This window comes from Micromys minutus (assembly GCF_963924665.1).
Source record: "Micromys minutus genome assembly, chromosome: 25".
NCBI lineage: Eukaryota > Metazoa > Chordata > Mammalia > Rodentia > Muridae > Micromys > Micromys minutus.
In genome coordinates this window covers 616,985-761,163 of record NC_137960.1, presented here as the reverse complement: position 1 = coordinate 761,163, position 144,179 = coordinate 616,985, and the positions used below count along the sequence as shown (strand labels likewise).

Sequence of the window (144,179 nt, the reverse complement as noted above, 5' to 3'; positions counted from 1 at the left end):
GAGAGTTTCTCCTGACAGATTTCCCCAGTAATGAGTAAAAGGTGTTCTTCCTTATCTTTTTTGATAACTTTTGGTTGGAAATTTACTTTATTCGATATTAGAATAGCCACTCCAGCTTGCTTCTTGGAGCTGTTTGCTTGGAAGTTTTTCTCCCACCCTTTAACTCTGAGATAGTGTCTGTCTTTGTCTCTGAGATGAGTTTCCTGTATGCAGCAAATGGCTGGATTTTGTTTATGTATCCAGTCTGTTAGTCTATGTCTCTTTATTGGGGAGTTGAGTCTATTTATGTTAATAGATATCAAGGAATAGTTGTTTCTGTTTCCTGAAATTATTGCTTTTGTGGGTTGAGTTGTTTCTGTGTCTTTTTCTTCTTTTAGTTTTTTTTGTTTAGGAGTTTTCTTGTTTTTACTAGGCTGTATTTTCCCTCATTGTATTGGGTTTTCCACCTATAATTTGTTGTAGTGCTGGGTTTGTGGTCAGATATTGCGTAAATTTTGATTTGTTTTGAAATATCTTCATCTCTCCATCGATGGTGATTGATAGTTTTGCTGGGTATAGCAGCTTCGGCTGGCACTGTGTTCTCTTAGGGTGTGCGTGATGTCTGTCCAGGCTCTTCTAGCTTTCATAGGCTCTGTTGAGAAATCGGGTGTGAGTCTGATTGGTCTGCCTTTATATGTTACCTGACCTTTTTCCCTTACTGCTTTTAAGTATTCTTCTTTGCTTTGGGCACTTGGTGTTTTGACTATTATGTGTCGGGAGGTATTTCTTTTTTGGTCCAACCTATTTGGAGTTCTGAAGGCTTCTTTTATGCTCGTGGTCATCTCATTCTTGAGGGTAGGGACGTTTTCTTCTACGATTTTGTTGAATATATTTACTGTGCCTCTTAGTTGATACTCTTCTCCCTCTTCTATTCCTATTATCCATAGGTTCGGTCTTTTCATTATGTCCTGGATTTCCTGGACATTTTGGGTTAGGAGCTTTTTGTTTTTTGCATCTTCTCTGACTGTTTTGTCTATGTTTACAATGTTGTCTTCTGCCCCCGAGATTGTCTCTTCCATCTCTTGTAATCTATTGGAAATGCTTGCTTCTGTGATTCCTGATTTCTTTTTTAAGTGTTCTACCTCTAGGGTTATCTCTTTTAGTGCTTTCTTTATTGTGTCAATTTCCGTTTTAATTTCCCTCTTCCATTCTTTTATTTCTTTGGTAATGTTTTCCTCTAGTTCTTTGAGTTCTTTGAGTGTTTTTCTTGTTTCCTCTTTAAAAGCTTCTGAATCTTTTTGCTTTTCCTCCCGTTCTTGTTTAAGTATCTCTATCAGCATCTTGAGGTATGATTTCAAGTCTGTGCCTTGCTTTTCTGGAGTGTTTGGAATTCCGATGTTCGCTGTTATGGGAGAGCTGGGTTCTGGTGTTGCCAGGTTGTCTTGGTTTCCTTGGGATATACTCTTTCGCTTTCCTCTTGCCATTTTGTTGTCAGTGATATGTTTTTGCCTTTCCCTTGTATCTGGTCTGTGTCCCTGGATCTCCACTGGTCCAGGTGGCAGATGGGTCGAGCCCTGTTCTATGCCTCAGAGTATCCAGGTGGGAACAGAAGTTCTAAAGTTCTGTTCCTGGTCGCTGGATCAGACGGGGCGGGGCAGGGCAAGGCAGGGGGTGCACTTTCCTTGTGCACTCCGCAGAGATCTCTCTGCTCCCTGGCAGCTCAGGTCTCCCACCCACCAGTTGCTCAGCCTCTACGAGCCGCCGTTCCGGATGGCAGGTGGGCCAGGCTCTGCTCCCCTGCAGTTCTTTTAGACACGAACAATTTTGGTCAAAAAATTTGACTGTGGGTTAGTAAACTTGTCCCTCAGCTTGAGGCACTGTCTATCTACTGGAAGCCGATTCTTTGAGTTACCTCTCCCCAGTGTTGGTTATTTTGGCTAAGGTCACCCCCCATTGAATCCTTAGAGTCTCTCACCTCCAGGGTCTCTGGTATTTTCTAGAGACCCCCCACCTCCCACTTCCCAAGGCTGCTTATTACCAGTCATTCACTTGTTCCTCTGGGCTTCTCTGCTGTCCTTCCACCATACCCAATCCTGTTGCCCTTTCCTCTCCCCCTTCTCTCTTTTCAAGATCCCTCCCTCCCTTTGCATCCCATGATTAATTTCTTTCTCCCTCTAAGTGGGACTTAAGCATCCTCATTTGGGCCTTTGATTTTTCAAAAAAAAAACAAAAAGCAAAACAAAACTTTTTTCTTTTTATATCCATTATTTCCTTTTTGAGAGACAAATCATCAATGTGTATTTGGAAAAACAACAGAGTCAATTAAAACTAGAACAGAGCTAGTCAGCTCAGTAGGTAAAGACAAACAAGCTGAGTTAAATCCTTTAGACCCACATGGTGGGAAAAGAGAATAAGCTCTTGAAAGTTTCCTGACCTAAACATGTTGTAGCTCAAGTACACACAAATACGCATACACATGCACAATAAATAAGTTTAACAAAATATAAGCAAATAAACAAAATCTTTGCTGTGTAAGTAGACTCTTTAAGTCAGGAAAAGATTAGAGTTATATTTGTGTACTTTTGTAAATATAGTAGATTAAAATCTCATAAGCTAAATGGGGAGGGGATATTCTCCAACTTTAAAGACGCGACTTAATGTCTCTTCTTGGATATATATATATATATATATATATATATATATATATATATATATATATATATATATTTATTTATTTATATTGATATAAATATATATATTTAATCAGAGGCATGAAAGGAATTTGAAATTTCTTAATCACTGTTCCTGAGCCAGGGGACAAAGAGCATTACATACCTCTTTGGGAAGATAGCAACTGTACTGAAGAGAGCAACTGTGCTGAAGCGTGACTGCGGGAGGCAATGGGACCTACAACCTGAGGCTGCTATGGAGGCCAGAGTCAACTCTTAGCACAAGCTCTTACCTTTCCTCTCCAAAATTTATCACTGACAGGTGAATTGAAAACATTTTTACCATTTCCTCTTGTAATTTTATTCCTGGATATGACTGAAGAAATTCCAAGTCAACATATTACAAAGACACTTGCACATCAATTTTAAACACTGCTCACAGTAGGTAAGTTATGGAACAAATCTAGGTGTCTGTCTACAGAGGAATTGATCAAGAATATGCTACACAACACACACACACACACACACACACACACACACACACACACACACGCATATTTAGTTATAGGAAGAACAAAGTCATGTTGTTCTAGCCATTAGCAGTAAACTCATTAAATCAATTAAGGAAGTACCACTTATGGTCCCCAGATTATATCTACATGTTATAAAGACACAGAAAATCATGTATGTAATATGACAAGAAATAGAATAGAAACTATCTAGATTCTAGAATCTAGAGGAACCAGGAAGAATAATTTAAGAGGGCACAGGGAATTAATAATAGAAGTATATGAATATATAGGGTAGATGAAGTTCATTGGCTATCACCTACTTATAAAAGGTCCATATGTAGCTTAATACCATAGTCAGTGAATAAATTTTATTGGGAAAGAATGTAAAGTAAATATGTATGGATTAAAGAGACCTACAAACTAGGTCCCAGTGTGGCTGATTAAGTCAAATACAAAGATAACTTGCAGTAATTTGTACTTTAACATAGCATATGCAAAATCATTCATGTAACAAATGTATACATTACAACAGTTGGATGATCAAGAGAAAATAAAAATGAAGGATTCTATGCTAAAAGTACTACTAAAAATTTCAAGATGGTGTTTACAAAGCAGTAGCCAAGCTTGGGGCTTAGTTTATGTTGTTCATAGGGCAAGTGCCCATGTAGGTTGTGAAAAATAAAGGACCACAGAGGAATTGCCCAAAATTATACTCTCCTTTTGCAAATGTGGAAAAGTACCTTGTTTATTTTCATACCCATTCTGCTCAGTACCAGGGGACATGCCCCCATGTGGTTTATATGTCTCCAGATCTCTCTCATTAAAACACCAGGAGAATTGTTGGGGATGAAACGTAGGTCAGAACAATAACATGAACTGACACTTCCAATATTTTACAACCTATGAAATTTGTGTACATAAACCTGAGAATTTTTGTCACTTGTGCTGTGAACAATCAGCCAGGTAAGAGAATGAATTAGGTGTAAACTTGGAAATTTCCTGTTTTCTGTTCTTCAGGAGGCAATCTGTCTGCAACATTAAACATCAATACTCTGGGTTTAGAGTTGGTTCCCTGTCTCGAGATTGACTCTTCACTATGTTTGAGTATTGTGAAGGCTGTTTGTTTTCTGTATTATGTTACCATAACTCACCTCAATTAATAATCATGGTTACTTTAACGCTCTCTAAAGCCAACCTGAAATCGCCAAATATTGAAAGTACTGAACAGAATCAGTGACATTGACTATTCCAATTGCTATTTTTTCTTTAAGAATTTGGTAAATGTATATATATACACACATACATACACACACACAGACACACACACAGACACACACACACACACACACACACACACACACACACACACACACATATATGTATATACATAAAACTGCTTTGTTTTGTAGTCCAAAGATTCATAAGTTAACTGGCTCAAAGGAGTTGAGTTTTTAACCAGAACATTTGTTGAGGTTATAAACAGAGAAAATATGCATGGTTGTTAAAGAAACTGCCCTGAGTTCTTTGAAGGCAACCCTTCACAGAAAGACCCTCTGATTACATCATTTCTCAGACTGTGTTCCAGGTATAAAGCTTAGAATCCTTTGGAACCTTTACCAGTTTTATACAGTTCATTAGCTTTGGGTTTTGTTTTTTATGATGGACAATTTTTTTTTGTTCACCCTGAAATGTCTCACACCTTGAGTGGTTCCTTTTTTGTAGGTAATCTCCCTGGTGTTTGTATTTGTCTTATTCCTGTGCAGCTTGGAGAGTTCTCTCTGTTCATTCTAGCAACATGGGTGCTCCACACATTGATTTTCATTCTTCTTTTATGTATATAGAGTGAATCCAGCACACCTTTAAATGAAAGGAACCAGGAGAACTTCTCACAGCGATGTCTGCTCCTACCAGTGTATCTCAGGGAGACAATTCAGGTACTTTTCTAATATTGAGGACAAAGGCAATTTTTAAAGTTACCACCTTTCTTTTAAATAAGTTCTGAGTTTACAATTAAATAGGAAACCTTTCCCAAACAACATATTCCTCAAGAGCTTTACCATTCATTAAAACAATTCAATTTTGATTATGCAAGTAAAATAAATTATTCATTTTATTAGGTGAAAATAAGCCTTTTTTTTTTTTTTTTTTTGGATAGGAAGGAATGACAGGAATTAATTTGTTAGAGTGGAAACAGTCTTAAAATGAAAGCAGGTCCACCAAGGAAACTTTAAAGTAGGATGATTTAAGGCAGCCTGACTTTTGGGAAGATAAGACACAAGAGAGCTATTTCATATGGTCCCATTAGTGGTGCAAGAAAAGAGGTTAAGTAAACTTCCTCAATAATTGTAGAATGAGTTTAAATAGGTAACAGAGAACTCAAGATTTCAAAGAGACAAATGCCATTGGCTTTTGTAGTTCCTTCTGGTGAATTGAGGAAAGAAACTGCTAGGACCACAAAGCAGACATTTTCTTATTCAAGTATTCTGGGTCCTAGAAAAGGTTTTCTTTAGTGTTAGAATAGCCACGAGGATAGAAATGTCATAAAGTATAATTTATCATGCAAAAAGTTTATTGGGTCAGAATGGTAGTATAACTATAACCCCATCACTCAAGGAACTGAGAGAGGAGACTGAGTCATGAGCGTGGGGTACAATTTGAGACTGTCAACATCTTAGGGTTCTATTTCTTAGTGATTCAGACTATTGGAAGACACAAGCTCATTATTTTCTAAAATATTGAAAATGTATGCACATATCTGGTCAGTTCCTTGAGATTAATATGATCATGTTTCTCACCTCATCTGGCTCAATCACAAATAAGAAAGAAATCAGTGCAAAACTGTTTCTATATCTCACACCTTAGTAAAATCAGGTGGAGTTGCTATGTTATGATTAGTTGTCTATCCTTTCTATCAACTCTGTGATCGAAAGAATTAATCCCTGTCTGTTTTATTGATGTTAAACCCTTCAAGAATCTTCTTCCCTTTCAGAGTCTCCTGGTGGGATATTTAAAAACCTGTTCCCTGTTAGAGACAGCTAATGAAATGAAAAGAAAACTGGATTATTATGTAAATACACACAGCTTGAGAAAATGGTAGGATGGACTCTGTTCTGCATCTAAAATAAAAGACATTAATAATGAAAACTATAATAAATTAAAAGATGTTTGAATAGGAATATACAACAAAATTTTGGCTTGATATTTAATAGTCTGATAGGCAAATATATAAGATATTCACAATAGCTTTGCAGTGTTATTGAAAGCTACTCTCATGAACAGTGTTTAAGTTGGCATGAAATTATTGCCTAGAGAGACTGGTGGACAAAAATTAGTATTCCACAAACTATCCTGTCTTTTCTTTTTAAGTGTTACTGAATCAAACATTAGTCACTGAATTTATCCTCTTGGGGGTGACAGACATACAAGAATTAAACCCTATTCTCTTTGTCACGGTCCTTTCCATGTACTTTATCAATGTGTTTGGAAATGGAGCCATCCTGATGATTATCATCTTGGATTCAAGACTCCACTCACCTATGTATTTCTTCCTGGGAAACCTGGCATGTCTAGATATCTGCTTCTCCACTGTAACAGTGCCAAAGATGCTAGAGAACTTCTTCTCCACAAGCAAAACAATTTCCTTCTTGGGATGTATAACTCAGCTTCATTTCTTCCACTTCCTGGGTAGCACAGAGGCGCTGCTGCTGACAATCATGGCATTTGACCGCTTTGTGGCCATCTGCAAACCTCTCCACTACCCTTCCATCATGAATCGACAGGTCTGCATCCAAGTAGCTGTCTCTATCTGGGCCATTCCTTTTCTTCATGCTCTGGTTCACTCCATATTGACATCTCGATTAAACTTTTGTGGTTCCAACCATATCCGTCATTTCTTCTGTGATGTTAAGCCATTGTTGGAGCTGGCCTGTGGAAACACAGAACTCAATAGGTGGCTGCTCAATACTCTCACAGGGACAGTTGCCATTGGCCTCTTTTTTTTGACATTTCTGTCCTATTTTTACATCATCACCTACCTCTTTCTCAAGACCCGTTCCTGCAGCATGCTGCACAAAGCACTGTCCACTTGTGCCTCCCATTTCATGGTTGTCATTGTTTTCTATGCTCCCGTTCTCTTCATCTATATCAATCCTGATTCAGGGAGCTCCCTGGAAAAGGACAGGATCATTGCTGTCATGTACACTGTGGTCACCCCTGCACTCAATCCACTTATCTATACTCTGAGAAACAAGGAAGTGAGGGGTGCTCTGAATAGGAAAATCAGAACACTGGTTTGACTTGAAGAAAACTAGTAAGTTATTCTATGAAAACACAAACATTTAATTGTGAATACTAAAGTGTGAACTTTTTTATTTTGCAATTGTTTATGATATGTATAACAAAGTTGAACTGGTGAGATTGTGAATATATGAGAAGATGTGGCTCAATTGCATTTAAAATTGCAATCTATATATAAGATAAAAAATTGGGACAAACCAGGTACTCCCTATAAAATTCCATGTCTGATTTTTTTGGGAGATAAGCATTGATGAAAGTGACTTGTTATCTTTTCATGTAATTTTGTATGTAAATTCAATTATGCAAATAGCTGGAATCAGATAAAAGGAACGTGTCCTCCACACTTCCCTTTTGACTTCAGACTTTATTTTACCTAAATTGACTAATTTCTTCTCTAAGCAATAACAGTTCCCCCAAACATACCTGTTACCAACACCCCTTTATGCAACAATAATTGCCCCAAATATAATCGCCCTAACATTTGAAGAAACAAATTTGTTCGATTGGGGAAAAACTCACATTCAATGTCAGCTGACAATTTGGAACACTTTGGGTAGTCCCCAATTCCCGGGTTCTGATTGGTTTAATTTATAACCATAATAAGCTCAGCTCATCTTCTTGCAGGTTTTGTGTTTATAATTCCAACTTTATACCCTAGTTGGGGCTGCCACACAAAACAGGGCTTCTGAGTTCTTTTCTGGTGGTAATGATCTCTCAGTGACTCTGCTTAGTGGTGGTATTGATAAAAGGTTTTGCCATCTCATTAGCCTACTGGAGTATTCTCTACTGTTTTTCATATTACAGAATAAACTTAGTGTAAGAAAATATGTCTGAATTGCCCATGTTTTGAATAGATTATTAATAAGGCTATTTATCCATAAGGCCATTTAGTTTAAAATTGCATAATGTGATCAATAAAATCACTTTAAGAGGCAAAACTGGAAATGCAATCCAATATCTGACACATGCTATGTTTACACTTTACTACTGACCAATCTCCCTAGGGCTTTTTTCTGTAGTTTTTTTTTTTTTTTTTTTTTTTTTTTGAGACAGGGTTTATTGAAAATTTCCAGGATGTCCTGGAACTGACTGTTGTGTAGTAAGGCCTTGAATGTGCTGGGTTTCTGGTCAGGTTTTCAAGTGGCTGGGAACACAGTCATTGTCATTGTCACAATCTATATTTAAAGAAGTGTATGATTCTTGGGATTGGATACATCCAATTGGATAGATAGCAAGAGCCCTTATTTGTACATTTCCAGGCTTCAAGGACATTTCTTTGGAGGTCTTTGGATTCTCTAGCCACTAAATGATAGCTGTAAAAGTTAGGGTGGGCCAAATTTACCATGATGAGGCTTATATACATAGATAAAGCTGTATGTCATCAGAAGGGCAGACTATGCTGCAGATGGAAGCTGAATGTAGACAGGTAACAGCAGATCAACCACTGGAAGGAGAAGAAAGGCCCCTTGTGAGGTCCTGCTAGTGGGGTGTGACGGTGATGACAACAATGCACTGAGTGACTCTGAACTCCCCGGGGAAACCTGTATGAATGCTCAAGATGAACCATCAAGTCCATCCCTTGTGAACTTGACACAAAGCACAGCATTTTAAGCCATAATACTCCATCATAGCCCCTGAAATCTCACACTCATATAGTAATGCAAACGCACCACTTTGGGGCCTTTGGGTGGCTCACAGTTTAGGTAGATGCAGTCTGCAATGGTATGAATACACGATTTTCACAGAATGGCACTGTTTTGGAAGCTAAGGAAACATTGCAAGGTAGAATATGGCTTGAAGAAATTCATTTCTAGAGAAGTTCCTTTTATAGTGACTTGACCCTATGCTTCTTACCTTCTTCTGCTCTTCATGGCCCATGAAGTAAGAGCTTCTTCCATTACTCTTCTCCTGTAACAATATTTGGCATAAATGACAGGACCAAGAAACTATGTCCCAAATCTTCGAAACTTTCTAGCCGAATCAAATTCTTCTTGTTCCTTTTCCTCCCTTTCTTTCTCTTTTCTTCCTCTTCCTGTTTCTCTTTCCATTCTCCCTCCTCTTCCCCTCCCTCCTCTTTCTTTTCCTCCTCTTTCTCCTCATTCTGCCTAGGATACTATCTTTTAGACTGAATCATCTGTCTTAAGACTTAATAATCCTCCTAGATAATCACAGACCCTGTTATCAATCATAGAAACTTTTGTGTCTGGAGCATGTCAGGAGGAATCCTGAATCCACATGAAAAATAGAAAGGGAATTGTTTTAGTATTTCAGAATATTTAATGAGCTGATAGACAGACATAAATAAATATTTATTACCTTACATTTTATAAAGCAAATTATGATGTTTGTATTGAGGGACCTACCACGAAAATCTATTCTCCTTTAAAATGATTTACTCACCAATTTTATCTAAGCATGGAGAATATGGATGTCAGTGAGTTGTAGCATATCTAATTTAGATTAATTTATTACAATTGTACAAGCTTCTCTACTGTAGTCACACCTTGTCCTTAGAGAAAAGAATCCTACACAGTTTCTGTTAAAATAACTGTTAACTTTTATGATCTGGACCAGCAGGTACTTCTTCTTCATGGTTTCTTAATGAAAAGGACCAGGGATGAAAATAATAAAGAAGACAAGAAAGTTTGGGTTGAGAGATTTTTAATGATATGATGGCTTATGATAAGTTTATTAAGACTTACAGCATATTATATATACTGCCTGCCATGTAAAAATGGGACAGACTCAGCAGAAAGTTATCATAGAATATGAGGGAGTCAGACAGAAGTTTTTTTTTTTTCCCTTACCGCTTTATTTAAAAAAAAGAAAAAAAAGAAAGATACATTTACAGATTTTTAAAGGCATCTTGGCATAACATTATAAGAATATTTTTGTCAGTACTAATTCTTTTAGAGGTTTCATAGCATGCATAGATATCCCACTAGTTACCATGAGCACGGAGTACCTGTAGGACAGAACATAACATGGGAACCGATTTCTTGTTGGGTATAGATTAAGCATAACGATCTGTGAACACCAAAAATTGCCACAAGGCTATTATCTTAACTCTTGGATTATTAATGATTTGAGGTTCAGGTGTGCCACACTCTGAGAGGGTGCTATACATTTATTTTTTCCCTAAGAAGGACTGAGGCTTTCTTTTTCTTTCTTTTTTTTTTTTTTGGCCTTTGTTTTTCTTGAGCTTCATATAGTCTGTGAGTTGTTTCTGGGGTGTTCAGAGCTTTCTGGGGTTAGTATCCAATTATCAGTGACTGCATATTATGTCTGTTCTTTTGTGACTGGGTTACCTCACTCAGGATGATATTTTCTAGATGCAACCATTTTCTTAAGAATTTCATAAGGTCATTGTTTCTAATAGCTGAGTAGTACTCCATTGTGTAAATGTACCAAAATTTTTGTATACATTCATCTACTGAAGGACATCTGGGTCCCTTCAAGCTTCTGGCTATTATAAATAGGGCTACTATGAAAATTGTGATACATGTGTCTTTGTTGTATGTTGGAGCTTCTCTGGGTTATATGCCCAGAAGTGGAATAACTGGGTCTTCAGGTAGTACTATGTCCAGTTTTCTGAGGAACTGCTAAACTGATTTCCAGAGTGGTTGTACCAGTTTACAACCTCACCAACAGTGGAGAAGATTTTCTCTTTCTCTGCATCCGTGCCAGCATCTGCTGTCATCTGAAGTTTTGATCTTAGCCATTCTGGGTGGTGTGAGGTGGAATCTCAGGGTTGTTTTAATTTGCATTTCCCTGATGACTAAGGATGTCGAGCATTTCCTTAGATGCTTCTAAACCATTCGATATACCTCAATTGAGAACTTTTTGTTTAGCTCTGTACCCCATTTTTAATAGGATTGTTTTATTCTCTGGTATTTAAGTTCTTGATTTCTTTGTATACCTTGGATATTAGGCCTTCATCAGATGTAGGGTTGGTAAAGATCTTTTCCCAATCTGTTGGCTGCCATTTTGTTTTCTTTTTTTTTCTTTTTTTAAAATGACTTTATTTTACAAAACAAAGATAAATGTACAGATTTAAAATATTTTATTGCTTAAAATTATACATTTTTGTCAGTACTGGTTTTTCAGATATTAAAATAATTTTTACATAACACTTTGTGAATATATTTTTTAGTCAGTACTTGATTTTTTCAAGGGCTTGACAGTATGCATTGAAAACCTAATAGTTACAATGAGAGTAAAGTACATGCAAAACAAAATGCAACATGGAAATAGTCAAAGTCTTCTTGTTTTGTAAATATTTTTTTTGTTTTGTTTTGTTTTCTTTATTTCTTGGACTTCATACAGTCTGTGAGTTGTTTCTGGGGGAGTGCAAGCTTCTGGGGTTAGCATCCCACTATCAGTGACTGCATATTATGTCTGTTCTTTTGTGACTGGGTTATCTCACTCATGATGATATTCTCTAGATGCAGCCATTTTCTTAAGAATTTGGTTAAGTCATTGCTTCTGGTGGCTGAGTAGTATTCCATTGTGTAAATGTACCACAATTTTTGTATCCATTCATCTTCTGAAGGACATCTGGGTTCCTTCCAGCTTCTGGCTATTATAAATAGAGCCGCTATGAACATTGTGGTGCATATATCTTTGTTGTGTATTAAAGTGTCTCTGGGGTATATGCCCAGAAGTGGAATAGCTGGGTCTTCAGGTAGTATTATGTCCAATTTTCTGACGTATCGCCAGACAGATTTCCAGAGTGGTTGTACCAGTTTGCAACCCCACCAACAGTGGAGAAGTGTTCCTCTTTCTCCGCAGCCTCGCCAGCATCTGCTGTCATCTGAGTTTTGGATCTTAGCCAATCTGACTGGTGTGAGATGGAATCTCAAGGTTGTTTTGATTTGCATTTCCCTGATGGCTAAGGATGTCGAGCACTTCCTCAGATGTTTCTCGGCCATTCGGTGTTCCTCAACTGAAAACGTTTTGTTTAGCTCTGTACCCCATTTTTTAATAGGGTTATTTGATTCTCTGGTGTCTAGCTTTTTGAGTTCCTTGTACACCTTGGATATTAGGCCTCTATCTGATGTGGTGTTGGTAAAGATCTTTTCCCATTCTGTTGGTTGCGGTTTTGTTTTCTTGACGATGTCCTTAGCCCTACAGAAACTTTGCAATCTCATTAAGTCCCATTTGTTAATCTTTGACCTTAGAGCTTGAGCCATTGGTGTTTTGTTCAGGAAATTTTCTCCTGTGCCTATGTGTTCTAAGGTTTTCCTTACTTTCTCATCTAATAGTTTCAGTGTATCTGGTTTAATGTGGAGATCTTTGATCCACTTACACTTGAGCTTTGTACAAGGAGATAAGAAAGGGTCTATTTTCATTCTTTGCATGCTGAGTGCCAGTTGGACCAGCACCATTTGTTGAATAGGCTGTCTGTCTGTTTTCCATTGAATGTTTACGGCTCCTTTGTCAAAAATCAGGTGACCATATACATGAGGGCTCATTTATAGATCTTCTATTCTATTCCATTGATCCACATGCCTATTTCTGTACCAGTACCATGCAGTTTTCAGCACAATTGCCTTGTAATATAGCTTGAGGTCAGGGATAGTGATTCCTGCAGATATTTTTTGTTGTTGAGGATGGATTTCACTATTCTAGATCTTTTGTTATTCCATATGAAATTGCACATTGATCTTTCAAGTTCCATGAAGAACTGGGTTGGAATTTTGATGGGGATTGCATTGAATCTGTAGATTGCTTTTGGTAGGATGGCCATTTTTAAGATGTTGATCTTTCCAATCCATGAGCATGGGAGATCTTTCCATTTTCTGAGATCCTCCTCAATTTCTTTCTTTAGCGGTTTGAAGTTCTTATCATACAGGTCCTTCACTTGCTTAGTTAGAGTCACACCAAGGTATTTCATAGTTTTTGTGACGATTGTGAAGGGTACCTTTTCCCTAATTTTTTTCTCCACATGTTTGTCCTTTGAGTATAGGAAGGCTACTGATTTGTTTGAGTTAATTTTGTATCCAGCTGAACTTGTTTATCAGCTGTAGGAGTTCTCTGGTGGAATTTTTGGGGTCACTCTAGTACACTACCATGTAATCGGCAAAGAGTGATGTTTTTATCTCTTCCTTTTTGATTTGTATCCCCTTGATCTCCTTTTGCTGTCTAATTGCTCCAGCCAGGACTTCCAGTACTATGTTGAATAGGTAGGCGGACAGTGGGCAGCCTTGTCGAGTCCTTGATTTTAGTGGGATTGCTTCAAGTTTCTCGCCATTAAGTTTGATGTTGGCTGTTGGTTTGCTGTATATTGCTTTTATTATGTTTAAGTATGGACCTTGGATTCCTGTTCTTTCCAGAACTTTTAACATGAAGGGGTGTTGGATTTTGTCGAATGCTTTTTCAGCATCTAGTGAGATGACCATGTGATTTTGGTCTATGAGTTTGTTTATATGGTGGATTACGTTGATGGATTTCCTTATGTTAAAACATCCCTGCATCCCAGGGATGAAGCCTACTTGGTCATGATGAATGATCGTTTTGATGTGTTCTTGGATTCGGTTTGCACGGATTTTGCTGAGTATTTTTGCATCAATGTTCATAAGTGAGATTGGTCTGAAGTTCTCTTTCCTTGTAGGGTCTTTGTGTGGTTTCGGTACGAGGGTTATTGTAGCCTCAAAATTGTGTTGTGTAATATTCCATCTGATTCTATCTTTTGAAATATTTTGGCGAGTATTGGTGTTATATCCCCAATAAATGTCTGAGATTCCACCTCACATCAGTCAGATTGGCCAAGATCCAAAACTCAGATGACAGCAGATGCTGGCGAGGCTGTGGAGTAAGAGGAACACTTCTCCACTGTTGGTGGGGTTGCAAGCTAATACAACCACTCTGGAAATCTGTCTGGCGATACCTCAGAAAATTAGATATAGTACTACCTGAAGACCCAGCTATTCCACTTCTGGGCATATACCCCAGAGACACTTTAATACACAACAAAGATATATGCACCACAATGTTCATAGTGGCTCTATTTATAATAGCCAGAAGCTGGAAGGAACCCAGATGTCCTTCAGAAGACGAGTGGATACAAAAATTGTGGTACATTTACACAATGGAATACTACTCAGCCACCAGAAACAATGACTTAACCAAATTCTTAAGAAAATGGCTGCATCTAGAGAATATCATCCTGAGTGAGATAACCCAGTCACAAAAGAACAGACATAATATGCAGTCACTGATAGTGGGATGCTAACCCCAGAGGCTTGCACTCCCCCAGAAACAACTCACAGACTGTATGAAGTCCAAGAAATAAAGAAAACAAAACAAAACAAAAAATATTTACAAAACAAGAAAACTTTGACTATTTCCATGTTACATTTTGTTTTACATGTACTTTAGCTCATTGTAACTATTAAGTGTTCAAGGCATACTATCAAACCTTGAAAAAAAATCAAGTACTGACTAAAAAGTATATTCATATAGTTTTATGTAAAAATTATGTTAAAATCTGAAAAAAGTACTGACAAAAATGTATGATTTTAAGCAAAAATTGTTTAAAAAAAAAAAAAAAAGAAGGAGTATGTGACAGAGAGTGCCACCACAGGAATGCCCTGCTCCAGTAATGATGTCAAGGAAAGTGTTTTCCCAGGTTTTGCCAATGGTGACTCAGTGACCTTTCAGGCAGTAATAGGAGACAATCTTGGGTTGGCAGCAGACTCCACTATTGTTCATGTGGTGCTGCCTTTGTAGGCATGTAGAGTGAAATGCTATGAGGTCATGGAGGTTTGCACCAAGGTTCCAGAAAAATACTAGTGACGAAAGGTAATACGAACAATGGTTAAAGTCCCTGAAGGGCTGACATGCAAAGCGTATTTTGACAAGGCCAGTTCAGGTCCAGCACTATGTTCAGAAATCCAAAGAGGAGTCGTTGTGGAGTCTGTAACTAACGTAAAGCAGGAACACACTTGGTGGGGATGAAGCAAGGCTCCAAGAGTTTTATTTTTTTTTCTTTGCCCTTATGTACTTTTTGAATAAAATCTCTCATGCAGATAAATAAATAAAAAAAAAGAAGAGTGCATTTAAATATTATACATCATTTAGAGTGGTTCTTTTTAGAGCCCAGGGACTACTTTGGTGTTGAGAACCATTTTGCCTGCTTCTTTGACTTCTCTTAGGCAGAGTCAACTCAGGCCAGGATCTGTTGGTAGATTTCCTGGCCTGGTGATGTATAGGAAAAAAAAGTGTATTGCACCCTGTCAGAGTGTGGTACACCTAGACCGTAAATCATTAATAATTTATGAATGCAGCCTTATGGAAATTTTTGGTATTTAAAAATCATTATGTTTAATCTTTACACACCAAGAAAATTTTGACTATTTCCATGCTATGTTTTGTTTTATATGTACTTTATGTTCATTGTAACTAGTAAGTTTTCAATGCATATTATCAAACTTAAAAAAAATCAAGTACTGACAAAATATATTCTTATAGTTTTATGCAAAAATGCTTTTAAAATATGTACATTTATCTCTGTTTCTAAAATAAAGTTGTTTAATTAAAAAAAGATGTTTTCTATAGGCAAACCTTCTTTGACCAAAAGAGGCAAATCAGGTGATGCTTTTCTTCCAGACTCCATCATCTCTACTCTTGTGTATGATCTCAACAATGAATGCAAAAAGCATGATACTTTTTGGTCTAACAATATTGAATATAGTGGGTGTTTCTAAGTCATTGTTTATTAGTGGACATTAGAGAACTCAAAAGGTAAATATAATATTTTATGGAGTATAAGCTCTTATTCAGAATGGAACATAGAAGGTGTATTATGAACATCATTTTATTTGTAGGTTAGTTTACAATGTTGCATATAAATATGCCCACGTAAAAGAAAACACATTATTCTGTAAAAATGCTCCTATTAAGAAATGATATTATATATGTATATATTTGCTGAATTAAATATTATAAATAAATCCCAGTGGCTTGTTTCTGCTCCCCTCTCCCAATGTTCTGGGCTCCTGAATGAAAGAAACATACACAGCCTTTATATTTTAATGTACCTTAATCAGCACATTAGCGGGGCCATGTTCTATCCATTATCTGGTTAATTTACTTCCTGCCCATAATTATGAGTTATGACCTACTAATTGATAACTAATTTGAGTTTTCATAGTAAAATGACTGTAGCATTGTAACAATGGATTAGATACTGTAAGAAATAGATAATACTTACATATCTTATATATGTTTTGAAATATCACAATGTACTCCATAAATATGAACAATTATTACAGTTTAACAAATTAAAATATTAAAGCACAGGACTGTGGATAAAAAGCATGTATTTCATAAACTTCTCTAAGAATATGTTCATTTATGTGTCTACTGAATCAACTTTGGTAAATATAAGAGTTAGCTTTTGTACATTATTTTAATTCAGTTATAATTTTCCTTTCCTTTATTGGAATGGGTGATAATAAAATATACAATCTATAAATAATTATACATGGACTGAAACTCAGTTAAAATTGCTGAATTGATCTTTAGCATATAGAGGAAATTTTCACTTCATGATAATGGATTAGTGGCCCTGCCTTCATGAACTGACATCACCAAGTGCAAGTTTGTAAATGACACAAATTAATAAGTTTAGGAATGACTGTCCTTATGGTTTATCCTCCTCTCAAAGATCAAGAAGAAATGTAGGTAACTTCACTGCAATGACTGAATTTCTTCTCATGGGGTTTTCCAGAAAGCTCGCGGTAGAAATAATTTTCTCAGCTTTAGACTTGGTGATATTAATTGGCACTATATCCATAGTTGCCGTTACTTTTCTGACTATTGTCTCCGTTCATTTTTGCTTTTCCTCTTGACACTTCTCTTCTGCTTGGATCTCTGCTACATTTCTGTGATGGTGTCAGTGTCTGTCTGCAGCTCTTTCATGCACAGTGCCTGCATTTCCCCATATAGTGCACACTGCATTGTTGTGCATTCATGTCTGTCTGCAGTTATTTCATGCACAGTGCCTGCATTTCCCTGTATAGTGCACACTGCATGGTTGTACATTCATGTCTGTCTGCAGCTCTTTCATGCACAGTGCCTGCATTTCCCCGTATAGTGCACACTGCATGGTTGTGCATTCACAATCTGTAGTTATACTGCCAGTGGCATACTCACTGCCATGTCCTAAGACTGTTATATGGCTGTGTGGTACACAGTCATCACAATTATCAGCACATGTATGCATGGGGTGCTAGCTGTCTTGGTCAATGTCATGTGGTATCACCTTTGGGATTATGCACACATCTGTGACTTTTCCATCTGCTTTGGGGGACCAGTGTATTCACCTATTCTGTGATTTCTCTTGGTTTTGAAACTGTCTTGTTCCAGTGATCATGAAAATGAGCTTGGATCAATGGCCTTACTACTTGATGCCACTTTTCTGCTTCATATCTATTAGTTTTACTTATGTGCATATATTCTTTACTGAGCTAAGGATGCCATCTGTGGAGTGCAGAACCAGAGTCTTTTCTACATATCTGTTTATATCTACTTATGTATTTGAGTTTCTAAACCCATATTCAGAATTTCCAACTGCATTAGAGTTCATTCTTTGTTTTTCATACTTTTTCTTCTCTCAGTACTCAATCCAGAAATCTACAGCCTGAGAAATGGGGCTGTAGACACAGCCTGAAGGAAAATTTCTCAAAGAAAAATATTTCCTTGTTTATATCCATTATTTCTTCTTTGAGAGCCACATCAATAGGTATTGGGAAAAACAATAGAGTCAATAAATCAAGTAAAGCTAGAATGGGGTTAGTCGGATGTTTCAGTGGGTAAAGACGTCTGGAACCAAGCTGGATAAGTTGAGTTAAATCTTTAAAACACACATGGTAGGTGAAGAGAACCATCATTTGAATCTTGTCCCCTGACCTACACATGTTATAGCTTATGTACACCCAAATACATACATACATATATATATAAATTATGCAAAATAAATAATTTTAATCTAATATAAACAAAGAAACACAACAATTGTTTTGTAAATAGTCTCTTTAAATGTAGAAAAGAATGATATTAGAGTTACAGCTGTATACTCTTGTAAACAGTACATTAAAATCTCACAAACTAGATATAGGGGGAAAAGTAATTTTCTTCAACTTTAAAGAACCCAACTTAATTTCTTTTAATGGATCATTTTTTTTTAAAGCAGAGGCATGAAAGGTAGTCAACTTGAAATTTCTTAATCACTTTTTTCCTGAGTTAGGGAGATAAAGAGACTTTCACACCTCCTTGAGGAAGGAGCATCTTAGCTGAAGCATGACTGAAAAGCAATGAGAACTTCCCCCTGAGGCTGCTATTAAGGTCAGAGCCAACTCTCAGTGCAGGTGCCTACCTTCCCCTCCCCAACACTCATCACTGAGCAGTGAACTGCAAATGTTTTTATGCTACTACTTCAGCAATTCTACTCCTGGGTACAACTGAAAGAATTCCAAGTCAACACATCACATAAACTCTTGCACATCAGTGTAAAACAGTAATCACAATAGGTAAGTTGTATAATAAACCTAGGTGTCTGTGTACAGAGGAATAAATGAAGAAAATGTTGCCCCCCACTTACACACACACACACACACACACACACACACACACACACACACACACACACACTTTCAGTTAAAGGAAGAACAAAGTTATGTTCTTGGCATGTAAACCTAGCAATTAACAATAAACATATTAGCATATCATGTCAATTAAGGCAGTGGTAATTATGTTTTATAAAAACACAAAAAATCACTATGTTTATATGACATAAAATAGAACCAAAACTGTATAGACTTTAGAATCTGTGGACACCAGGAGGGAATAATGGAAGAAGGCACAGGGGAGAAAGTGTAGAATCATTGGAACCTATAGGGTAAGGAAGTTCAAGGGATAACACCTACTTAACTGGAAAGGTCTTTGTATAGCCTGTTACTAGTGAACAAATGCCACTGAGTAAGAATGTAAAGAAAATATCCATGGGTTAAAGAGAACTTCAAATAAGAGACCAGTGTGTCTGATTCATTAAATACAAAGATAACTTGAATACACAGGTTATTTGTAAAAACTTAGACTTAATATAGCAAATGTAAAATTGTTCATTAACAAATGTAAAATTTACAACATTTGGATGACTAAGTGAAAATAAACATGAAAGGTCCTATGCTAAAAGTACTACTAAACACTTCAACATGGTGTCCACAATGTAATAGCCATGTCGGGGACTTAGATTATGAATCTCATAGGGCAGGTAGGTACCCATGTATGTAGCTTGTGAAAAGTGGAGAACCACAGAGGAATTGCCAGAAATTAAACTCTCCTTTTGCAACTTGGGAAAGTACCTTGTTTATTTTCATACTCATTCAACTCAGTACCAGGGGATGAGCCCCTTTGGGATTTATATGTCTACAGATCGGTCTCATTAAAACAACAGCTGATTTGCTGATGGAAAGGGGAATTATGGAGATGAAATGCAATGCACAACTACAACATGAACTGTCACTTCCAATATCTTATAACCTGTGAAATTAGTGTACACAAACCTGAGAATCCTTGTCATTTGTGGTCTGGAAAATCAGCCAGGTAAGAGAAGACATTTGGCTTAAACTTGGAAATGTCTTATACTTTTTGTTCTTTAGGGAGTATCTGTCTGTTTGCAATGTTAAACATCAGTTTTGAGGGTTCAAAGCTGATTTTCTGTCTTGAGATGGACTCTTCACTCTATGTGAGGATTGTGAAAGCTGTTTGGCTTCTGTGTTGTATCACCAAATCTCATCTCATTTCGTTATTGTGGTTACTTAAACACTCTCTGAAATCACCAAATACTCAAATTGCTGAGCAGAATTAGAATCACTGACATTCCCAATCACTATTTTTTTCTTTAAGAAAATTGGTCAATACTTTTTTTGATATAGATTTTTGAAACTGCTTTGTTTTCTTGTCCAGAGATTCATAAATTAACCATCTCAAAGGTGTTAAATTTTGCTGTTGTGTTTGTAAACATACAAAATCCTCATGGTTGTTAAAGGAACTTCCCTGAGTTGTTTGAAGGCAACCATTCACAGAAGAACCCTAGTGATTACATAATTTCTCAAACTGTCTTCCAGGTATGAAGCTTAGAATCATTTAAATTATCACAGGCTTTTCCAGTACAGCAATTTTCTTTTAAGATGGGCAAAATGTTTTCTTAAACAAGTGACAACTTACACTTGAGTTAGTTACAACTAACCCTCTCTTGGAGGACTCTCCATGTTGTCAGCCTTTGTTTAACTCCAGTGCAGTTCTAGGAGTTCTCTCAGTGACTTCCAGCAACATGGGCTCTCCACACACTGATTCTCATTCTTCTCTCATGTGCACAAAGGGAATCCTGTGCATCTCTAAATGAAAGAAACCAGAAGAACTACTTCTCACAGCGATGTTGGCTCCTGCCAGTGTATCTCAGGGAAGATATTCAGGTACTTTCCTAATACTGAGGATAAAGGCAATTTTAAAAGTTACCTTTCTTTTAGTGTGTCTTGAGTGTATAATTAAGTAGAAATTCTTTTCCAAACAACATATGCTTCAAAGTCTTTAACATTCATTAAAAACATTTCTATCTTGATTATGCAAGCAAAATGAAAATTACTCATTTCTTTTGGAGAAAAGAGGATTCCATCTGACAGGAAAAATTGCCAGGAATTAATTGCATAGAGAGGAGTGAGTCTAAAATGGGGGAGAGATGAACCATCCTTGAAATATTAGAGTAGGATGACGTAAGGCAGCCTGACTTCGGGGAAAATAACATAAGAGAATTATTTACCATGGTCCCATTCATTAGTGGTGTTAGAAGAGAGGCAAGTAAACCTTCTTAATATTTGAAAAACAAGTTTAAATAGGTAACAGAGAAGCCAAGATTTCAAAGAGGCTAAAGTTGTATGTATATGTAGTTCTTTCTAATGAAATGAGAGAAGAAACTACTGGGTCCATGTAGCAAAGATTTTCTTATTACAATATTCTGGGAATTGCAAAAGGCTTTCTTTAGTCTCAGCCTAACCAGGAGAATAGAAATGACACAAAGTGTAGTTTATAATGCAAAAAGTGTCTTGGGTGATTGTGGCAGCATGGCTATTATGCCAACATTCCAGAAATTGGGGGAAGAGATGTTTGAGTCATGGTGGGTACATTCAGAGACTGTTAAAGTCATCTTAGGAATCTATTTTTAAAGTTCTCCAGGATTCATAATAAGGGAAGTCAGTAAGCCCATTATTTGGTACCACACTGTAAAATGTTATGCACACATCTGGTCAAATTACTGAGATTAATGTGTTCATATTTCTTATCTAATCTGGCTCAATCATGAATAAAAAAACAAACCAATGCAAATATGTTTCTACATTTTATCCATTATTAAGATGAGGTAGAGTTGCTATGTTTTCATAAAGCTGTCTATACTTCTTATTAACCTCACAACTGAAACAAATGCATCCCTGTCTATTTTTTTTTACATTAAAATTCTTCAAGAGTATTCCTAATTTTCAGAGGCTCTCTCCCTGGTAGGGTATTTTAAAAGCTGCTCCCTGTAAGAGACAACTAAAGAGACGAAAATACAATTGGAACAAAAAATACATACAGTTAGATGAGATGGTAGGATTATATATCTGTTGTTCATCTCCAATAAAAAGACATTGATAATAAAAATGTAATAAATACAGTTGTTTAAATAGGAATGCATAGTAGAAATTTCAGCTTAATATTTAACGTTCTGATAGGTATGTACAAAAGATCTTCAACAGAACTTTTTAGGGTTATAGAAAAGTACTCACAAACTATGGTGGGGTTGGCAAAAATATTATTGACTAGAAAGACTGATGGGCAAGAACGTTAGTATTCCAAAAATCATCCTATCTTTTCTTTTTAAGTGTTATTGAATCAAACATTAGTCACTGAATTTCTCCTCTTGGGGGTGACAGACATACAAGAACTGAAGCTCATTCTCTTCGTCATGGTCCTTGCCATGTACTTTATCAATGTGTTTGGGAATGGAGCCATTCTGATGATTGTCATCTTGGATTCAAGACTCCACTCACCTATGTATTTCTTCCTGGGAAACCTGGCATGTCTAGATATCTGCTTCTCCACTGTAACAGTGCCAAAGATGCTAGAGAACTTCTTCTCCACAAGCAAAACAATTTCCTTCTTGGGATGTATAACCCAGCTTCATTTTTTCCACTTCCTGGGATGCACAGAGGCGCTGCTGTTGACAGTGATGGCATTTGACCGCTTTGTGGCTATCTGCAAACCACTCCACTACCCTTCCATCATGAATCGACAGGTCTGCATCCAGGTTTCTGCTACCATATGGGCCATTCCTTTTCTTCATGCTTTGCTTCACTCCATATTGACATCTCGATTGAACTTTTGTGGTTCCAACCATATCCGTCATTTCTTCTGTGATGTTAAGCCATTGTTGGAGCTGGCTTGTGGAAACACCGAAATCAATAGGTGGCTGCTCAATACTCTTGCAGGGACCATTGGCATTGGCCTCTTCTTTCTGACATTTCTCTCTTATTTCTACATCGTCACCTACCTCTTTCTCAAGACCCGTTCATGTAGCATGCTGCACAAAGCACTGTCCACTTGTGCCTCCCATTTCATGGTTGTCATTGTTTTCTATGCTCCCGTTCTCTTCATCTATATCAATCCTGATTCAGGGAGTTCCCTGGAAAAGGACAGGATCATTGCTGTCATGTACACTGTGGTCACCCCTGCACTCAATCCACTTATCTATACTCTGAGGAACAAGGAAGTGAGGGGTGCTCTGAATAGGAAAATCAGAACACTGGTTTGACTTGAAGAAAACTAGTAAGTTATTCTATTAAAACACGAGCACTTAATGTGACTACTAAAGTGTGAATTTTTAAATTCTGCAATTGTTTATGATTTATATAACAAAGATAACCAAGTAAGATAATAAATATATGAGAAGATGTGGCTCAATTGCATTTAAAATTGCAATCTATATTTAAGATGAAAATTGGGACAAACCAGGTACTCCCTATAAATTGCCACGTCCGAATTTTTTTGAGAGATAAGCACTGATGAAAGTGACTTGTTATCTTTTCATGTAAGTTTGTATGTAAAATCAAGTATGTAAATTTCTGGAAGCAGATAAAAGGAACTTGTCCTCCATACTGCCATTTTGACTTCAGACTTTATTTTACCTAACTTGACCAATTCTCTCTCTAAACAACAATCGTTCCCCAAAACATTCCCGTTACCAACACCCTTATAAGCACAATGATTATGCAAAATACAATGCTCTTAAGAATGTTTGTGAAATGATTCTTTTTTTTGGCAGGGAAAGAAATTCCTGTATCTTCAATGTCAGCTGACAATGATGGAACACTTCACATAGTTCCTAATCCCTGAGGTCTGATTTATACAGATTATCACTTCAATAAACATGGCTAATCAGCTTGCAGGTTTTATGCGTATAAAATCTGACTTCATCCTCTATTTGGGGCTTCCAAAAGAAACAAGACCCTTAATCCTTGACTGATGACTCTGCTTATGCGGTGAAAATATTAAGAGATTTTTGCAGTTTTGCAAACTCATTGGTGTATTTTCTTTCCTTCCTTTTGACACACAACAAATGAGGTGTAACAAAATAAGCCAGTATTTATTATGTTTTGAATAGATGGATATTAATAGGTGTACTTGATATAAGTTGGAGTTATTACAGAGAAAGGAGCCCCCCTTGAGAAAATGCCTCTATGAAATCCAGCTGGAAGGCACTTTCTCAATTAGTGATCAGTTTTTTTTCTAGAACTCAGTCCTTTTTCTAAGAGGCAGAAGAAATAGGATAATTACTGGAGCTTCATAGTTCTGGTAGGAGCCTGTACATAACACAAAAGACACAAAAACATTATTCTTTCATGATCTTGAGAATGTTATAGCTCTCCTATGCTACCAACATCTGGACACCTTTATTAGTGAGAAAATAGATGTTTATTAGTTTTACATATTATCTTGAAGGTCACAAATAGTTAATTGGTATTCCAATCAGTCTTCTATAAATGTTATATTTTGGAGATATTCTTAGATTGTGAAATTGATCAGAAAAATTTAAAGTTTGAATGAAAAACAATTAGAAAAATGGAACAAGGATTCTCATTTATATAGAACTAGGTTTGCAGTGTTGTTAGAATCTTACTGTAAATTATTTTTTATTAAACAACTTTAGTTTAAAAAACAGATAAATGTACAGATTCTAAAAGCATTTTGCATAAAACTATATGAATATATTTTTGTCAGTACTTGATTTTTTTAAAGGTTTGATAGTATGCATTGAAATCTTACTAGTGACAATGAGTATAAAGTACATATAAAACAAAATGTAATATGGAAATAGTCAAAATTTTCTTGGTGTGTAAAGATTAAACATAATGATTCTTAAATATCAAGGATTGCCACCAGGCTGCATTTTAGCTTTTGAATTATTAATGATTTAAGGTCTAGGTCTACCACACTCTGAGAGAGTGTTATACATTTGTTTTTCCTAAGAAGGACTGAGGCTCCCAAATCTTGGCCTTCCTTCTTTTTGAGCTTCATATGGTCTGTGAGTTGTTTTTTGGATATTCAGGGCTTTCTAGGGGCTAGTATCCAATTATCAATGACTGCATATTATGTCTGTTCTTTTGTGACTAGGTTATCTCACTCAGGGTGATATTCTCTAGTCCCATCCATTTGCCTAGTAGTTTCATAAAGTCATTGTTTCTAATAGCGGAGTAGTACTCCATTGTGCAAATTTACCACAATTTCTGTATCCATTCATCTACTGAAGGACATCTGGGTTCTTTCCAGCTTCTGGTTATTATAAATAAGGCTGCTATGAACATGATGGAGCATGTTCTCTTGGGTATATGCCTAGAATAGTTGGGCCTTCAGATAGTACTATGTCCAATTTATGAGGAACCACCAGACTGATTTCCAGCTTATAGCCCCACTAACACTGGAGGAATGTTCCTCTTTCTCCCCATCCTCGCCAGCATCTGCTGTCATCTGAGTTTTTGATTTTAGCCATTCTGACTGGTGTGAGATGGAATCTCAGGGTGTTAATTTCCCAACCTAGGGATGCTAAACATTTTGTTTGCTGATGTTTTGTTTTCTTGACAGTGTCCTTAGACTTACAGAAACTTTGCAGTCTCATGAAGTCCCATTTACGGATTCTTGATCTTAGAGCATAAGCCATTGGTATTCTGTTCAGGAAAATTTCCCCTGTGCCTATGTGTTCTAAGCTTTCCCCTACTTTCTCTTTTAATAGTTTCATTGTACCTGGTTTTATGTGGAGATCTTTGATTCACTTGAACTTGAGCTTTGTACAAGGAGATAAGAACAGATCTATTTTCATTCTTCTGCATGCTGACTGCCAGTTGAGCCAACGCCATTTGTAGAAGAGGCTGTCCTTTTTCTATTGAATGTTTTTAGATCCTTTGTTAAAAATCAAGTGACCATATGTGTGAGTGTTCATTTCTGGATCTTTCATTCTGTTCCATTGATCTACCTGCCTATCTCTGTACCAATACTGTGCAGTTTTTAACAGAACTGAGTTGTAATATAGCTTGATGTCAGGGATGGTGATTCCTGCAGAACTTTTCTTGTTTTTGAGAATAGATTTTGCTATTCTAGGCTTTTTGTTATTCCAGATGAATTTGCAAAATGCTTTCTCCAACTCTATGAAGAATTGAGTTGGAATTTTGATGGGGATTGCATTGAGTCTATAGATTGCTTTTGGTAAGATGGCCATTTTTATAATACTGATCCTTCCAATCCATAAGCATGAGAGACATTTTCATATTCTGAAATCTTCTTCAATTTCCTTCTTCAGTGATTTAAAGTTCTTGTTGTATAGCTCTTTCACCCAGCCCTCACTGTGGACCAGAAGGAACCCTTTTCCAGAGAGCCTATTCTGGATGTTTAATTTATAGGACACGTTTGAATGTATATTTCTTTAGAAAAGTGAATCTTAAAAATCTTACATCATTTAAAGTGGTTCTTTTTAGAGCCCAAGGAATACTTAGGTGTTGAGAGACTTTTTGCCTGCCTTGTGAATGCCTGTCTCTCAGGCAGAGTCAACCCAGGCCAGGATCTGTTGGTAGATTTCCTGGTCTGGTGAAGTATAGAACCATATGAGGGGATACATGTGAAACTCAAGATTAGGGGGCTGAATGTTCTGTTAATCTTGGAGGAAGGAACAGGGAGGAGTAGAGAGGCCTCTGGATGAGTACAGATGTTGAATGTACATCAGCCATTGTCTCTACTAGCTTGTGACCTTGTTTCTCACAATGCTGTACAGTATATAATGCCTAAGAGAATTGAACTCTAGGATGCCACAGTACTGACTGGACAGACCCCGTGATTTCTAACCTGTGTCTCTTAGTGTTTTTTCCATATTTCCTATAATCTTCACATACCCCTCATAAAACTGCTCAAATTCATAATGGCTCAACTGGTGCAATATGGCCACAAGTACACTACTCAAGATTTCCTTAGTTAAGAAGGTAGAGCAATGACTAGAAATAAATCATTACTTGTAAACATTTTTCTGCTTACACATCTGAATCATAGTTCATACTTAATGACTGATTGGAGATTACATTTTTTTCAAATACACCTACAGTTTTCTAATACTCAAATTCATTAAGAGTTTTCTCATGGTGCACAGTGGGTCAGGTATAACAAATTATATCCATGGATTGCACATATTTTGAATAGATGGATATTAATAGGTACACTTATCTATAAGGCCATGTTAGTTTAACATACTACAATATGTTCCATAGATTCACATTAAGAGAAAGTACTGGGAACATGGTATCTCACATATTTGATGCCTATGCTTTAGGCCTCTGTTTCTGAGATAGAGTTTTACAAAATTTTCCAGGCTGACCAGGCACTGAATATTGCTCAAAAAGGCTTTGACGGTGCTGGATTCCTGGTCAACCTCTCAAGTGGCTTGGGACACAGCCCTTGACATTGGATCCATTTATGGTCAAGGAAATTAGACTTAGAAATGGATAGATCCAATCAGGTAGATAGGCAAAAGGCCCTACATTTTATCTCTTCAAGCTTCAAGGATTTCTTTTTGGAGGTATTTGAATTATAGACTCACTAAATGATAGCTGTGAAAATCAGAGTGATCCAATGAAACTATCTGTGATGTGACAGAAACTGATGGTAGACTGGCAACTGTAGATTAATCTCTGGGGAGAAGAGAAGGAGCAGCTTTGTGATACTGCTAGTGGGGTGTGCAGGGTGATGAGACAGGCACCAAGTGACTCTGTATTCTCTGGTGATGTCTGTAAGGCTTTTCCAGATGAACCATCACAAGTCCACACCTTGTCAAATTGACACACAAACAGCATTTAAAAATTAATTTATTAGATACTCTCTGTATTTACATTTCAAATGTTATCACCTCACTCCCATTCTCTTCCCCCTCAACTTGTCTCCACGAAGGTGCACCCTCTCCCAATCATGCTCTTCACCTCAGTGCCTTGGCATTCCTCTTTATTGAGAAAATGTGCCCTCACGGAACCAACGATCTCTTCTCATATTTATGCCAGACAATGCTATCCTCTGCTACATATGCAACTGTAGCCATGGGTCTCTTTATGTGTGCTCAATAGTTGATGCATTATTCCATGGCAGTTGTGGAGGGTTTGGTTGGTTGATAATGAACAAACAGCATTTTAAGACATAACATTTCACCATAGCCCCTGAAATTTTATACTCATGCAATAATGCAAAAGCAGCACTTTGCTGCCTTTGATGGAATCACAGTTCAAGTCTGCACTGGCATGAATACCTGATTTTTAATAGTGGTACTGTTTGTGGAGGCTATGAAAACTTAGGGAGGTAGAATATGGCTTGAAAAAGTTTGTTTTTAGAGATGTGCCTTTGAGAGTCACTAGAGCTCCCTTTTTACCTCCTTCTGCTCTTTGTAGACCATGAAGTAAGAAACTCTTTATCACTCTCCTCTTGTTATGATAGTTGTCTGTAATGACAGAACCAAGAAACAATGCCCTGAACCCTCAAAAATGTAAAAGTCTTCTTGTTCTTCCTCCTCCCCCTCGTAATCCCCTTGTCCTCCTTCTCTTTTTATTCTTCTCTTTCTCTTTCTTCTTCTTCTTCCTTTTTCTTCTTTTACCCCTCTTCCCCATCTTCCTCCTCTTCCTCCTCTTCCCCCTTTTTTCTTCTTCTCTTTTTAACCTTCATAGGATAGTAACTTACTGTCATTTTCTCCAGACACATTAATTCCCCTAGATCACCACAGATCCTGTTCAGCATCATATAAACAGATCTGTCTGGAGGCATGAGAGGAAGAATCCTGAATCCAAATGCCAGTGGAGCAGAAAGAACTAGACAGTAAATTGTTTTAAAATTTCAGAATATTTAAAGAGCTGTCAGATAAAAGTAAATACATTTTAATTAACCTACATTAGCTAAACTAATTGTGCTGCTTGCAACTAGAGACATATCATGAAAATCTAATTTCCCTTGCAATGATTCACTCCCCATTTTGTTTATACATACAGAATATGGAACTATAGTGAGTTATAGTAAATCTTATTTAGATTGATTTATTATACTTGTAAAAACTTCTCTATCACTGGCACACCTTGTCCTTAAATAAAAGAATCCTTCACAGATTCTGTTAAAACAACTCTTGCCTTTTATGACCTGGACCAGCAGGTCCTTCTTCAGTGATGGTTTCCTAAAAGGGAGGATCAGGGGTGAAAAAAATATAGAAGACAAGAAGTTGAGATAAAGACATTTTTCATGAACTGATAGCTCAAGATAACTAAGATTGATAGGAATCACAGCATTTTTATCCAGTAGGCAAGGCAAAAATGGGACGGAGTTAGTAGAAAGAATGGGACAAAATCATCCAGAAGCTAATTAAGCAATGATGCACAGGGAAAACTCAGGATGTCTCAAGGACATCACAAAGGAGCACACAGCAGCTTTGGGACTGATAACTGCAGGTCTTCATGGGAGAAAATACCAGGTTTCCAGGAAAACTGAAACTTTAACTACTTCAAGGTCATAACCCCAGTTCTGGACTGGGCCTTGCCACATCTGTCTTCGGGCAGTAACTAGTGTTCCCTTGTCCTTCCATAAGAGTATCTAAGAAAGCCTTGGAATAGCCTGGCTTCCAATGTTTTAAACGCTACATAGTTCAGTAGCTTATAAATAGCTCATTCGCTCCCTCCTTGAAGCTAACATCTAAGTCTCTGACTCACAGCTTCCTCGAATCATTGTTTCCCTAGGAGGCCTCCTATGCTATACTTTAGATAAAATTTACACATTTTCCCCAGTTATTCTGAACAATTTGATTAATAAACTCAGTCATTTTCCTAAAAGGACAGAAGAAATAGGATAATTACTGAAACTTCACAGTTCTAATATGTGCCTGTCTCAAAAGACACAAAAACTTTATTCTCTCATGATCTTGGGCATGCACCAGATTGATTCTATATTATATTACTATCTTCTAGACATGTTTTTTTAGAGTTAAAATAGATTTGTAATAATTTCTCATATTGTCTTTGTTGTCCCAAATAGTTAAATATGATTTCAAGCTGAATTCAATGAATGGTATACTGTATAGTTATTAAAGAATTGTGATAATGGTCAGCAAATTTGTTAAAAATTAAATAAAAAATAATTAGGAGAATGGGACAAAAATTCTCATTTAGATAGAATTAGGTTTGAAATGTTACCAGACTCTAAGGGTAAATAAATAATGAGTATAACACACATTTGAATTTATATTTATAAAAATATAATCTAAAATTCTTACATGAGTTACAGTTGTTCTTTTTAGGGGCCAAAAATATTTTGGTCACATCTACACTATTCAAGTTTTTCTTAGTTAAGAAGGTAGATCAATTACTAAAAATAGACAATGAATTGTAAATATCTTTCTGTTTTCATATCTGAATCATGGTTAGTATTTTACAGCTGCTTAATGATTTTAAATTTCAAATATATTTATAGGCAAATTCTCAATGGAAAGTTATTGCAGATTTGTCACTAATGAATAATTTTGGGAACTGAATCTCCAAGGCCAAGAGAGGATGTTTTTCTGTAGGCAATTTTTTTCTGATCCCAAGAGAGGTAATACTGCCAGACTCCATCATCTCTACTCTCATATATGGTCTCAGCCGTGAGTGCAAAGACTGGGATGCTTTTAGCTCTAAGACCACTCAGCAAAATGGATGTTTCTTAATTCATCACTCATTAGGGGACATTAAAAATCAGAAGGTAAGTGTGAAATGTGGTTTTTTGTGGAATATTAGGTTGTATTTCAGACTAGAACATAGAAGATTTGTTCCATTGTATGTCAGTTTCTAAAGTTGCATCTAAATAATCCCAGATAAGAAAACATGATTCATAGTAAAATGCCTCTATGGAGCAATAATATTACACATCTATATTATGCATATGCACATCACACACATTTGAGAAAAAAATCCTGAATTGAAAAATTGAACAGTGATTTGTTTACAGATAAATAAAGCATGAAACTGTATGTAGAAGAGGGGTACAAAAGATAAGTTTAAAAGTAATTTAAAACAGCACGAGAAACCAGATTAGGAGAGTGAGTTAGAGAGATCACTAGAAACCAGGAGAGTATCATAGGTACCTTGACAGACAGACAGATGATGGGTTTGAAGTAAAAACCAAATATTTTCAATTGAGCTTTCTTTTTGAAAAATCAAATAATAACTTAAGGACTGAAATTTAGACCTGACATTGATGAGGGTTATTTTCAGAAATGCAGGCAAAAGTGCTTACTTTATAAGGGTTCAAAAAATTGAGAATAAAAAGAGGGTTCAAGAAAGCATGAAGTTAAAACTATTGGATTAGAAAGTAACTAGGAATTGAAACAGGAGCTTTTGGATAAATATATTATAAGACATTGAAAAGTGATGTAACAGCTCTAGAAGCCAAGGTATCATCACATATTACGATGTAGCCCATCTGAAATGAAGACTTTAGATGCGACCACAGATGCTGAAGTAGTTTTTATATAACTTCAGCACTGAGTCTCACTTGCTCTGAGATCCAATGGGATCTATACATTTTACAGACAAATAGGTCTGAGATGAATAGAATAGCAAAGAAAATATTTAACATGGGCATTGACAGCGTGTGATGCATGGCATTGGATGATGGTGGGAAGAATTGTCTCTAACAAAGAGTATGAGAGTACATGTAACATTCATTGAATGAAAATAACCTCCCAATTTATAGTACAAAGATGGAACAGTGATGTTGCACATATGATTGCCAGGAAAATTAATTTAAAAAATTCGGTGCTACTAATTACAGCATCAGTTGTTGGAATCACAGATTCTCATACCTCACCTCAATCTCTTAAGTCAGAACCTCTGGGGTGGAGTTCGACACCTGTGATTTAACAGCATCTCCAGGTGAGTATTAAGCTTTGTGAAACTTTGAAGTTCTCATTCTCATTTAAAAAACATTTCTAACAACTCAGGTTTCCTCATTCTAAACCATTTACCCATTAGCACAACTACATATGTGAACATGTAAATGGAAAAAGGAAAGGAAAGAATATTGTGTCACATTTACATGGAGCTTCTGTCATTCACACACAGCTCATCATTTACAGTCAGTACAATATGACCCAGACTTTTCTGAAGTTTACTTGTGAGCTTCTTATTTGTTCTTTTCTGCACAGCATGAAAAGACAACTAGAAACAACTAAAATTATAAAATCTCTCCACATATGGGGATTTAACACCCCACATAGTTTGTGGGAAGAATGTGTTCCTTCCTAATGCAGCACAAAGACACTTGCTCTCTCTCTCTCTCCCTCCCTCACCCTCCTTTGGTCTCCTTTATACTTTTTAAGAGTTTATATACACTTACACCAATTCAAACACACATATATGTACATTAAATCTAGAATCTACATTTGAGAGATAATATGAGATTTTCACTTTTTTGAGTTTGTAACACTTCACGTAATACAATTATTTTCAAGACCATTCACTCCCTTGAAAATTTTGTCTCATTACTCTTTATCAGTAATTAAAACCTTATTATGTACATGTACCATATTTATTTTTATTGAAAATAGATTCTCCTCTCATACAATACATCCAGACCTCAAGTTTTTCCTCCCTTCAGCTTTCCTTTCCCATGTTTCCCCACTACACCTTCTCCCACCAGACCCATTCCTTCCCTATCTATTCAAAAAGATTAAAAAAAAACCAACTACACACAATAAAAAGAGAAAGCAATACCTCTTATAACAAGGTTGGACAAGGCAACCCATTATATAAAAAGTATCCCAAGGGTAGGCAAAAGTTTCAGAGAAACACCTGCTCCCATTGTTAGGAATCCCACAAAACGACCAAGCTAACAGCCATAACATATGTGTGGAGGACTAGTTGGAGAACCATGCAGGTCCCATGCTTGTTGCTTCATTCCCTATGATCCCATAGGGAATATGAAAAATATGAACATTTAGTTGGTTCAGTGGGCCATGATCTCCTCCTGTCCTACATGCCCTCTCACTTCTAAAATATTTCCTTTTCCTCTTTCATTGTCTACTTCTTTTGGGTATGATTAGAGCTTTCTTGTACTAGACCTTTTAGGTGGGTTGTCAAGTTGCTAGTATGAGATCACTCCAATTATTTTATGCAGGCACTTAATCATGTCAACTTTCTTCTTAGCAACACTTCCATTGTGTCCCATAAGTTTGGTTGTACTGTGTATTCATTTACATTTATTACATTTTCTTTCTTCTTCCCTCCTTCCTTCCTTCCTTTCTTCCTTCTTTCTTTCTTTTTATCTTTTTTTTCTGTCTCTATCCATTTTTCAGTCAGCAGAGAGATGTTCAGTTTCCATGAGCTTGTAGGTTCTCCTTTGTTTTTGTTGTTGATATCCAGCTTCAGTCCATGGTGGGTTGATCAGATGTAGAGTTATTTCAATTTTGTTGTATATACTGAGACTTGCTTTATGTCCTCTTTTAAATCATATTTCATTGTAATGAATGTACATTTGTATTTGTATGCACACATCTTTGTCAGTGCCAACAGAGAACAGAAAGGGCATTGGAGAGCTTGGAATTAGAGTTAACAATACTTGTGTGTCACTTGATATGAATGTGGGGTGCTAAATTCAGGTCTTTTGGAAAAGCAGCAACACACTTGTGCAATCTCATAGCCACAAACACAGATCTCTAAGTTATAACACAAGGATAAACTTTCCTTATTATCTACATGTTACATATATAGATAAACTGATTGTTGACATGCAGTTCATAAACAAAAAAACTTTTTAGTATTCTTTCTAGTAGTAGTAGTAGTAGTAGTAGTAGTAGTAGTAGTAGTAGTAGTAGTAGTAGTAGTAGTATAGTTCTGTGTATCATAATAACATGATGGACTCCTTTCTAGATTTACATTGTCCATCCATTCTTCTCATAAAAGTAAGAATAAAAACAAAATTAAGTAAAAATTACAATGAAGAAAAATACTTCCAAGGTCTGCAGAAAAGGAGAATCATTAAAAATAGAAGGAAAGAAAAAATACAAAATTTAACAAAGTGTCGAAGCACCCTGTCAGCTTACTTCTTACTAGTGTATGATATATTTTCTCCAAAATTTTAAGATATTCTTTTATTCTTCTCTCATACAATACATCCTGACATCAGTTTTTCATCCCGTCAACATTCCTTTCCCATGTCCCCCTACTATACCCCTCTCCCAACAGATCCATTCATTTTGAGTTTACCTTCAGAAAGGAGCAGGCTTCCAAGATAAAAACAACTACACACCACAAAACAATATACAAAATATTCTTTCATTTCATTGGTGGGTTTTTAAATCCATTAAAGAATGGTTTTGGAACAGAGTCACATTTTTTTTTCTTATTCTGACTGTCCTTGTCCAGGTCATAGAGAGGCAACTTCCAGAATACCAACTTATTCTAAAGAGCAGTAATTATCCTCACAAAAGGCATGCATTCTTTGACCTTTTAAAAACAGAAATTATAGCCTCCACTCTCAGGAAATTCACCTTTAAATGAGAAGAAAAATATTATATGTTACAGGAACTAGAAAACTCCTTCAGACAATATCAATATAAGCACCAGACCATCCTATCTATACATTTGAAAAGAGATAAGATATAAAAGGTAAAGTATTCATTAGCAGTTTAATGGTGGATAAGAAGATAAATTATAACATAGTCTTGAAAACCTGGTAAAATTTGATTAAAGATGAAGAATTATCATGTGAGAAAAACTATGGTAATGAATGTTAACAAGAGCACATGATATTAAGAGTTAGAATGAGAAAAACTATGGGTGACAAGCCAGAAAAACAAGACTGCCTAGCTAGGGGTGGAACAGGTGGGCAGAAGCACAGCTATGCAATTATAGGAAAGAGGAGATGCTAGAGGTTTAGATACTTGACCACTAGAGTCAAGGCAAAACTGAAATATTTGCAGCTTGAATTATAGTAATCAGAGTACAATGATTCTAACCAGTTATTCTCTTGAGGCAATGAGCTATGATTGAATTGAAAAGAAAACGTCCAGTAAAGGTAAGAAAAAAAAAGGGGGGGGGGAAGATGCTGAAATGAGGAAGATTTTGTGAAGAACAATGTTATAGCTCAGCTTACATATGTGGGAGTGAAAGACATGGATGCCCATTTGTTCAAATCACACCAGCAGGACAACAGTCTGGAAGAAGTGTGGTTCTTTCCTGAAATATTAAAATGAACCACAAAGGAGAACAGTGTCGTGCCCACTTATGCCTCCATTTTCTGCTAGGCAATTATCTATTGCATAACAAGTATTTGCTGTTTTTTTTAAATACCAAACACTAGTCATACTTTAAAGAGAAAAATTAGATTCTGCACTGATCTATATATGTCTCATTTCCTTGTGAAGGAGGGGAATACTAACTTAATACCTTACTAAATATTTAAACAAAATACATATGGTAGCAACTGCCATATAACAATTGTAGTAATCTATGATGGTGCAAGGCACTTCTGCCAGTCAAAGAACCATAAGACTTCCTAGCAGAGAAACTGAGTTGGCAAGGATAAGCCCTATTATTGAAACCATGCATTATCTCTCAGAGTCATGCCACAGATCATTGAGGTACTGAGATTAGGGACTGAGTCTGACTGTGACGAAACCTTTGGTTGACTTTTGGATTAGGTGAGTGTCTTAACAAGAGTTACCAGAAGTCACAGAAACACACACTTTTCACATCGTCCTGTGCGTTGCTCTTTGTTGCTTCAGGTTTTATAAAGAGTGGTTCTTCAATTTTTTTACTTGATACAAAATTAATCCCTTTTCATGAATTAGTTTATAGTATTATGCTGGCAACAAAAGCTGACTGAGGTAAAACATTTGTACTGAGATGTGTGAATGCTGCCTGTTAAAAACTCATTGAATGTAGAGAGTGAGGCATGATCAAGGTCAAAATACTAGAACCTTATAAACTCAAGGACTTAAAATGTGTCACATGAATTCTGGCTTCCAAGTATCTTCTTTTCAACAAAGAACTAACACGATTTTTATTTTTTGAAGGAACTGCTTTGGCAGTGCTGTGAACAATGCATTAGTTGAGGCAACAGGGGTTACAGTAGGTCTCCCAATAAAACATCAGTACTCTACTTTGTCTGCCGGATCTGCAACCAGAGTGGTGACTCTATGAATGGATTGGAATATTTCTTAAAATCAAACTGTGAGCAAAGTAGGGAACTACATACTAAGATAAATCCTCTGCTTCAAAGGAATCGAAGTCAAGCAGATTCACAAAAAAGTGGTTATTCAATCAAGTAAGACAATGGTTAAATAGCACAGCTTTCACCAAGAGAATTCCAGAGAAACAATCAACAAATTGCCTTTATGTCTCCCTAGGGAGTCATTTTTAATGAACTTCAAGTCTGGTCCCTCCCTTTGATATTCTGGTTTCCATTGCTCAATTTATGCCATGAGGGAGACCCATTGCCAAGAGACCAGGTCTGGGTTCATGCCAAGTATTGCCTACAGAGAGAGAATTGTCTTTATACCAATTACTTCTTGAAAAACAAGACCCAGGATGAACTGCAGTCAAGCTCCTGGTTTTATCCTGTTGGGACTGTCCAGTGACACAGAGAAATGGCAGCTCCTCTTTAGCATCTTCTTTGCTCTCTACTTGCTGGGCCTTTTAGGGAACCTGCTACTTCTGTTAGCTATTGGTGCTGATGTTCACCTCCACACCCCCATGTACTTCTTCCTCAGTCAGCTCTCACTTGTAGATCTTTGCTTAATCACAACCACAGCCCCTAAAATGCTGGGGGCTCTGTGGACTGGAGATGGATCAATCTCATTCTCTGGATGCCTGACTCAGTTTTACTTCTTTGCTGTGTTTGCAGACATGGATAACCTTCTTCTGGCAGCCATGGCTATTGACCGCTATGCTGCTATCTGCCACCCACTGCTCTACCCACTTCTCATGACTCCCTGTAGATGTGGGGCTTTGGTCAGTGGGTCATGGGGAGTAACTAACTGTGTGTCTCTGTTCTATACCTTATTGCTCTCTCAGTTATATTTTCATACCAATCAAGAGATTCCTCATTTTTTCTGTGATTTTGGGCCTCTCTTATTGCTTTCCTGCTCAGACACTTGGCTCATTGAGGGCCTGATGATGGCTTTGTCTGTAGTTTTGGGATTCAGTGCACTTTTCTGCATTGTAAGTTCTTATGCTTGTATTTTTTATGCTGTGGCTAGGGTTCCGTCAGCACAGGGGAAAAGAAAAGCCTTGGCTACATGTAGTTCCCACCTCTCTGCAGTCCTCCTTTTCTACAGCACAATCTTTGCCACCTACCTGAAGCCCCCATCCACTTCTCACTCCTCTGGGGAGGTGGTAGCTGCTGTCATGTATACTCTGGTAACTCCCATTCTGAACCCCTTCATTTATAGTCTGAGAAATAAGGATGTTAAGAGTTCATTAAGAAGGATCGTGAACATGGCGAAATCTCAGGATTAAGGATCATCATTCAGGAAGAATCCCCCCACACATCACTACCACCCATGCAAAATGAGTTAGTTAACACCATGGCTCATGGGAGAATTACATGATTTTTATGGTTCATCTTCAGTGTTAACTGGACTCGATTTGGAATTACCCTGAACCCACTACTTTGGGCATTCCTGTGAACATGTCTCTGCAGATATGTCACTGAAGAGGAAAGATCCATCGTGAATGTGGGTGGCATCATTCAATCCATAGAATCATCTTGGAATGATGAACCTGAAAAAAGGAAAAACCAACTTACTAGAATTATTCATTTGCTTTTGCTTGCTGAACAGACATGAAATATGACTTGTGAATTCTTCTTCCTGCTGTGATTTTCTCATCTGGATGCACTGTATTCTTTAAACCATGCATAAAATAAAATTTTCATTTTAAAAATGCTTGTCAGGCAGTTTGCCAAAGCATAGGGCAGGCAAAATATACAATTATCTGTTGGAAATCATACTATGTTGTGTTTGATGTTGTTTGATTTTTCTTTTTAATCTCATATTCCCGATGTATGAACATCCATTGAAATCTCTCTACTGTCAGTGGATAATTGTTGGATTTCCTACCAATCTTTTGGTAACAACAGCCCCTTGATATCCATATAGGTTTTACTATCTCTCTAGTTCTGGAAATCTAGTGACTTTAATTGTTTCTGCCTTTTTCTGTTATCCTTACTCCTGCTGAACTTAGATGTTAAATCATGGTAAAAGTAACTTAATATTCATAGAAGCTAAATCACAAGTAAGAGGTTAGGAGTCTGGAGAGTCTGAAAATAAACCAAATCAATAGGAAGAGTAAGAATATGAATATAATTTTATTCTATATTTTAATGTAGACTAACTATAGCATAGATTCATTTAAAATTATTTATTATTGTTGTTATTGTGTGGGTATATATACATATATATGTATGTATTTATGTGTGTGTAAACTTATTTGTGAAAACATGTAATTTTGTGGGATAAGAAATTAAAATATGCATCAAGTTTGCATGCTCAAACCAAATAGGAAAGAACTCTTTAAACGTCATATTACGATAATATAAATTAAGATTGTCCTGATATGTGCTTGTATTGGTTCATTGTTTCTATACTTTTCTTTACATTAGTTATTAGCAGCAGTGCTATATACAACAATAGGGTACAGAGTGACAATCCAGCACATGTCTTCACTCTATGATGCTCAAGTCAGAGCACTATTTTTGGTGTATTCAGTAAATAACTCACAGTAATCTATATCATGTTAAACTAACTTGAGAAAATTGGTTAAGTCTTATCTTCCCACTGGGCATAGTTCTTAACACCTAAAAAAATCTGAGAAAGAGCATAGTTACTTATCTCCAACCCACTGTGAGAGACTTTTCAGTCAAGACAGTGATTGTCCAAGAGAAAATCTTCACTGCCCTCTTTTTAGGTCACATTTCAGTTGGTTTGTAGTAGTGAAGACTCTGTAGTGCCTGCTGCACCTTTCTCTGTCCTCAACTTATAGATGGCAGGGTTAAAGATAGAGGTGATCACTGTGTAGACCTTGGAGAGGAGCTGGGAATGGACAGCAGAAGGCACAATGTACAAGACCAGGAGTGTTCCATGGAATATTAACACTGCAACAAGGTGAGAGGAGCACGTGGAGAAGGCCTTGGTCCTTCTGGTCCCACAGAGATCTCTCAGTACATTCACCACAGTCTGAGAATAGGAGAATAGAACCAGCCCACAGGGGACAGTTAGGAAGACAAATGAGAGAAAAATATAGTCATTGAAACACTTGAGTCTCTGAGCAAACAAGAATGAACATGAGTGAGAAATCATAGTAAAAGTAATTAAATAAGTTGTGGGCCACAGAACCTCATTTCGGCCATCAGAACAGAAATTAGTTCATCTACCATGATGCCAGACATCCAGACTATAAGGACTAACCCCAGGCACCACTGAGACCCAAATTAGGAATGGGAGATACAGGGACTAATACATTTTTAGGTATCGATCAACTTGATAATCATTTTTTTGAACATTATTGCATGCATATTCATTTATGTGTAAGTATTTTTTATATACACAATATATAAAAATTGTTGGTTCTACTTTTGTTGTCTATTTCTATATAGTTTTTGGGCTGAGCACTCTGCGTTTGAAAACCAATCAGTGGATTTATTCATGGGAGACTCTAATTCTTTTTCCTCCAACAGTTATCAACTGTCTATTGTTCTTAGTCTAGTTGTGGGACCTAATACAAAATTCACCTTTGTATGTTGATATTGCCACTCCTTTTCTTCCTCCTCCTCCTTGTCCCCTTCTCCTTTAGCTCCTCCTACTCCTTCTGCTGCTCTTTCTTCTTCTTCTTCCTCTTCTTCTTCTTCTTCTTCTTCTTCTTCTTCTTCTTCTTCTTCTTCTTCTTCTTCTTCTTCTTCCTTCTTCCCCTTTCACCCCTCTTCTCCCTCTCATTGCCCCCTTCCTGTTCTCTATGCTTCCCACTATCCTTACCCTCCTATTCCTCTTCTTCATCTTCCTCCTCCTTTTTCTTTTTCTACTATTATTCATTTAACTTTCCTCATCCTTATTTTTAATACAGAGTGTAGATCTGGCTATCTTGGAAATAACTCGGTAGACAAGCTGGCCTTGAACTGAGAGCTCTGCATGCCTCTGTCTCCTGAATGCTGGGATTAAAGATATGTAAAATTACCACCTGGACAAGGTCATCCCCCTTAATCATTCTCAAATAATTCTGATAGGCTGGGGAGTTGGGGTCAAAGGTGGGATGGTGTGGGCCATGAGGTCTCCTCCCTTTTTTTCTGATCAGGAGCCCATCAGAACACTTGGAAAAGCCATCACAGAACACTGGACAAAGCCAGCTCCTAGTTTTAGATTTCAAAGTGCTCAACTGGACCTTAGACAACCCTATAGGTTCCTAAAACATCACATAATAAGGCAATAACCCAAGTACCTCACCATCATATAACCACTTCCGTCCCCTCCCCTATAAAAAGCCTCTAACCAGCCCAGCTATGAGACTTCATTGACCTCTGCCTGAGAATGGAGAGAACTCATCAGAAGTTGCTCCAATAAACCTGACTTTTTAATTTGGATCAGTTCAATTTATTACATAGGTTTATTACATATTGCATTGTATTTGTTACTATATAAACTCATGACTCGTTAGGAGCGATGTTGCAAGAGGGATGATTCTATTATCAGAAAAAATGAAAATAATTTGTGAACTATAATAGGATCTACTTCTTACAGCATTTAATGTCTACAACTCAAAGTCCTTGGACATGTGTGTCAATTAATGATTAATGATTCTTGGAATGCCCCACCATCAACAGTTACATTTCCAACATTTATCCTACAGATATATTCATGGCAGGCATCTCCTTGCCATCTTCATTGACTCACTGATAATGTACTGAAATTTCCATCCTGCTTCTGATTCTAACTAATCTGAATACTTTATGCAGACAACAGAATGACAAAACAACTATCCCTCAATTGCTAAAATTATTTACTCAGTCTAAGACAAGGTTCACTTGTATGCCTGTTTGCTGTTTCTATGTACTCTGATGATTGTTAAATTTAGACCACAGTTGGGAATCTGGAGGATGAAGTGTAGAGGGAAACTGAGATAAAAGGTAAATATGATCTCATAAGTTTTCTAAGCAAACACTCAACAGATAAAATTAGGCTCTTAGTGAGCACTGTAAATGCACAGAGCTCAGGTAAAAATGATAGCTATTGTTTTGGATGATGAGGTTATAGTATTGACTAAAACTATAAAATGTTTCTGTTACTTCCTAGAACTTGCAATTAAGTTGAAGATAGGTAATCTGACTCAATACACCAAATTAATATACATTCTGTTGTTACCAACAGAACAGAAAAGGGCAACAATTATTTGTGTGTGTGCGTGTGTGTGTGTGTGTGTGTGTGTTTATGTTTCTTAGCATAAGATAGGAAAACAGAGTTCAGGACAAAAAACGATGGAATTATCCATGTAGCTTTTTAAAGTGTAAGAATATTCACCCCAGTATAGGACTGCAGCTGACTGGGTGGTCAGTGTGTTTGAGACAGAAAGTTGAAGAGCAGAGAGAAATGCACAAGATGGGAAAGGTGGTTCAGAGTCTTCTAAATCACCACAGTGTATTTGACTTTCTTCTACTTTTTACATAAATTATTGTATTTATTTACATTCCAAATGTGATTCCCCCAATCATGTGTTCTGTGTAAGGTAGAATCTCAAGGTTATTTGGTTTTGCATTTCCCTGATGACTGAGGGTGTAGAACATTTATTTAAGTGCTTCTTGATCATTCAAGATTCTTCTGCTGAGAAATCTGTTTCGCTCTGTACCCCATAATTTAATTGGGTTATTTATTTTTTATTTTGGGGTCTAACTATGAGTTCGTTATATATTTTGTATTCTAGTCCTCTCTCAGATGAAGAATTAGTGAAAATATTCTTCCTTTCTGTAGGTTGCCATTTTGTCCTATTGACAGTGTTCAAAACCTTCCAGAAGCCTTGCAGTTTCATGAGGTTCCTTTTGTTAAGTAATGCTCTTAGATCCTGATTCATGAGTATGTGGTTCAGGAACCCCCCCCCCCATGTTAATGTGTCCAAGGCTATTTCCCACTTTTCCTTCAATTATATTCAGTGTATATGGTTTTATGTTGAGGTCCTTTGTCTACATGGACTTGACCTTTGTACAAGGTGATAAATATGGATCAGTTTGCATTCTTCTACATGCAGACTGCCAGTTAAAGCAGTATAATTTGTTGAAGATTTTTTTTTCTTTTTTTCCTACTGTGTGGCTTTGGCTTCTTTATCACAGATCATGTTTCCATAGGTGGGTTTATTTCTGGGTCTTTATTTCTATTCCACTGCTAGATGTATCTGTTCCTGTACCATACTCTGAGATTTTTATCACTATTGCTATGGAGTATAGCTTGAAGTCAGGGATGGTTATTCCCCAGAGGGGCAGGTGTGCCTGATTTGCAACAGGTGGAGCTGTAGATTGCAAAGAACACAGGCATGCAGTAACGCTGATTTGTTCTCCTTATGCTGGGATATGTGGGGCTTTCACTGGGGCAGGTTCTCACTTGTATCCCTGGTTACAGCAGACCACCTGGGAGACATGCAGTCTGTGTCCTTGTTTAAGACAGACTTCCTGGGAGACATACAGGATGTGGAGTATGGGAGAGGGGCAGGCATGCCCAATCTGCCCAGGATGGAGTTGTTTGACTTTCAAATAATAGGGAGATATTGCAGGGTTTAAGCCATTAGACACAGGTAACAGTAATTTCAGATAGTTCTTAAGAACAGTATTACTTGGACATAAGGGGAAATAATATTATTTTAAGACTGCAAATGTATTTTAAAGTTACTAGTCCATGCAGTTGGGACATTGTTTTTTTTTTTCTTTTTGTTGTTTTGTTTTATTTTTTATTTTTTTTAAATCAGTTTATTATGGCAATAAGTGGCTAAAAAAGTGACCATTTTTGCAGTAATTTGCATTTCTGAATTTAAGTAATTATAACTGGAATCTCCTATTTGCTATTCTAAGACTCCCAAAGTTTTAGCCTAGGTGAAGTACCCCACAGAACACAACTTGACGATAGATCACTGCAATGGCAAGGTTTATTTAAATCTGATGTGCACATAGGGTTGCTCAGCCACACAGGGACAGTCAACACCAAACTCAAAAAGCATACATCTTTTATACCTTTTTGTGAGGGGGGTGAACTACTATATTGTGACTAGTCAGCAAAGTAAACTCTCTGGTCAGAAAGGGGAGATTAAGGGGGTGAGAAACTTTAACAGTAAGGTTGTTGACAGTTTGCAGTTCTCCTTGGAATTCAGTACAAGGAGGAGCAGGGGAGTTGTTCCTAAAGTAGTCATTTTTGTTTTGTCTTAACTCAGCTTGGTCAGTCTAGCCTACTCATTCTGACCTGTCCACTAAAGATTTGTTTTACATTTTTAAAGTATTGTTTTTACATTTTCAAAACTTTGATGGGGTTAGGCTGCTGCTGATGTATATTTGGACTTTTTTATGGGACCTTGTGGCTGGCAGGCAGTAAATTCTGTCCTCAAAAATGAGTGTTTTGGAAAAGTCTCAGAGCCCCTAAAAACTTAGTTTTCTATACTATTATAATTTTATTTAGTCACATCATAAACAACACAGTAAGAATATCTCCAAGTCAATATTTTTCATCCAGTACATGTCATTAAAGTAAGAACATCTACTGCATTTTTCACATACTAAATTTATAATATATATAAAGTATTTTCCATATATTATATATGATATATATCAGAAATAATAAGGAAATTGTGTACATCTTAGTATGAGTCACTCATGAATGGCATTTGTAATTTACAAAATGATATGATATGTACATAATAATTCTAAAATGTACCTGTCAGTTTGTGTTCAAAGTAGACAATGAAAATCAACTTCACATTTATTGGGGTGGGGAACATTGTTAATTACTCTGAAGTGTGCAGGCTGCCAATATAATTAGACATATTTAGAACAAAATTATCACAACTTATAATTAAGAGAAAATTCAAAATTATATATTTGAAAATATGTTGAATGGCTTAATAGAACATAGAAACAAAATTAAACTTAATCCAGAATGTTTTCTGTTTTGTTTTGTTCTATTCTCTTTCTCTAAATTCACACACACACACACACACACACACACACACACACACACACACGAATGAATGGATGAAAAATTACACTATCTTTGTAAAGAAAAACATTTTTCTTAAGTAAGAGACTTTCTATAATTTTTGTATCTTTTATGGAATAATTATGAATTATTCTGCTATTTAAATGAAAAATTACTTGCACATTTTTTGGAATATATTTTATTTGCATTTCAAATGTTATCTTCATTTACCAGTTTTTCTTCCATAAACCGTCTACCACATTTCACCTACCCCTGCTTCTATGAGGGTTCTTCCCTACCCATTAAACCCCTCCCACTTCCCCTCCCTGACTTTCCACTAAAGTGGGGCAATGAGCCTTGACAGGATCAAGGGCTTTTCTTCCCATAGATGCCCAACAGAGCCATCCTGTGCTACATATGCAACTGGAGCCATGGGCCCATCCATTTGTAGTCTTTGTATAGCTCCCTAGGAGCTATGTTTAGTTGGATGGTATTGTTGTTCTTAAGGGGTTGCAAAACCCTCCAGCTCTTTCAATTCTTTCTCTAACTACTTGAATGGCTTCTCAGTTTTCAGTTCAATGGTTGACTGTGAGCATCTGCCTCTGTATTTGTCATGATCTAGTAGAACCCCTCAGGAAACAGCTATATCAGGCTCATATTACTATGTACCTCTTGGTATCAGCAATATTGTCTGGGTTTGGTGGCTGTTATAGGCTGGATCTCCAGGTGGGGCAGTCATTGGATGGCCTTTTCTTTGGTTTCTGCTTCAAACTTTTTCTCAGTATTTCCTCCTGTGAATATTTTTGTTCCCCCTTCCAAGAAGGACTGAAGCATTTGCACTTTGGTATTCCTTCTTCTTGAGATTCATGTGGTCTAAGAGCAACCACTTTAATTCCACCCAAATTTGTATGGTATAGGTATTATAAAGATTAGAAAATAAATATATAGTATAATTTTAAAAATCTCTAATGATCAATTGATTTGGTGAAGGGATAAATGTGAATCTTAACTTAGAATAACAGATGGTCAAATTGGCAAATTTTCTATTCATGAATTTCTATGTTCATTTTTTTCCAGGATTCCTCCTATGCTGTACATTAGAAAATATTTACACATTTTATTCTATTAATGTGATAAGACCTATTAGATTCTTGAATTCAGTAATGTTTAAAAGAATGGAAGCAATAAAATAATTACTGGAACTTCTCAGTCCAGCAGGTGCCTTTCTGTACCCAGAGACACAGAAACATTATTCTCTCATGATCTTGGGAATGGATCATGTTTTCTCCATATTATCAACATTTAGAAAACTTTAGTAGAGATAAAAATGGACTGTTACTATCTTCACATATTATCTTGGTGGTTCCAAATAGTTAAATATTTCCTAGCTGACATCAATGAATGGCACACTATAGAACTATTTATGAATTGTGAAAAATCTTCATCAGATATGACAAAAACCTGAATGGGAAATAAATAGGAGAGTGCAACAAGAATTCTAATTTACATAGAATTAAGTTAACAATGCTGTCAGAATCTTATGGTGGATCATTAATGACACATTTGAATCTATAGGTATTTATAAAACTGCAATTTAAAACTCATACAACAGTTAGAGTGGATATAATTAGAGCCCAGGAAATATTTTGGGGCATGTACACTATTCAAATTTTATTTAATTAAGAAGGTAGATCAATGACTAGAAAGAGACCATAAGTTCTAAATATCTTTTAGCTTTCCTGTCTGAAGTATGGTCAAAATTTATGTCTGTTTAGTGATTTTATTTTTAAAATACATAAGGATTAAATCTCAATGCAAATTATTATATACTTGCTTCTAATGAGTAACTTTGGGAACTGAGTCTCTAAGGTCAAGAAAGATCATTTTTGTAAGCAAACCTTTTCTGATCCCAAGAGAGGTAATACAGACATGACTTCCAGACTCCATCATCTCTACTCTCATATACAGTCTCAGCAATATGTGCAAAGGGCAGGATGCTTTTAGCTCTAAGACCACTGGGCAAAGTGGATGTTTCTAAGTCAGAAGGTAAGTGTTAAATATGGTATTTTATGGACTATGAGCTCATGTTATAGAGTAGAACATAGCAGATGTGGCATAGGACATCATCCATTTGTATGTCATTTTCCAATGCTGCATGTAAATAACCTAAGATTAAAGAAAGTATGTTTCTTAGTAAATATGATTCTACAATGAAATGATATAAAAATATCACATATATACTCATACACACACATACATGCATACCACACCACATATTTTAGAGGAAAAAGCTAGAATTGGTAACTTGAACAGAGTGATTTGTTTACTGAGTATTTGAATCCTAGATCTGTAATTAGAAGAGAGGTACAAAAAGCGACTTCCAAAAAAATTGAAAACAGGAAGAATAAACATATTAGGAGGCTGAGAATGTGTCATAGAAATCACTAGAAACCTGGAGAGTATTGGAGGTACCTTAAAAGACAGACAAATGATTTAAAGTTAAAAGAAAGAATTTTCAACTGAGATGTCTTTCTGGAATATCAAGTCATATATTGACTAAAATTTAAGACTGATATTTGTGGGAGTTACTATGAGAAACACGAGCATAAGTGCTTGCTTTAATTGGGTTAAAGAAATCATGGAAGTAAAATAATTGGATTAAAATGGAACTAAGGATTGAGACAGGAATTTTGCATGAATGTATAATAAGACATAGAATAGTGAGACAATCTGTGTATAAGCCAAGAGATTCATCACATATTACTATGTAGCTTGTCTTTAGCTATGTCTTTATATCTCACTTTCAGGATCAGTCACATCCTTGAAAATTTTAACTCATTTTTTTATCAGTGATTGAACATGTGCCATATTTGTTTATATATTGGAAATAGATTCTTCTCTCACACACTATATCCTGAATTCAATTTCTCTGCCTTCAGCTTTCCCACCTCCCTATACTACACTCCTCTCTCACCAGATCCATTTCTTTTCAGTTCCCTTCAGAAAGTAGCAGGCCTCCAAATACAGCTGCACACAACATAACAAAATACAAGACAAGGCAAAAACTCTCACATAAAGGTTGGCTAAGACAATCTAAGAGTGGGGAAAGACTCCTAAAAGCAGACAATAGTATCAAAGACTCACCTACTCCCACTGTTAGAACTTCCACCAACCACCAAGCTACTAGCCATAAGTACATCCTGAAGATGTGGTGGAGACCCATGCAGGTCCCATGCTTGCTGCTTCAGTCTCTGTGAGCCCATATAAACCTTGTTTATTTGATTCAGTGGGCCATGTTCTCCTGATGTCCTACATCGCTTTACACTCTAAAAATTTCTGTTTCTCTCTTCCACTGTCTACTTCTCTTGGGCATAATTAGAGATTTCTTATCTTAGAGCTTTCGGGAGGGCTGTCAAGTTGATGTCAGCTTTCCTCTAAGCACAACTTCCATTGTGTCCCATATGTTTGTATATGCTGTGTTTCCATTTTCATTGAATTCTCAAAATTCTTTAATTTCTTTATTTCTGACACCACTCATTTTTCATCCAGGAGAGAGGTCAGTTTTTGTGAGACTGTAGGCTCCCTTTTGTTTTGGGTGTTGATATCCTGCTTCATTCCATGGCAGGCTGATCAGATGCAGGGAGTTATTTCAATGTTCTTTTATATGCTGAGAGTTGCTTTGTGATAACGTTTTAAATGATATTTTATTATAAAGTACACTTACGTATGTTTGTGCTTGTATGTGAACATGTGTGTCAGTGCCCACAGAAATCTGAAAAGGGATTGAAGACCTTGAACTAAAATTTTGGGTGTTTGGATGTCACTTGACTTGGATGTGGGGAGCCAAACTCAGGTCTTCTGGATAAGGAGCAACTCTCTTAAGTAATGTGCCATCTTTCTAGCCTCAAATACAAATCTGTAAGTTATACCATCCAATGACAAACTTTTAATTTTTTCAACATACACAGATAACATAACTGTTGCCAAGCAGTTGATGAGCAAGATTACACATCTTTTTTCTTTTGTTACTATATTACTATAGAGCCCTGTTTATTACAGTAACATGATGGACTCTTTCCTAGATCTCCATTGTTAGCTCACTGTTCTCATAAATGAAAAGGTAACAACATAAGTAAACAGAAAGTACAGTGAAAAATACTGCTAAGCTGTGAAAAGAAAGAAAGTAAAATTAAACAAAGGGTTTGAGCACCCTGTCAGCCTACATTTTACTAGTACATAATATGTTTTTCCACACTTTTAAGATATTGTTTCATTTTTTGGTGGGTTTTCAAAGCCATCATTGTCTTTTGAAAAGAGTCTTTTTTTTCAGACTGTATTTGACCAGGCCATAGAATGACAACTTTCAGAGTAGCAGCTTATCTTATACACTAGTAATAATTGTTACAAGGCCATGCTTTTTTAACTTTTCTTAAAAACAGAAATTATGGCCTCTACTCTCAGGAAATTCACATTTAACCAAGAATAAAAAAGTATATATCATGGAAACTGGAACCCTTATTCAGATAATATCAATGGATGCACTAGATCATCCTTTCTATTTATTTCAGAAGAGCTAAGATTATAAAAGGCAATGTATTCAATTACAGTTTAAAAGTGGACAAGAAAATGAAATGGTAACATTGTTTAGATACCCTGGTCAAATTTGACTAATGATAAAGAATTATCAAATGAGGGGAACTATGGTAATTAATGTTAATAAGAGGGAAAGATATCTAAAGTGAGAATTAGGAAAACTATGGATTACCAGCCTGAAAGACAAGACTACCTAGCTAGGGGTGGGACAGGTGGGCAGAGCAATACCCATGAGTTTGCAGTAACCAGAACAGTAACCTATATACAGTTAGTAGGAGAGAAGGGACGCTAGAAGTATTTGAGTAATAGTGTCAAGACAAAACTCAAATGTTTGCAGATTGTATAATGATAATAGAATAAAATAAGTGTAGCCAGTTACACTGTTGTTGCAATAAGCTTTGATTGGATTGATGAGAATACATCCAGTTAAGGTAAGAAAAGAGGAGCAAGATGCTGAAATGAAGTAGAATTGCAGAGAACAATGTTATAACACCATTTACATATGTGGGAATGAAGGACATGGATGTACCATGTATACAACTTACACCAGCAGGACAATGACTAGAGAAAATGATTTTTTTTTCTGAAATTCTAAATGAATGGGAAAATTCAGCACCCACTTCTTGGTAAGTATTTTCTATTATTTTTACACAAAGCACTAGGCAAACTTTGAAGATTAAAGTGAGATTCTGCTTTGCTTCATCATGATATGTCTCATTACTTTGTGAAAGGAGGCAAATACTAAGTTAACATCTTACTGAATATTTCAACAAAATATATATAACACCATCCTCCATGTCACAAGATGGTAATACCTGATGGTGCCAAGTTAATCTGCCAAAGAGATAGGCATGACCTTGCAGAGAAACTGAAATGGCAAAGTTAAACCTTGTGGTTCAAAACTATATATGATCTCTCAGTCATAGTATAGCTCAATGAGGTACTGAGATTAGGTACTGAGGCTGACTGTGGTGGAACTTGTGTTTGCCTTGTGGAATAGGTAAATACACAATGATTAGATACTAGTTGTTTACGAAGAATTATCAGAAGTCAGAAACATACTTTCCATGCCGTCCTGTGCATTGCTTTCTGCTGTCTCAAAGTCCACCAAAAGGGTTCTTCTATCTTCACTTGACTTTGATCTAAAATGAATCATTTTTCATTAATTAATTTGCAATATTATGCTAACAACAGACATGAGCCAAGATAGAAAATGATACTGAGAAGTGAGAATCTTGCTGATAGCTCATTCAATGTGGACTGTGAGGCACGACAGATTTTATGAGGTCATTCCTGTTCAAAATACTTAGAGCCTTAGAAGTCAACAAAGCATTATACAGTTTAATAAAACTTATGTTTATCTTGGTAACTTTTTAAAAACAAATAAGTATCATGATTTTATTTTATGAAGGAACTCTCTTGGCAGCCTTGTGAACAATATATTATCTGAAGCCAAAATAGTTAGGGTAAGTCATTCAGGAAAATAGTATTTTACACTGTCTCCTGAAGCTGTTGACTCTATGGATGGACAGGAATATTTCTTGAAATCCCACTGTCAGCAAAGCACTAAGTTATGTGCTAAGATAAAGCCTCTGCCTACAAAGGAATCAAAGTTAAACAGATTCAGAGGAAAGTAACAAAATGGATAAATAGCACAGCTTTCACCTAGAGAATACCTGAAAGCTACTCAACAAATTGTCTTTATGTCTCCCTAGGGAAACATTTTAAATGAACTCCAATTCTTGTCTCACCTTTTGATATTCTGATTTCAATTACTCAATAGATGCTGTGAGGGAGATCCATTGCCAAGGGACCAGGTCTGGGTTCATGCCAAGTATTTCCTACAGAGAGAGACTTGTCTTCATACCAATTAATTCTTTAATGACAACACCCAGGATGAACTGTAGTCAGGCTCCAGGTTTTATCCTCTTGGGACTGTCCAGTGACCAACAGAAATGGCAGCCCCTCTTTAGCATGTTCCTGGCTCTTTACTTGCTGGGCCTTTTAGGTAACCTGCTACTTCTGTTAGCTATTGGTGCTGATGTCCACCTCCACACCCCCATGTACTTCTTCCTCAGTCAGCTTTCATTCGTGGATCTTTGCTTCATTACCACCACAGCCCCTAAAATGCTGGGGGCTCTGTGGACTGGAGATGGATCAATCTCATTCTCTGGATGCCTGACTCAGTTTTACTTCTTTGCTGTGTTTGCAGACATGGATAACCTTCTTCTGGCAGTCATGGCTATTGACTGCTATGCTGCTATCTGCCACCCACTGCTCTACCCACTTCTCATGACTCCCTGTAGATGTGAGATTTTGGTCACTGGTTCGTGGGGAGTAGCTCATTGTGTTTCTCTGTTCTATACCTTATTGCTCTCTCAGTTATATTTTCATACCAATCAAGGGATTCCTCATTTTTTCTGTGATTCTAGACCTCTCTTATTGCTTTCCTGCTCAGACACTCAGCTCAATGAAGGCCTGATGATGGCTTTGTCTGCAGTTTTAGGAATCAGTGCACTGTTTTGTATTGTAAGTTCTTATGCTTGTACTTTTTGTGCTGTAGCTAGGGTACCATCAGCACAGGGGAAAAGAAAAGCCTTGGCTACATGTGGTTCCCACCTCTCTGTAGTCCTCCTTTTTTATAGCACCGTCTTTGCTGCCTACCTGAAACCTCCATCCATTTCTCACTCCTCTGGGGAGGTGGTGGCTGCTGTCCTGTATACTCTGGTAACTCCCACTCTGAACCCCTTCATTTATAGTCTGAGAAATAAGGATGTTAAGAGTTCATTGAGAAGGATCCTGAACATGGAGAAATCTCAGAACTAAGGATCATCATTCAGGAAGAATCACCCCACACATCACTACCACCCATGCAAAATGAGTTAGTTAACACCATGGCTCATGGGAGAATTACATGATTGCTACGGCTAATCTTCAGTGTTAACTGGACTGGATTTGCAATTACCTTGAACACAGTACTTTGGGCATTTCTGTGAGCATGTCTCTGCAGAGATGTCACTGAGGAGGAATGTGAATGTGGGTGGCATGACCCATTACATATCCTGGAATGATAAAAGGAAAAAAAAAAGAAAAACCAAACTTTTTAGAATTTTTCATCTGTTTTTACTTGCTGAACAGACATGTAATGTGACCTATGACACCATCTGCCTGTTGTGCTTTTCTTATTTGGATACATTGTATTCTTCAAACCTTGCATAAAATAAAATTTTCATTCTTAAATTGCTAGTCACGCATTTTGCCAACACAACAGAACAGGTTAAAAAAAACAATTATCTGTTGAAAATCATACTATGTTATGTTTGATGTTTGATTTTTTTTCTTAATCTTATATTCCTGATATATGAATTTTTATTGAAATCTCTCTACATTCAGTAGATAATTGATTTCCTACTAGTCTTGGTAACAACAGCCCCTTGATATCTACATAGGTTTTACTATCTTTTCTGTTGTAAAAATCTAGTGAATTTAATTGTTTCTGTCATTTTCTAATATCTTTATTCCAGCTGAACTTAGAGCATAAATCATGCTGAATGTTTTTAATGTTCAGAGAAGTTAAACCCTACGAAAGTGGATAGGAGGCTGGAGGGTCTGAATATAAACCAAGCCAATAGTAGAAACAGGAAGAGAAAGAATATAATTCTATTCTATCTTTTAATGGAGAGTATAGGATAAGATTCCTTTAAAATAATTTATTATTGTTATTATTGTATATAGATATGTGTGTGTGTGTATGTGTGTGTGTGTGTGTGTGTGTGTGTGTAAAATTATTTGTGACATGGAATTTTGTGGGATAACAAATTACAATTTACATCATCAAGTTTGCATGCCCAAATGGAAAACACCTAATAGGAAAGAACTCTTTAAACGTCATACTACATTAAAATAAATGAAGAATGTTCCAGATTCGTGTTTGTTTTGGTATGTTGTTTCTATAATTGCCTTTCTATTAGTTATTAGCAGCAGTGTTATATACAACAACAGGCTACAGAGTGACAACCCAGTACATGTCTTCACTTTATGATGCTCAATTCAGAGCACTATTTATGGTGTGTTCAGTAAACAACTCACAGTAATCTATATCATCTCTTAAACTAACATGAGAAAATTGGATTAGTATTATCCTCCCACTGGACATAGTTTCAAACACCAAAGAAGGAATCTGAGAAAGAGCATAGTTACTCATCTCCAACCCACTGTGAGAAAGATTTTAGTCAAGACAGTGATTGTCCAAGAGAAAATCTTCACTGCCCTCCTTTTTAGGTCACATTTCAGTTGGTTTGCAGTAGTGAAGACTCTGTAGTGCCTGGTGCACCTTCTCTGTCCTCAAGCTGTAGATGCCAGGGTTAAAGATGGATGTGGTCACTGGGTAGAGCAGGGCAAAGACCTTGGAGAGGAGCTGGGAATGGACAGCAGAAGGCACAATGTACAAGACCAGGAGTGTTCCATAGAATATGGACACCACAGCCAGGTGAGAGGAGCATGTGGAGAAGGCCTTGGTCCTTCTGGTCCCACAGAGATCTCTCAGCACATTCACCACAATCTGAGAATATGAGATTAAAACCAGCCCACAGGGGACAGTCAGGAAGACAAATGAGGGAAAAAATATAGTCAACTGGGAACACTTGAATTTCTGAGCAAGCAAAAAGGATTGTGGGTGAGAAATCATAGTAAATGTAATCAATTAGGTTGGGGCCACAGAACCTCACACAGCAAGTAGTTTATCTCTGATGATGCCAAAGAGCCAGACTATGAGCACCAACCCCAGGCATCATTGAGGCCCCATCAGGAGTGGGAAACATAGTGGGTAATGAATTTTGAGGTAACAATCAACTTGATAAATACTTCTTCTTTGAACATTATTGTTTTTCTCAATTTTATTGGATATTATCTATATTTACATTCCAAATGTTATTCCCTTCCCTGCTCTCTCCCCTCCCTCATCTCCCTCAACTTGCTTCCATGAAGGTGCTCCCTCTCCCATTTACCCTCTCCACCTCAGTACCTTGGCTGGTTGATTATCTTGTTCTTCCCAAGAGGTCGCAAACATTTCAGCTTTTCAGTTCTTTCTCTAGCTCTTTCAGTGTGGTCTCTGTGTTCAGTTTGATGTTTAGCTGCAAGCTTCCTCATCTGTATCTATATGACTCTGGGAGACCTTCTGAGGAGACATCCTTATTTCGTTACTGCCAGAAAACACTTCTTAGCATCAGCAATAGTGCTTGAGTTTGGTGGCTGCATATGGTGATTCTCCAGGTGAGACGGTCTCTGTAGACCTTTTCTCAGTTCCTGCTTCTCTATTTGACTTTGTATTTCCTCCCCTGTTTTTTTCTCCCTTCTAAGAAGGACTGAGGAATCCACATACTGGTCTTCCTTCTTTTTGAATTTTATAAGTTCTGTAGATGTTTTGTTGGGGATTCTGAGCTATTTTCAAGGGGAGGGGCACTAGTTTCTCCTTATAAGTGTGTACATACCATGAGTGTTCTTTTGTGAATGGGTTACCTCAGTCAGGATGATAGCTTCATGTTCCATCCATTTTTCTAAGAATTTAATGAACTCATGGTTTTTCATAGCTGAGTAATTCTCTATTGTATATATGTACCACAATTTCTGTATCCATTCCTCTTTTTAAGAACATCTTGGTTCTTTCCAGCTTTTGGTTATTATGAATAAGGCATCTATTAACTTTGTTCAGCATGTGTTCTTGTTAGGTGTTGGAATTACTTTGGGGTATATGTCCAGGAGTGGTATAGCTGAATCCTCAGGTAGTACTGTGTCCAATTTTTGGAAAAATGGGTAGATTGATTTCTAGAGTGGTTGTACCAGTTTCCAATACCATGAACATTGGAGGAGTGTTCCCCTTTCTCCACATCCTCACCAGCATCTGTTGTCACCTGAGCTTTTGATCTTAGCCATTCTGACTGGTGTGAGGTGTAATCTTAGTGTTTTTATTCATTTGCATTTCTCTGATGACTAGGGATGTTCAACATTTCTTTAGGTGCTTCTTAGCTATTTGATATTCCTCCTTTGAGAAGTCTATGTAGTTTTGTACCCTGTTTTTAACAGGATTATTTGATTCTCTAGAGTCCACCTTCTTGAGTTCTTTGTAAATATTGGACACTAGTTCTCTATCAGATATAGGATTGGTAATGATTATTTCCAAATCTGTTGGTTGCTGTTTGTCCTTTTGACAGTGTCCTTAGCCTTATAGAAGCTTTGCAATTTCATGAGGTACCATTTGTTGATTCTTTATATTAGAAAATAAGTCATTGGTGTTCTGTTCAGGAAAATTTCCCCTATGTCTATGTGTTCTAAGCTATTCCCCACTTTCTCTTCTATTAGTTTCAGTGTACCTGGTTTTATGTGGAGGTCTTTGATCCACTCGGACTTGAACCTTGTACAAGGAGATAAGAAGGAATTGATTTGCATTCTCCTGCATGCTGACTGCCAGGTGAACCAGCACCATTTATTGAAGAGGCTATCTTTTTCCATTGAATGTTTTTAGCACTTTGGTCAAAGACCAAGTGACCATAGGTATGTGGGTTAATTTCTGGGTCTTCATCTATCTCATTGGTCTACCTGCATGTCTCTGTACCAATAACAGGTAGTTTTTTTTTTTTTTTAAATCACCATTGCTATATAATACAGCTTGAGGTTAGGGATGCTGATTCTCCCAGATATTTTTTTTTTATTGTTGAGAATGGTTTTTGCTATCCCGGGTTTTTTATTATTCCAAATGAATTTGCAAATTTCTATTTCAAACTCTATGAAGAATTGCCTTGGAATTTTTATGAGGATTGTATTGATTTTGTAGATTTCCTTAGGCAAGACAGTGTTGATCCTTCCAATCCATGAACATGGGAGATCTTTCCCACTTCTGGGGTGTTCTTCAATTTCTTTCTTCAGTGACTTGAAGTTCTTGTCATTCAGATCCTTCACTTGCTTGGTTAGGGTCACACGAAGGTATGTTATATTCTTTGTGGCTATTGTGAATGGTGCTGATTCTCTAATTTTTTTCTCAGCCTGTTTGCCCTTTGGGTAAATAAAGGCTACTGATTTGTTTGAGTAAATTTTATATCCAGCCACTATGCTGAACGTTTTTATCAGCTTAAACATTCCCTGGTGGAATTTTTGGGGTCACTTAAGTATACAATCTCACCACCTGCAAATAGTGATATTTTGATTCTTTCCTTTCCAATTTGTATCACTTGGACCTCTTTTGTTGTCTTATTGCTCTGGCTAGTACTTCAAGTACTATATTGAATAGGTAGGGAGAGAGTGGGAAGCCTTGTCTAGATCCTGATTTTTGTGGGATTGCTTCAAGTTACTTACCATTTACTTGGATGCTGGCTACTGGTTTGCTGTATATTGCTTTAAATATGTTTAAATATGAGCCTTGAATATCTGACTTTTCTAATACTTTTAACATTAAGGGGTGTTGAAATTTGTCAAATGCTTTCTCAGCATCTAGAGAGATAGTCATGTGATTTTTTTCCTTTGAGTTTGTTTATATAGTGAATGACATTGATGAATTTCCATATATTGTACCATCCTTGCATCCCTAGGAGGAAGCCTACTTCATCATGGTGAATGACTATTTTGATGCATTCTTGGATTTTGTTTGCAAGTATTTTATTTAGTATTTTTGTATCAATGTTCATGAGGGAAATTGGTCTAAAGTTCTCTTTCTTTGTAGGGTCTTTGTGTGGTTTGGGAATGAGCATAATTGTGAACTCAAAGTATGATTTGGGTAGCATTTTCTGTTTCTCTTCTGTGGAATAGTTTGGAGAGTATTGGTATTAGGTCTATGAAGGTCTGATAGAATATTGCATTAATCCCATCAGGTCCTGGGCTTTTGTTGGTTGGGAAGTTTTTGATGAATGCTTCTATTTCTTTAGGGGTTATGGGACTGTTTAGATTGTTTATCTGATTCTGATTTAACTTTGGTACCTGGTATCTGTCTAGAAAATTATTCATTTTCTCTAGATTTTCTACTTTTGTTGAGTAGAGGCTTTTATAATAGAATCTGATGATTTCTTGAATTTCCTCAGTTTCTGAGACATGTGTGGAGCAGATACTGATGGAAAGGCCATTTAGAGGCTGCCCCATCTGGGATTCCTTCCCATATACAAGCACTAAAACCCAGATACTATTGTGGCTGCTAAAAAGTGCTTGCTGACAGTAGCCTGATATGGATGTCTCCTGAGAGGCTCTGCCAGAGTCTTACTGATACAGATGAGGAGGCTCACAGTTATTCACTGGACTGAGCAAACAGATCCCAATGAAGGAGCTAGAGAAAGGACTGAAGAAGCTAAAGGGGTTTGCAACCCCATAGGTATAACAGCAATATCAACCAACCAGACCTCCAGAGTTTCCAGGGACTAAACCACCAACCAAGGCTTACACATGTAGCATAGGTTGGCATTAGCTAGCATCAATAGGAGGAAAAGCCCTTTGTCCTGTGATGGCTTGTTTCCCCAGCATAGAGGATGCCAGAGTGTTGAGGTGGGAGTGGGTGGATGGGAGGGGGAGCATCCTCATAAATGTAGGGGGAGCAGTAATGGGAAAGGGAGGCACATGGTAAGGGGATAACATTTGAGATGTACATACATAAACTATACAATAAAAAAGAAGAAAAAAATCAAAAAAATTAAAAATTATCACATCAAGTTGAACAAGCCAAGCCAATAAAAGGAACAGAGACCAAGAAAATGCATGTGAACCAGAAATCCACTTGTTCACACACTTGGGAACCCCATAAAAACACTAAACTGGAAGCCATAGTATAAATGAAGAGGATCTGGTGCAGACCTGTGCAGGCTCTGTGCATGTTGTTTAAGTCTATAAAGCACATGGCCAATCACCGAAGAAACAAACCATGGTCTTATTCGGTTGACACAACAGCATGAAATCTATGGGCTGTCTGCTTCAGCAGCGTGTCACACATGAAGTGAGCTGAAATCAAGAAAACAAAGTGAGATGATGGCAAACAAATGAAAGGAAATCAAATCGGCAAAACCACATCAGTGTATGCTGCTTCTCACAGAGTACAAATGAGCCCAGTCAATATCACATTTCATGGGCTAAACAAGAATCCTCAACCAATGAGACATACCAGCACTCCCCAAACACCAGCCACCACTGTGAACATAAAACATGCCCCACCTGAGAATCATTGACTTCCTTTTGGGGATAAAGGTGGAGATAATGTAATTAAGAAAACAGAAGACATGGAAAGATGATCACAACCAGATGTATTGAAATTTCACATAGTGGAAAACCAAGAGAAGGGAAATGAAATAGTTACCAAAACTACAACTCAAGATAAAAATGAAACAAAACAAAAGAAAAATCTTGTTTGTTTTCTAATGGGAAAGAAAGAAAGCCCATGAATCCCTAGATTTAAGTGAAGTGGTGATGTCATATATAAGGCTCCATGAGTTTCAACATGGTCATGAAAAACTTGGCCTCCAACATTTTAAAGTCTTGAAACATACATGACCTCATCGTCTCTCAGGACAGCATATTGACAGCAGTGACACCAGAGGTACAGATCCAGCAGCACAGAGAGCTGCATCGACTACTCCTTATAGAGCTAAACAAACTGTACCTGTTGGCTCAGTGCTGCAGCCAGAGGGCCTCTAGAGCTGTGTCCTCAGGTAGGATCTACAGCATATTTCGTAAACATTGTATCCTGAAAAAAAAAACTTTGACTGCTGTGACACCATCTTCATATTGTGCGGGTACGTGATGTTGAGGAGCTATCCTGTGGCTGTAACACACAACAGGAAATCTTGTGGAGCATAGGTGTACAGGGTCTCAAACATATAACACATGCACTATGGCACCAAGTCCTATGGTTCAGTTTATAAACCTTGATCCAAGGTTTTCTTCTAGGGCTTAATTAGGATAAAAGCCATATAAAATTATTTAAAACATGCAATTAAAACAGTGGATCTTGTGCTTGAAGGAAGTAGATTGCTACAAAACCCTCAATTTTTCTTTTTTTTCTATTTTTTAATTTACCCCTTAGTTTTATAGGGAAAATTTTTCTATTTCAAATGAATCTTATAGTGGAGATATTCTGGATCTTTATATTCTTAATGTAACTGGCTATACAAGCATCATGGTCCCTGTTCTTCAGAATGTCAAAATTTTACAAATATCTATATTTAATGTTAAAAGTTCTTGGTAGAAATCCTAGAATATAATATGAACTGCCCTAAAAGTTTTAAAGAATAACTTAGATATTGCTATGTACACAAAGATGCTCATACCTATTATGTCAAACATAAAAAATTTAGAAGAATGCATATCATAATGATTAGACTAAATGTGTGGCAGGTCCTGTATCAGTGTATTAAAATATGATTTCAATTTCAAAATTCCCCAAATAACAAAGAGAATTTTCTAGTAAAAAAAAAGAGAAAAGAAAAAAAGTATCCCAGTTATAATATACTATGGATGTACTTTTAAAAAATTTTCCCCCTTATTTCTCCTCCTTACCCCCTACCTCCTTCCTCTTACCCCTCTCCAGAGTCTCTCTACATAACTATGGCTGTCCAAGATTAATTATATAAAGCAGACTTACTTAGAACTGCGAAATCCACCTGTCTCTTCCTCTCAAGTGCTGGGATTAAAGGCACACACCACGATGCACAGCATCTCTTGAGCAAGTTTTAGAAATTAGACAACTCATTTAAGGAATAAGATTTTGAAAGCACAGACCAGAAGCTGCAGAGGTTGCTCAGTGGTTTAGAGCTTGAATTCCCCTTGTAGATGATCTGGTTGTAGAGAAAGAATGCTATTGGACAACTCGTTTCTCAAAACACGAAGAGGTATCTTTTTCAGAATATCATCAACGAGTTTCAGAAAGATCTCGTCCACATTTAAATTGTCCTTGGCTCTGGCCTCGCAGAACCTCATCCTGGTTATCTGCTGTGCAAACTTCTCTCCTTGCTGCCTGGAGACTTCTCTGTCTGTTTCACAGTCCAGCTTATTTCCGACCAGGAGAAGCTAAGCGTCTTCTGCAGCATACTTATCAATCATTTTCATCCACTTTGGCAAGTCATCCAACATCTCTTTCTTGGTGATGTCATACACGAGCATGATCCCCTTGGCACTTCTGCAATAGGCTGCGGTAATGTGGTTAAATCGATCCTGCCCTGCTGTGTCCCCCAGGACGCCAGTCGAGCAAGGCTGGCATGGCTGCAGCTGTGTCCCAGACAAGGACATGAATGAAGGATGGAGACATGCCACTAATATTCAAGCCTTAGAAGATGCGGCACAGATGCGGCAGCGATTAAGGCAGATGAAAGCAAACACACACAGATGGTGGACAGACAGTCATAGCTGAGGGTGACCAGATCTGTAATCTAATTTTCTTCCCTCTTAGTTTCACAGTCTTGATTTTAAAGTCAACACCGACGGTGGACTTGCAGGCCTCGCAGAATGTGTCTTTGGTGAAGTGCTCCATCAGGCAGGTCCTGCCCATGCTGCAGGAGCTGATGATGATGACCTACAGCTTGAAGTCAACCTGCCTGGGTGGCTGCTTCCTCTGGAGGACCTGGCCTCAGGACAGCGCTGGGGAGACCTCGCCCAGGCAGCCGCCTGGTGCAGTGCTGTGCTCAGATCCATGCATGCACAAGGCTCAAACTCTGTTCCAATGTCCGAGTGGACGTACTCCCGTGCACCCTCCAACCGTTCCGCCCCTCCGTCTCCGGTAGTCGGAAGTCGAGGAAGGGAAACAGCTCCTTTTCCTCTGCAGCAGCCAGCTGCAGTATTTTTTCATTGCAGGTGTAGTGCTCCACCTGCCAATGTCGTGCAGCTTTGTTCAGTTCCACTTGTAATTCTCCCCTCGCCCTGTTGTGGTGGGCGAGACTTCACAGTATCGCAGTTCACTGTAAGAGTAGTCCTGCAGCCTCTGCAGGCTCTGCATATAATGACCAGGTGGGAAAACCCCAGCACAAAAACCAAGATGCCCACAATCAGGAAGGCAGTGGCCCTGCTGGTCCCTAAGTGGGTGACATATCCGGTCTGGAGAAGGCAGCCCGCCAGGATGAGAAAGGTACCAGTCAGGAACTGCAAGGTGGTGCAGAAGATGGTCTTGTAAGGAATCTTAGGAGGGCCTTTGTTTAAGAAATGAGATCTCATGACAGCCCGAGTCTTTAATTTTGTTAGATGTAGTTTCAGCAGCTCGAATCTCTCCTGAAGGTTACAGTGTTCTGGGTCAATGCAGGCGAGGGTCCAAAGTTTCTTTGCTTCATGAGATCACAACTTGACCTTGCAACTCAGATCTTTTTTCAAGGTTACAAAGTCCGGGTCAGTGTTAGAGGGCAAGCTTTTACTTTGTTCTGGGGAATCGCTATGTTACCTTGCAGCTCAGACCTCAGCTGAAGGTTTCAGTGTCTCAGTCAGCACTGTTTACAATGCTCCTGGGGATCAAAAGGAGACCTTCCAGCTCAGAGCCCCTTTGAAGTTTGTGTTCCCTTTCAGTAGGGAGAGCTTCTGATGCTCATTTAGCTCCTGGGGATCTCAGCACTACTTTAGTGCATGTGGACATTGTGATCACTCTAGTGAATGAACTCAGCTGACATGCAGAATGTAATGGCATCTGAGAAGAGGATTGACAGTTGCCCTTAGAGGCTTGAACTACAGTTTCTCAGTGTCTGTTCCCCATCTACCTCCCACAGACTAACGGTTTCTTTTGTTCCACCAGCAAACAGCTGGTACAACCACTCTGGAAATCAGTCTGGCGGTTCCTCAGAAAAATGGACATAGTACTACCTGAAGACCCAGTTATTCCACTTCTGGGCATTTACCCCAGAGACTCTCCAACATACAACAAAGACACATGCACCACAATGTTCATTGCAGCTCTATTTATAATAGCCAGAAGCTGAAAAGAACCCAGATGTCCTTCAGTAGATGAATGGATACAAAAATTGTGGTTCATTTACACAATGGAGTACTACTCAGCTATCAGAAACAATGACTTTATGAAATTCTTAAGAAAATGGATGCATCTAGAGAATATCATCCTGAGTAAGATAACCCAGTCACAAAAGAACAGACAAAATATGCAGTCACTGGTAATGGAATACTAACCCCAGAAAGCTCTGAACACCCCAGAAACAACTCACAGACTGTGTGAAGTTCATAAACAACAAAAAAAAAAAAAAAAAGAAAAAAAGAAAAGAAAAGAAAAAACCATTATGCTCAATCCTTACACACCAAGAAAACTTTGACTAATTCTGGGTTACATCCTGTTTTACATGTACTTTATGCTCATTGTAACTAGTAAGACCTTAATGAACATTATCAAACCTTTGAAAAAAATTTAGACTATATATATATACATATACATACATACATACATACACTTACATACATGTAAATGTACAAACACATACACACATACATACACACACATCAAATTTACCAAGCATATGGTTCAATGGTTTAATGCATTTGCCTTGCAAGCTTAATGACCTGAATTTTATCTTGAAAAGATAAAAGAGTGGTATGCTTATATACCCTGCACCCCTAAATCCATGTTGGAGACTGAGAGAGTACAACAGTCCTGAAACTCACAAGCTAACCAGATTAGAACATACAGAACAGCAGAAACAGTGAGAGCCCTTTTTAACTGTGGAAGTCAAGAGACAGCTCCTCAAATATCTCCCTTGTCCACACACACACACACACACACACACACACACACACACACAAGAATATCACAAATAAGCAGAGTAACATTTACACATGAAGAATATCTTGTATTCATGTACACTACCCCCAAAATAAAGAATATTTTGAATCATGAATTAATGTATTCTGGCAAATAAATGCTGTTAATATACTCTTATTGTGTGACTAACATCTCAGAAAAAAAAAAAAAAAAAAAAAAAACTCTTGAAGGTCTTTTAATTTTCTCCCTGGTTTTGCTGTTCCATATGGCAAATGTCCTGGAAACCTTACCTTGCATCATATGGTCCTTTCATTCTTCATTTATAACTGGCTCAAGCATATTTATACAATGAGAAGGAAGTAATGAGTCAGGTAATGTGTGGCATATCTAAACATGTCCCTCTCTGAAAAATACCACATGGTTTACTGTGTTCAAGTGCATCTTTCTCAGAGAATCCAATGAACTTAAATTCTCACCTGATTCATTTGGACTGCTTGAGCACAAGTGGAAACTGTACTTGCTCATCCTTATTCTTTGATCAACACTACTTCCTAGTTTATCTTGTTGAGTCTCCTCTGTGTTTTATTGCTTGATGATGCAAAGTATGATTTGGAGTTTGTTTTTCAAGTAAGAAGCATATACCATTCTCAAACCTGATACTGAAAGGCAAAATAGACTGCTAAGTTGTAAGTTTCACTGAAATATAAAGAATAATAAATATGTGGAGATCTTATTTGTTATCTTATAAAAGTTGATTAGGCTTCCCATTTTCAATGCAGCGCCAATCCCAATTTCAAAATGTATACTGTCTAAATTCATCTGGTGGAATCAGGCAGTTTTCTGGGCTTCTTATATAAGACAGCTTTATGGCATTTGAGAAAATATTCTGTGACCAAATTGACTAGGTTACATCCTTTCACAACTCAGACTTAATCTTTCAGTCTCTGTTCATGTCACATCTACTGTAACTTGATGATGGTTACGTGAGTTGCTTTTTGTTGCTGTAATAAAACATCATGGGAAAGGCAAATTCCAGAACAAAGTGTCTGGTAGATGTAGGGCTCATGGTTCCCATTGGATACACACATCACCATCATAGTTCAGGCAGACAGGCATGTTGCTTAAGCAGCAGCTGAGAGATGACATCCTGACCTACACCGGAAAGAGAGACAATGGTGGAAATGGCATCTGCCTGGTGAAATCTTAAAGCCCATCCCAGTGACATGTATCCCACAAAAGGCTACAATTCCTAATCCTTGCCGAAAGAGTTCAGGTCTCTGGAGAGCAAGCATTATATGAATCTATGGGGCTGTTTGACATTCAAGCCACCATAGAGGTGCCACATCGGATCATTGTATATATCCTCTAGGTGGAGCAACAGTCATGGTATTACAGGATATTTGATACTACTGCCCCCTCAGATTGTGTTGTTTACTTAATAAACCCATTTCTAGTTGTTGGATGGCTCAGCTTTAGCACTGACCTTTAGTCCCTCTAGTTAGAATACAGGCACTTCCTTAGTAAATACCCTTCATCCTAAACACTTAATACAAAGTGTGTTTGTCAAATGAAGCACCTTGTTTGAAAGTGATGTCTAATTGCATAACAGAGAAAATTATGAATCAGAAAAAGATTTAATAGAAGATATGCCAGGAGGAAAGGAAAGCTACTTGAGGGGTACTTCAGGCAGACACACACACACACACACACACACACACACACACACATACACACACACACACACATACCCTACACACACACACAAGAGAGAGAGAGAGAGAGAGAGAGAGAGAGAGAGAGAGAGAGAGAGAGAGAGAGAGAGAGAGAGAGAGATGAGGAGATAGAGAGATGGGCAGAGAAGAGAAGAGCAGAGGAGAGGAGACAGAGGAGGCACTTCTACCTAGTGAGTTCTAGAGAGGCATATTGAAGAGAGTACAAGCAAGACACAGATGAAGCCAGAATGAACCATAGAAAATCAAGGAGCCAGAAAATTACAAAAAAAATGCTAGTCAAAGCCAAGTAGAGCAAAACATCAGAGGCCAAGAGAGAATCCAGACTGAGTCAGGTCGCATGGAGAAGAGCTTTGACTCAGAACACTTGAGTTGAACCATTCAGAGAGATGAAAAAGAACTAGAAACAATGGTGTGCAGTATGTATGAGAGGCTGAAAATATTTTAGGCCTAAGTCAAATTTTACAGAAACAAGAAGCTCCAGAACTTGGCCTAGGTTGGCAGTCAGAGGCAGTAAGCCTCAGAGATTGCAATTATACCTAGTGAATAAAAGTGACTTTAACATGTGGTTAATAAGGGTGATATTGGAAGGCATATATTGACTCCATACATGCAGCTCAGCAATTCCCCACTGATGTGGGTAGTGGCATCATTGTTCATGCATTTCAAAATTCAGCTCTACTGTTCTGATATCTCAGGTACCTAATGGAAAACTGTGAAAGGCCATTGGGGAAGGGTAAATGTAGTGCAGGAGAGAGGTGTGCATTTTGTTCTCAAATCTTCTCACTGTCCCACTCTCTTAATCTGGCTGGAATTCAAACTTCCAGTCCTAAAGACAAAAGAGGAGACATTTTATCTTTTCTTTCTATATCTTTGCATTTTACAGAGAATGAAGACGGTGTGTAGCAAAGAGCAGAAGAAAGGAAAATGTAAAGATTTCTAGACACTCTGCGACTTTTACTCAAGCAGAAAGTAAACAGAGATCACTGAATATCAGTGAGTGTAGTGATAATGTTAGACACCTTACAGGAACTATAAATCAAGATTCTGACATTAGCAGATAGGTGATAAAATGGATAAAAATAGTGAAATTTTAAATCAAAGTAACAGTGCTTATTTCTTTTATAGGTTAAAGACAAAAAAAAAAAAAAAAAAACCAGATATTGACATCCACTTTCACCCTGCGCCTAAAATTTTAGTGCCTAAGGCACCTGATGACATGGAACCTGCTTTTTCCACCTGTTCTGCTGACAATGTGGTTATGGCTGACACTCAGGCCCCTGCTAACCTTGCTGCTAATAGCGGGTCTACAGCTGACATCCATGAAATTCCAGTTACCATTCCTCCTGACAGTGAGACTAGCTTTGACACTGAGGAAAACCCTGCTACCCTTGCAGATAACAGTGGTTCTACAGCTAACATTCAGAAAATTCTGTTACCATTCTTGCTGACAGTAAGGCTACTGCTGACCATGTGCCAACCCCTTTCTAAGACACAACAGACCCTGCTGAATCTGGTGGCAATCGTGAAACAGAAACAGTTACTATCATTGGGTTGGATTGTCTAATTAATGTAGCTGTTTACAGGAAGCATGTTTGTATGTACCCCATGCTTACACAGAGCCCACTCCTGGTCCCTGCCTTTTTCATTCCCTAGACTCCATTCAAATGACCGACCTGACTCTTTTGACATCTCTTAGAGCTAACCACAAATGTAAAACTGTTACTTTGGATAAGGAATCTATATTTGTTCCTGAACTAGACAAAGAACTTCCCTCCACTCAGGATTCTGAGATGAGTTTTGATTCTTCAGACCCCATTGATCACATTGTACAAAGCCTGGCCACTATCATACACCCTCGTTTTCTCTGGTTCCAAGAGATGCTACAACTCAAATTGCTTGTCATATATTTTTTTTATCATTTGTGTTGACACTGATGACCTGACCTGTATGAGAAACTGATTTCAACAAATGTAGCATGGAGAAATTGGTCAAAAAGCTCAAGCTTACAAAAAAGATGAACCAGGTAAGTTAGGACACAGTAGTAGCTTAAAATGGATGAAGTTTTTTTAACTTGAAAACTAGGTCTCTTTGTTACTAATACTCATGATTAATAAATTTCATGTCTCTACAGGGCTCTTTAGGCATTACCTAGAACCAGAAAAAGTTGTTCCCTTTTATTAATTCATAAAAATACTTCACATAGTCTAACAAAACCAGTTTAGACCACACAACCGCCCATGTCAAGTTGGTTGGTACTTGGTTGTCTTCTATTCTGAAGTGAGGAAATTATTTTCACTCTAGTGAAAACCTTGTGTTTTCTGAATGGCTAAGCAGAGAAGTCTTCCTGTTAAACATTAGCTTCTATTTATCTCTGTTCTTCTGACTTGTGAGGGTAGCATAGGCTTGGAAACAAACATTCCAAAAGAAGCAACATCTGAGAATAACAGTAACAAAATCAGCCCCCACCTTCTCACTGTTTCTCATTACATTGATCCTGAAGATAATTACACTGCTGCTGTTGATGCTTATCTTGACAATACCTCCAGTGACGTGCCTGATGATAATATGGTAATTCTTGCTTTTGTTCTAGGTGCTACTGCAGCTGATCAGTAGAGCCTGATGCAGAATTCTGGATCAACTAAAATAGATATTTTATATTATATATTTTATAATATATATAAATTTTAGAGTGAGGTATTTTATTTGATAGTAGACTGCAGTAAAAATTGTTGGTTATTAAAAACTCAGTTGTGCCATGTGATGTTTCAAAGAAAAACACTTTTTCATTTATGTTTAATGTTATTTTTTACTTGTTTACTGTACATTGTGCTGACTGCCCCCTCCCACTCAGGCTCTTCCACAATCCTTACCCTGTGATACCCTCCCCTTCTCTGAGTGGGTGGGGGTCACTTGGTGATCTCCCCACCCTGCAAGTCTCTCTGAGGTTAGGCGATTCCTCTCCCACTGAGTCCAGACAAGGCAGTCAGCTAGAACATATCCCACATACAGGCAACAGCCTTTGAGATTGTCCCTGCTCCAGTTGTTTGGGGGCCCTCTTGAAGCCAAGCTGCATGTCTGCTACCTATGTGAATGAAGGCTTAGGGCCAGCCTACGTATGTTCTCTGGTTGGTGGTTCAGTCTCTCAGAGCCCTAAGGGTTCAGGATAGTTGATTTTGTTAGTCTAAATGTAGAGTTCTTTTCCTCTGAGAGACAGAAATCTTTCTTATTCTTCCATTAGAGTCTCTAAGGTCCATCCAGTGTTTAGCTGTGGGTTTCTACATTTAAGTCAGCTACTGTGTGGACACTCTCATAGGACAGCCTATTGGAGACTCCTGTCTGCAAGCGTAACAGAGTATCATTGATAATGCCAGGGATTGTTGCTCATCCATGGAATGAGTCTCAAGTTGGGTAGGTTATTGGTTGACTCTTCCCTCAGTCTCTCCTCCATCCCCCCGTTCCTGCATTTCTTGTAGACAGAAAACATTTGGGGTTGAAAGTTTTGTGGTTGGGTTGATGTCCCTATTGCTCCATTGGGATTCCTCCCCAGCTTACATATCCCCAGTGTTGTAAATCACAGCTCAGAACATCTCCATTAACATTTGTGTGCCTCCCTATCCCAGGTCTCTGACTCTTCCTGAAGCTGCTCCCTCCCTCATCACCCCACCCTTGCAGATTTTCATTCATCATCATGGCCCCTACCTCTCCTCACACCGGACCCTGATTTCCCTCCCCTTTCCTTTCTTATATTCTTTTCCAACCAGTTCCTCCATCCATCTGTCTTCCATGACCATTCCATCGACTCAAACATTCTTTCTTGTGCCCTTCTTCCTGTCTTGAATTCTTGGGTCTGGGGAGTGTACCATGGGTATACTGTAATTTATGGGCTACATCCTGAGAGGGGAGAGGTAATGCTTAGGCTCTTTTTCACTGAGCACCACTGGATTATTTACATGCTTTAGGTTCCTAGGCATATGAGACCTGCATACCTTAAGATAGCACCTTCTAGAGGGAAAACAAAACCAGTTTGTAAATCTTTTTCTATTGTCTCTTTTAGAGCTCTTTATTGGACACTTTAACATGATTTAGTTAAAGAAATTACATACATTTTATTTTATTTGTATATGCTTGGATTTTGTAGATTTATATAGAGGGGGGTTTTGGTTCTGTAGAATTTCTATGCACCATGTGTGATATAATCGAGTGCTGGGTGCCCTGGAACTGGAGTTACAGACCTGTGTAAGCTGCCATCTGCATACTAGCAATTAAAACAGAATGCTCTACAAAACAAAACTAGAGCTCTTAACTGACAAGCCATCTCTCAAGCCCATAATATTTGTGTTATTAACACTGTTATATACAACACAATAAATTTTATCATAAGATACCATTTTATTATTAGATTCTCAATAAATTGTCAATTGTAAAATGCAAAAATACACTAAGAAATCTTAGATCAGTATGTCCCATGTTTGCAGATGGATCAGACAAAGACATTTTAAACTGGAACTATGACCCTGCACCTCAGTACTCACCTTGTGTACATATTGTGTGTGCATTGATACACATGTGAAGGAGAGACTGACTTTGTCTTCCTCTTACTTTCCTGTGCCCCACACATGTGGTAAGTGTGTGGTGGTCAGAGCACAAGGCCACTTGACAGTTGTGTTCTGTCACAATGTGGGTTCTGGGAACTAAACTCAGGTCATTAGGCCTTTCCTTGTGTTCCACCCCATGGTCCCTCAGTTTTGGAGCCATGTTCACTCACCCAAATCCATGATGTGTTTGATTTATTCTCTTGGAGCACACTGATTCTCAGACTTGTAGGCAAGTAAGCTTTGGGGATCCCCTTATCCCCACATCTGCAGTCAGACTTTCAGGGCAATTGTTTTACCAATTGACTTTTACCAACCCCAGCCCCTCATTCTCATTTTTTATTTCCAAGTCATAGTAGGTTGTTTCTTGATCATTTGTACTTCTAGGGGGTTATTTAATCTTTAAGTTTGGAGCGTTAAATAAATAATACAGTAAATTACAGTTTCAAAATGTTCATTTGCTTATTGAATCTTTTCTTTAAAAAAACTGAACAGTTTCAAAAGTGCTTATAAAAGTCTGCCCTCCTACTAGCACTGGAGGAGTGTTCCCCTTGCTCATTATCTTTGCCAGAATGTTCTGTCACTTTTGTTTGATTTTAGCCATAGTGACTGGTGTCAGATGGAATCTTTAGTGTTCTCTGATTTACATTTCATTGATGACTAAAGACTGAACATTTAAGTGTTTCTCCACCTTCTGAGATTCTTCGGTCGAGAATTCTCTGTTTAGATCTTTGTCTGGTTTTTAATTTGTTTTATTGGTGCCTACCTTTTTGTGTTCTTTATACATCCCTGTACCCTTGTCCCTTTTCCCTTCTAGGTCTCTACCTCCCTCACCCCTGTGATTGCTTTCTTCTCCCTCCCAAGTGGGACTGAAGTGTACTCACTTGGGCCCTTCAGCTTGTTGAACTTTTTGAGTTCTGTGGTATGAATCTTGGGTATTCTGCACTTTTCTCTCTTTTTTTGTAAATAATATCTACCTATTTGTGAGTAAATACTATGCATGTCCTTCTGGGTCATAGTTATCTCACTCAGCATGCTGTTTTCTAGGTCCATCCATTTGCCTGCAAAACTCAGGATGTCCTTGTTTTAAATAGCTGAGCAGTATTCCATTGTGTAAATGAACCACATTTTCTGTATCCATTCTTCTGTCATGAACCATCTGAGTTGTTTCCAGCTTCTGCAATACCACTCTTGGGAACATACTCAAAAGAAACCCCACCATCCCCCAGGGACACATGTTACACTTTGTTGACATCAGGCTGGTTTGTGATATCCATTTGCTTTTTTTTTCTTGCCCTTTATTTTGTGATACTGTTTTTCTTGGCAGCTGAGATGGGTTTCTATATGCAACAGAATGATGCATCCTGTTTATACATCCGCTCTTTTAGATTCTGTCTTTTTGTTTGGTAAGTGAATCCATTGACGCTGAGAGATATCAGTCACCAACATTTGATTGCTCTTGTTATTTTGATGTCTATTTTCCTGTGTTTCTCTTCTGTTGGTTTTGCAGTGAGATGTTTAATTTCTTGTGTTTTCTTGAGTTTAGTTACTCTTCCTGTGTTGGCATATTGCCTCTAATGTCCTGTTTACTAATGGATTAGAAAAAAGATATTGTTCACATTTGGTTTTGTCATAGAACATCATTTTTTTCTCCATCTATGCCAATTGAAAATTTTTCTGAGACTTGTAGTGTGGGCTGACAGCTCTAGTCTCTTAGGGTCTGGAAGGCATCATTCTGGCCCTTTTGGCTTTTAAGTCTCTGTTAAGAAGTAAAGAGTAATTATTTTTGAAAAAATCATTTTATTGGATATTCTATGTATTTACATTCCATAAGCTTTCTCCTTTCTGCTCCTCTTCCATTTTCTCTACCCTTCTCTTGCTTCCATGGAGATGCTCCTAATCCCAACCACCCATCCCATCTCATTGCTGTGGTACTCCTCTAAACTAGGGAAATGAGCCTTCACTGGACCAAAAACCTCTCCTCCCATTGATGCCAGACAATGCCATCCTCTGCTACAAATGCAGCCGACCCTGTGGGTCTCTCCATGTGTACTCATTGGCTGGTGCTTTAGTCCCTGGGAGCTCTGGGGAGGGAGGTTTGTGACCACAGTATCCTGAAACTGACCCAGTTTTCCTTTTAGCAATTAGGCAGGTAGCAGGTCAATAGCATGCCAATAGATACATGCATATCAAATGTAATCCCCAGTGAAATTCAAATGAGATTTTTTTCAGAGATAAGAGAAATAGCAGTGATGCAGCACCATGAACAGCAGACAGCAGTTGGAGAGATGACAATGTATGGAGTCTGGTGTGCAGATTCTGCAAAGTTGTAAAGGAAAGCCAGCACAGCACTGTTTGAATAACATCCAAGGAGAACAAAGGACTCAGATGTGAAAGGATGTATCTATGAGCCTAGAGTTTCAACAGAGGTCAAAGTGTTGCACCACATCCTTGAGACTGAAGCCCTGCCTCCATTTGTACAAAATTCAGATGCCACTTAAGCTCATGTCACTGCTTTCCCATGGTTTTGCTCTTCCCTTAGGAATGTTTCAGTGTCCTCGGCCTGCACTGGGCCAACCTTACCAATCAGGCCACTCACTGTTCAGTATCCATTTTCATCTCTCAGTTACGGCCCAGTCCACTCCTTTGAAGCTTCCCCACACATGCTTGCCTTCTTGCTTTTAGCTTCCATATTTCTGGTTTGCTTTGTTTTCACTGTTCCCCTCCACCCTAAAGCCTACAGTCTGACCAAACACTGACTTCTAACTCCTTCTGTGGTTAGATTAGTTCTCATTATATACTTTGTGCACCTGATGTGAAGGGAGTGGACATTGCCTGTCCCTCTGACTTGTGAGGGTATATTCTAATGTCGATAAATAGTACACCTTGTAGTCAAGGACTCTACTGCTTGTCCTAGTGACTTAGCATATGAGTGTTGAATTAAACTCTTTGCCTATTAATTGTAAGGGTTTCCCATTAAAATGTTTTAAGTGAAAGTCATGAATTTTTAAACTTTTTATTGTATCAGTAGCATTTTAAGTGTTTTTTGTTGTTGTTGTTCCAAGTAAAAACCAGTCTTTAACACTACTCATAAATACTACTTTTATTACCAAGTTGTGTGTAATAAGTTGGCAAAAAGAAAAGACAGTTGAATGATGGCTTCTCTGAATTTTCTTTTTTGTAAAGCTTTTATGTTGCTCTCTCCAAAAGTGTCCATTAACCGGGGCATTATGAGCCCCTCACAATACCTGATGGAATGGTGGTGTTCAACCTTGTGCAGGTCATTTTCAGGAAAACACACCTGTATTGAATTCATGACTGTCACCACTTTGTTATGTCCAGAAGACCCAGTTTCACAGTACTGCTCCCCAAACTTTGCCCTTACATCCTTTCTGACTCCCTCTTCAACAGAAGTACCTGAGCCTTGGAGGCTGTGGTGCTTGTTGATGTTAACCATCTGTCCACACACGGAGATATAGTCTGGGAAGACAGAATCTCAGTAGAGGTATCTTCTCCATCACGCTGTCTTGAAGGCAAGTCTGGATTATTTTCTTGATTAATTGATGTAGAATGACCATGCTGATTGTAGATGGTGGTACTCTTGGGTGGATGGTCCTCAGCTGTATCAGAAAACAGGTGGAGCAAGCCATAGGGAGCAAGCTAATAAGCACTTCTTCCCCTTGCCTTCTCTCTGTCTCTGTCTGCCTGTTTCTCTCTCTGTGTGTCTCTCTCCCTGTATCTCTCTGTGTTCCCCCACCCCCTCTCAGTGTGTGTGTGTGTGTGTGTGTGTGTGTGTGTGTGTGTGTGTGTGTGTGTGTGTAAATGACAAAGCACATATGTAGAGTTGAGCCTGCCACATCATCTAGATGGTTTGATCCTTCTACCAGACTGCAGGTCATCATATTTGGATGAAAAATGTGCTGCATAATCTAAATGCCCCTCTCTTTTTTTTTTTTTTTTTGCAAATTTCTTCACATTAACATTCTTTTTATTAAAAAAGAGAAGTGGTTCTTATATTTCTCTCTCATTCTAAATACACCAAATCTTGGAAAATACTTATTAGTAAGGATCACAGAAGGTTCTGCATGTACTTCAGGGGTAGTGTGAGTTTGTCTCACACATGGATGCAGCTCTCTACAGTGAATACTAGCATGACATTTTAAGGTAACTGTACTGGCTGGTTTTGTATCAACTTGACCCAAGCTGGAGTTATCACAGAGAAAGGAGCCTCTGTTGAGGAAATGCCTCTATGAGATCCAGCTGTAAGGCATTTTCTCAACTAGTAATCAAGGAGGGAGGGCCCAACTCTTGTGGGTGGTACCATCCCTGGGCTGGTAGACTTGGGTTCTATAAGAAAGGAGGCTGAGCACGCCAGGGGAAGCAAACCAGTTAGTAACATCGCTCCCTGACCTCTGCATCAGCTCCTGCTTCCTGACCTGCTTGCATCCCAATCCTGACTTTCTTTGGTGATGAACAGCAGTGTGTAACATAGGTGAATGAACCCTTTCCTCCCCAACTTGCTTCTTTGTCATGATGATATGTGGAGGAATAGAAACCCTGATTAAGACAGTAACTAAATTTTTTTTAGTACAATCAATAATTGTATAATACACAAGGGCCAGATGATCATGTTCCCGACTTTTTTTTTTTTTTAGACTTTATTTTTAAACATTTTTGCATAAATGTATACAAATACAACTGTGTCAATGCTTGGCTTTTTTTTTCCTTTTCTTTCTTTTTTTTTTTTTTTTTTTTTTTTTTTTACAATGAGCAAAAAGTACATGTAATACAGGGTGTAACCTGGAATTTGTCAATGTGTTCTTGGTGTGTAATGGAATACTACTCAGTTCCCGACTTTCTAATTCATTTATGTTTTCCAGAAGAAGCCATTTGTTCAGAATGTATAAAGATGTATAATTTTTTAATTGTATTTTTTTTACTTATGTTTCAAATGTTATCCCCATTCCCAGTTTTCAACTCTGGAATCCCCCTATACCATCCCCCCCTACCCTGACACAATGAGAGTGTTCCTCTCTCAATAATCCCTCCCATTTCTGTCCCAGGCATTTCCCTACACTGGCATAATAAGCCTTCACAGATCCAAGGACCTCTGCTCTCCTTGATGCCTCATAAGGCCATCCTCTGCAACATATGCTGCTGGAACCATGGGTTTCTCCATGTGAACTTGTTGGTAAGTGGTTTAGATTCTGGGATCTCTGGGGGGTCTGTTGTTTTTCCTGTTTGGTTGCAAACACCTTCAGCTCCTTCAATATTTTTCTAATTCCTTCATTGGGGACCCTATTCTCAGTCCAGTGGTTGATTGAAAGCATCTGACTATGTATTATTCAGGCTCTGGCATAGCATCTCAGGAAACAGCTATATCAGGGACCTGTCAGCATGCTCTTCTTGTAATTACTTTATTGTCTGGGTTTGGTGACAGTATATAGAATGGATTCCCACAGTATCTGGATGGTTCTTCCTTCAGTCTCTGATGTGAATTTTGTCTATTTTCTCCTGTGGATTTTTTGTTCCACCTATTAAGAAGGAATGAAGCATCCCCTTTTTGGTCTTCCAATGTTGTGAGTTTCATGTAGTCAGTAAATTGTATCTTGGGTAATCTGAGCTTTGGGGCTAATATCCTCTTATCTGTGAGTACATACCATGTATGTTCTTTTGTGACTGGGTTACCTCACTCAGGATGATATTTTCTAGTCCCATCCATTTGCCTATAAATTTCATAAAGTCACTGTTTTTAATAGCTGAGTAATGATCCACTGTGTAAATGTACCACATTTTCTGTATCCATTCCTATGTTGAAGGACATCCGAGTTCTTCCCAGCTTCTTGCTATTATAAATACAGCTGCTATGAACAGAGCAGAGCATGTATCCTTGTTATGTGTTGGAGCATCTTTGGGGGTGTATGCCCAGAAATGATATAGTTGGGTCCTCAGGTAGTACCATAGCCAATTTTCTAAGAAACTTCTAGACTGGTTTCCAGAGTGGTCCTACCAGCTTGCAATCTCACCAGCAATGGAGAAGTGTTTCTCTTTCTCCTCATCCTTGCCAGCATCTACTGTCACCTGAGTTTTATCTTAGCCATTCTGACTGGTGTGAGGTAGAATCTCAGGGTGGCTTTGATTTGCATATCCCTGATGACTAAGGATGTTGAACATTTCTTTAGGTGCTTCTCAGCCATTCAGTTGAAATTTTTTTTTCTAGCTCCGTACCCCATATTTAATAGAGTTATTTGATTCTCTTGTGTCTAACTTCTTGAGTTCTTCGTATATATTAAATATTAGCCCTCTATCAAATGTAGGGTTGGGAAAAATCTTTTCCCAATCTGTTGGTTGCCATTTTGTCCTATTGAAAATGTCCTTTGCCTTAGAGAAACTTTGCAATTTCATGAGGTCCCATTTGTCGATTCTTGATCTTAGAGCATAAGTCATTGGTGTTTTTTTTCAGGAAAAATTTTCCTGTGGCTATGTGTTCGAGGCTCTTCCCCTCTTTCTCAGTTAGTTTTAGTGCATCTGGTTTTATGTGGAGGTTCTTGATTCAGTTGAACTTGACCTTTGTACAAGGTGGTGAGAATGGATGATTTGCATTCTTATACATGCTGACCTCCAGTTGAACCAGCACCATTTGTTGAAAATGTTCCCTTTTCCCAATAGATGGTTTTAGCTCCTTTGTCCAAGATCAAGTAACCATAAATTTGTGGGTTCATTTCTGGGTCTTCAGTTCTATTCCATTGATCTACCAATGCCATATGTTTTGTTTGTTTGTTTTACAATTTTGCTGAAGATTGCATTGAATCTATAGATTGCTTTTGTCCATTTTTACTATATTAATCCGGCCAATCCATGAGCTTGGGGGATCTTTGCATCTTATGAGATCTTCAAAATCTTTCTTCAGAGACTTGAAGTTCTTGTCATTCGTTTCTTTCTCTTGCTTCGTTAGAGTCACAGGAGATATTTTATATTATTTGTGACTATTGTGAAGGGAATCTTTTCTCTAATTTCTTTCACAGCCTGTTTGTTATTTGAGCATAGGAAGGCTACTGATTTGTTTGAGTTAATTTCATATCATAACTTTGCTGAAGTTGTTTATCAAGTTTAGGAGTTCCCTGGTGAAATATTTGGGGCCACTTAAGTATACTATCATATCATCTGTAAATTGTTATGTTTTGACATCTTCCTTTCCAATTTGTATTTCTTGGATCTCTTTTTGTTGTCTAATTGCTCTGGCTAGGTCTTTGAGTATTTTTGCTGTAAATATTAAAAGGATTGCTTAACCTTTTGTTGGTCCCCGCGGTCTCACTTCATGGATGCAGCTCTAGTATGGAATCGAGCACATTTATGAGGCCCCACACCATTTGGCGCCCCAGGCTTCCTCTATGAACTCAGGCAAAGTTTACAGCGTTCACCTCTGGTGTTTCTGTATAGGGTAGATACGACCACCCTGACAAGTTGTTCTTACATAATTCTTGGCATGTTGTTGTCAGGTCTTACACACACACCCCAACTCCATGGCAGGCTCTATGTATACTGCCATCACACTCTTTGAACTCAATTAAGTCACCATATCAACAAACACACCAAAACACCCAACAAAACAAAACTAGAAAAATCTAAATTAAATGGATGTTTTCGACAGATGACACATACCAATGTTAAATCAATAGCAGGAAAACTAAATAGAAGTCATTAGAAACCTCCCAACCAAAAAATGCCCAGGGCCAGATGGATTTAGTTCAGAATTCTACCAGACATTCAAAGAAGACCTGATACCAATATTTCTACTTCATAAAATAAAAACAGAAGGAACACTACCCAACTCATTCTTTGAAGCCACAATTACTCTGATACCTAAACACAAAAACTCAAACCAAAAAATTTCAGACTAAACTCACTTATGGATATCTATGCAAAAATACTCAATAAAATTTTTGCAAACTGAATCCCAGATCATATCAAAATGACCATTCACCATGATCAAGTAGGTTTCATCCAGGAATGCAAGGTTGATTAAATATATGAAAATCCAGGAATGTAATCTACTATATAAACAAACTCAAAGAAAAAACATCACATGATCATTTCCTTAGATGCAAAAAAAATGGCATTTGAGAAAATACAACACCCCTTAATGTTAAAAGTATTGGAGAGATCTGAAATTCAAATATATCATATCTAAACATAATAAAGGCAAACTACTCCAAATCAGCAGCCAGTATCAAATTAAATGGAGAGATACTTGAAGCAATTCCACTAAATTGGGGACAAGACAAGGATGTACACTCTCCCCATATCTATCCAATATATTCCCTGAAGTGCTAGCTAGAACAATAAGTTCTTTTCTGAGATGCATTGTTTACACTTTGATATATCCTCATTTCCAGTTCTTCTCTTCCTTCAGTCATTATATCCTTATTTCCCTCTAGCTACTTCTATTCTTTTTCCATTCAGTCCTCCCCTCCCCCCGCCTCCCCCACTTGCTTTCTTACTATATGCAACCAAACCATCTCCATTCCTCACTTTTACTAATCCCTTCATAGAATCTCCTGTCTAGTTTTTCTTTTCTTTCTTTCTTTTTTTTGGTCAAACTCATGCATAGAAATACATATCTAATACAAATGTATCATTTTATGCATGCTGTTCACTAGTAAAAGACAATTTGCAGTGTTGTTGCAGTGGTAAATGTTAAAAACAAATGGCTGCTACCAGTTCCCGCCTGTGTTCTCATTTTGTGCTCATTCTCAAGGAGCCTGAGGCAACTGTGTCTGAATAGCTCATCCCTGCTGCTTCTCTCATTGGTTCCTGTTTTGGTCCCTGGGAGCTCTGAATAGTTTGATTGTTTGATATTATTGTTCTTCCCATAGGGTTACAAATTCTTTCAGTTCCCTTAGTCCTTTCTCTACCTCCTCCATTAGGATGTTCCTGCTAAGTCCGAAGGTTAACTGCAAGATTTCTCATCTGTATAAGTATGGTTCTGGCAGGGCCTCTGAGGAGACATCCATATCAGGCTTCTATCAGCAAGCACTTCTTGGCAACAGCAATAGTGACTGAGTTTGGTGGCTGCATATGGGATGGATCCCCAGATGAGGCAGTCTCTTAATGACCTTTTCTATCCCTGTTTATTAAGACTAATGTCCATGCACATATAAATCCACTGCTTTAAAGGCTGGTACAATGCTTGCTTGCAAGAATATCAGTTTCCTACAGCACATTTCTCTACCACACTTGGGAAATGGTCCACAGACATGGTCTTGCAAGGTGGTTGAAACAACTGGAGAAGGTCCTCAGTTGCAAGGGAGAGACACTAAATGCTGAGCAGTACACTGTCTTCAGAAACACCATATCATTTTACTTTGTGGTAATTTGGCTTTTTTTTTTTTTTTTTTTTTTGTAGATAAGCATTGGTGCATGTAGGCTTGGGAGAAAGGCTTGACTGATATAGAAAGAAAGGCTGAGAAGGTTGTCTCAATAAGAATTTCCTCCCTGCACATCATTAGTTTCCTTGTAATATATAAAATTCATCAAAAGTACATTAGGGGCATAGCTCTATGGCAGAATATGTGCTAACCAGAACATATAATCCCTGGCTTGCCTGTTCCACTCTTTGTCCCTGTATTTTTTCCCATATTTCTTTATCCATTCCAAGAAGGACTGAAGCATCCACATTTTGGTCTTTTTTCTTTTTAACCTTTATATGGTCTGTGAATTGTTTCATGGGTATTTAAAGCTTTTGAGCTAGTATCCACTTATTAGTGAGTGCATACTGTGTATGTGTTATTTTGTGACTGGGTTACCTCATTCAAGATGATATTTTCTAGTGCAATCTTTTTGCCTAAGAATTTCATGAAGTCGTTGTTTTTAATAGCTGAGTAGTACTCCATTGTGTAAATGTACCACATTTTCAGTTTCCATTACTCTGTTGAAGGACATCTAGATTCTTTCCAGCTTCAGGCTATTATAAATAAGGCTGCTATGAACAGAAGTGGAACATGTATCCTTGTTATGTGTTGGAATATCTTTTGGGTATATGCCCAGGAGTATATAGCTGGATCCTCAAGTAGTATCATGTCCAATTTTCTGAGAAACCTCCAGACTGATTTCCAGAAAGGTTGTACCAGCTTGAAAACCCACCAACAATAGAGGAGTGTTTCTTTTTGTCCACATCCTTGCCAGTATCTACTGTCACCTGAGTTTTGATCTTAGCCATTCTGAGAAAAATCTCCAATGATCATATGCTTTGGTAAAGGGACAAATGTGATTCTACACTTAGAATAACAGACTGTAAAATTGGTGAATTTTCTACTTTATGAAAGTCTATGTTCATTTTTTCTTTAGGATACCTCCTATACTGTACATTAGAAAGATTTATACAATCTCTTCTGTTAATCTGATTATTCCTATTTGATTCTTGAATTCAGTGATGTTTTTAAAAGATGTAAGAAATAACATAATTACTGGAACTTCACAGTCTAGCAGGTGCCTGTCTATACCCAGAGACACAGAAACATTATTCTCTCGTGGTCTTGGGAATGGACCAGCTTTTCTCCATATTATCAATATTTGGACATCTTTATTAGAGAGAAAAATAAACTGTTACTATCTTCACATATTATCTTGGTAGTTCCAAATAGCTAAATGTTTCCTAGCTGTCATCAATGAATGGCATACTATAGAACTATTTGTGAATTGTGAAAATTTTCATCAGATATTGCAAAAATTGAATGAGAAATAATTAGGAGAATGCAACAAGAATTCTCATTTACATAGAGTTAGGTTATCAATGCTGTCAGAATCTTGTGGTAGATCATTAATGACATATTTGAATCTATAGGTATTTATAAAACTGCAGTTTAAAACTCATGCAACAGTTAGAGTGGATATAATTAAAGCCCAGGAAATATTTTGGGGGCATGTACACTGTTCAAATTTTCTTTAATTAAGAAGGTAGATCAATGACTAGAAATAGACCATAAGTTCTAAATATCTTTTAGTTTTCCTGTCTAAAGTATGGTCAAAATTTATGTCTGTTTAGTGATTTTATTTTTAAAATACATCCGGATAAATTCTCAATGGAAAGTTATTATATACTTGCCTCTAATGAGTAACTGTGGGAACTGAGTCTCTAAGGTCAAGAACAATCTTTTTTTGTAAGCAAACCTTTTCTGATCCCAAGAGAGGTAATACAGACATGACTTCCAGACTCCATCATTTCTACTCTCATATACAGTCTCAGCAATGTGTGCAAAGGGCAGGATGCTTTTAGCTCTAAGACCACTGGGCAAAATGGATGTTTATAAGTCAGAAGGTAAGTGTTAAATATTGTATTTTATGGATTTTGAGCTCATGTTTCAGACTTGTACATAGCAGATGTGGTATAGGACATCATCCATTTGTATGTTAATTTCCAAAGCTGCATATAAATAACCCAACCTCAAAGAAAGCATGTTTCCTAGTAAATATGATTCTATAATGAAATAATATAAAAATATTACACACACACACACACACACACACACACACACACACACACACACCAGGAGGTACAAAAGGTGACTTTCCAAAAATTTAAGACAGGAGGAGAAACAAGATCAGGAGGCTGAGGATGTGTCAGAGAGATCACTAGAAACCTGGAGAATATTGGAGGTCAATTAAAAGTCAGGCAAATGATTTGAAGTGAAAACAAAGGATTTTCACTTGAGCTTCTTTCTGAGAAATTAAGTCATAAGTTGAGGACTGAAATTTAAAACTGATATTGGCAATGTGGCCACCTCTACCGCAGTTATAGCAGGCATCCTCCTGAAGATCACAATCCTTGGCAAGATGACCAGAATCAACACAGCAGTAACAGATGTAGAACACAGTTTTTCAAGACTAAATCTAAAACCCAGAGTAAACATCCAATGCTCAGCGTTAGCATAATTTGGAGCCATTCAGGAATCGCAGAGAAATGCATTTTCACATAAATCAAGATGTTATTTTTGTATACTATATCACTTAGACAACTGTGTTTCATTTGCTGTAATCAGTTTTTAAACATCAGATGGAGAGAGAAACTGAAGTCCTAGAAAATAGAAAATGTAATTTTAAACTATTCCAATAAAGCTGGAGGAGGAAGGGGAGTTTTGACTAAAAAAAAAAAAAAAAAAAAAAAAAAAAAAAAAAAAAAAAAAAAAAAAGAAACACTGATATTGGTGAGAGTTACTATGAGAAACACTATCATATGTGCTTGCTTTAAGCAGGATAAAGAAATCATGGAATTAAAACCTTTGGATAGAAAGGAACTAGGGATTGAGACAGGAATTTTGCAGGAATGTCTAAGACATCAAATAGTGAGACAATCTCTGTACAAGCTAAGGATTTCATCATATATTACTATGTAGCTTATCTTTAGTTATGTAATTTAGAGGCAACCATTGATACTGAACTAGGGAACCTCAATAATGAGTCTAGGTTGCTCTGAGATCCAGTACGATCAGCACATTTTGTAGATAAATAGCTTTGAGGTGTACACAATAGCAGTGAGAATATTTAACACAGGGACTGATAGCATCAGAGGCAAGTAATTGCCTGACCCCTGGAAGAACAGTATATTAGAAAGAATGTAAGAGTAGATGTAACCTTGTATGAAATATTCACCTAATTTCCAGAACAAAGTGGAAATTGGCCAGATGAAAAAGGGATTTTGCAGGTATAATTGACAAAACACTACTTTTTTCTTTTTATTCAGTGTAGCAAATTATCAGTATCAGTTGTTGCAAACATAGACTTCTGTCTCATCCCTGTCTTCTAAGTCGGAATTGCTGAAGTTGAGCATAATACCTGTGACTTAATGGCATCTCCAGGTGGGTTTGCAGTGTGACACCTGTGACTTAACAGAATCTCCAGGTGAGTGTCAGCTTTCTGAAACTTTGCTATTATCTTTTTTTAAGGCTTCATTTATATTTATTCCTATTCAGACACTTACATATGGACATTATAAGCTAGAATCTGCATTTGAGAGAGAATATGAGGTTTCTGCTTTTCTGAGTCAGTCACTTCCTTGAAAATTTTAACTCATTATTTTTTATCAGTGATTAAAATCTCATTATGAACATGTGTCATATTTGTTTTGATATTGAAAACAGATTCTTTTTTTCACACAATATATCCTGACTTCAGTTTCTCTGCCTTCAGCTTTCCCACCTCCCTATACAACACTCCTCTCTCACCAGATCCATTTCTTCTCAGTTTCCCTTCAGAAAGTAGCAGGCCCCCAAATACAGTCCCACACAATATAACAAGATACAAGGAAAGGCAAAAACTCTCACATAAAGGTTGGCTAAGACAATCTAAGAGTGGGGAAAGACTCCTAAAAGCAGACAATAGCATCAAAGACTCACCTACTCCCACTGTTAGAACTTCCACCAACCACCAAGCTACTAGCCATAAGTACATCCTGAAGATGTGGTGGAGACCCATGCAGGTCCCGTGCTTGCTGCTTCAGTCTCTGTGAGCCCATATAAACCTTGTTTATTTGATTCAGTGGGCCATGTTCTCCTGATGTCCTACATCCCTTTACACTCTAAAAATTTCTGTTTCTCTCTTCCACTGTCTACTTCTCTTGGGCATAATTAGAGATTTCTTGTTTTAGAGCTTTCGGGAGGGCTGTCAAGTTGATGTCAGCTTTCCTCTAAGCACCACTTTCACTGTATCCCATATGTTTGTATATGCTGTGTTTCCATTTTCATTGAATTCTCAAAATTCTTTAATTTCTTTATTTCTGACACCACTCATTTTTCATCCAGGAAAGAGGTCAGTTTTTGTGAGACTGTAGGCTCCCTTTTGTTTTGGGTGTTGATATCCTGCTTCATTCCATGGCAGGCTGATCAGATGCAGGGAGTTTTTCAATGTTCTTTTATATGCTGAGAGTTGCTTTGTGATAACGTTTTAAATGATATTTTATTATAAAGTACACTTATGTATGTTTGTGCTTGTATGTGAACATATGTGTCAGTGCTCACAGAAATCTGAAAAGGTATTGAAGACCTTGAACTAAAATTTTGGGTGTTTGGATGTCACTTGACTTGGATGTGGGGAGCCAAACTCAGGTCTTCTGGATAAGGAGCAACTCTCTTAAGTACTGTGCCATCTTTCTAGCCTCAAATACAAATCTGTAAGTTATACCATCCAATGATAAACTTTTAATTTCTTCAACATACACAGATAACATAACTGTTGCCAAGCAGTTGATGAGCAAGATTACATGTCTTTTTCTTTTGTTACTATATTACTATAGAGCCCTGTTTATTACAGTAACATGATGGACTCTTTCCTAGATCTCCATTGTTAGCTCACTGCTCTCATAAATGAAATCGTAACAACATAAGTAAACAGAAAGTACAGTGAAAAATACTGCTAAGTTGTGAAAAGAAAAAAGTAAAATTAAACAAAGGGTTTGAGCACCCTGTCAGCCTACATTTTACTAGTACATAATACGTTTTTCTCCATACTTTTAAGATATTGTTTCATTTTTTTTGGTTGGTTTTCAAAGCCATCATTGTCTTTTGAAAAGAGTCTTTTTTTTTTTCAGACTGTATTTGACCAGGCCATAGAATGACAACTTTCAGAGTAGCAGCTTATCTTATACACTAGTAATAATTGTTACAAGGCCATGCTTTTTTAACTTTTTGTAAAAACAGAAATTATGGCCTCTACTCTCAGGAAATTAACATTTAACCAAGAAAAAAAAAACTATGTCACAGAAGCTGAAAACCTTATTCACACAATATTAACCTAAGTATCAGATTATCCTCTCTATATATTTAGGAAGAGATAAAATAATCAAAGGTATAGAATTTAATTACAGTTTAAAAGTGGACAAGAAGATAAAATTATAAGTTGTTTTTGAAACTCTGACTAATGATGAAGAATTATCAACTGAGGGGAACTATGGTAATTAACAAGAGGGAAAGGTATCTAAAGTGAGAATTAGAAAAACTACGGATGACCAGCCTGAAAGACAAGACTACCTAGCTAGTGGTGGGTTAGGTGGGCAGAGCAATACCCATGAGTTTGCAGTAATCAGAACAGTACCCTATATACAGTTAGTAGGAGAGAAGGGACACTAGAGGTATTTGAGTAATAGAGTCAAGCCAAAACTCAAACGTTTGCAGATTGAATATGATAATAGAATAAAATAAGTGTAGCCATTTACACTGTTGTTTCAATAAGCTTTGAACTGATGAGAAAACATCCAGTTAAGGTATGAAAAGTAAATGTGAGCAGGATGCTGAAATGAGAAAGATATTGTGAAGATCAGTGTTATAACAACATTTTCATATGTGGGAAATAAAGACATGGATGAACCATGCGTTTAAGTCACACCAGCAGGACAATGCCTGAAGAAAAATGTTTCCCAAAATACTAAATGAACAGAAAAATTCAGTGCCCACTTTATGGTAAGTATTTCTTACTCCTTTTATACCAAGCACTAGGCATACTTTAAAGACTAAAGTGAGAATATTCTTTGCTCCATCATGATATGTCTCATTAATTTGTGAAAAGAGATAAATACTAAGTAATACCTTACTGAATATTTCAACAAAATATACATGATTACACCATCCATGTCACAAGATGGTAATATGTGATGGTGCCAATCAGAGAGTCATGACTTTCTTGGAGAAAAACTGAGTTGACAAAGATAAACCCTATGGTTCAAAACTATGTATGATCTCTCAGTCATAGTATAGCTTAGTGAGGTACTGAGATTAGGTACTGAGGCTGACTGTGGTGGAACTTGTGGTTGTCTTGTAGATTAGGTAAATACACAATAATTAGATACTAGTTGTTTACGAAGAATTATCAGAAGCCTGAAACACACTTTCCACGCCATCCTGTGCATTGCTCTCTGCTGTCTCAGAGTCTACCAGACAGGATCTTCTATTTTTCACTTGACTTTGATCCAAAATGAATCATTTTTCATTAATTAATTTGCAAAATTATGTTTACAACAGAAATGAACCAAGATAGAAAATGATACTGAGAAGTGAGAATCTTGCTGATAGTTCATTCAATGTGGACTGTGAGGCATGATAGATTTTATGAGGTCGTCCCTGTTCAAAATACTTAGAGCCTTAGAAGACAAGAAAGCATTATACAGTTTAATAAAATTACATTTATCTAGGTAACTTCTTTTAAACAAATAAGTAATATGGTTTCATTTTTTTTTAAAGGAACTCCCTTGGCAGCCTTGTGAACAATACATTATTTGAGGCATAAGTGGTCACAGTAAGTCATTCAGAAAAGTAGCAGTATTTTACATTGTCTACTAAAGCTGCTGTCTCTATGGATGAACAGAAACATTTCTTGAAATCCCACTGTCAACAAAGCACTAAGTTATATGCTAAGGTAAAGCCTCTTCCTACAAAGGAATCAAAGTCAAACAGATTCAAAGGAAAGTGGTTATTCAATCAAGCAACACAATAGTTAAATAACACAGCTTTCACAGTGAGAATTTATGAAAGCCAGATAAAAAATTATCTTTATGTCTCCCTAGGGAGCCATTTTTAATGACTTCCAAGTCTTGTCTCTCCTTTTGATATTCTAGTTTCTATTGCTCAATTGATGCTGTGAGGGAGATCCATTGCCATGGGACCAGGTCTGTGTTCATACCAAGTATTGCCTACAGAGAGAAAATTGTTTTCATACCAATTACTTCTTTAATGACAAGACCCAGGATGAACTGCAGTCAGGCTCCTGGTTTTATCCTTCTGGGACTAACTGGGGAACCAGAGAAATGGCAGCTCCTCTTTAGCATCTTCTTTGCTCTCTACTTGCTGGGCCTTTTAGGGAACCTGCTACTTCTGTTAACTATTGGTGCTGATATCCACCTCCACACCCCCATGTACTTCTTCCTCAGTCAGCTTTCATTCGTGGATCTTTGTTTTATTACCACCACAGCCCCTAAAATTCTGGAGGCTCTGTGGACTGGAGATGGATCAATATCATTCTCTGGATGCCTGTCTCAGTTGTATTTCTTTGGTGTTTTTGCAGATATGGATAATTTGCTTCTGGCAGCCATGGCTATTGACCGCTATGCGGCAATCTGCCACCCACTGCTCTACCCACTTCTCATGACTCCTTGTAAATGTGAAGTTCTGGTCAGTGGGTCCTGGGGAGTAGCTCATTTTGTTTCTCTTTTTTATACTGTGTTGCTCTCTCAGTTATACTTTCATACCAATCAAGTGATCCCTCATTTTTTCTGTGATTGTAGACCTCTCTTATTGCTTTCCTGCTCTAACACTTACCTTAATGCAGTCCTAATGATGGCTTTGGCTGGAGTTTTAGGAATCAGTGCAGTTCTCTGCATTGTTAGTTCTTATGGTTGCATTTTTTATGCTGTGGCTAGGGTTCCATCAGCACAGGGGAAAAGGAAAGCCCTGGCTACATGTAGTTCCCACCTCTCTGTGGTTCTCCTTTTCTACAGCACAGTCTTTGCCACCTACCTGAAGCCCCCATCTATTTCTCACTCCTCTGGGGAGGTTGTAGCTGCTGTCATGTATACTCTGGTAACTCCCACTCTGAACCCCTTCATTTATAGTCTGAGAAATAAGGATGTTAAGAGTTCATTGAGAAGGATCATGAACATTGAGAAGTCTCAGGACTAAGGATCATCACTCAAGAAGGATCACAACCTACATCACTACAATGCATGCAAAGTGAATCAGTTAACAGTATAGCTCAGAGGAAGATTAAATGATTCTTATGGCTAATCTTTAGTGTTAACTTGTCTGGCTTTGGAATCACCCTGGACCCACTACTTTGGGCATTTCTGTGAAACTATCTCTGGGGAGATTTCACTGAGCAAAAAAGATCCATTTGAATGTTTGTGACACCATTTCCCCCCAAGATTATCCTAGACTGATAAATGGAAAATTTAAAATGTAGCTTACTATTCTTATTCATTTAATTTTGCTTAACCACAATGCAATGTTATTTTCCACCCCATCCTCCTGCCTTGATTTTCTCATTCTGATGTATTGTATTCTTCAAACTATGAATAAAATGAAACTTACATTATTGTTTGTCAGGTGTTTTGCCTCAGCAACAAAGCAGGTAACAAAGTGATTTATTGGCAAGTATACTATGTTGGGTTTGATATTCTTTAATTTGTCTTTTTATACTCATATTGCTGATACAGGATGCCACTGATAAATCATGTTAAGGGAGCTTTAGAGTTCACAGAACTTACATCACAGGTAAGAAATCAGGAAGCTGGTGAGTCTGAAAATAGACCAGGTCAGTAGGGGCTGGATGAGAAATAATACATCTTATTCTGTCTTTAATAGAGAATATATAACAGGATTTCTTTTAAAATAATAATTATTATTATTATTGTGTGTATATATTTGTAAAATTACTTATGATATATCTTTTCTAGGAAATCAAATAGCAAGTTTCACTAAATTTGCATGTTCAAGCCAAATACACACAATAGAGAAGAAATCTTCAAATGTCATGCTACAATAATATAATACATTTGTGTTTAGATTGGTGTCTTGTTTCTATAGTTTTCTTTTTATTAATCATTAGCAGCAGTGTTGTATATAGCAACAGGCTATAGAATGACAGTTCAGTACATCTTTTCACTATATGATGTTTAAAAAAGCACTTTTTTTGCTGTATGCAGTCAAAAACTCACAATAATTCGCATAACTTTTTTAATTAACATGAGAAATAGTTCAGGAGACTTAAAGTGGAATTCTGAGAGAGAATGTAGTTATTTCATCTCCAACCCATTGTGGGAGACTTTTCAATCAAGACACTGACAGTCAGATAGAAAATCTTCACTACCCTACTTCTTAGGTCACATTTCAATTGGTTTGCCTAGAGAAGCCTTCTTGGTGCCTTCTGCATCTCCTGTTTTCTCAAGTTGTAGATGCCAAGGTTAAAGATGTGGATAATCACAGTGCAATGACCTTGGAGAGGAGCTGGGAATAGACAGCATAGGGTGCAATGTATAAGACCATGACTGTTCCATAGAATGTGGATACCACAGCCAGGTGAGAGGAGCATGTGGAGAAGGCCTTGGTCCTTCTGGTCTCAGAGGGACTTCTCAACACGGTCACCAAAATCTGAGAATAGGAGATCATAACCATTCTAAAGGGAACAGTTAGGAAGAAAACAGAGAGAACAAATGTAATCACCTAGAAGACTTGAGTATCTAAGCAAACCTGGACCATCATTTGTGAGAAATCATGGTAAAATAATTAATTGGGTTGGGACTACAAAACCTCAACTGGGCCATCAGAACAACTAATCTATCTACCATGATGCCAGACAGCCAGACTGTGAGCACCAAACCCAGGCACCACTGAGGTCTGATCAGAAGTGAGTATCATAGGGGATGACAGATTTCAAGGTATAGATCAATTGGATAACCATACATATGTATGTTTATACACACACACACACACACACACACACACACACACACACACACACATTTATAATGTGCTCAGTGGATTTTTGTTGTTTATGTGTATATAGATTCAGGACTGACTACCCTGCATTGGAAAACCAATAAGTAGATTCATCCCTGGGGAGTTTAATTCTTCTTCTTCCAGAAGTTATCGGCTTTCCATAATTCTTTATCTAGGAGTGGGACCCCACAAAAATTTCCCTCTTGTATGTTGATATTGCTGCTGTTCTATCTTTTTTATGGAGCCATTTCTAGTTGACACCTTTTCACAACAGACCACCTAGTATTCTGGCTCTTACAACCCTTTTACCTCCTTCTGAGATGTTCACTGAACCATAGAGACAGGAGCTGTAAAGTAGATGTATCCATTAGAGCTGGGATCCCTGTGACTGGTTGATTTCTGTTCTGTGTTCAATTGTGATTTTCTTTGATGATCTCTGCGGTGGTTTGAATATGCATGGCTCAGTGAGTATCCCAATTAGGAATTGTGGCCTTGTTAGAGTGGGTGTGGCATTGTTGGATTAGGTATAGCCTTGCTGTGGAAACTGTGTCACTGTAGGGCTGACTTTGAGACTCCTTCTAGCTTTCCATGAGACAGCTCCAGTTTGCCTTCAGAACAAGATACAAAACACCTAAACAAGATATCTTTCTGTATGCTGCCTTGATTCCTATCATGACAATGGACTGAATCTCTGAATCTGTAAGCCAACCCCAGTTAAATGTTGTCAGTTTAACCTGTCAAAAATTCACCTTGGTCATAGTGTCTCTTCACATCATTGGAGACCCTAACTAATCATCTTTATTTGCTATAAAAAGAGGCTTCTTTGATGAAGGGTCAAAGCTACACTTACCAGTGGGTATAAGGATAAGATTTAGAGAGTAGTAAAGAATTATGCTGGCTTAGCAAAGTGGTCACAGTAGATTCTTTACTAAGGTCTATGACCTCTCTAGCCCTGGTAAGCTGGCTAGGTTTCCAGTACAAGGTATGACTTTCCTGCTTATGAGTGAACTTTATATCCAATTAGACAGCAGTTGGTTGCCACCAACATGTGAGTACCACTTATTGCACCTTTGTGTATATCTTTCCCTGTTGGCCATTCCTGTGCAACAGTAAAAAGAGCTGGAGGCTGGAATTGCAGGAGGAGCAAGACAGGGAGGATGACTGAAAGCTAAATGTTTGAGAGGAGGAGGCAGGGAAATAGGGTTGACTTGAAATGACTAGTTCAGGAGACTGTCCCCAGAAAATAAGCTAACACCTTATACTATACAGAATATTCTATGTCTTTATTATTAACCCCCAAGCAGCACCCTATACCTCCAAATCCCCCACAGTTGTTGTTGTTGTTGTTTTTCTTCTTCCTATTGTTCTTGTTGTTTTTCATTTTTTGTAAAAGAATATATTTATTTTTAACTTTTTATTTATTTATTTACATATTTATTTATACACTCATATTTTCTTTTCCTCTTGTCTACCCTCCTACTGTTCTACATCTTATACTTCCTCCTCACCCCTAGCCCTGTCTCCATGAGTATGTTCCCACTCCATCCACCCTGTCAATCCTGCCAGACCTCTAAATTCCCTGAGGTCTCCAGTCTCTTGAGGGTTAGGTACAGTTTCTCTGACTGAATCCAGACCCAAGAGTCTTCTGATGTATATGTGTTAGGAGACTCATATCAGCTGGTATATGCTGCCTGGTTTGTGATCTAGTATCTGAGAGATCTATGGTTAATTGAGACTATTGGTCCACTTTTAGGGTTGTCCTCCTCCTCAGCTTCCTCCTGCTTTTCCCTAATTCAACCACAGGGCTCAACAGCTTCTGTTCATTGGTTGGGTGAAAATATCTGACTTTTCCAGGTGCTTGTCAGGTATTTCAGAGGGCAGTCATGATTGGTCTCTTTTTGTGAGCATTCCATAGCCTCAATGATGGTAAGGATCCTTGGAGCCTCCTCTTGAGCTGGATCCTTTTCTTCTTGTTCTTCTTGATCTTCTTGTACTTCTTCTTCTTCTTCTTCTTCTTCTTCTTCTTCTTCTTCTTCTTCTTCTTCTTCTTCTTCTTCTTCTTCTTCTCCTCCTCCTCCTCCTCCTCCTCCTCCTCCTCCTCCTCCTCCTCCTCCTTCTTCTTCTTTTCCCTTCTTGCTTCCTTTTCTTTCTTCTTCTCCTATCCCTCTTCCTCATCTTCCCGATCCTACTCCTGCTTCCATTCAAGACATGGTTTCTCTGTATATCCCTGGATATCTTGTACTTGCTCTGTAGATGAAGCTGGACTTGAACTTGGAGATCTGCCCACCTCTTCTTCTCAAGTGTTGGGATTAAAGGTATAAAATGCCAACACCTGGCCAAGCTATGTGATCTCACTGAACTCCTGTGAAACCAGTGAACCTATTTGACCTCTTTTTATGAACCCCAGTGAATCCACCTGAGAGCTGTTCCCAATAAACCTGCCTTTATACTTCAATTTGCTCAATTCAACTTATTAGTTAGGTAAAAAAACAAAACAACCCCCCAAAACAAAAAAAAAAAAAAAAAAAAAAAAAAAAAAACTATGTAGTTCTGACATTTGACATCTGAATATTCAACTAGTTCACCATTTGTGATCATTCTTATTCAAACCACCACAGGCCATTCCATGGAACCCATAGCCTTGTGGCTATATCATATTGCAAAATGCACTTAGTTTAATTTCAAAAGCTTCCATAGTTTATCACAGTCTTGATACAGTTAAAAATTCCCACCTCCAAAATCTCTTTTGAGACTTGAAGCAATTAGTAATTGTATTGGCTCGTTTTGTGTCAACTTGACACACACCGAAGTTATCACAGGAGCTTCCGTTGAGGAAATAACTCCATAAGATCAAGCTGTAAGGCATTTTCTCAACTAGTGATCAAGGAGGGAGAGTCCAGCTCATTGTGGGTGGTATCATCTCTGGGCTGGTAGTCTTAGGTTCTATAAGAAAGAAAACTGAGCAAGGCTGGGGAGCATGCTAGTAAGCAACATTTCTCCAAGGCCTCTACATCAACTACTGCTTTCAGACCTACTCGAGTAACAGTCCTGACTTCCTTTGGTGATAAACAGCAATGGGGAAGTGTAAGCTGAATAAAAACCCCTTTCTTCACAACTTGCTTCTTGGTCATGATGTTTGTGCAAGAATACAGACCCTGATAAAGACAAATTGGTACCAAGAAGTGGGATATTCCTGTGGCAACCTAGCCATGTTTGGGGAAGGACTGTAGAAGGATTTTGGAACTTTAAGCTATAAGAGCCTTTGGAATATTAAGAACTTCTGTAGGAGCTTGGAAGATGATAATGTTGAGAAGAGTGCAGAAGACCAAGGCCTGGCTTATGAATTTTAAAGGGAAGATTAAAGATTATTTGGGCTGTTGCTGGTTTGATTGTGAAGAGTCTGTAGTTTTGGTTAGCTGGGGCTAAAGAATCAGCTGTGGTTAACAAGATACCTGAACTAATATAGCAAAAACTTTGCATTACTGGGACTATTGATGCTGGTTAGCTGGAGCTAAGAAATCAGTAGTGATTAAGAAGAGACCAGCATCACTGAGGTAAAATCTTCTGAGAAGTGTTTTCTGAGAGCACAGAGAGGCTGTGTTCCAGAGATAGCCAAGGTTGTATGTACCTCATGTTGAGGCTAGACTTGATAATATGTGAGAGTCACCCAGTTATTACTGGCTTTGAAGGAATAAAGGGGTCATGAAGAACAGCTGAGGCTCAGCATTGTGAGAGGCCATGAAAGGTCATTGGTGAAGATGCAGCCTCAGTTGCAATTAATGCCCAAGGACTAAAAGGGTCATGCAAGGGAGTTGAGGCTTGGCACCATGAAAAGAGCCTATGAGAAACTATTGGTGAAGTCTAGTTGCAGCAGAAAATAGCAGTGTTTTGGAGATGCCAGTACCATGAGGTGACCAACAACAACATTGGCAGTGGAAAACAGGCAGCTGGAGCCTAAAAGACAAGTTTTGTGCTACAAAGGGCAGAGCTGGAGAAGTGGCCGAAGTTCTTGGAGGAGCCCAGAAGTTCATGAGTGGATCCCAGACATTAGATGGGTTAGAGTTGATTTTGCTTTTGATTGTGACTGTACCCGGATATTTTTCTCTCTTGAAGGAAAAAAGTATTTTAGTGGAGCCCACAGTTAAGAGACTTTGAATTGGAAAAAGACTAAATTTTAAAAGGGATTGGATATTTTGAAGGGATTGAAAATTTAATATGTAAGATTTTTAAAGACTTTGGGACCCTTAAAGTTATTTAGATCTTAGAGAAGAATGATAAAGTAAGAGTTGAGGTGTAATAGTGATATTGTTGTGTGTTAAGTTTACAAGGATTCACTTGTACTGGCTGGTTTTGTGTCAACTTGACAAAACCTGGAGTTATCACAGAGAAAGGAGCCTCTGTTGAGTAAATGTCTCTATGAGATCCAGCTGTAAGACATTTTCTTAACTTGTGATCAAGGGGGGAGGGCCCAGCCCATTGTGGGTGGTACCATCTCTGGGCTGGTAGACCTGGGTTCTGTAAGAAAGCAAGGTGAGCAAGCCAGGGGAAGCAAGCCAGTAAGTAACATCGTTCCATGGCTTCTGCATCAGCAACTGCTTCCTGACCTGCTTGAGTTCCAGTCCTGACTTCCTTTGGTGATGAACAGCAATGTGGGAAGTGTAAGTGGAATAAACTCCTTTCTCCTCAACTTGCTTCTTTGTCATGATGCTTGTGCAGGAATACAAACCCTAAGATAATAACCCCTTAGAAAATCAAAAGCACAAAGCAAATTACACATTTCCAGCATATAATGGCCCAGAATTTACATTGCAATTCCAATGGAGGAAAGGGGATATAGTGAAATCCTGAAGCATTAAAATTGTTAAAATAAAAAAATCCATATGAACTAGAGAATAACTAATCACTGTATTCAGATAACTGCCAACATAAAACTACTAGAGCCTTGGGGCTCTGCCCTTGTTCCCTTTCTCATCTTATTCATTTCCTAGGCAGTTTCATCAATGTTCAGGACATTACATGTAACTCACATAGCACCACATTCCAAGTCTATTTTATTCTACTGTAGATTAAGTGTAAAGTAGATGACTACATCCAAACCCATAAAAGATACACCACTGACAATTATCAGCCACAGTCTGCTCTCCAGCATTCTCCTGATCCACCCAAAATAGAATCAATGAATTACTGAGGTTTATGGTATTTGTATTAGTTTTCATGTTTTACTTCCTTTAAAGTTTATAAATCTTCCTCGTTTGAAAACACAAATTCAATCTTATATTCAGAAAGTATAAAAACAATTATACAATGTACATCTATATCCTTATTTTCAATAGGGAAGTAAAAGGCTACTCATATCCCACTGGGAATATTTTATTTATTTATTTACATTTAAAATGTTATCCCCTTTCCTAGTTTGCCTTCTGCAACCCCTCTATCCCACACCCCCTGCCCTGCTTCTATGAGGCTGCTCCCATACCCACCCACCCAGCCCTCTCTCAAACTACACTGTGACATCAAGCCTTCATAGGAACAAGGGCCTCCCTTCCCATTGATATCAGATAAAGCCCACTCTGCTCCTTCAGTCCTTCCTCTAACTCCTCCATTGTGGTCCTTGTGATCAGTCAGAAGGTTGGCTTAGAGCATCTGCATCTGTATTGGACAGGATCTGGTAGAGCCTCTCAGGAAACAGCTGTATCTGGCTCTAGTCAGCAAGCTCTTCTTGTTATCAGCAATAGTGTCTGGGTTTGGTGTCTGCATGTGGGATGGATCCCCAGGTAGAACAGTCGCTGGATGGCCTTTCCTTCAGTCTCTGTTCCACACTTTGTCCCTGTATTTTATTTGGACAACATCAATTCTAAGTTAAAATTTTGAAGATGGGTGGGTGGCCCCATACCTCAACCAGGGGTCTATGCTTAACCTCTGGATATGGTCTCAACAGTTTCTCACTCTCCTTTTGAGGGTATTTCAGCTAATATCATCCCTGTGGGGTCCTGGGAGGTTCTTGCTTTCCTGGAATCTGGAACTTTCTGGTTGCTACTTCCAATTCCCCTTTCCCCATTTCTACACACCTCTGTTCAATTTCTTGACTATCTGTTCATCTCCATCTCCTTTCATACCTAATTCTGCCCCTCTTTTATCCTCCCCTTCCATTCTTCCTCCCAAGTCCCTCGAACCCTCTACTTCCCTTGATTATTTTGTTCCCCCTTCTAAGTAGGACTGCAGCATCCACTTTGTTCTTTCTTCATCTTGAGCTTCATATTGTTCATGAGTTGTATTGTGAACATTCCAAGCTCTTTGCCTAAAATTCATTCATCAGTGAGTACATACCATGTGTGTTCTTTTGTGACTGAGTTACCTCACTCAGGATGGATCTAGACCCCTCGATAAGTTAGAGTTTTTGGAGTCAGTGTAGGCGCAGGAAACTGACTTGGACCAGATTAATTAACATAGTTAGCAATTTGGCTGAACTGTAGGGTGAACAGTTTTGGAAGATAGAAAACAAGGATAGTGTGAAAACAAAAATACAGAGATAAAGTCTAATGAATTCATCGATTTTAGCGATCAGATGAATTGTCATAAAATATAGTATTACTCAACTCACACTCAGAAATATTAATAAATTAAAACAAATATTATATGAACAATATATATTGCATGAATAGTATAAATATATAAATAGTATATAAATATACATCATATAAATAATATAAAATTATATTAAAACATTTAATTATGCAAATATTATGAATTATATAAATATATAATTTATTTAAGTGTTACATAAATATTGTTTTGAATAAAATTAATTAATGATAATTGAACTGTTTAAATAGGCACACTTTCCACTAATGCTAAGTGTCTATGTGAACACCAGTCTTCACAGGTAAATTAGCTAAACACTCACCCACATTGTTCAATCTCCATGTTGTTTTGTCTTTTGTTTTTTGGCATAAAATTTTGCAGTCCTAACTGTTCTGGACTCGATTTGTAGATGAGGCTGATTTTTACGTCACTGAGGTCCTCCTGCCTCAGCCTTCTGAGTGCTGGGAACAAAGGTGTATAACACCATATCTGGCTCAGTCTCCAAATTTGTTCATAAATTATCCACAATGTCTGTAGAACTCAACTTAAAGCTCATCATTTTAGTTTACTCTAAGTTTCATGACTTTTTTTGCATTCACTATATGTTGAATTTCTCAAGTACTAAGACTGCTGTGGTGCTGCCCCATCTTTGATACTATTACCACCCCTTTCTCCCTTGTAATTGGCAAAAGGTTTTACCAAAATATTTTTAACATCAATGAGATGACTAGACATAAAGAAAATAAATGACTTGTTCTTATGGGAAAAGGAATTTGGACAGAATGATCCCTTGGAGAGAAAACCCCAAGATGTTAATGCCCAAGATGCTGGTGGGGAAGTATGAGAGGGTTCATTCTGGTCTTCCCTCTGTCAGAGCACAGTGAGATCTGCTGAGATTAGGTATTGTAATTATAAGTAGGTTCTATGTCCATTCTAAAGGATGTACTGCAGCTTAGACCAACAACAAATGTGATATTGGCAGAAAATTTCTTTCATTTCTCTCTCTCTCTCTCTCTCTCTCTCTCTCTCTCTCTCTCTCTCTCTCTCTCTCTCTCTCTCTCCTCCCCCTCTCTCCCTTCTTCCCTCCCTCTTTCTTTCTCCCTCCCTCTCTCTACCTTCTTCTCTCATTTCTCCTACCCCCCTTCCCTTCCTTCCTTAGACAAGGTGTCCTATAGTGCAAAATATTGTAGAAATCTCTGTGTAGCTCAGGTGAACTAACTCTTTGAACTCTATTAAAACTAGTAATTCAGTAATATGTTTACTTTACATCCCTATCACAGTTTCTCCTCCCAGTCTGTTCCTCTACCCTCCCCTCCCCTTCTCAGAAAAGGGGAGGCCTCCAGTGAATATCTGCCTGCTTAGGCATTTCAAGTTGCAGGGAAGATTCAGCACATTTTCTTCTACTAAAGCTAGACAAGGCAGCCCAGTTAGGGTAAAGAAATCTAAAGGCAGGTAACAGAGTCACAAACAGCTTGTTCCCACTGTTAGGAATCCCACAGGAAGACCAAGCTGAGTAACTGTTAACATATTTGCAGAGGGCCTAGTTCGTCCACCTTCTGAGAGCTTGGCTTATATAGAATGTGCCTTCACATCCATTTTTAGGGTCTTCTTCCACCCACTAATGAAAGGAAGATCAGACCACAGCAATGGGTAAGTGAGGGTAACTGGGGGCCATCTTTGACTGCAGTTTTTGAGAATTGTATCATAGACAGAGTAGGTTCATTTATAAGTCACTAACTGGGAATCTTTTATTTTTCCTAATTTCTTTGTAGATTTTTTTCCCCATGTACTCTTGGTGTGTTTGGGATTTTTAGATCTCAGGGTAGGCCATGTGATTAAGCCTGTGATATGTTGTAAATATATGGCAGGGAGTGGGTGTATGACTTTAGTGGACCTGGTGGTGGAGTTGGGCATTTATATTCATGTAAGAATGAGAAGAGGAAAGAAGAGAGAGGGCAAAGAATTAGAGGATTCATCTCTTAGTATCTGTTAAAGTCAATGATCATCAGAGAAGCAGGTTTTGTTCCAGTGCTAATAACAAATTAGGTTGTATTTGGTGTTAAATAAATACATGACTCTGTGGGAGTGGTTTTAGAAGAAAAGGGAGAATTATGTTATCAGAAAAAATGAAAAAATTTGTGAACTATGGTATGATTTTTTTATATTACTCCAAATCTCTGACCATGTGTGTCAGTTAGTATGATTCATGATTCTTGAAATGCCATCAACAGTTAAATTTCCAACATTTCTGCTACACATGTATTCATGGCAGGCATCTCTTTGGTGTCTGTGTCGACTCACTGATAATGTTATTAAATTTCCATACTGCTTCTGATGCTAACTTATCAGAATACATCATATAGAATAGTCACTGATTCTAGAACATAGATCACTCGAGTTTTGTGTTGTTTCTATGTACTCTGATGATCTTTAAGTTTAGCATGTGGATAAAGTAGAGATGCAAACTGTAGTAATAGGAAAATGTGATCTCATGAGGTTCATTATCAAACACTGAATAGATAATATTAGGCTCGTAGTAGTAAATACACAGAAGGCAGGTAAAAATTATAGGCATTGTTTTGGATGTTGAGGTTGCAGTATTAGAAGAAAAAACTAGAAAGCATTTTTGTTTCTTCCTAGAACTTACATTCATGTGTCTTATTTTTCTAGCCATCCAACATATTTTCTAGTTTTTATTTGGGTTTCCCTTTTTATCATAGGTTATTTAAGTGATGTTACTTGGTTTGAAGCACTAAGATTTCTAGATTCCTTTCTTATAATTTTCTGATTCTAATAGAATTTATCTTTGTTGAATTTCTCTACTGTGTATTTGTGTTTAATTGTAAAATTCCTGTTATTTTTACCTTTTCATCTCCAGGTTCATCTTTCAAAGAACAGTTTGAATAGTTCTGCTTTCTGAAATAAAACCAACCAAACAACCAAACACACACACACACACACACAAAAATACTCCAAGTTTCTTAAAAGATCCACTTTATGCTTGACTTAGTAAATGTTCAATGTGCCCCCAAATATCATGAATTATTTTATTTTTGTGTTTAGTGCTTTACATGTTTTAACAAAATTATGAAGTTATATTGTTTAGGTTTTTATATTCTTACATACTCTTTGGCTGTTTACTTAATCAGTTGTATTGAGAGGTATGTGAAAGTATCTTCTGATTGTAGATTTGACCACATATTCTTCATTCTTTTACCTTTTAAGGTTATTTACTGAAAGTTTGTATTGGGTTCTGACATTCTAGATCACTGACTAGCAGAGACTCTTCTGTGGTAGTAGAAACAAGCTCATATTCTTTCCCAGTGCCTCAACACAGTCGGATGGCTCCTCTTTCTCTTGAGCTTGTGTGGTTGCTTTCTTTTTCAAATGGCAGATTTCTTTCTTAATTTACTGTGTCCTTCTTCCCTTCACCCTCAGTGTTTATGGTGTGCCTTGTCTTCTTCCTGCTAGCTCCACTCCTTTCAAGAAAATTTCTCCTAGGGTACTTATTGGGGCTGAAAATGGGGTGATGTCATATTTCTACAACCTTTCAGTATGTCAGAATTTTCTCGGATACACTCAGAGCCCCATAGCTGTGCTGCAATCAATCCTGTAATGCAAATTACTCTATATTTCCTTTACTTACATGATATTTGAAGTTTGTGGTCTCTCCTCTCTCCTCTCTCTGTCTCTGTCTGTCTCCGTCTGTCAGTCTGTTGGTCTCTCTCTCTCTCTCTCTCTCTCTCTCTCTCTCTCTCTCTCTCTCTCTCTCCTCTCTCTCTATAATTTGTCACTTTTTCTTTTTATAGATTTTTTTCTCACTCTCTATTGAAATATGGTCTCACTTTGTAGCCTAGGCTGATCTCAAACTCATAATCTTCCTTTTTTATTTCTTGAAGGATTTAGGTGTTCAAGGAAGATGTAGAGATTCATCATTGGCTGGGTTCAGGAAAAGTAAAGAAATTTTCACTTGGCCATATCTGTGTAACTCTAAGAACCTAAAACTGGAGATAAATAATTATCCCCTAAGTCTGTGTGCTTTCAACAGGTTCAACCCTTAATTTAAATGCTTTTTATGATGTTATGGTAAGGTTCTGTTAAAAGTGCATTTGGCTAAGTCTTAACATCCTTCACTTATTAGTCAAACACCATTTTACAGGTATACTGATTTCTAACTGTGTTGTAAGCGAATGAGTCCATAACTCAGAAATGTTTTTACACAGAAGCTCACCCTAAGTTCCTCCATAGAGTAAGCTTGTGTTTCACGTAGTCCTTTCAGAGTAATGTTTTAAATTCATAAAAATAGAACACATTGCTTTCCTTTTATTTTACCCTAGCGATGGAGAACTCTACTTCAGTGGATGAGTTCCTCTTGCTTAGCCTGACCAGTGTTCATAAACTGCAGCCCATCTTTTTTGTGATGTTTTTAACCATTTACTTGCTGAATTTGGTTGGAAATGGAGTGATATTAATGATCATCACTCTGGAGAGAAGACTTCACTCTCCTATGTACTTCTTCCTAGGAAACCTTTCCTGCCTGGATATTTGTTACTCTTCAGTGACTCTTCCCAAAGTTCTCATCAACCTTCTCTCAAGGCATAAGACCATATCTTTTCTAGGCTGCATCACTCAGCTCTACTTCTTTCACTTTCTTGGAAGCACAGAGGCCATCTTGCTGGCTGTGATGGCCTTTGACCGTTTTGTGGCCATCTGCAGCCCACTTCGCTACACTGCTATCATGAATCCTCAGTTGTGCATCCTGTTGGCTGCTACAGCCTGGCTCACCAGTTTCCTCTATGCTCTGCTGCATTCTGTCATGACTGCTCACTTGAATTTCTGCCACTCTCACAAACTCAGTCACTTCTTCTGTGATGTCAAGCCTCTCTTAGAAGTGGCCTGTGGCAACACAGTACTCAACCAGTGGCTTCTTTCTGTTGTCACAGGCAGTATATCCATGGGGGCCTTCCTCCTCATACTCCTCTCTTATTTCTACATCATTGCCTTTCTTCTATTCAAGAACCGGTCCTGCAGAATGCTTAAGAAGGCTCTGTCTACTTGTACCTCTCACTTTATGGTGGTTTGCCTTTTCTATGGACCTGTTGGTTTCACATACATCCGCCCTGCCACAGCATCAGCCTCCTCCATGAGTGAAGATCGGATGGTGGCCATCATCTACAGTGCAGTCACTCCAGTGCTGAACCCACTGATATATACTCTTAGGAACAAAGAGGTAATGTTGGCTCTGAAAAGAAACTTTGGAAAGAGGTTGTTTAAAGATAACCAACTGCATAGGGGAGACCAATGACACTCATATCTTAAATATATGAAGGTACTTCATTCTAATAAATAATGAGTTAACTTGATTTCCCCCCTCTCTCAGAATTTATGAACATTCCAGGCAAGACAGAATTCAAAAAGTAATTCTACAGTATTTTAAAATATAAATTTTAATGTGTCAAGTGTTTTCACAATATCCACCATACATTTACCAGGGTAATTAAATGCTATAAAAATTTAAAAGAAGACAGGGGTACAGAGAGATGAGACCAAGTTCTTGATATATATTAGACAACTTGTAACACATGGGCCATTTGGCTCACATCTGAGTTTATATTACCAACAGAATTTATGGGAGACTCCAAGCACATCTCAGAGGGGAGGTTGGTTACAACAAAAAGATTACATACTTAAATGTGGAGATTTGGGACTTGTTGATAGTAGCTTGATTCTTTAGTGAGGAAGAATAGAGATTAAGTTCAGCTATAAGACCAAAAATCCAAAGTAATGAAGCTATGCAAGGAAGTCTCAACTCAGTATAAACTCAGTATAAACAAGTATAAAGTCAGTACTCAATGTAAGGTTCATATGTTTGAACATCAATGTTTGGAAGAGTCGTGCACTTTAAGGACCTCACAGAACTTTCTTTGTTTTCTTTCCACCAGCTGTAATGTGTATCTTTGTCTATGATAAACTAAGATTATAAGCACAGTACTTTTATGAATTCTGTGGGGCTTTCCTGAAATAGAAGAAAACTATTCAATTGCAAGAAGAAAGAAATCTATTATTATAACAACATAGAGCTAGAGATTAGTGTTAACTGATATATGGCAAGCATACAAAGACAGCAGCATGGTGCTGTAAGAATGCAATTTACTTGTGAGTAGAGACATTCTTTACTTTCCTTCCTTAAAGGTTAGTCTAGTAGGGCTGGTTAAGAACTGTCTAGGGACTAATCCTAGGAAGGTGTTTTTCTTAAGGTAATGTGTGTTTCCTTCCCAGGATTCTTGCTCATTATTGTAATCCCTGGAGCTGAGTCTAACCCTCCATGAGACTGGGTTGGGTCAGCCACCTTGTTGGCTCCCAATTCAGAGAGCAGTAACTGTTTATTTTCCTTCTCATTAGTCTTTCTTTTGAATACTGACCAGAGCCTAAGTATACTTTTAAACTCTGTAAGTAACTATGACCATTTGAACTGCCTTATCTTAAGCAACATGGCTTTTGTTTCTTCACATCTCTTATTTCCTCTCTCCCTCTCTCTCTCCCTTCCTCCTTTTCTCCCTTCCTCCCTCCCTTCCTCCCTTCCTCCCTCCCTCCCTTCCTTCCTTCCTTCTTGACTATGAGAGTGGCAACTTCCCTGCCCTGTTTTTTCCCTTCCAGCTTCAGTTTGTTTTTAATCAGTAATGAGACTAAGAACCCCAAAGAGGGGACTCTGATTTCCTAGGAATCACATAATGGTTCTGCTAGGAATCCCCCAAGAATTTTAGTAACATTTCTTTCATGCCTTTTACTTCTTCAATTGGAATGAGAAAATGAAGCTATTTGTGTTTTCCTAGGCAGCAATAATACTTGAAAATGGAACCTAAAAGTGAGCTATTAGAAGTGATGACTAGAATAGTGGTTATCAAAGGCTGAAGGGAAGAACTGGTCAAAGTGGGGTGGAAATAGGTTGACCAGGCACTAAGTTATAATCAGGAAGCTTTGGTGTGCTTTGTCCAGTTAGGTAACTGTAGACAACTGTTATGTGCTGTTCATTTCATAAAACAAAGATGAAGAAGTTCCTGGTATTAGTAAGTGCAAGAAGAAGATCAGATACTAAAGATAGACACAAGAGTTCTTAGATATCAGCCTCTTCTTGGGCCTACCCTTCAATACTCAGAAGAGGTAGACAGGAGTTAGAGCATGAAGGAAGATCCAAGCCTGGTGAAAAGCAGTTCCTAAGTACTTGAGGATCCAAAATGAAACATTAATTAGCTACCCAGCAGACACCTGGCTTCACAATGCTCCCTCTGAACTCAAAAACTGAGGCAAAGGGAAGGCAAAAACCTTTAGGCATCCTGCACCTCTAGGTGGTTTTTGTTGTTGTTGTTGTTGTTATTGTTGTTTTTATTTCTTTTTGTTGTTTGAGGTGTTAGAGATGGGGCATGGGGCCATGCAAAACAAATGCCATTAAGTCACAAGTCACAAGTCACAAGGGAAACAGGAAGTGTCTCTCAAGCCAGCATGTGAGTCTGTGTACTAGATACAAGAAGACTAGTCCATCCCCAAGGATTCATAAACTGGTAATGATTGTTCAGGTAGTAGGAGATGCTTCTTCAGTGATGTAGCCACCCATATTATTCACACTCTTGTAGGCAGGCTTCAGAAATGGTCCTATAAGCCACACTAAGTTTTTTGGCTTACCAAGTTAGATTTGGGGACAACAATTTATTGGCCTATTATTAGTGTCCTATATGAGAGGAACAAATATTTGGGTTTTTTTTTTTTTTTTTTTTTGCCTTGCCAGAAAGTTAATTCAGCATGCAAAGATGAGTTTGAGAGGAGCTTCTGTCTTAGCACAGATTATTTTAAAGTATCTTACTGTAATTTAATTAACAGGTAAATTTTATATATGTTAATTATGCATTGTATGGTGTTTTGTGTATGTGCACAGTGGAATAACTGAATAAAGCTAATTAATATGTACCTGACTTTACTCATTAGCCATGTCTTCAAGTTACAAATATATTTTGAGGATAACATTTAGTATCTATTCTTTTAGTAACTTTCAAGTATACAATTAATTGCTGTAAAACTAGAGTTATGGTGTTATACAAAATATCTCCAAGTCTCTCACCCAATAAAAACTCTTCTTACCAACATCTCTCCAATGTACCCCCTTCCCCACTTAGGCCTCTGCCCATGTCCTGAGTTCTACTCACTGCATGATTTGGGGATGGTGGAAAAGGCCTTTAATCTGTTAGCTTAGCGGATGCTCTTATTGCAGATACTCTGAGAGAATCCTACCCTTATCAAGTAAAGGTAACTTCTTTTGTAATCATATTGTCATAATTTCATTGCTTAAAAAAAAAAACTCTTCTACAATCTGGATTTGGTCTAGTAATAGATGGCATAAAATTCATCTTCAAAATGCACAGAGCAAGCAAACAATCATTTTCATTATGTCCTTATCTCACTCAACTGTCCATAGATAGCTCTAGAAATCAACATCACCATTTATTATCTGAAAGACTGAATAATATCTTATGCTGTTCCCAATGTCTTTCTGGGCATTTTGTTTATTTGTTTTGTTTTTAATGATATATTTATTTTTATTCATATTATTAGTGTTTTTCCTGCATGTAAGTCTTTGTGAAGGTGTTGGGTTCCTTGGAACTGGAGTTCTAGACAGTTGTAAGCTGTCATGTGGGTGCTGAGAATTGAACCGGTGCCTTTTGGAAGAGCGAACAGTGCTTTTAAGCACTAAATGAACTCTGAAACTCCCTAGTCTTTTTGTTTTAGTCCTATTCTCATTTGTAAAGCGAATGATCATTGGAAAATAACCACATAGAATCTGTTGGCTTATAAGTACCACATGCATACAAATAATTCTTCTCTGTTTTAGACCTACAAGACTGGCTGTGCTTTTTATCTCTCAATGATTGCTTATTAATCCTAGATCCTACATCTCTATAGAAAATAGGTAAAATCCTCTCCTGAATGCACGAATGATCACATTGCTCTGAAAGAATCTCCTGAAGACACTCTTATGACCAATTCCTTCTTTTTCTTTATATCTGTCCTTATATTGTCCTGTCCAAGTCACTGAAGTAAACTTCAAATATTTTCTTTACATCTGTAGTGTACGCCACTACCCACTAGAATACATGCTCCACATGGTTGATGCACATGGTTAGTTCTTTTTTTTAATTAATTATGAAAAAATTTTGTGTTCTTTAGACAGTGTTTAATAAATGCCATCTGGATCAGTATAGATACTGCCTCCATAAAGTCTGGCTGTAGGCAAGTCTATAGGGCACATTCTTAATTAATGATTGATATAAGAGAGCCCAGTCTTGGGTGCCATAAGAAAGCTGACTGAGAGTTATCAGGAGCAAGTCAATAAGCAGAGATGCTTCATAACTGTATCATTTCTTACCTTCCTTGTTTGAGATTCTGCCCTAACTGCTTTCAATGATGAACTCCTATATGGAACTGTGAGGGAAATAAACCATTTTCTCCTCAAGTTGTTTTTGGCTATGGTGTCTTATCACAGCAATAGAAACCATAATTAAACCAGAGGCTGTGAAAGAACATATGGAACAGTGCTGCCTCTACTCTTTTTGCCGACTGTGGCCTATACATGAGTGCATGCAGAATGGAAGAAGTATGGTGCATTAGACTGGCAAATATAAAAGAGAATGCTTAGCTCACCGTCTGTTAATCATGTGAGCACTTGAAACTAGGCAGTAAGTGCCACGTAAAAGTAAACATATTCATCAAGGACATCCAGATCAAGGAAGGAAAAGCTGTTTTTCATTATTGTTGACTAGCCCCATGGTCATTGAAGCTAACTCTATGAGGATCACAGGAAATTGAAGAGACCCGTGTAGGGAACTAGGTGTTCCAGGTGTTGGTACTCAGATGATGGAAAAAAATGCACTCCTCATTTTTATTGTTTTTAACAGCTTTTTTATTAAATTATTTTATTTAGTTACATTCCAAATGTTGCTCCCCTTCCCAGACCCCCCTCCAAGAGTTTTTAATTCTATCCCCTCCCCTTTGCCTAGAAGGATGCTCCCTCATCCACCCATCCACTCCCCTTCACCCACCCACTCCCATCTCACACTCCCCCTCCCCAGCATCCACCTTCCCTGGGACATCAAGACTATATGCTTAGTCTATGGGAACTTCCAGGGGTCTGGGTTAGTTGATACTGTTGATTTTCCTAAGGGGTTGCAATTCCCTTCAAAACCATCAATTCTTCCTCTAACTCTCCTATAGGGGTCCCTGACCTCAGTCCGATGATTGGCTGTAAGTATCTACATATGTCTCAATCAGCTGCTGGTAAATCTTCCCAGAGGACAGCCATTCTAGGCTCCAGTCTGTAATCACAAAATGGCATCAGTAATAGTGTCAGGGTTTGGTTCCTGTTCATGGAATGCATTGCACATTGGGCCAGCCACTAGATGGCCTTTCCTTCTGTCTGTGCTCCATTAGAAAAATTTCTGTGTCAAAACTTTTGAAGGTAGGTGGGTGGCTCCATCCCTCCTCTGGGAGCCCTATCTATCTACTGAAGGTAGTCTCTTCAGGTTCTTTCTACTGTTGGACATTTCAGATAAGGTCATCACCTTTGTCACTTTTATTTTTAAAGCAAGCAAAACATGATGTGGTATTTACCATTAGCCTAATCAAATACAAGTAGACTGAAGGAGTACACCTAGTGTTATGTCATACCATCTTTGACCATGTGAAAAGAGGCAAGAATATTCCTCCTAGGCCTTTGCCTTTTCCACATGTCGGGAGCCATAATGGGACAAGCTAAGAATTAGCAGTTGATCTTCCTGAGATGGCCTGCTTCAGATTATTATAGAATCTGCTATAGATTCCCACTTATAAGACAAACCCATAAGGGAATTCATTTTAGAAAAGATCCTTGCTATTAATATGCTTTTCCTATTTTTATTAAACATCTATAACAATAAGTAATAGCACACTTCTTTGGAGCATATCCCTGCAGATCTACAAATATGTACTGTCTTATAGTGATGTTATATAGACAAATGACTTCTTAAGTGTTAATGATGATCTTATAAGAATTCCTAAAATTATATTTGTGGTCATTAAGATTTTTTTTAGTGGGACTGCTATTAAGTCTCTTTCTGGTAGTCAAAACTGCAATGAGAACTCTGCCAGTCTCCCATATGTCACCAGTTAATTGCTCTTAGAAGGTAACCAAACTTTCTCCTACTCAGAGCTCATTTCAAGAATTTGTAAAACAATTAACCAAAACTCATAATAAGGGAACTAATGATTTATAAATTCTAGGATAGAAGATAAAATATTGACTGGGTTTATCTATACAAAACTTCCCTAATAACTTAGTTATGGTTTAAAACCTCTGCGAGCCTCTGGAGCTGTGACAGGTGATAGATGTTTAGCCAATTAATCACTCCTAGTGGATATGCATGTAAACATTCTCTGTTGTAAACTTCTATTTCAATTTATGATTTGATTTCTTTGTGTGTGAACTTGTGATGAACTTTTAAACATGTGATCATGTATTCTGAAAGATGTATAAGTACTTAGGACAAAAAAAATATAGAGAGAAATTTTTTCCCCTTAAAATAATTTTTCCTTTACCCCACCCCTGGAAGAAGATTTTACTTAGGAGAATTTTTGCCTTTCTTCACTTAGAGTAGAAATCACACACACACACACACACACACACACACACACACACACACACACACTCACTCACTCACTCACACACACACACACACTCACACACACACACTTAGCATCTTTCCACTTTTTTCCTTAAATAGCTTTAGGTAGCTTTAATAGAAGACTTTTAACAACTTAGTAATAAACTCCAGTTTTCTTCCTGTGACTTCCAACTAGCAGGCTGAAAGTTAGGACCACGCAGTTCCTGCTGACATAGAACACAGGCCACATTACTTAATTCCTTGCTGTTAGGCTACAGGTATCAATCACCTAAGCCAGCAGCTTTTTACCCTCAGAAAGAGCAAGAAAGTTTTTAGGACTTTTTAGAAGTTATATTCAGCATTTCAGTACAGTTAGGGAGCTAGAAATTCCTGAGACCCCCAGACTTTAAAGCCATCACCAGAGTCCTACTCTGTGCATTACCTCTACTCTCTCCGGGTCGGGCTCCCAGCACCCACAGAGATAGTATGCACATGCCAGGGTATTTTCTTTCTGCTATTGCTTTAAAGTACACTCATTAATCATAGTTTATGCAATATTTTTTAAAAGGCCACTTTGTCAGAAGAACATTCTGTCTGCTACATCCACAGTTTACAGCTTTCATGCGTAGACTCCCACCAATCATCATGTAATCCTTCAAAGAGTAATCACTAAATCCCACCAGCTCTATAGACTAAATTCATGACTCATCTCTGATGTAGCCCTGCAATATGCACCCCCCCAAAAAAGTTTAGTTGGAGTGGGGCTGTCTCTAACTCCATGGATTCCCATCTCCTGATTGGACTGTGTGGTTGGGCCTCAGTGGGAGAAGTTGCACTTAGTCCTGCTGGGACTGGATGTCCCAAGGTAGGGTGGCACCCAAGGAGGGTTTCCCCTTCTCTAAGGAGAAGGAGAGGGAGTAGTGGAAGAGAAATTTGCAAGGATCAAATGGGGAGGACAAGAGTAACTGGGGGGGGGGGGCAGTGAAATTGGAATGTGGAGTGAATAAATAAATAATAAAATAAGAATAAATCAAACAATCCTCAGCATTATATAAAAGGTGATGTTTATTTCATTCTTACATCATTTCTAACAATAGAGGTTCAAATTGGGTAAAGGCTTTTCTGAAAGTTCTAATTTGGTTTACATATTTGGCAAAATTGAGTCTGTGAAGACGCATTACGGTGCAGACTTTGTGTGCATAGCACAATACAAAAGACTGAAATATCCTTATTAACTGGGGATGTCCTTTTGGTTTTCCATATGTGTAGATAAAATTTATCAAGATCTTGGGTGTTTGTTTGTTTTGTGACTGGATATTGGTGGAACTTCACTACGGATTTTTATTAACGTTCCCAGAAGACTTACATTGTCTGTCCCAGTATTTCAGATAACTGCAAGTGTAATGCTCTCTACACATAACTGAAAATCATAAGAATATACATTTAAACATTATTTTTTTGTCTACCTAGGCTTTTGTGAATATGGTGCACTCACAATGCTACATCAGTGTGACTTTTGTTAATGTATATGAGTACATACAGAAGCCCTTTTCTACCATGCTTCTTTCTTTCTTTCTTTTTTTCTTCCTTTCTTTCTTTCTTTCTTTCTTTCTTTCTTTCTTTCTTTGTTTCTTTCTTTCTTTCGTTTCTTTCATTCTTTCTTCCTTCCTTCCTTTCTTTTGTGTGTGTGTGTGTGTGTGTGTGTGTGTGTGTGTGTGTGTGCGCGCGCGTGCACGCGAGTTCGTGCATGTCCCTTTAATCTAGCTTATGGTTTTGGATACATTTTAAAAATTGGAGATTTTGATCTTTAGAGACTTAAATATTTGCAGTTTCAGAATTGTGCCTTTGAGATTAATGGGTCAAATCCCTTCCCAACAAGGAAGCAGAGAAAACTTATCTGGGGCTTGGAGTCTCTCAGTTGGAAAGAAAACTCAGGCTGCCCCTTCCCCCACCTGAGCTCTTCTTCCACATGACAAAAGTAGCCACTGAAGTTTCCAGAAGAAACAGGCCAACAGCAACTACTATGATGGGAATAAAAGACTGAGGAGGTCTACCTGAAAAGAAATAAAAGAATGTAGGACCCTGACCCCAGATCTCAACCTTGACCTTCTCAAGGTCTCCAGAAGGGCTTCTGCCTTCTCTAACCACAGATTATATGCCTATATCCTACTTACTTTATCTCAGTGTGAGGGACTCAGGCAGCCCCTCATGTTGCACATGACATGTGTAATTCTGCTCCTTCCCAGAAAGCACCACCAGAGCTGCCCACTTCTGAAGGTTCCATCCCCTGCAGGCCTGGTCTCCACAAGCTCCATGTCCTGGGTCAGTTCCTCCTCATCCCTGTGCCAGGTCAGAGTGATGTCAGCAGGGTAGAAGCCCAGGGCCCAGCACCTCAGGGTGACTTCACCCTCAGATCTGGGGTGATTGGTCACATGTGCTTTTGGGGGATCTGAGGAGGAAAAGTTGGAAAATTTGTACATTTAAATTTTTCCCCTTGGGGCTCGGTGGTATTCTCGTGATCATTTTGGGAATAGACAGGGGAATGGGGTGGGAATGTGGGCAGATCTGCACAGCAACTGTACTCAGGCATCTGGGATAATAGATTGCTTGACAAGTTCTAGAATCAAGGTGAACTAGCCTAGGGTAGGAGACTCTTGGTTACCAGGAAAAATGCAAACCTTGTTCTGACTGAGTGATGCCCAGAAACTCTTCATTGCTGTGTCCATACTATTAGAAAAAGGATGAAGAGAGGGGTGGGCGATATGTTCCATGGAGGTGTGGCAAGGCATGGGGGCAGAAGGGGATGACTCTAGGGAACCCATGTTGGGAATCCCTTCCCCCTGAGGGACCAGCCACAGGATGGCATACTACAGAATAGAGTTTATTCAGGTCATGTGGGGAGTAAAGAGGGTAATAGAAAGAAAAAAGGGATAAGTAGAGGAGTAAAGGTGGGCCATAAGAATGGGTGGAGAGAGGGGGGAAAGGAAGGGGAGAGGAAGGGCAAAGGGGAGAGTAAGAGTGGTAGAGCAAAAAGAACACAAGAGAGCAAGGGGGGGCAAGCAGCCCCTTTTATAGTGTCAGGTAACTGGGGCAGAGCATACCTGGCTGTTGCCAGGTAACTGAGGGGTGGAGTTTACAGGATCCCAACCCATACCATACCATTGAATGTGGCTAGAGAATCTAACCTCAGAGAGGCCATGGACTGCAGATTGAAGGGAATCGCAAGTTTGGGGATTTTTTTTTTTTTTTTTTTTTTTTTCCTGTTCTGAGATAGATTCTGAACTGAAACTTTGAGAGAAAAGTGAGCCCTCTGGAGACTCATCTTCTGATGTTGGACTAGAAAACCCAAGATCATTCTTCCCTCTTCTGGTGTGTGTGTGTGTGTGTTGAGAGAGGGGGGGAGGGGAGGGGAGGGGAGGGGGGAGAGGTGAGAGAAGGAGGAGAGAGAGAGAGAGAGAGAGAGAGAGAGAGAGAGAGAGAGAGAGAGAGAGAGAGAGAGAGAGAGAGAGAGATTGCCCCTTGTACCTGTGCGCAGTAGAGTCTCATTTCCCATCGTCAGGTACTTAAGGAGCCACACCATGCAAGGGCCCTCCAAGTAGACCCTCCAGAACTCAGCAGCATCAGTTGCTTCCCACTCTCTATGGGTGATCTCAGCTGCCTTATCTGCCGCAGTCCAGGTGCTCAGATCTTCATTTAGAGTGAGGTAATCTTGTTCATCATAGCCAAACCGACGATATGCGTGAAGTAGGTGCTCATCTGGTCCAGTGTAGCATCCAGTCATCCTTTGGATGGTGTGAGGACCTGAACCCGTCCCAAAAGTTAGTTCTACCCACTTGGCCCTTTCATCCTCCCTACCCACCCAACCAGATTTGGACCTAAACTGAGAACCATAAGCAGCTCGAACTCCCCTCAGCCCTTCTGGGTCAAAACTTTCATAGCCTTAGGCTGAACTTGATGATGTGGGGATATGGAAGAGGCTTGGCAACCACCTGGGCTCAGAGTCACTCACTGTTCTGGCTCTGGTTGTAGTAGCCTCACAGTTTCTGAAAGTACACTCTAATCTGCTGTTCTGCGATTTTGGCAATGCATGTCTGATCATCCCAGTACTTCTGTCCTAACTGTTCCATCCAGGGCACCCGGGGCTCAAACCTTAGATTTGTCGCCTCATTGTTGAAATGCACAAACTCCATGTCATCCACATAGCCAACCGTCATGTAGTGGGTCTCCTCTAGGCCAGGCCTTGACACTGCGATGTCCAAGTACCTCAAGTAGTGGGAGCCTGGAGGAAGCAAAAGACTGACATCTGGCTTGAATGTCCTCCCATTGGGATCCAGAGCAGGTGATAGAAGGGAAGCAGGAGGTGCAGGGTTCAAGAGAGTGGGGGAATGTGGGTAGCCCAGCTGGAAAGGTCTGTCTGGGTGGACTTCCCAGGAGCTCTCCTTGTAAAAGACCTTTCCTCAAGCCCAGCACTCACCTTTAAAGGTCTGGGTCCGAGCAAAAGAAGCCCCCAGCAGCAGGTGGAGAGTAAGGAATGCAGAAGTCTCCATTCTCTGGATTTGGAGTCAGTCCCTGTGGGTCCTTCCTGACTATATAATGAGGAACCCTTAACAGCCAGTAGCTAGTAATTTGATACCCAATGGGAATGAGAATTGGAGTGTAGTCATCAGTGTCCATGCAGAAGATTCTCATTTGTCTTACAAAAGAAGAGAAACTCTAGGGTTGTGAGGAATTCCCTTGCTGGAATCCCCCTAAGAAGACTTCAGGAGCTTCTTGTGTACTTGGTCCTTTGGCCAGTCTCCTGACCTGTACCCAGAGCTCATTCTTACATTTCCCCTCAAGTCTTGCTAAGGTTTTAGTCTCTATATGGCTTTAAGAATTAGGGTAAATTTCTAATTATGGTTTGTCTCTATCAGTATTTATTAGATTTTTTATTAGAAATAAAACTTAAAATTAATTCACTTAAAAGATTTTTGTAGCCTATTATAGAAATGCTGTTTTAAGAAAGATAACTGTTTCTTAAAATATATACTGAGAAGAGTGTTTTTTTATTGGATGTTACAATTTTCCATATCTTTCACTGCTGGATTTTTATATATACACTTCTGCCTTTAGCCTGTTATGTTATAGGTTGAAGTATATGAGACAAATCAGTGAAAATAGTATGCATAGAGAATTGTTTTCAATAATGTGGATGCCCTTTGTTGTGGCAACAAAAGGATTCCAGTGTTAGCTTCTTCAGGGCTCTTTGCAACAGAAAGTCTTTAGTGCAACCATGTGAAACCATCCAGAAAAGATGGTAGCTCACAGATACCTCGAGTCTGAAACAGAAGGTAAGATCTACATGGTTGTGTGGAAATGCATGTGAGGGAGGCAGAGAAACTCAAACAGAATCCATGCATGCTGACCTTAGATTTGTAAAAGAAAACAATATACCATGACAATATATGCTGGACAAAAGCAACAGAGAAGAGAAAGGGGCACACCTTGAAAGGGCTTTGTATCAACTAGAAAGAGAAAATGTGTACAAGTGCCACAGTCCAACGTCTGTAACTCTGAAAAAATATAGTTTAAGATACAGGCAGCTACCTGCTTAGCTAATTAATACTCTACAGCTTGAAAGGAGTTTAGATTGATGGTGTCTATCAGACAGAGCAGTGCTCAGAGACAGTCATTTGTACATTAAAGTAATTTTTTCAGATAAATGAAAAATTAAGTTACAAAACCATATACTATGCTCCTAATTTTGAATAATGAGATGTGTGAAAAATAGCATAATATTAACTCTGACTTGAGGGAGCTGAGACTACAGGTTACTTTCATTTTATTTATGCCTATTTCATTTTCTTATTATTAAATCCCAGCACAAAACCAAAAGGCAGAAAGAGTGAGTCAATTTTCAGAGCTTAAAAATTACATTACATGAACTTCTGAAGCAGAAAAGAGTGATCCTGAAGATGCTCTGACAGAAGAAGATGGAGATGAGATCCCCGTCTCAGCTGTGGCTCCTGAGGAGAAGTGTCAGCAGCAGGGCAGCAATGAGGATGGAGAGGGTGCAGCTGTGGGGACCACAATCTCTCAAGCCATGTACATGTGCCTAAGCAAGGGCTCTGAAATGGACAGAGAACATTCCACCAGAACTGAGCTTTCTTTTGAAGCAAAAGCTAAAGGAGACGAGCCATTGTGTTTCTAGTTTTTCTCATTTTGGTAAAAGTGAACCAGTAAATCAAACATTTTGAAGTGGAGTTTGGGGGCCATGGAACAAAGGCAGCACATTCACTTGGTATGCACACAGTTTTTGGGAATTCTTACCATCACACAAAACCTCCATGAGAGCTGGAAATGTCACAGAAAATCTAGGGGTGCCTAACTTTGGTATTTTTTTCCTTTGGTATTTTATTAAGCTTGAGTATGTTTAATATTTATGCTGTCATTGAATTAATCTCAAAATATTAACACCTATATTCTATGGGTTCTCTAGGTTTTTATGGTGGAACTTGTAAAAACGAAACAAAACAAAACAAAACAACAACAAAAACCTCTTTTGGGCTGGGTGTGGTAGGGCACACCTCCAATCCTAGCACTGAGGAGGCAGAGCCAGCCTGGTCTACAAAGCAAGTTCTAGAAAAGCTCAGCTACACAGAGAAACCCTACCTCAACAGAAAGAGTCCATTGAAAACATTTTAGCTTTTGGAGTTTGTTGTTCTCAATATACTTATATCTCATATACTCATATATTACAATTTCTAATGGTAATTCTAACACATTTCTTTGTTAACACAAAAATTCACTAAAATGTTAAATTATTTAATATATATGCAGCAAACAGACAAGGGCAAAGGACCCTCTGTATCTCCTAGTGAGTGTACAGATAGTTTGGTGGGAATCCTCTTAAAAGAAGATTATAAAGGCAATTAATTCTTTTTTGGCCATCAAGAGCAGAAGCCCATGTGTCTTTTATGTCTTGAAACTATAAATGGCTCCCCTCTCCAGTCAATAAGAAAGTGAACAGTCTCCAAGAAGCATTGTGTCGACTGACTTGGACACAAATTCATAGACACATGGTGGTGGGGTCTGGGGGGAGGGAGCAATGCAAGAGAAGCTAAGGGTGGAGCCATTCAGAAAAGGCTGTTATACCCCTGGGTAAAAGAAGTATCAGCTGTATTTGAAGAGTGATGGCAGCAACATCAGTCAGGTAGTTGCAGTGCCTCTGCCTTGTGAACCAGGAGAAATTGCCTTGGTTACATTTTTTTCTGTTCTTTCACAGTCTTAGAAAATATTTAGTGGAAACTCACCACTGCTGGGGAGTTTCCCATGCCCGTACTCTTAATGGCAGGTTCCTGTTAGTGTGGAGGGGTGGATAGTGGGCGATTCATGAGTGAAGGTGGAAGGTGTCTTATCAAGTTGTAGCATTGCTGAAGGAATGCTACCTAGTAGTCACCTGTCACCTACATCAGACAATACACCCTGGCAGGAATGTAGGGGGAATCTCTCCAAAGACCTTCTGAGCAGCAGCCCTTTCTAAATTGTACTGAGAGGAAAAACACGCTCAGGACCTATTTGTGATAAAGGAAAAACATTCATTCTATGTCAGGTCCAAGGAGGAAGCCATAGGTGTGCACTATGATAGAGCAAGGTTATGTGGAACTGTTTCTTTGAATTTATAATGAGCTTACAGAATGAAACGCTGCTTTGAACTTACTGTTGACATTCTCCTGTAACTTCTTTTTTGTGTAATTTTATCTTTGAGGTAATTTTATAAAGAACTTTTTGTCTAAGAAGCTATAAATGGCTAAGAGGAAAAAAATGTATCTGTTGGGGAAAAAAAATGTGTGGCTGTTGGGGCGCCACGTCATCCACCAAATGTATGTATGTCTGATATATGTATGTATATACATACACACCATATATACATGTATGTGTGCGTGTATATATATATATGTGTGTGTGTGTGTGTGTGTGTGTGTGTGTGTGTATGCATGTGCACCTGTGAAATTGATGAAGTCAACATCCAGGCCAAGTTGAGTGTGTATGTGTGTGCTTTTGCTTATCCTTTTTCTTTCTCTCTGGCTCAAGAAGAGTAAATGAACTCAAGCCTAAAGACGTTGAGTTAAAGAGAGAGGACCAATGTAACTCTCTATTCCTAATCTCTTACTGCTATCAGCAGGAGTCAATTGCCAGAAGCCAAGAGCTTCTGGCCCCCAGAACAGTAAGAGAAAGTTAATGGCCAGAGGTCATCAGCCTCTGGTCCTCCTATCTATGCCCCACCTTAGGACCTGAATGGTGGGACCCCCTTCCCCCCAACAAGTAACTATCACAGAATGAAAAAAAATGTTTATAAAATGGAAAACTGTTACCAACTCAATATTAGACAGAAAATGATATATATCATATGTAAGAAACTGCAAAGCTAACCACTAACCTTCTAGTTGTGCAATCAAGAAACAAGTTAGTAAGTTTTTAAAAGAAGACATAAAATACTTATACCCAACCATTGGACTGAAATCAGGGACCCCTATGGTTGAATTAGGGGAAGGATTGGAGAAGCTGAAAGGAGAGAACCCCATAGGAGGACCAGCAGTCTCAACTAACCCAGACCGAAGGGAACTCCCAGAGTCTGAGCCAGAAACCAGGAGCATACACTGCATCTCAGAGACCCCTGGCACATATGTAGAAGAGGTCTGTTTGGTCTCAGTGGGAGAAAAAGATTTGATGTCCCAGAGGAAGGGAAGGTCTGGTGAGGGGAGCACCATCTCAGAGGCAAGGGGGGAGGAATGGAATGAGGTAATGTGTGTGGGGGGAGGACAGAAGGAGACAACAACTGAAATGTAAATAAATAAAATAATTAAAACAAAAGAGACATAAACAAATAGCCATCAGTAATTATGTTTGTCAAGTAAATGTCTCTGCAAGACAAAAGATTCTCTTCATGTCACCAGACATTTTTAAAATACCCTCATTTTTAGTTTTATTAAAACTTTTTTTCTTGAATTAAAAATAAATTTGTCAATGATAGTTGAAATAGTGTTTCACATTTGTATCCCAGGGAATGACTGGCTAGAAATTTTGTGATTCCATTTTGCCCTGGTAGGAATGGCTATCATAAAACATGACCACCGATGCTGTGTATTGATTGTAAACCAGCACAGACACTATGGAAGTTGTTATGTAACATTCCCAAAAACTGAAAAAAGTACTACTCTATGACCCAAGCATACATCTCTCAGTCATATGTTAGAAAAGTTTAAGGTATCATGTCAGATACTTGCACGTTTTGTTTGTTTGTCTTTTGCTACACTTTTAAAAATAGCTATGAAAGAACCATCTTAAGATTCCACCTTAAGATGAGTGAGCAGTGTTAATGTGGTACACACACACAGTGGTACACACACACAGTGGTACATACACACAGTGGAACTTTTACTTGAAGTAAAATTGCAGCATTTTACTTCATGCTAAGTGAAACCAGACTCAAATTCTGTGTTTTGTCTCATATGTATATTTTCTTCCTCCCCTTTCTCTTCCACACACACACACACACACACACACACACACACACACACACACACACATGCACACACACATACACACACAAATGTGTGCACACACACACTGCATAGACATGAAACTAGAAAGGAGATCATGAGAAAAAACATTTTCTTAAAGGACGGGCAAAGAAGGGAGAGTCAGTAATAAGTATACAAGCTGGAGAGGAAGTTGGTCAGCAGCCTGTGGCTTTGGGTATGAGGAAAGGGAGAGTAAGAGGGATGATAAAGTGGAAAAAAATGTGACACATAAGTCTCAAAATGTAAGAATTAATAAATCATTTTCTTGCTATGTGAAAACATTAAAAAAGGAACAAAACCTAGGACCAAAAGAGACACCAAAAGAAAAATTGTTAGAAAAGAAAAACTGACAAAATAGACACTCTTCTTTCCAGGTCTTTGACATTGGTGTCTGCCTCGTCAGCGTGAATAGGAAGTAGTCACCTTGGAAAGGGTCACCTGTGGCCTCTACTGTGCCTCCTATTCTCACTGTACAGTGAATGCTGTGTGAGGTCAGATGGTCCTGAGTATGTTAGTGTCAGAGCTCCATTTTCTTTACAAGTTTCTCTCATTTTGCATACCAGTAACTACTGCTTGGTATCACTGAGCTTTGCAGCCCATGAGATAGACAAATTTTCACTTGCTCCAGGGTCCCCCAGTTTACATGCCCAGTGGGATCAAATGTCTAAAACAAGGGTGGATAAAATAAGAGAAATTTTATCTGCCTATTTCAGGGGAACAAAATTGTAATACTGAGCTCAGCATTAGAGTGGGAGACATAAAGGGTCTAGGCACTATGTTAAATTTTTATATACTGTCTTTTTTGTAAATGAATACCTTAATCACAATTTAAATATAAAACAAACCCACAGCTTTATTTTCAAGAAGGAATTTGCAGCTCAGAGAATGCTAAAATTTCATCAGAGTGGCAATTGGGGAAGAGAAAAAGGGAAGTGTGGGAGGTGGTTCAGCGCTCAGTGCTGGTCTGGTTTTATCATTCTCTCATACTGTACTGACAAGGGACAGACACTTGGGCACCATTACAGTACCAGTTTCAGAAAGAAATGTCAAGAGACCTTGAAGTCACAGTAGGGAAGAGGGAAACCTGAAATAATTCTGGGCAGCTCAGTTCTACATAAAGCTGCTGTCTCTTGTGGATAAAAATAGGAAAAATAAATCCAAACTAAGACGTGAGACTTGCTATGTCTGGAGAATATTGTCCCATGAACTTTCCTGCAGAGACTAAGGTTGCTCTTAGCACTCTTAGGTTCTCTAGGGATATTATTCTGCACCTCTTAAAAGCAGCTTTATGGTGGGTCTTAGAGTCTGTATGGTGATCTCTATTGAGTATTTTTGATCACAGCTAAGTAAGTAATTTGTATTTGCATAGCTGAAACTCCATGACTTTTAGAGATAGACTTCTGTCTTGATCATTTGATGCTGGGAAGGGAAGGCATAAGGATGAGAAAGATGCCAAGGTGAAAAATCCAAACATTCTGTCCCAGGACGTGAGGGGCAGGAGTGGGGTGACTGTGCAAACTAAAGAGAGAGTAGATTCTTAAAACTTGGTTAATTTTCATGTAATGGGTCTTTGTTAGCCTGTTGATTCCTTATTCAATAAAGGAACTACTGGCTGAATTACAGAGAACAGTGAGGAGGAAACTTTGTGTTTCTCACAAGAATTGTCACTGTTGCATCTATCTCTTATTTATTATTGGGCTCTCGTGTGACATTTTTTCATGTTATTTACATGCTTTCAGTGACAGGTAATGACCTTTTGCTCAGTGTTCTGCAGAAGGTATAGTTAAGATGACCTGGGCTATACAGACATTCTGCATTTCTAAGGCTGTTCTCTTGAGTACACTCTTTAAAGAGAGACATTAGATGCCTTAGAAATAAAAGTCCCCAACAGAGAGAAATTTTTTCCCTTAAACGTTTTAGAAAACTTTCCTTGTAGGTACTTAAAATCCATTCTTAAGTTTTTACCCTGCAAGATTCCTTTAAAAAAAATCTGTCTTCTTTCTCCTTGTGTTACATTGTCTAGTTTTGAAGAGCAGATAAGAAGGTTACGTTCCCAGTACCTTTGAGTAAACATTTGTTTTTTATTGGTGATTTTTTTGTGTTTAAGCTTTTTGGTGCTGAGTTAGCCTACTTCATTTAGGAAGTGCTTACAGAATTTTGTTCTTGATTTGAAAATGGAAATATTGTATTTCTGGTTTTAGTGTGGATTTTTTAACCCCTTTGGTTTCTAGAAAAATAGTGATATCCTTTTTAGGAACTTTCCCCCAAGTTTCCCAACATCCTCACCATGTAAAAAATAACTTTTCTTCCTCTCATCTCCCTTTTCTTCCTTCCTTTCTTTTTCTTCCTTTCTTCCTTTCTTTCTTTCTTTCTTTCTTTCTTTCTTTCTTTCTTTCTTTCTTTCTTATTCTTTCTTTCTTTCTTTTTCTTTCTTTCTTTCTTTTTCTTTCTTTTTTTCTTTTTCTTTCTTTCTTTCTTGGTAATTTTAGTAGTGTCTGATGTTCTAAAAGGTTTTAACACATATGTTCATTACTTTACTAAAAACTATATAAGACGGAGTATTTATTTTTAAAAGATTTATCACCAGAATTGGTGATGAAAGTCAGAAAAATAAACAGATTATACATAAGTTTTATAGCTGATATTGAAACAAAAGTTCCCAGCATTTCCAGGATGAAAGAAACATCATTTTGTAACTAAAGCTAATGGTGGCATTTAAATTGAGGTTTGGACAAACAAATATTGACAGACAGAAATAGGGTTAAGAAGACACATACAGGTTGTATATCTATAAATACTAGATTTAAGGAGCCTGCCTGGGAAAACTTTCAAGGCAAGTAACTCTAGTAGAGAAACATTCATGGTTTCAATTACTTTTTCTATCTGATTTACCGTGTGGGAGCTTGCTGATGGGACTGGAACAAAGGAGAGAAGATCTCAGGGCACAGCATACTTGGGTGTGAGCTTAAGTGTCAAAACCTAGGTGCCTTGATTTGCTAAGTGTGAAGCAGACACTGAAGAGGGAGGTGGAGCTGTGATCCTATTGCTTTCTCTGTCACTAGGCTCTAGATGGTTAATGTCATAGAACTTGTCCATGAAGGGACTGACATCAGCAGGAAAAGTTCCTTATGCAAAATATCTGTGTGGGTAAATAGGGCTTTTCTTGTATTTACAAACAACTTTCTTGCACCAGGCTTTATACTTAAACTCTGATTTAGAGCTTCCCTGGGTTTCTTTAGTCTATTTTTTTTCTAGGTAACTTTTAAGTTTTATTTAGTTTACAGTTTTGAAGGCTGAAAGTCCCAATAGCACGATGCCACTATAAGTGAGGGCATCGTGATGGAAGAATGTGAAGAAGAAAAACATTATAGAGATGAGAAAGAATGCTACAGAGGACCAGGAAGAGCAGAGAAGCTCCTCTCTAATTCTTCAGTCTCAGGAAACCTAACTGGAGTCCTACAAGAGCTGCTTCAGAATCCCTTCCAAAGATCATACCACCAAGGATTCTCCTCTCAATTCCTCCACCTCCTAAAGACTCTGCCACCTCTTACACACCCACACCAAGTAGCATGAGCCTTTGTCAGGGGTACATTCAGATCATGTCTTATAAGCAGAGCATCCTTGACTAGCTTCAGGTCTAGACTACATGAGTTAACCGAGTCCTGTAACTACATAATAGACACTTGTCCTTAGCAAGCAGACATTGAGAGAGGCAGAATGTCATTCGTAAATAGTTCAGGGAGGGGGGTTGAGTGAATATGAAAACAAACAACACTTCAAAATGCTGACAGTCTGGGCATGCAGATATGCAAAGTGTTCTTTAGAGAGCCCAAGGCCCAGCATCATGCTGAAGATAACACAATCCAAAAGAAGAGTGGCAGGAGAAACATTTGGCGAAGTTGCAAGACCTTATTGGTAAGTCAGAGCGAAGGAGATGAAAAATTACTGAAGATTTTTAGAAACCGACCCCAAATAAATATATCCAGTTTTAAGCATGCATATGTCATTACTGTTTGGAAGAAAACATTTTTTTTCTTATCTGTAGAGATATTAAAGTCATACACAATGAGTATGTACAGTAGCCCCTAGGTGACTGGTCATCAACAAATGCATTTTAAATGTGAAATAATGTCAAGCTTATAGGCATGCTGCACGAAGCATGGAGGGGTTTTCTGCACACTCAGCATCCACATGCCCAGACTGACAGTGTATTGTTTTTTCCTTGTCAGTATTTCTGTTTAGTTAATCAGTGCAGCAAATTAATCAAGTCCTTAAAAATGTTCATCTCCATGTTCCTACCTTCCTTTCTTCGTCTGCTTTCATTCACTTGCATGTTGATATATCAAAATTTATCTCTCGAGGACATACATTTCTTCTAAAGTTCAAGTACTATTTCTCTTAATATTTACCTGGGTATCTCACAGATGCCTCTAGTTGCACATAACTACAACTGAACCATGATCTACCATAGCTGTAGACTGTTTTTTGCTGTCCTTGTTTCAGTGAGAAGCTCAACAGAGTACTTGTTAAACTAGGAACACAGGACACTCATTGTGGCTTCAAATGGGCTGAAATGTATCTCTCAATATTTCTATGTTTTAATCAGTATCATTTAAAAATTATTTAACCTCTGTGACTTTTCTAACATGTCATATCTATTTTATATCTCCTTTTTTGTATTGTGCATTTGTGAAAATGAGATGCCATCAGACTTATCCCATAGCTCATTTAAAAAGCATTTAATTTATGTCAATTATTGTCCTAAACCTTTATTCCTTCCTAATTTTGTATTTTAAAGATTGAATTCCCTGATGTCACCCAGCTCCTCCATTTCTTTCCAACCCAGGTCTCTAGTGTGAGGTTCTTTAATCCTAGATCTTGGGAGCCAAAGGCAGGCAAATCTCTGCATGCAAAGCCAGCCTGGTCTCCGGAGTGAGTAGTGAGTCCAGCCAGGGATACAGGGTGAGGCCTGTCTCAAAAGACAAAACAAACAAACAAGAGTAGATGAGATACTGTGTTTAAAAAATTCTTCAAAATGATCAGTAAAATTTCTATAGAACTTTTGACGTTTCATCAGAAAGGGAATCTTGAATCAGTCAATGGCACTTGAATGTTCCTGATTGGTATTGTCTTACTTAAAAATTGACCAAAACTGCCAGCTTGACACAAGTTAGAATCATTTGGGAAGAGGAAAAGAGGAAACCTTAATTTGGAAAGTTTTACCACCAGATTCTGGGAAAGTTCATAGAACATTTTTATTTTTGGATCAGTGGCTGTTGTGGTAAGACCCAGCTCACTGTAGGTGGTGCCACCTCTGGGTAGGTTCTGTGTTATATAAGAAAGCAAGCTGAACAAGTCCTGGGGAGGAGGCCAGTAAGAAATAATTCTTCATGGTTTCTCCTTAATTTTCTATCTTCAGGTTGGTGCCTAGAGTTCTGTGTTGCCCTCAGTGATGGGCTTCAAAATAAGCTAAAATAAGCTCTTTCCTCATTAAATTCTTTGTGGTCATGGTGTTTATCACAGCAATAAAAACCTAACTACAACAGGCGTGAGTCCTTGAAAAATTTATAAAAGTACAAGTGACAAGATTATGGTGTCCAATTTAGCGTGTTCACTATTGAAATTTACCCAGTAAATGAAAGAATGTTGTTATTCATTAATGAGAGTGGGAAACAGAAAAAGTTTGCTATGCTTTTAAATAACTTCTAATAGCAAACAATTGATGGTCAGTAGAATCAGAAATATGGATAACAATGTGATAAGATAATCTATATGTTTTTATTGTCTATTTAAATACTTGTTTATTAACATGTATGTTTGTGACATGTGCATGTGGAGGTCAGAGGACAACTTGAAGGAGCTGACTTCTTCGACCTTCCAGGTTCTGGAGACTGAACTCAAGCCATGAGCCTTTTCTGCAAGCTCCTTTACTTGAACTGTCTCTATAGTCCTGTAGCTACTTTATAAAATGTCTTTCCTTTAAATGACTGAAGCTATTTGTTGTACTTGCTTTTAGATGAGGATTCTTGGTTTATGTCTAAGTCATAATTAATGTCTTTACATGGAATACCATTAACTAATTATCATAAAAATTTCATTGTGTTTATTCACCGCATTCTTGAAAAAAATTCAAGCATCTCTTGGTGGATACCTAGGCTGGTTCCATTTGTAGTTATTGTAACAGAAACCTATATGGATGTGTGTACTGGCTAGTTTTGTGTCAACTTGACACAGGCTGGAGTTAATCACCGAGAAAGAAGCCCCAGTTGGGGGAATGCCTCCATAAGATTCAGCTGTAAGGCAATTTCTCAACTGGTGATCAAGGGTAGAGAGCTCAGTCCATTGTGGGTGTTGCCATCCCTGGTCTGGTAGACCTGGTTTCTATAAGAAGGCAGGCTAAGCAGGCCAGGGAAGCAAGCCAGTAAGTGACATCTCTTCATGGTCTCTGCATTAGCTCCTGCTTCCTGACCTGCTTGAGTTCTAGTCCTGACTTCCTTTGGTAATGACCAGCATGTGGAAATGTAAGCTGAATGAATCTTTTCCTCCCCACCTTGCTTCTTGGTCATGATGTTTTGTGCAGGAATAGAAACCCTGACTATGACAATGTGCAAATATCTATGTGGTATGTGGACTTGAATCTTTCTAAAAACACATTAATTTTAACAAGAGAAAGGAAGACATACATTGAATGTTTGTCTCCAAAGATGGAAGAGAGAAGCAGAGATGGCTATACAGTGGGATCTAATGCCCAACCAGTCTATCAAGTACAATCAACTATTCTATCTACAATGGAACATGTCTTCATGTCACAAATAAAATTCAGAAGAGCTTGACCTAGCCATTATCAAAAAATCAGCCTTAGAAGATAGAGCTCTGCTTTGATTTTTCCCAGCTTAAAATGGTAGTATTGTGTATTCCACAGGGTCTTGATTTCTGGGAGAAACACTGAGAGCATGCACACATATCTTGAGTGGCAGGTATGGGTTGTGTCTGAAAAGGAGTGCTTCTTTTGTTGTTTGGTATCCAGTGTAGTTGGTGATGACATTATTGGTACTAGCACTTGCTTTCTTGTTTTGCAGACTATTATCAATGCACCTGTTTGTGAAATTCACAAAAGGATACCAGTTAACATCATGGAAGAAAAGAATCAAACAGCTCCGTCTGAATTCATCATTTTGGGGTTTTCCCAACTGAATGAATTGCAGTTTTTACTCTTCACCATCTTCTTTCTGACCTACGTATGCACTTTAGGAGGCAATGTTTTTATCATCGTGGTGACTGTGGCTGATTCCCACCTACACACACCCATGTATTATTTCCTAGGAAATCTTGCTCTTATTGACATCTGCTACACTACTACTAATGTCCCCCAGATGATGGTGCATCTTCTGTCAGAGAAAAAAACCATTTTCTATGGAGGCTGTGTGACACAGCTCTTTGCATTCATTTTTTTTGTTGGCTCAGAGTGTCTCCTCCTTGCAGCAATGGCATATGACCGATACATTGCTATCTGCAAGCCCTTAAGGTATTCATTTATTATGAACAAGGGCCTGTGCAGCTGGTTAGCAGCCTCATGTTGGACAGGTGGGTTTCTCAACTCAGTAGTGCACACAGTCCTGACCTTCCACCTGCCCTTCTGTGGAAATAATCAGATCAATTATTTCTTTTGTGACATACCTCCTTTGCTGATCTTGTCTTGCGGTGATACTGCCCCCAATGAACTGGCTTTGCTGTCCATTGGGATTCTCATAGGTTGGACTCCTTTTCTGTGCATCATCCTTTCCTACCTTTACATCATCTCCACCATCCTGAGGATCCGCTCCTCTCAGGGGAGGTACAAAGCCTTTTCCACCTGTGCCTCCCACCTACTCATTGTTATTCTCTATTATGGCAGTGCCATCTTCACATATGTAAGGCCCATCTCATCTTACTCGCTAGAGAAAGACAGACTGATCTCAGTGCTGTATAGTGTTGTCACACCCATGCTGAATCCTGTAATTTATACACTAAGGAATAAAGACATCAAAGAGGCAGTGAAGGCCATAGGGAGAAAGTGGCAACCACCAGTTTTCTCTTCTGATATGTAACCGCGCTTGCCTGCAGACAACAATCTTTTCACCACTCAGTTGTTGCTAGTTTTATTTGACTTAAAATCTTCTTGCAATATTTGGAAACAGAAGGAAGAGTTGGCATACTGAACCCCAGGTGTACATTTCTGAGCTTTTGTAAGTCTCTAATGGAGTTACTTATTTTAGTTTCTGTTCTTTTTGTCTTCTCACTTTGGAGTCTTCATCTAAAGGTGGTTCCTCTCTCATGCCATATTTGCTTGATAGATTTCATGGCTTATTACTTGCCATAAAAGACTGTCCTCTGAGCCAAGCAACTGCCATCTTGGAACATTCAACTGCACTCCCTTGCAAAATATCATCCCATCTGGTATTGTTTACTGTTTGCACCTGCTCTAGAGGGATGCATATGCCACAAGACTATACCTGAGTATTCAGTTGCTCCCTGCCACATGGACTCAGGGAGGAGTTATGAGATGTAGAGCAGAAAAGGTTAGGAAAGGGGTTTCCATTTACGGTGCTATGGGTATGTATTAGTCAGCATTCTCTATAGTCACAGAACTTAGGGATTATCTCTATATTATTAAGGTAATTTATTGTAATGACTTATAATCTGTAGTCCAACTAACCCAACAATGGGCAGCCATGAATGGAAAGTCTAAAAGCCTAGTAGTTACTAATTCCATGAGGCTAGCTGTTTCACCTGGTCTGCTGTGTAAACTGGAATCCCGAAGAGGTAAATTCCAACAGATGTGCTGGCAAGTAACTGCAAGCAGGCAAGGGAGAGTAAATCTTCCTTCTTCCAATGCCTTTATGCAGGACTCCAGAAGAAGAGGAGCCTGGATTAAAGTTATGTACCACCATGCTTGAATCTGGAACTTGATTTGTTCCAGGTTGGCATTGAACTCAGAGATCTACTTGCCTCAGTCTCCTGGGATTAAAGGCTCAGACTACCTTTCTTGGGCCTAAGATTTTAATGGCCACTATTGCCTGGGGGCCAGCCCCAGCAGGGTCTTCTTGAGGCATTGGAGAGGAAAGAGTGTCCATCAGAGGGTAAGACTTTATCTTACAAAATATGGGGGTAAGACTTTGTCTTACAAGATATTTAGGGTTGCTATATAATAAAAAACAGTTTACTTATCTAAGTTACTTTGCTACTGTAGCTGACCTGCCTTTGTTCCTCTGAGGCCAGAAACTGCAGCCTCTGGCACTTAGCACTTCATCCTAAAACAACAGGAGATTAAAGGATTAACTGTTAGAGCCTTTTCCCTTTTGTCCAGATGACTCTTGATTGTTTGATAGGGAAAGTTTGCAGCAATAAATTTCTAGTGAACCAGGAGAAGAGAAGAACTTTTATCTAAGCAAATGTGCATAAACTTACATAAATTTATATACAGAGTCAGGCTTGCATATTTATACATTTCCATTCGAACCAGTTGGGTTCAGCTTGTATACATTCTCACAATTATTACTTAAACACACACACACACACACACACACACACACATCCATACTTACATATGCATTTGGAGTATATGCAAAAGACCAAGCACCAGTGCAGAAAGAACTCACTCATTCTGGATGAAAAATGACCTTCAGTCTTTATTGCATAGAGGAGAAAGAAAACCATCTACCCTTTCAATGCTAAATTAATTAAACCCAGGTTTGTAAGACAGAAGTTTTGTTCCTTTAATAAGATTAAGTCTGCCTTGATATTAAGAAAATAATTGTTACATCCCATGATAAAGAGAAGGCTGCCTGCTCTCTCTGCTCTCTGCATCTTCTTTGTTACTCTTTTCCCCTGTATTCTGCACATTGCTCTTTTAGTTTTTTATGTTACCTATAGTCTCTAAGTTACTCCACTCTGCATTCTTCAAATCTAAAACGTGTTCTGCCTAAACAGTTCTCCTCAGCTCAGTTCTGATTTCTTTGTCCTCAGCACTTATACATCTCTCAGAATACATGATCACGTGTTAAAAAGTTCATTACCAGTTCACACAAATTCAAATCATAAATTTAATAAGAAGTTTACAACAGTGAATGTTTACATGCATATCCATTAGAAGTCATTATCTGGCTAAACATTTTATCACCTGTCATAGTTCCACAGGTTGATGGAGCTCAAAACCACAGCTAAGAGAATATTTGTAGAGATGAACTCAGTCAATATTTTATCTTCCGCCCTAGCACCTATAATAAATATTAGTCCACTTTTTATAACCTTTGGTTAATGGTTTTACATCCTTTTGTAACATGCTCTGAGTAGTAGAATGCCTGCTTATTTTCAGAAACAATTAACTTCCTGACTCTAAATATTGGCAGAGTTCTCATTGCAGTTTTGACTATCAGAATAGACCTAATAACAGTTCCATTATAAAAGATCTTAATAAACAATACTGATATAAATGTAGGAATTCTTATTGAATCATTAAGAACTAAGAAATTGTTTTATACATTCATGGGAGGAAAAACAAGGTCAAATAGAGTAGCAGGGATCTACAGAGACTGCCTCACCTGGAAAACCACCCCCTATGCAGCCACCAAACCTAAGCACTATTGCTGATGCCAAGACGTGTTTACTGGCAGAAAGCAGACATGGATGTCTTCTCAAAGGCTTTCCCAGAGTCATACAGATACAGATGAGGATGCTTGCAGCTAAACATCAGACTAAACACAGGGACCACAATGAAAGAGCTAGAGAAAGGACTGAAGGAGCTAAAAGGTTTGCAATCCCATGGGAAGAACAACATCATCAACCAGTCAGGGCACTGAGGTGGAGAGGGTAATTGGGAGAGGGAGCATCTTCATGGAAGCAAGTTGAGGGGGAGTAGAGAAAAGAGTGGGGGAAAAGGGTGTAATTTTGAAATGTAAATACAGAGAATATCTAATAAAAATTTTAATAAGAAATTGCTTGATGAATATTAGTTGAAAATATGAAAAGCATGTTTTACAAACATCACTAAAATACTGATAATTTTTTTCACTAGGCATGAAATTAGCATTTTCATAACGGTTAATGTCAGAAAATTTTTTTCTATTTTGAAATTTGTAAAATGTTCTTATTGATAAAACAAATTCTCTGATAGAAACACTAATAATTTTTATTTTTATAGTTTGATAGTGTACATTAAGACCTTACTAGTTACAATGAGCATAAAGTACTTGTAAAACAGGATGTAACCTGGAATTAGTCAAAGTTTTCTTGGTGTGTAAGGAGTAAACATAATGGTTTTTTCTTTTCTTGAATTTCACACAGTCTGTGAGTTGTTTCTGGGGTTTTAAGAGCTTTCTGGGGTTAGTATCCAATTAACAGTGACTGCATATTATGTCTGTTCTTTTGTGATTGGGTTATTTCACTCAGGATGATATTTTCTAGATGCATCCATTTACTTAAGAATTTCATAAAGTCATTGTTTCAGATAGCTGAGTAGTACTCCATTGTGTAAATGTACCACAATTTTTGTATCCATTCATCTACTAACGGACATCTGGGTTCTTTCCAGCTTCTGGCTATTATAAATAGAGCTGCTATGAACATTGTGGTACATGTGACTTTGTTGTATGTTGGAGCGTCTCTGGGGTAAATGCCCAGAAATGGAATAACTGGGTCTTCAGGTAGTACTATGTCCAATTTTCTGAGGAATCTCCAGACTGATTTCCAGAGTGGTTGTACCAGTTTATAACCCCACCAACAGTGGAGAAGTGTTACTCTTTCTTCGCTTCTTCACCAGCATCTGCTGTCATCTGAATTTTTGATCTTGGCAAATCTGACTGGTGTGAGGTAGAATCTCAAGGTTGTTTTGATTTGCATTTCTCTGATGGCTAATGATGCTGAGCACTTCCTTAGATGCTTCTCAGCTATTCAATATTCCTCAATTGAGAACTTTTTGTTTAGCTCTGTACCCCATTTTTCATAGGGTTGTTTGGTTATCTGGTGTCTAGCTTCTTGAGTTCTTTGTATATCTTGGATATTAGGTCTCTATCTGATGTGGGGTTGATAAAGATCTTTTCCCACTCTGTTGGCTAACATTTTGTTTCCTTGACTGTGTCCTTAGCCTTACAGAAACTTTGCAATCTCATTAAGTCCCATTTGTCAATCTTTGACCTTAGAGCATGAGCCATTGGTGTTCTGTTCTGGAAAATTTCTCCTGTGCCTATGTGTTCTAAGGTTTTCCCTACTTTCTCATCTAATAGTTTCAGCATACCTGGTTTAATGTGGAGATCTTTGATCCACTTGCCTTGAGATTTGTACAAGGAGATAAGAAAGGGTCTATTTTCATTCTTCTACATGCAGAGTGCCAGATGGACCAACACTATTTGTTGAAGAGGCTGTTCTTTTTCCATTGAATGTTTACAGATCCTTTGTCAAAAATCAGGTGAAACTATATGTGAGGGCTCATTTCTGGATCTTCTATTCTATTCCATTGATCCACATGCCTATATCTGTATCAGTACCATGCAGCTTTTAGCACAATTGCCTTTTAATATAGCTTGAGGTCAGGGATAGTGATTCCTGCAGATGTTTCCTTGTTGTTGAGGATGAATTTTGTTATTCTAGGTTTATCTTATTCCAGATGAAATTACACATTGCTCTTTCCAACTCAATAAAAAATTGGGTTGGTATTTTGATGGGGATTGCATTGAATCTGTAGATTGTTTTTGGTAAGATGGCCATTTTTACAATGTTTATCCTTCCAATCCATGAGCATGGGAGATCTTTCCATTTTCTGAGATCTTCTTCGATTTCCTTCTTTAGAGGTTTTAAGTTCTAGTCATACATGTCCTTCACTTGCTTAGTTAGTGTCACACCAAGGTATTTCATATTTTTGTGACTATTGTGAAGGGTATCTTTTCTCTAATTTCTTTCTCCACACGTTTGTCCTTTGAATAGTGGAAGGCTATTGATTTGTTTGAGTTTATTTTATATCCAGCCACCATGCTGAACTTGTTTATCAGCTGTAGGAGTTCTCTGGTGGAATTTGTGAGGTTGCTTAAGTACACTATCATGTCATCTGCAAATAGTGATGTTTTTACTTCTTCCTTTCCAATTTGTATCCCTTCAATTTCCTTTTGCTGTCTAATTGCTCCAGCCAGGACTGCCAGTACTATGTTGAATAGGTAGGGGAAGAGTGGGCAGCCTTGTCGTGTCCCTGATTTTAGTGGGATTGCTTCAAGTTTCCCACTGTTAAGTTTGATGTTGGCTGTTGGTTTGCTGTATATTGCTTTTAATATATTTAGGTATGGGCCTTGGATACCTGTTCTTTCCAGGACTTTTAACATGAAGGGGTGTTGGGTTTTGTCAAATGCTTTCTCAGCATCTAGTGAGAAGACCATGTGATTTTTTTCTTTGAGTTTGTTTATATGGTGGATTATATTAATGGGTTTCCGTATATTAAACCATCCCTGCATCCCAGTTATGAAGCCTACTTGATCATTTTGAATGATTATTTTGATGTATTCTTGGATTCAGTTTGCAAGGATTTTGTTGAGTATTTCTGCATCAATGTTCATAAGTGAGATTGGTCTAAAGTTCTCTTTTCTTGTAGGGTCTTTGTGTGATTTAGGAACGAGGGTTATTGTAGCCTCAAAAAAAGAGTTAGGTAGTGTTCCATCGGATTCTATTTTGTGGAATAGTTTGGAGAGTATTGGTGTTACATTGTCAATAAATGTCTGATAAAATTCTGCACTGAATCCATATGGACCTGGGCTTTTTTTTTTGTTTGGGAGGCTTTGATGGTTGCTTCTATTTGTTTAGGTGTTATGGGATTGTTTCAATGGTTTACCTGGTCCTGGCTTAAATTTAGTATGTGGTATCTATCTAGGAATTCATCTATTTCCTGCAGATTTTCCATCTTTACTGAGTATAGACTTTTGTAGTAGGATCTGATGATTTCTTGAATTTCCTCAGTTTCAGTTATGTCTTCACTTTCCTTTCTGATCTTGTTAATTTGGATACTCTCTCTTTGCCCTCTAGTTAGTCTGGCTAAGGTTTTATCAATCTTGTTAATTTTCTCAAAGAAACAGCTCTTGGTTTTGTTGATTCTTTGAATGGTTCTTTTTGTTTTTATTTGATCTTTTCTGCCCTAAGTTTGATTATTTCTTGCCATCTACTCCTCTTGGGTGTATCTGCTTCCTTTTATTATTGATCTTTCAACTGTGCTGTCAGGTTGCTAATGTATGCTCTCTCCAGTTTCTTTTACAAAGCACTCAGAGCTATGAGTTTTCCTGTCAGTACTGCTTTCATTGCATCCCAAAGGTTTGGGTATGTTGTTTGTTCATTTTCATTGAATTCTAGAAAAATCTTAATTTCTTTCTTTATTTCTTCTTTGACCCTGCTATCATTTAATAGAGCATTGTTTAGTTTCCATGTGTATATGAGCTTTTTGTTGTCTTTGTTGATATTAAAGACCTGCCTTAGACCATGGTGATCTGAAAGGATGCATGGGAGTATTTTTATCTTCTTGTATGATTGAGGCTCGTTCTGTGTCCAATTATGTGGTCAATTTTTGAGAGAGTGCCGTGAGGTGCTGGAAAGAAGGTGTATTCTTTTGTTTTAGAATGATATGTTCTGTAGATATCTGTTCATTCCAGTTGGTTCATAACCTCTGCTAGTTTTACTGTGTCCTTGTTCAGTTTTTGTTTCCATGATCTTTCCATTGGTGAGATTTGGGTATTGAGGTCTCACACTATTATTGTGTGAGGTGCAAAGTATATTTTGAGCTTTAGCAGCATTTTTTTATGAATATAGGTGCTTTTGTATTTGGAGTATATATGTTAAGGATTGAGAGTTTCTCCTGAAAGATTTCCCCTGTAATAAGCAAAAAATGTCCTTCTTTATCTTTTTTGATAACTTTTAGTTGAAAATCTACTTTATTTGATATTGGACTGTCCATTCCAGCTTGCTTCTTGGATCCATTTGCTTGGAAGTTTTTTTCCCAATCTTTTACTCTGAGATAGTGTCTGTCTTTGTCTCTGAGATGAGTTTCCTGTATGCAGCAAAATGCTTGGTTTTCTTTATGTATCCAGTCTGATAGCTTATATCTTTTTATTCAGGAGTTGAGTCCATTTATGTTAACAGATATTAAGGAATAGTGGTTGCTGTTTCCTGCTATTTTTGCTTTTGGAGATTGAATTGTGCCTGTATGTCTTTTTTCTTTTCGTTTTCTTGCTTATGAGTTTTCTTGTTTTTACTAGGATGTAGTTCCCCTCGTTGTATTGGGTTTTCCACCTATAATTCATTTTAGTGCTGAATTTTTGGTCAGATATTGTGTAAATTTAGTTTTGTCTTGGAATATGTTAGTCTCTCCATCTATGGTGATTGAGAGTTTTGTTGGGTATAGCAGCTTGGGCTGGCACCTGTGCTCTCTTAGCTTCTTCATGATGTCTGTCCCGGCTCTTCTAGTTTTCATAGTCTCTGTTGAGAATTTGAGTGATTCTGATTGGTCTGCCTTTATATGTTACATGACCTTTTTACCTTACTGCTTTTAGTAGTCTTTCTTTGCTTTGGGCACTTGGCATGTTGGCTATTATGTGTCAGGAGGAATTTCTTTTCTGGTCCAACCTATTTGGAGTTCAGTATGCTTGTTTTATACTCATGGTCATCTCATTTTTAAGGGTAGGGAAGTTTTCTTCTATGTTTTTGTTAATAATATTTACTGTGCCTCTTAGTTGATATTCTTTGCCCTCTTATATTTCTATTATCCTTAGGTTTGCTCTTCTCATTGTGTCCTGGATCTCCTGGACTTTTTGGGTTAGGAGCTTTTTGGTTTTTGCATCTTCTCTGACTGTTTAGTCTATGTTTTCAATGTTGTCTTTGGCCCTTGAGATTCTCTCTTCCATCACTTGTAGTCTGTTGGAAATGCTTGCTCTGTGACTCCTGATTTCTTTTTTTTTTTTGGTTTTCTACCTCCAGTGTTGTCTCTTTTAGTGTTTTCTTTATTGTTTCCATTTCCATTTTAAATTCCTTCCTCCATTCCTTCATCTCTTTGGTTCTGTTTTCCTCTAGTTCTTTGAGTGTTTTTAGTGTTTTTCTTGTTCCCTCACTGAAAGCTTCTATTTGTTTATGCTTTTCCTCCCATTCTTTTTTAAAGATCTCTATCATTATCTTGAGGTATGATTTCAGGTCTGAGTCTTCTTTTTCTGGAGTGTTTGGCATTCTGCTGTTTGCTGTGATGGGAGAGCTAGGTTTTCGTGTTGCCAGGTAGTCTTGGTTTTCCTGGGGTACATTCTTTCACTTTCTTCTTACCATCTTGTTGTCTGTGTTTATATGTGGTCTTGTTGTCAGTGATTGGTTTTTGCCTCTCCCTTGTACCTGGCCTGTGTCCCTGGATCTCAGCTGTTCTTGGTGGTGGATGGTCTGAGCACCGGTTCTGCACTCAAAGGCCTCTTGCTGGGAACAGCCCAATGCTGGGTTACTGGTTCCCTGAACCAAGCAGGGGGTCTCGCACTTTCTGCATGCTCTGCAGAGATCTCTTTGCACCCTGGCTACTCGGAATGCCTTCTCACCAGGCCTGTGTTCCTGGATCTCTGCTGTTCCTGGTGTTGCATGGTCTGAGCACTTGTTTTGCCACTGATAATCTTTTCAAGTAAACTGGTTGTTAGACAATATAGTTATATAGTGCATTTGAATACTCTCTTTTTTTCAGATGGTATCATATGATTTTGAATATATTTCTTATGATTAATTTTTAATATTTTATGCTCTTTTAATATTCTTAATTACCAAAGAATATTTTGTTTGTTTTGAAACAATTTAGTACTCAATGTTAACTATTGAACCCTTAGCTATGGATATTATTAAGTATGTGTCAATGATATTTTTAGGGTATGAAATTATATTAGATTCTCAAAATACTCAATATTATTATAATGTTTGATGTATAAAATACATTAAAAAATAAAAATTTAAAGAAAAAAATTAAGAAATCATCTATTAGTTTACATAGTATCACTACAAGACAACACTTTTTTGTAGATTGGCTCAAAGGGGTGGGATCATAACTAGTGATTGTCATATATGTTTAATAATAACATGAAAAGCATAATAATATCAGAAATCTTTCCTAACATGAATTTTCTCATGGACCTTACCGACTGGAGTTCCAATTCCTAAGCAAGAAAACCAAAAGAATAAAGACACACAGGCATAATTCTACCTCCAAAAGCAAAAATAACAGGAAACAACAACCACTATTCCTTGATATCTGTTAACATAAATGAACTCAATTCCCCAATAAAAAGATATAGGCTATCAGACTGGATACATAAACAAAACCCAGAATTTTGCTGCATACAGGAAACTCATCTCAGAGACAAAGACAGACACTATCTCAGAGTAAAAGGTTAGGAAAAAAACTCCCAAGCAAATGGATCCAAGAAGCAAGCTGGAGTGGCCATTCTAATATAGAATAAAGTATATTTTCAACCAAAAATTATCAAAAAAAAGATAAGGAAGGACACTTTTTTTACTCATTACAGGGGAAATCTGTCAGGAGGAACTCTCAATTCTTAACATATATACTCCAAATACAAAAGCACCCATATTCATAAAAGAAACCCTACTATAGTTCAAAAAATACATTGCACCCACACAATAATAGTGTGAGACCTCAATACCCCACTCTTACCAATGGACAGATCATGGAAACAGAAACTGAAAAAGGACACAGTAAAACTATCAGAGGTTATGAACCAACTGGAATTAATAGATATCCATCATAGATTGTAATCTAAGGTGGTCATCTCAGGAAGATTACCTGGTAGTTATTAGCTTGTCCTATGATAGCTCCTTACTCACTATAACTCATGATCTTCATGTTAAGATCTGGTTCAGAAGCCTATATTTTCCAGCCTCATGGTCTGGATCACAAGTTTGCCTTCCATTTCTGGATTTCAGTTCATTCCAGATGTAGTCAAATTGACAACCAGGAATGGCTATCACAGGGTACCTCATTTTTGCTAGGTAATGCTTTTCAGGTGCAGCTTATTGGAGGAGAAATATCCACATTCCTGCAAGTTTCTTTTTACCTATGCTCTGTAAGCTCAAAAAAACTAATTTCATAGTAAACTTTGACAGACTATGTCTTAATTTGCTAACCCTTGGGACATTAGTGGAAGGTAGAAACATAGCTTCCATTTCCCCTGGCAAGAAATTTTAGCAACAGTACTATATTTTCTATGTGTAGAAGAAGTAAGGTATCTGTCAGATGACTTAGCAGGTAAAGGAGCTTGTAAAGCCTGATGACCTGAATTTGATTCAAGGGTCCCACATGACAATCTATAATTTGTTCTCTGACCTTCATTCACAAGATGTGGCAAGTATGTGAAAACACACACACACACACACACACACACACACACACACATTGCTGGAAAGACAGTAATATATTTCAGTTAATATTTATAACTCTATCAAAAGATGGAATACCCAAATGGAATTTTTTAGGTCCATATAGTTATGTTACTCAAGTATCTTAAGCTTAGAAAATTTTTTTAAATGTAGAACACCGTGATATAAAACACATAGTAAATGAAGTCGAATACTTGAGAGGGAGCAACATTTTTAGTTATGTAACAAGTGATCAGAAAAGGTATGTATAAGTATTTAATTACTGTTTTTTATATTTTATTATCAAGCAAGGAAGCACTACAGACCAATTTTTCTGGTTAACATAGACTCAAAAAGGTTACAAAACACCTGTGATCTGAATTCAAAATAATACTAAAATTATACAGTGTCCAAGTTGGATTTATTTGTGGGAGACAAAGTTGATTCAGCATGTACAGACATTAGTTTGAAATCTCTAGAGGAAGCAGAATATAATAGAACACATGCACCAAATCAGCTTATACAATATGGCTAAATTGTTCAATAACAACAACCTCATACCTAAAAGACTTAGCACTTGCTCAGTTGACAATGCTATGTGCCTCAGTAGCTGGAGCAGTCAAATAATGGCTGTCTCACACTGGGCAAGCAAGTTCTCAAGGATGCTTGTCCAAACAGTTCTGGAGTTGAAACTTGGAGGGGTCCTGGAGATCCACCAGTTCTCAGTTCACATTGGAAGCTTGGAAAACTTGTCCTAACATCATCAAGGAACTCAGAACCAGTAGCAAAGGATAACTTAACCCAACAGTGAAAGGGAAAGACAACTGAGAAGAGGGCAAACTATCTTCCTTCTTCTGTGCCTCCCTTTATGTCTAGGCTGCCACCAGAAGGTTCCACTTAGAGTGGACCTTCCCATACCAATGAAGACAATTAAGACAAAGCCACAGTTGAGGATCCCTGCTGAGATGATTCAAAGTTGTGATAATTTGGCTTTTAAAACCAACAGTCACCATGTGGAAATCAAACATCTAATATTCAGTATCAATAGACTTAATGCCAACAAAATTTCACATAATTAACATAAAATATAGAAAAACCATTCACAATATACAAAAGCTTCATGATAAAATGTCTTGAAAATGGGGATAAAAGGAAAATACCACAATAAAGACTGTACATATAAGACATTGTACTAAATATGGAGAATTGAGATCACCATCTTTACCATCTGTAACAAGACAAAGATGACAACCCTTTCTACTTTTATGGAATGCAACAATCAAAGTTTTAGTTTGAACAATAAGAAAATGATACAAAGTAGATAAAAATTAAAACATAAGAAATTGGCTTTGCCTATTTGTAAATGACATGCTTCTATATTTAAAATATGCCACATTGTACCAGAAAAATTTAGATATGATAGACAATTTTAATAGTTACCTGACACAAAATCAACACACAGAATCAATAGTTTTATTTATACCAATAACAAACTTGGTGAGAAAATATTGGGAAAAAATATCTTAATTACAATAGCTTAAAAATAGTATACCTAGGGAAAAACCTAACCAAAGAGGCAGATCATCTCTAACAAGGAAAGCTTTCAAGCACTTTTAACAAGGTGCTATAAAAAGACATAATATGCAGTCACTGAAAATTGGATACTAACCCCAGAAAGCTCTGAACACCCCAGAAACAACTCAGAGACTATATGAAGTTCAAGAAAAAACAAAGGCCAAAAAAAAAAAAAAAAAAAAAAAAAAGAAAAGAAAAGAAAAAAATGAAAAACTATTATGTTTAATTTTTACACACCAAGAAAACTTTGGCTATTTCCAGGTTACATCTTGTTTTACATGTACTTTATGCTCATTGTAACTATTAAGATTTTAATGCATACTATCAAACCTTTAAAAAAATCAAGTACTGACAAAAATGTATTCATATACTTTTATGCAAAAATGCTTAAAATCTGTACATTTATCTTTGTTTTTTAAAATAAAGTTCAATTTAATAAAAAAAATACTTATAAAAAAGAAATTGAGGAAGACATTAGATGATGCAACAGCCTTCCCTGCTAAGAAGACTCTCAGAAATAATATTGTGAAAATGGCTATACTACCAAAAACAATTTAGAGTCAATGCAGTTCTTCTATTTTTGTGGAACAATTTGAGGAAGTGTGTTGTTAGCTCTTCTCTCTTTTTTAAACAACTTTATTTTACAAAACAAAAATAAATGTACAGATTTTAAGCATTTTTTGCATAAAATTATACAATATATTTTTGTCAGTACTTTTTTTTCATATTTTAAAATAATTTTTACATAAAACTGTATGAATATATATTTTTAGTCAATACTTGATTTTTTTAAAGGTTTGATAGTATGCATTGAAAACTTAATAGTTACAATGAGCATAAAGTACATGTAAAACAAAATGTAACATGGAAATAGTCAAAGTTTTCTTGTTGTATAGAGAATTTTTGTTTTGTTTTGTTTTGTTTTCTTCATTTCTTGGACTTCATACAGTCTGTGAGTTGTTTCTGGGGCAGTGCGAGCCTCTGGGGTTAGCATTTCATTATCAGTGACTGCATATTATGTCTGTTCTTTTGTGACTTGTGGGGCGCCGCCCACACATTGCCACGCTTTCATCATTACAAGATGGCGCTGATATCCGGCTGTGGGGTGCCGCCCACACATTCCCACGCATTCGCCATTACAAGATGGCGCTGATATCAGGCTGGAGTTAGCAGTAAACAAGCCATGTGCGCACAGGCTGGGTAACTTCCGCTTCATGAGTTTCGCCTCTCCCGTGGCGTCATAGGGCCTGGTGAGTTTCAACCAATCAGGGGGCTCCGCGTCCAAGGCAAGGACTGATCCTTTTATAGGGGACGGGCTGGATAGCTCCTCTCTCTCTTCCTCTCTCTTCTTCTCTCTCTCTTCTTCCTTTCTTCTTCCTCTCTTCTTCCTCTCTTCTTCCTCTCTTTCTCCTGTTGGTTTTCGGCCGTCTCGTGGAGCTTGTTCGTCCTGTTCGTCTCCTTGGATTTCTTGGTTTTCTCCGTCTTTTTCGTCACGTGAAGCAAGTACTGGTTTTCCGGAGCAATAAAGTTTACCGCAGAAGGATTCTATTTTGTGTGCCGCGTCGTTCTTGCAGGTGAGACGGTTGCGCGGGACATCTGGTGCCGAAACCGGGAAATTCGACCACTCCATCGTCTGCACCACGGAAGACCCTCTGTCCCTGGGCAGGGAGAATTCAGAACTGCGGGGAGATTAGTTCGGCAAGGTATGTCTGATCCTGGATCTTTCTTTAATTTGGTTTAAATCCTCCACGGCCGTGTGAAGGGCCCGTAGAGGCTCCGGTCTTCGTCAGTGCAGTTTTTATTCTCTTCCTCTTAATTTCCTCTGTGTCCAACGGGGCTGGTGTTAATTTTGTGCTTAAGTCGGACATAGATAAGCAGAGGCACCTCTGCGTTCCATAAGTCTTTGTAGATAAAAAAAGCGGAACGCGCTGAGACTTGCCTTTCAGTTTCGCCTTGGGCCACCACGCAAATAAGCCGCGGGCATTACATCGCTGTGATGGGCTCTTCACACTCGACCATTACAGCCCTGCAGTCAATTCTTAAGCAGAGAGATTTAGAATTGCCCACCCGCATCTTGCAGCATTTTGTAAGAGAGGTTGAGCGAACAGCCCCTTGGTTTGCAGTTTCTGGGTCTCTCTCACCAGCCTCATGGAACAGATTGGGTAGAGAATTAAACTGTGCGCAGAATGCTGGAGACCTCGGGCCCGGAACCATGGCCATTTGGACGATGGTACAAAATTGTTTAAGAGATAAGAGTTGTAGGCCCGCCGTCGCTACGGGGCAAGAGGTATTGAGTGAAGCGCAGGATAGGCTATCAGAAGCCGAACAGAGTGAGAGAATGGGCGCGCGCAGGAAAAGGTATTATCCCCCTAAGGAAAAAGGACCTCCAGGAACGCTGTACAGCAGGAGAGTTGTTACCCACAAACCTTCAGATTTTCATTCTTTTATGCCCTCTAATGTTAAGAAAAGGGGAGTCAGCTTGTACCCTGTAGAAGACTTTGAGGCCCTTAACATTGATAGCCTCGAGACTTCAGATAATGATGATTATGAGCGAGAAGGCTTAGACCCAGAAGAGGAGGCAGGGGTAGATAAAGAAGCAGCTAGTTATGAGGAAAAAAGATATTATCCTGACGAGCAGTACAGGCCCACGCGTTTGTCCCCAGCCGTTCCAACAGCACCTCCTTTACCAACAGTCCCTCCTCCTTATGAGACACGCGCACCTTTAAAAGCCTTCTCATTCCTCCCAGAGAGAGTAAAGAAACAGGTGCGTCTTGCATTATGCCACAAAAATTTGATGATTTTAAAAGAGGCATTTCCTATATTGTTACAGGCCCTAAAAAGTAAGGGCCTATATATTGCCACAGAAAAGCTCCAGATTTTTGATACTGGTCAATTCCTAGGGTCTGTGGTATTTATTCACTGATAGGATTGTCCCTCAAAAGCTCGAGATAAGAAGGGATCACCTCCACACTCTTAATGATTTTCAAAAATTACTGGGAGACATTAATTGGCTTAGACCTTTTCTTAAGATTCCTTCTGCTGAACTTAAACCCTTATTCGATGTTCTAGAAGGAGATCCGCATGTCTCCTCACCTAGAAGTTTGACCCCGCAAGCAGAAAGAGCGTTACAGTTGGTAGAAGAAGCTATAAAGGATGCACAATTGGTTCGCATAGATTATGATAAACCTTTTTCATTATGTGTTTTTAAAACAAACAGGCTCCCAACCGCTGTGCTTTGGCAGCAAGGACCCTTACTGTGGGTACATCCTAATGCCTCGCCAGCTAAAATAATTGACTGGTATCCAGATGCTGTGGCACAATTAGCGCTGAGGGGGCTAAAATCTGCCATCACGCATTTTGGCATTGAGCCACAGCTGTTAATTGTTCCCTATAATGCCATGCAGGTTTCCACTCTTGCTGCCACTTCGAATGATTGGGCTATCTTAGTCACTTCCTTTTCGGGAAAAATAGATAATCATTACCCAAAACATCCAATTTTACAGTTTGCTTTAACTCAACCTGTAGTTTTTCCCAAAGTAACGTCCTGTAGTCCCCTAAAAGAAGGGTTAGTTATTTATACTGACGGTTCCAAAACTGGGCTGGGGGCTTTTGTGGTTAACGGTCAGGTCTATTCGAGGCAGTATACAGAAACCTCTCCACAGGTGGTAGAATGTTTAGTGGTTCTTGAGGTTTTACAACGTTTCTCAGAGCCTATAAATATAGTGTCTGATTCATCTTATGTTGTTAATGCTGTCAATCTGCTTGAGGCGGCTGGCATTATTAAACCGTCTAGCAGAGTTGCCTCAATTTTTGCGCAAATTCAAAACTGCCTCCTAGCCAGAAGATCACCCTTTTATATTACTCACATTAGAGCTCATTCTAGATTGCCAGGACCTATGGCTCAAGGCAATGATTTGGCAGACAGGGCTACAAAAATAATTGCTATAGCCATGTCTTTGCCTCTAGAGGCTGCTAAAAGTTTTCACAAAAACTTTCATGTAACTTCTGAAACTTTGTGGCGCCGCTTTTCCATTTCCCGAAAACAGGCTCGCGATATCGTTGTCAATTGCCAAAATTGCAGTCAGTTTCTGCCTGCGCCCCACTCAGGGGTTAATCCTCGGGGCATCCAGCCTCTTCAAATATGGCAAATGGACGTTACCCATGTCCCCTCCTTTGGTAAACTGCAATATGTACATGTATCCATTGATACCTGTTCGGGAATAATTGCAGCCACTCCCTTATCTGGAGAAAAGGCCTCACATGCCATCCAACATTGCTTGGAGGCTTGGAGTGCCTGGGGTAAGCCAAAGTTCTTAAAGACAGACAACGGACCGGCTTATACCTCACAAAAATTTCAACAATTTTGTAGCCAGATGGCTGTGACTCATCTTACAGGTTTGCCGTATAATCCACAAGGACAAGGTATTGTGGAACGTGCTCACCGCACCCTTAAATCATATCTAATAAAACAGAAGGGGAATTATGCAGGCTTTGCCCCCTGTGCCTAGGACCGCAGTATATAGAACCCTCTACCTCCCCTTGGAATACCCCCATTTTTGTGATTAAAAAGAAATCGGGAAAATGGCGATTGTTGCATGACTTGAGCCCCTTCCAGTTAACTTATGGGGGAGAGATATAATGCAACAGATGGGGCTAGTTCTGTCCAATAAATATTCGGCACAGGCTTACCGCAGAAGGATTCTATTTTGTGTGCCGCGTCGTTCTTGCAGGCGAGACGGTTGCGTGGGACATCTGGTGCCGAAACCCGGGTTATCTCACTCAGAATGATATTCTCTAGATGCAGCCATTTTCTTAAGAATTTGGTCAAGTCATTGTTTCTGGTGGCTGAGTAGTATTCCATTGTGTAAATGTACCACAATTTTTGTATCCATTCATCTTCTGAAGGACATCTGGGTTCTTTCCAGCTTCTGGCTATTATAAATAGAGCTGCTGTGAACATTGTGGTGCATATATCTTTGTTGTGTGCTAAGGTGTCTCTGGGGCATATGCCCAGAAGTGGAATAGCTGGGTCTTCAGGTAGTATTATGTCCAATTTTCTGAGGTATCGCCAGACTGATTTCCGGAGTGGTTGTATTAGTTTGCAACCCCTTTCTTATGTTTGTCCTGATTTCCAAAGGAAGCAGAGTATGGTTAGAAGATTGGGAAAAATGATAATTAGATTATGAGATCTTTGAAGTTTTCACTGAGGGTAGTATGAATGTGGATCAACTGTCACTTTTTGAAACTTTGAAGTGAGTAGCAATGTGCAGTACTAAAGCACATAGTGGTAAATTAAAGGAAAATCACATGCCAACACTCAGTCACATAATGTATGAGATTGAGTTGGGATAAAGTGTGAAAAATGAGGCTATTATCTGTCTTGTACAGTGTATAGTAATTATCACAGTGATAATATCAGCAAGACTAGCAATTACTGTTCTATCTGATCTTCTAGACACACCAAGTCTTATTGAAACTAATTCCAACGGTACTTAAATAGTATGTATATAATTATTCAAAGAGAGGTTTATACGTAGACACAGGTTGGTTAAAAACCCACCTAAAGATTATTCAGTTACTAATAGAAGTTCTGTTCTAATCATTTAGTTCTGATAAAAGACCATATCCTTGGAGAAAATTACACATGAAAGTTTTCTTTTATTCTATTGAAAATAAATTTTCATATAAAATATTCCAATAATGGTTTTCTCTCTCCTCCTCCAAGATCCTTCTCACCTCCCTGTCCATCCAACTCCAGGTTTTCTCCCTGCCTACACCTCCTACCAGCTCCCACTTCTCTCAAAAAAACAAATGGTGAAATTAAAAAAAAAATAAAAATAAAGCTTTGAAAGCAAGAAAAACACCTACAAACATAAACATGAACACACACACCTCACACCTCCACCACACACATACACTTCAAACCTATAAAAACACAAAATCAAAACAAGAAGCCATAATACAAAAGCAAAGAGCTGAGTGTGATAGCACACACCTGAAAATCCCACAGTATGTAGGCAGAGGCAAGAAAAATATGCTGCAAAAATTTGTGCCATCACACTCAGCTCTGTATGTCCTATATCCACTGTGTTGACTGCTGAAGTAAGGAAGTTTCACTATTTGGTCCTCATTCATGTACCTTCTGGTATATTTTTCATTAATTCATTATATTTAGTTGACTTTTCTATTTCTTCAGATCAACTTTGGTTTGACTTCTACCTTATCAGTTATCAGAATAGCTACATCATCTTGGCTTTCATTTGCCTGATATGTTGGCTTTCGTTGCTTTACCTCTTGTCTGTGGGATCTTCCGCAATGATGGTCATTTTTAGAGACAGCACATGGCTGGATCTTATTTCTTAATGTAGCCAGCTAGTCTGCATATTTTAATTGGAGAGCTGAAACAAATTACAATTAAAGTTATTATTAGAGATTTCTACTAATTCCTATAATTTTGCCGGTGGCTTTTGTGGTTGGTTGCATTGTTTTTCCATTCTTTTAATTCTTTATGGAGTTTGCTGGTTTATTGTGCTTTAGACCATGTACATTTTATTTCCCCATTGTTTACCCACTTCTCTCATAAAATATGTAAACTTTTTATGAAGATAGACAAAGAAAGCTTTAAGATATTGGGGGGGGGGGAGAAAGGAATATAAAAAGATAGTAGATTATGGAAAGACTTTCCATGATGAGAAATGGGCAGAAACAATATCACTCTGTGTGTAGGGGAGATAAAAGAGGGAGAGGAGAGGGGCTATGCTTTGTTAAACTCCACTCTAATGGAAGTGCAGCTTTATAGTTTGAATCCACAGATTCTCCACTTTGAGTACTGTTCCCACTGAAACCCATGCTACTGTTACCATAAAGTTGTATGGGCATGGAAACAAATCAACAAAACAACAGCATTAAAACATACATGAATAAAAACAATGAGATTTAAATAATACCTGTTATCTTTTATTAAAAGATAGGTACAGAAGGAATATGTTTGTGGAGGCATGGTAAGGTCTGGAGGAAGAGAGTGTCTCAGTGGTCCCATGCTGAAGCATCCCTTTCCCCTGAGGGATCAGCCACATAGTGTAGTATAGAACAGAGTTTAGAATATAGTATAGAATAGACAGTATAGTATAGAATAGAGTTTATTCAGGACATGGAGAAGGGAGTTGAAAGACAAAGGAGAGTAGAGGGAGGGAGGGGATAAGAGGAGTGATGAGAAAAGGGAGGGAATAAAGGGAGAGAAGAGAAGAGGGAGTAGAGGATGGCCATGAGCACATGGAGAAAGAGGGATGAGAGGAATAGAGGGCGAGGTAGAGCAGGAGCAAGAGTAGAAAGCAAGAGCAAGAAAGCAAGAGAGGAGGGGACAAGTAGGCCCTTTTAGAGTTAGTCAGGCATACCTAGCTATTGCTAGGTAACTGTGGGGCAGAGCCTAGACTAAATGTCAACAATACCTTCTTCCTTTGGTGTTCAGCCTGAGAGCCTTTGGACATGTCTTGCAACATCAGCTCCTTTTTAGGTCTACTGTTTATTGTTCTGTAGCTTTGAACTTGAGAATGTCTATAATCAAGTAATCCAGTATCCTAAAAAATACCCACTGCCTCACATGCACACTCATTTGTCTTCTGGTTCGGTTTCTTTAAGGAAAATGTTGCAGATACACATTTTGGCTTCTTCCTGCTTCAGGGTATAAAAATTGTTTTTCAGATTCAGTGATCTTTCTAGAGTTTCCTCTCTCTCCTTCTCCCTCTCCCTCCCTCTCTCTCTGTCTCTCTGTCTCTCTGTCTGTCTCTCTGTCTCTGTCTCTGTCTCTCTCTCTCTCTCTCTCTCTCTCTCTCTCTCTCTCTCTCTCTCTCTCTCTCTCTCTCTGTTGTAGGGCTATTTGAGATGTTATTGTCATTCTGGCTGTGCTAGATCCTGATCTGAGAGAGGATGGATACCTCTGCTGGTTCTTTAAATATTTGTAGTTTTTCTCAATTTGGCTGCTCATGTATACTTTCCATCTGGTCAAGCATTTTTTTAGGTTGCTTAGCCTTTAAGGCTG

The 144,179-nt window shown here is 38.1% G+C and overlaps 6 protein-coding genes and 4 pseudogenes across 10 annotated transcripts; 7 read left to right on the top strand and 3 right to left on the bottom strand.

The window, feature by feature from the left end:
- The first annotated feature begins 6,452 nt into the window (after positions 1-6,452).
- LOC308436709 (olfactory receptor 12D2-like) lies at positions 6,453-7,455 on the top strand (annotated as a pseudogene). The gene has a single exon. The product of its transcript is annotated as an olfactory receptor 12D2-like (transcript).
- Positions 7,456-20,897: 13,442 nt separating this feature from the next.
- Positions 20,898-23,309, top strand: LOC308436708 (olfactory receptor 12D2-like; the record flags this gene model as incomplete). Its single annotated transcript, XM_080937699.1, has 2 exons — positions 20,898-20,937; positions 22,381-23,309. 2 exons carry the CDS (start codon positions 20,898-20,900, stop codon positions 23,307-23,309), a joined length of 969 nt encoding a protein of 322 aa, XP_080793825.1.
- Positions 23,310-36,618: 13,309 nt separating this feature from the next.
- Positions 36,619-37,548, top strand: LOC308436940 (olfactory receptor 1G1-like; the record flags this gene model as incomplete). The annotated part of the gene is made up of 1 exon (XM_080937947.1): positions 36,619-37,548. One exon carries the CDS (start codon positions 36,619-36,621, stop codon positions 37,546-37,548), a length of 930 nt encoding a protein of 309 aa, XP_080794073.1.
- Positions 37,549-50,735: 13,187 nt separating this feature from the next.
- Positions 50,736-51,665, top strand: LOC308436707 (olfactory receptor 1f45-like; the record flags this gene model as incomplete). The annotated part of the gene is made up of 1 exon (XM_080937698.1): positions 50,736-51,665. The coding sequence occupies one exon, from the start codon at positions 50,736-50,738 to the stop codon at positions 51,663-51,665; it is 930 nt and encodes a 309-aa protein (XP_080793824.1).
- Positions 51,666-53,121: 1,456 nt separating this feature from the next.
- LOC308436706 (olfactory receptor 11A1-like) lies at positions 53,122-97,810 on the bottom strand (annotated as a pseudogene). The gene is made up of 3 exons: positions 97,791-97,810; positions 87,895-88,242; positions 53,122-53,298 (listed from the first exon to the last, which is right to left on the bottom strand). The product of its transcript is annotated as an olfactory receptor 11A1-like (transcript).
- Positions 59,610-60,645, bottom strand: LOC308437234 (ras-related protein Rab-12-like; annotated as a pseudogene). The gene is made up of 2 exons: positions 60,180-60,645; positions 59,610-60,022 (listed from the first exon to the last, which is right to left on the bottom strand). The product of its transcript is annotated as a ras-related protein Rab-12-like (transcript).
- Positions 85,600-86,529, top strand: LOC308436943 (olfactory receptor 1f45-like; the record flags this gene model as incomplete). The annotated part of the gene is made up of 1 exon (XM_080937950.1): positions 85,600-86,529. One exon carries the CDS (start codon positions 85,600-85,602, stop codon positions 86,527-86,529), a length of 930 nt encoding a protein of 309 aa, XP_080794076.1.
- A 1,455-nt stretch (positions 97,811-99,265) lies between the features above and the next one.
- On the top strand, positions 99,266-100,231 carry OR12D3 (olfactory receptor family 12 subfamily D member 3; the record flags this gene model as incomplete). Its single annotated transcript, XM_080937697.1, has 1 exon — positions 99,266-100,231. The coding sequence occupies one exon, from the start codon at positions 99,266-99,268 to the stop codon at positions 100,229-100,231; it is 966 nt and encodes a 321-aa protein (XP_080793823.1).
- An 8,293-nt stretch (positions 100,232-108,524) lies between these two features.
- Positions 108,525-111,157, bottom strand: LOC308436704 (H-2 class I histocompatibility antigen, D-B alpha chain-like; annotated as a pseudogene). The gene is made up of 5 exons: positions 111,085-111,157; positions 110,620-110,889; positions 110,136-110,411; positions 108,785-109,059; positions 108,525-108,664 (listed from the first exon to the last, which is right to left on the bottom strand). The product of its transcript is annotated as an H-2 class I histocompatibility antigen, D-B alpha chain-like (transcript).
- Positions 111,158-123,306: 12,149 nt separating this feature from the next.
- Positions 123,307-124,260, top strand: OR5V1 (olfactory receptor family 5 subfamily V member 1; the record flags this gene model as incomplete). Its single annotated transcript, XM_080937933.1, has 1 exon — positions 123,307-124,260. One exon carries the CDS (start codon positions 123,307-123,309, stop codon positions 124,258-124,260), a length of 954 nt encoding a protein of 317 aa, XP_080794059.1.
- Between the last annotated feature and the right edge of the window lie 19,919 nt (positions 124,261-144,179).